This window comes from Lathamus discolor, chromosome 4 (assembly GCF_037157495.1).
Source record: "Lathamus discolor isolate bLatDis1 chromosome 4, bLatDis1.hap1, whole genome shotgun sequence".
Lineage (NCBI taxonomy): Eukaryota > Metazoa > Chordata > Aves > Psittaciformes > Psittacidae > Lathamus > Lathamus discolor.
In genome coordinates, this window is record NC_088887.1 from 34,827,725 (window position 1) to 34,968,568 (window position 140,844).

General features: G+C 42.9%; 3 protein-coding genes and 2 long non-coding RNA genes across 14 annotated transcripts; 2 read left to right on the forward strand and 3 right to left on the reverse strand.

The window, feature by feature from the left end:
• Positions 1 to 10,131: 10,131 nt before the first annotated feature.
• Positions 10,132 to 49,395, reverse strand: PRDM15 (PR/SET domain 15). 6 transcript variants are annotated; one of them, XM_065677008.1, is made up of 25 exons: positions 49,302 to 49,395; positions 43,993 to 44,037; positions 41,412 to 41,505; positions 38,814 to 38,967; positions 37,717 to 37,969; positions 36,438 to 36,560; positions 33,987 to 34,085; positions 32,987 to 33,208; positions 32,156 to 32,291; positions 30,876 to 30,997; positions 30,142 to 30,236; positions 29,174 to 29,261; positions 23,347 to 23,514; positions 22,033 to 22,127; positions 20,793 to 20,924; positions 19,527 to 19,661; positions 17,409 to 17,572; positions 16,884 to 16,963; positions 16,201 to 16,320; positions 15,332 to 15,463; positions 14,735 to 14,818; positions 14,363 to 14,538; positions 13,262 to 13,342; positions 12,840 to 13,052; positions 10,132 to 12,341 (listed from the first exon to the last, which is right to left on the reverse strand). In XM_065677008.1, the coding sequence occupies exons 2-25, from the start codon at positions 44,027 to 44,029 to the stop codon at positions 11,865 to 11,867; spliced, it is 3,480 nt and encodes a 1,159-aa protein (XP_065533080.1). In that variant the 5' UTR covers positions 44,030 to 44,037; positions 49,302 to 49,395; the 3' UTR covers positions 10,132 to 11,864. The 6 variants fall into 6 exon arrangements, with proteins under 6 accessions (XP_065533080.1, XP_065533079.1, XP_065533077.1 ...); XM_065677007.1 differs by having other exon boundaries at positions 30,876 to 31,000; XM_065677005.1 differs by having other exon boundaries at positions 30,876 to 31,054.
• LOC136013313 (uncharacterized) lies at positions 49,279 to 60,657 on the forward strand. Its single transcript, XR_010612218.1, has 4 exons — positions 49,279 to 50,085; positions 51,773 to 51,820; positions 56,435 to 56,539; positions 57,025 to 60,657. It is a non-coding gene; the product is annotated as an uncharacterized LOC136013313 (long non-coding RNA).
• On the reverse strand, positions 52,076 to 92,443 carry C2CD2 (C2 calcium dependent domain containing 2). 2 transcript variants are annotated; one of them, XM_065677012.1, is made up of 14 exons: positions 92,038 to 92,443; positions 89,772 to 89,870; positions 79,381 to 79,500; positions 78,863 to 78,961; positions 75,024 to 75,146; positions 74,604 to 74,724; positions 71,468 to 71,576; positions 68,365 to 68,426; positions 67,641 to 67,780; positions 67,194 to 67,365; positions 66,345 to 66,458; positions 63,856 to 63,983; positions 62,416 to 62,713; positions 52,076 to 57,131 (listed from the first exon to the last, which is right to left on the reverse strand). In XM_065677012.1, exons 1-14 carry the CDS (start codon positions 92,323 to 92,325, stop codon positions 56,899 to 56,901), a joined length of 2,106 nt encoding a protein of 701 aa, XP_065533084.1. In that variant the 5' UTR covers positions 92,326 to 92,443; the 3' UTR covers positions 52,076 to 56,898. The 2 variants fall into 2 exon arrangements, with proteins under 2 accessions (XP_065533084.1, XP_065533083.1); XM_065677011.1 differs by having other exon boundaries at positions 62,416 to 62,728.
• An 8,486-nt stretch (positions 92,444 to 100,929) lies between these two features.
• On the reverse strand, positions 100,930 to 119,692 carry ZBTB21 (zinc finger and BTB domain containing 21). Of its 4 annotated transcripts, none has more exons than XM_065677013.1 (2): positions 119,541 to 119,692; positions 100,930 to 109,238 (listed from the first exon to the last, which is right to left on the reverse strand). In XM_065677013.1, exon 2 carries the CDS (start codon positions 109,223 to 109,225, stop codon positions 106,049 to 106,051), a length of 3,177 nt encoding a protein of 1,058 aa, XP_065533085.1. In that variant the 5' UTR covers positions 109,226 to 109,238; positions 119,541 to 119,692; the 3' UTR covers positions 100,930 to 106,048. The 4 variants fall into 4 exon arrangements, 3 of the variants coding, with proteins under 3 accessions (XP_065533085.1, XP_065533086.1, XP_065533087.1); XM_065677014.1 differs by lacking the exon at positions 119,541 to 119,692 and adding an exon at positions 118,630 to 119,014; XM_065677015.1 differs by lacking the exon at positions 119,541 to 119,692 and adding an exon at positions 111,935 to 111,955.
• On the forward strand, positions 119,384 to 125,187 carry LOC136013315 (uncharacterized). Its single transcript, XR_010612220.1, has 2 exons — positions 119,384 to 119,741; positions 120,366 to 125,187. It is a non-coding gene; the product is annotated as an uncharacterized LOC136013315 (long non-coding RNA).
• The last annotated feature ends 15,657 nt before the right edge of the window (positions 125,188 to 140,844 follow it).

Here is a 140,844-nt window from a genome sequence, read left to right on the forward strand (position 1 = left end):
CCCGCGCTGACTGAGAGTGGCAGAGCCCTGGAACACGCTCCTTACGGGCATCGTGGAGTCTCCCTCTCTGGAGACATGCAGGGCCCGCCTGGACACGTTCCTGTGTCACCTGCTCTGGGTGCCCCTGCCTTGGCAGGCGTTGGGCCAGATGATCTCCAGAGGTCCCGTACAACCCCAACGATTCTGTGATTTCTGGTGGTGGAGCTGGGGCTGAACTGCCATGTCATGAGCAGCAACGGGGGAGCTGCTGGTGGGAGGTGAATGTCCAGAGAACAGAAGAAGGCAGCAAACCCGTTTAGGGTGGTTAAAACACATCTCCCTATGACTGCTGTAGTAGCTGCCAGTGAACAATGCCACTCACCGCTGCCCATTCTTTAATTCTTCTATTTACAGTGTCATTCTTTTTTACTAAACCATACAGTTTTCAATATCTTTCATGCCAAACACAGGTACCTTTACAGGTAAGAGTGTATTAGCTGGAAACGCGTGCCACTGAGAGCTGGAAGTCTTTATAGCCAAGTGTAGAAGACCACCCACATTCAGTTACTGCTCCCAGACTCTGATAAGTGTCCAGTACAACCAGAATATGTGATTCCTTGCAAGCATTAACTGATTACAGCAAGTTCTTGCTCAGCTTGAATTACTTCTTAAACCACTCTTCATTTTGATCAAATGCTTACATGTAATTTCTAGACATTTTTTAAAGTAGGTAGACTCAGAAATCCTGACCGTACTGTGAGAAGACTGTAAATTTAGGAGGCAATCTGTGTGAGCTGTGTAATCAGAATGACAGCTATCCCCTTACTAACTAGAAATGCTCGCAGGGGTGACTGGATAACTTTAAAACAACAGCAGTAAATAGAGCTCTCTTTTTCCAAGACCTTTCTGCCAGGAACAGCTCATATCTCTGTTCAACCCACTTCTTACTTAAATAACCACGCAAGTATATCATGCCTGGAGGAAAACTTAGTGCATGTTGGGATTTGCATGTATTTCATGGGAAAAAACGTAGTGGAAAAGGGAGGAGAATGAATGTGAAGTAGGTGCATTTGCCTTTAGGACAAAGTTTCTCATTTTTCTCTTTGGTTATGCAATCTAAGCTCTTCTTGTTTGCATCTTTAAAAATGTGGCTTTGTCACTGATTCCACTGTCTCTTTAGCAAAAATCTCATGTGTGCATCAGCATGGGCTTCATGTAGGGCAATAAAGCCACTGTTCTTTACTTTTTAAAACAGACACAGCCCCCAAAAGAACCCACTCATGCCCAAATACCCCCAACCTCTGTACCCGTATTTACTTTGAAAATCAATGCTGAATTCTGTATGGTAACTAGGGCCCTTGGGCACAGGTGCCATTTGTACATCAGTCAGGTGAAGTTATTTACTCCTTTGAAAGGTCAGACTAGGGTGTTAACACAGGCATGGGTGTTGAGAAAACGGAAGAGCTCACATATGCGGTTAATTTATTACTTTTCTTCCCTACCACCAGTATAACAGATTGAAAGCCATTCTTTTTTATCTCATGTTCCTTGGCAGTGCAAGGAGAGAGGCTTAGAACTTCACAACCCTTTCCTTTAATGAGCTGATTTGAGTTTTTGTTTTTCTGATTGTAAAACACCCCTCTTTATTCCAGTGTCATCCCTTTGATGACACTCTTGCGCCCAACTTGCATCCAGGTGTCCCATAAGTCTATTCTGTGCATGGGAAAGGACAGCCACTGCCGAGGAAATGCTGCCCACAGCCTTGCTTTCTCTCTTCCCCAAAGTGATGAATGTGGACCTACTTCATTCTCGTATCATTTGAGCATCTTACTCTCTGGTTTCTGCATGTTGCTGCATATAACACACATATAACACACTAAGCGTGTGAATTCAAATTTAATTTACTCTGAATTTAATTTATGGCAAACTGAGCACACACTAACACTTCCCCGTATACAGGTAACAGAATATAGGTTCTGCTAGGAAAAAATCCAGCACCTGAATGCAGTAACCACTAATATTTAGTGAACAGTGCTGCATCCACCACAATCTATCACACGGCTGGGTACAGCAGGCAAAGTATGTGTTCTCCCCTACAGTTTTTAGCTATCCTTCCAATCTATTTCATTGCTTCTCAGCTCTTGGTTTACTCTTTCCCCTCAGTTTTGCATTTGTCTCTTGACATGGGAGGTACAAGTCTCAGATACACATTACTGTGAGTTCTGTGAAAACGGCCAGCTGTGTCAGTAAGAAGAGATCCTGCAACCAGCATGTGGCTTGAGGGGAAGGCTGGCAGAGCTCAGCTGGTATCTGCTCTCCTTAACAACACCCAGCGCATCAATCCCTATACAAGTCATGCTGGCAAATGAGCCAGAGCATGTGCCTGTGTGTCCTTTCCTTTCCTGAGCTAGCATCAGGCCAGGAACCTCAGACACCTGTAGGCAGGAGAAGAGCAGAAATCTGTAGTAAGTTAGTTTTGTTAGTTTCTCCTGTTTTCAACTCCTCATTCTGCCATTACATTTTTTTGTAGTCTTCTAAATTTTGCTACACTTTGGGACACCGTAAAAGCATTTTAAAATCAAAATCTATGAATAAACAGAAAAATAGAAGGAAGCACTCAACTGACAGCAAAATCACATTAGAACATAAAACCTTGGCTTTAGAGTAAATAAATCCCCAAACTCAGTCTTTTTTAATTGTTGCTTTGCAGCTACTGCACCTAATAACCAGCTTTTCAAAAGGGTTAGCAACTAACCAGGCACTGTGATGGCTCAGAGCTGTTCACGGGTATGGCAGAAAGACAACAGCATTACACTTCAGGTGTTGATGAAATCCTGGCACCAGGGTTGAGACTGAAGCCTCCTGGCCCAGCGTCACCTTCCCTGCCACGCTCCAAGCAGATCCTCTCTGCCTCTTTCAGCTCAGCTCTTGGGAATTTAAGTTTAGCATCAGTAAGGTGCTATAGAAAAACAGTCCAGCATGTCAGCCATCGTTAGCTGTACTGCAGGGGCTTGGCGAGAGAATCCTGCCTGAACTGAACTGGCACCTCAGCATCCAGGAGGGAAAGTAAATCCAGAACAGCTTTCTCATAGCATTTTAAGGCAAGAAACGTGTCTTCCAACCATGGTTACACCTGTGGCTTTGTACAGTATTCCAACATTTTTAAGCAAGAAAATTTAACAGCTTCTTGCTAGTTACAGTGCAAGTATCACAGTAGCATCTCAGGACTGAAGAGAATCATTCTAAGCCAAGTTGATGACAAACACAATAGAAACACATTTTTCCTTTATCCTGTTGCCAACATGGCACTTCGGGTTTGCTATAGGGCAAAAGCCCTGACATGAAAACAAACCTCAGTAGCCAATCTCAAAGATGCAAGCCACTTTTCCTCCACATCCTGTCTCCAAAACTACTTCAAGCAGAGCTTTGCTCTGCATCATGGTGCAGGTCAGCAGAATCCTCCTCCAATGCTTCCTTCTCCCTTTACACTAGATGAGGCCAAGGCACAACCACCATGAAAAAAAATTGGCAAAAATACAAAAGGTTAGAGCTTTTCCAACAGGTATGCCTATATCAATAATAACTGTCAGGACAAAAGTAAACTGAAGTGACATTATTATTAATTTAAATAGCACAAGGAAATCTCATGACTGAAGAAGAATTATTCACACAGCAATGCAAAGCTGTTTACCATATCCATTTTCATGTAGTACCTATAGTTTTCATATGATTGTCATTTGGACATATGGCATTTTTTCCATTCCTAGTTTTCAAGATGAGAAATTTAGGCATCTTTATGTGCGCATAATACCAGCAAATCACTCTGACAAACTGACAGAAATTTCAGTTCTAGGAAGACATTCAACCGTTACCTGCCTGTTAACTTCCAACAATTTCTGGACCAAAAAAAAGCCACACAGTACAGCTCATTAGACTGGCAGGAGTCTAGTAGTTTTCTGCAAAAACATTTTTCATACTGACATATCCAAAGAAAACTTCAAATTTAGACAGCATAACAGCACTTGATACAATAGGTTTTCCTGAGAGAACTCACCACAAACCATAACCAACACCTATTCAGTCTCTTCTGCTTTCTGTTAGTACCCAGTAACAAATGAGAGAATAAACATTTCTGAGTGCTACCTCCTGCTTCTGTAGGATGTACAAACCTCCATGAGATAAGATTCAGCTTTTTGCTTTCGAAGATTTAGGGTAGATATAAGGAAGAAATCCCTTACTGTGTGAGTAGTGAGGCACTGGGACAGGCTGCCCAGGGAAGCTGTGGCTGTCACATCCCTGGCAGTGTTCGAGGCCAGGTTGGACAGGGCCTTGAAGGACCTGGTCCAGTGGAAGGTGGTCCTGCCCACGGCAGGGGGTTTGGAACTTGATGATCTTAAGGTCCTTTCCAACCCAAACCATTCTGTGATTAGAATCATACAATAGTTAGGGATGGAAAGGACCTTAAGATCATCAAGTTCCAAACCCCCTGCCATGGGCAGGGACACCTCACACTAAACCATGCAACCCAAGGCTCTGTCCAACCTGGCCTTGAACACCGCCAGGGAAGGAGCATTCACAACTTCCTTAGGCAACCTGTTCCAGTGCCTCACCACCCTTAAAGAACTTCTTCCTTGTATCTAATCTAAACTTCCCCTGTTTAAGTTTGAACTCATCACCCCTTGTCCTGTCACTGCAGTCCCTGATGAAGAGCCTCTCCCCAGCATCCTTGTAGGCCCCCTTCAGATACTGGAAGGCTGCTATGAGGTCTCCACGCAGCCTTCTCTTCTCCAGGCTGAACAGCCCCAACTTTCTCAGCCTGTCTTCATACAGGAGGTGCTCCAGTCCCCTGATCATCCTCGTGGCCCTCCTCTGGACTTGTTCCAGCAGCAGTTCCATGTCCTTTTTATGTTGAGGACACCAGAACTGCACACAATACTCCAGGTGAGGTCTCACGAGAGCAGAGTAGAGGGGCAGGATCACCTCCTTCGACCTGCTGGTCACGCTCCTTTTGATGCAGCCCAGGATACGGTTGGCTTTCTGGGCTGCGAGCACACACTGCCAGTTCACACTGAGTTTCTCATCAACCAACACCCCCAAGTCCTCTGCAGGAGTGCTCTGAATCTCTTCTTTGCCCAAACTGCAGCTGTGCCTGGGATTGCCCCGACCCAGGATTCACAGCTGGTCCAGTGCTTTGGAGCTCCCAAGCCTTTATTGACACAGTTTGAACATAGAGATTAGTTTACAGGGACACCCTGCAGCAGTGCCCAGTGTGTGGCCGCCATGGGCAGGGAGATCCCCCTGGGCTTCCTGGGCACAGGCACTGCCTCAGGCCAGCTCCCCAAAGGCCTTTCTGCAAGGGATGCTGGGCAAAAGGGCAGCGGCAGCAGGGCTGCAGTGGGCAGGGCTGTGGGGGCCCCGTCACCACCGTGTCATAGTGCCACTACCCACCAACACAGCATCACAATGCTCTGGGGCAGTATAAGGCAGCGTCCTCCCGAGTCCCACTGCCAGAGTGCCCGGCTTTGCCACCAGGACAGAGCTGGCAGCCTGAAGGCACCTAAGAGGAAGTCCTTGAGGCACCGGTGGAATTACTTGGAGGGGCAGAGGGGGGAAGACTGCCCGAAGCTGTGGGAGGTTCTCTGCTGCAGTTCCAGCTCCTGGAGGGGCCATGCTCACAGCTCATCTGATGGATGGAAATCCTGCTTCAGTCTTTGGGGAGCTCGCTGCCCTCATCTTCTTCTGGGGAGACAGTGGCAGTAGCCATAAGAAATAGGATCCACAGATGGCCAACTGCTTTGGAGCTCCAACTGCCAGGCACAGGAAGGATTCTTGCCCCCAGGGTTGATCAGGCCAGCGGCATTTTGCTGTTCTTGGGAGCCCCTCAGATGGCTCCAGGTGGAGGCAGAAAAGGCAGAGCCAGTGTCCCCTTAGAGGCATAACCAGCCCGTGGACCAGGAGCAGGTCTTGCTCACATGCTCAGGGAGTAGCCGATCGCCAGTGCTGGGGTCAGGAAGGAATTTTCCCCCGGGGCAGATTGGCACCGGTCCCCGGGGGTTTTTTGCCTTCCTCTGAGCACTGAGCATGACCACTTGTCAGGGCTCCTCTGGTCCTGGTGCTCCGGGTTATCGCCTGGTGCTCATGCACCACAAAGGTGGCCCCTCGTGTCCTGCAGCTGGGGGGGGAAGGCTTTATTGCCCCCAGGGTGGACTAGCAAGTGTCCCCGGGGTTTTTTGCCTCCTCCGCAGCCGAGCACAGCCCCTTCATGGGGCTCCTTTGGGCCATTGTGGCCCAAAGGCAGCTGCTCGTGCTCCACGCAGGTGGCCCTCGTGCCCCGCATCCGGGGGGAGGCAGCGTTCAGCACTCCCAGGGTGGCCCCAGCGTGGCCCCGGGACTCCCAGGGTGGCCCCAGCGTGGCCCCGGGACTTGCTGCTGTCCTCTGTAGCACTGAGCACCACCCCAGTCAGGTCTTCCCTGGCCCTTTCTGGCCGGGTTCTTGCGATCCTCTTGCACCACCACAGCACCGCTCCTGCCCCGGCTTTCCTTTGTCAGGCTGCAAGGGATGCGGCAGCCTGCTGCTGGCTGCGCGTGTGCATCGTGTTAATGCTTGTGAGCATCAGCTCTGAGCGATTTAGAAAAAGAAAATATAATCTAAACTAGACTAAAATTAACTAAAATAAGATAAATAACTTTATTTATAAATAAATGAAATACTCTTTCCATCCATAACCTTTCTGATTTGTGTCTTTGAATGGGGTTTTGGTGCTGAAAACCCCTTGACTTCCTAATGTCTACATTAAACCTCTCCGGGCGCAGCTCTGAACCATTCCCACATGTCCTACCAATGGATCCCAGGGAGAAGAGACCAGCACCTCCCTCTCCATTTCCCCTCCTTGGGAAGAGCTGTAGAGAGCGATGAGGCCTCCCCTCAGCCTCCTTTTCTCCGCACCAGACAATCGCGGTGTCCTCATCCGCTGCTCACAGGACCCGCCTTCCAGCCCTGTCACCAGCTTTGTTGCCCTCCTGGGTGCATTCAGGGACCTTCATGTTCTTAAATGGTGGCACCTAGCACTGCACCCAGTGCTCCAGCTGAGCCTGCACCAGCACTGATTACAGCAGGACAATCCCCTCTTCCTCCTTTGTTTGTTACTAGCTCCCCGCTCCCTGGGTTACTGCCCCCCTCCTTTTCTGTATGCGCTGTGATGGACGCCTGGGGCCCCTGCACAGCTCGGGCCCGGAGCAGGCAGCCCAGCTCCCTCCCAGCTTCCCCGACACCTTCCAGCCACTGACAGCGCCCCGCGGCTCAGCCCCTGCTGCAGGAGGGCCTCCCCCAGGGCACCGAGCGCAGCCCTGCCCGTGGCGCGCCCTCCCCTCACGACCCCGGTGCAGGCGCTCTCTGCCCCCGAGCTCCGCGCTGCAGCCTCCCCTCCCATCGGCTCTGCCTGGGGCCGACGCTGCCGCAGCCGGGGCAGCCGGGGCAGAGCTCCCGGAGCGGGCCCTGGCCCTGAGGCGAGCGCGCTCAGGGCGGCGCCGTCCCTCCTGGCACTCGGTGTCTGCCGCCGCTCCGAGCAGAGGCTCCGGGGCGCGGGGTTTCTCCTCGCTCCTCTCCGGAGCCGCTCACCTCCGGAAATGCACCGCGGTGCAGAGCAAAGCTCTGCTTGGAGTCGTTCTGGAGACAGGCCGTGGAGCAGAGCCGCTTGCACCTGTGACGTTACCGAGGTTTGTTTTCATGAGGGCTTTTGCCCTAGAGCAAACCCACAGTGCCAGGTTGGCAACAGGATAAAGGAAAACAGTGTTTCCGCCGTGTTTGTCATCAGCTCAGCTTAGAATGATTTTCTTCAGTCCTGAGATGCTTCTATGAGACTCTGTGTGATCTGAGAGAAAAAAGAAAATATGTTCACTGCATTGGGGATCAGGCAAGAATGACCCTGGTGGAGAAGGGATTCTGTGCCTTGATGCTCCTTTACTGCAGATCCCAGGTGCCAGACAGTATTCAGTTAAGTAGCAGCCTTAGCAGTAACATTGACAACACATAGGACAGTGCACAAGGGCACTCCTTTGGCTCAAGGAAGTTCCAGTTTGTGGCTGAACAGTTGTTCCAGAAAATCTCCAGGACATGGCTGAAAACAATAACCTTCACATCCTGTGGTGGAAGAGGCCAGTAACAGATTGGCAGGGGAAATTTAGGTTGCATGTCCCTTACGTAGTTTTGGTTCTTGTGCAGTTTGAAATGGCATCAGTATAACTTTGGTATTCATCTGAGAAAGGCTTAGGTGGGAGAGCAGCTGGCAGCCGCTGCTTATCCAAGGTAAGCTCTGTCCGAAGGGCATCAATTTCCAACATCTCCAAACAAAATTTGTTTGAAACAAAAACAAAACGATGTTTTGAAGTTTTTCATGTTGCAGCGCACCCAAGATACAGTTGTGTTCTCATAGGGATGTTAGTAACAGCAGTAATAAAATCACAGCGAGAGATGATAAGGTACCATAGCAATGGTTGCAGGGAAAGTCAAGATCATTTCAGAAAGGAGTGCTCTGGAAAGATTAGCTTTTAGAAACCTCTCCATTGCCTGCCTAGACAAAGCCCTTCCACTGGTTGTAGTTTCCCCTTCTAAAGCGGAACATTATTTAGGATAATATTTATAGTGAACAGTCATCCACTGGAACAACCTCCCCAGGGACATGGTAGATGTGCCATCCCTGGAGGCATTCAAGGCCAGGCTGGATGTGGTTCTCAGCAACCTGATCTAGTTGAAGATGCCCCTGCTCATTGCAGGGAGGGGAGGGACCTTTGAAGGTCCCTTCCAACCCAAACTAGTCTATGATTCTATGACATGGTAGAGTCGATGCGACTGGACAGAGTGCTAGGTAACCTCATCTAGGCTCCCTTTCCCAGAGAAAGCTGGACCAGATGATCTTTCAAGGTCCCTTCCAGCCTGGGCTGGTCTGTGGTTCTATGAGCTTGGGGATACTGGGAGACTGAAGAGAGACATTTCTTCTTTGTGTGACCACCATCATAGTCACAACCAGCATCTGTATTCCTTTTGAAATCCACTAGAACCAATCATTACCCAAAGAGTAAGATGCTGACTTGCCTAAATGGGATTCACACAGTAGGGATAAATCACACAAGAGGCAGCCTAAGAGTACTGAACACCAGAGAATCATGTTACGATAAAGAGGTTTTGTGAAGTCAGAGAGGACTCCATAATGGCTGATTACCTCCATGTGCAATTCTTATCAAATAGGCAATTACACAGTAAAATTACTCAGGTTGATTCAATGCATCATGAATGCTACTATCACTAGTGTTAACACAGAGTAGATGTACTCACTCTGCAGCTAAAGCAAAAAACCTCTCCTTCCTGAAAAGCTTAATCACCATTTACACATCTGAACAAAATCCTGATCTTTTAGAAACTCTATATGCAGCACTGTAACCCTCCATGCGTATGTGTACATATATAAATGTATGTTTTTAGATGTTATCCATTTTTTATTTACCATAACAACTTGACCTAGGACCTATTTTATCTCCTTCCCTTTTTTTTTTTAACCCATCTAAAGTACCCTACCAAAAGATTATGTGCCTTTACAATTAGGCACCAAACACAGTGATCAGGGGTGAAGGGGGGCGGGGGGGAGGAGTTTCAAGTACTTTCAAGAACATATACAACATATTTCAAAAATAAAACCTAGCTTCCTCTTAACCAGTGGGTTTGGTGTGAAGGGACACTTGTGGACAGGACAGCTGATGAGAAACTTAACTGGCTCAAGCTTGCAACAAAATAATCCTGGTAATAGAGGGGCATAAAACCGTATTTCTCAGGATGTTGGGATGCCAATAAAATCACAGGATCTCACAATTTGTCTTAAAAGGATCTGAGAAAGAGAGAAGGGGCCATGGAATGAAGAATTCCTTTTCCCACACCAGTAAAAGTTATTTTCTTTCAGATATGCATCCTTGTCCCATCAAATACAGGTCTCTGCCATGCAGACATTTTACAGACTTACCTACAAGTAATTCTGTTCCTGACACACAAAACCTGTCTCCAAAAACCCCATTCCTACACGTTCTGTTGCAACTAAACTTTACACAGAGCCTAGCATGGTGAGTATCTGGACACTGCTATGGCACCAAGAAAACCACTGCAGATTAATTTCAATTGACATTTATACTTTGGAAGTTTGTTGTAGCAATTATAAGGCATCCTCCAGGGGTCAAGTAGTCCATGTTAATACAGACTTTCAAAGCTGAAGTCATTCCTACTCATATTTTTTGCTAATACATAGAACATTTTCATAAATACGATAGGCACAGACAGGATTTTTACAACCATCAATCTATCTTCAGTGTCAAACACAGCAGCTCCTTTATCCTCAGCAAAAAGCTTTCGCGTGGTTCTGTGGCTCAGTCTGCTGCCCCAGAGCACCTTGTTCTTCAGCTACAGCTGGAAGTACAGATTTGTCTTTCAGGATTCCAGGCAGCAACATTTTTTATGGGGTTTTTTTTTTTAGTTTATTCCTTTTTGATATCAGCTGCTTTTTCTCTGTGGGAAAGATACTATCTTCTTGACATGCAAAAGTCCACACTGCACATCAATGTATGGAGAATGGAATGAAAGTGTATCAGCAACAATGCATTTGACCCAGCCATTATTTTTATCCCAGTCATGCAAACCTTGCCCATTATATACTAGGGCATGCTGCCTCCATGTGGCAGAACATGCTTCAGACATTCTTTGTTCCTGCGTTTCATGCAATCTTGTGTGTGACTATAAATTTTGTAAATCAGTTTTGGAAACAGAAGGAGTAGAACCCGTACATTATTTCTGTGAGAAAGGGCAATATGGGGATGAAAAAAAATAATCATATTGATACCCGTGCTTTTCACTCAAATACTCACCAGCAATGCACAGTACTGTACAAAGGCTATATATATATATATATGTATATATATATAAAAAGAATGCTTTCTCAAATGTTTATTACGTGATGAAAGAATAATATTTGAAGAAAAATTCACATCCTGAACTTGATCAAAGGGGACTGCTGGCTCTTCAGGCCTAGTAGCTAAAAGCAAGACTTAAAGAGCTCTTTGAAAAATTACATAAAGCTGTATCACATTCATTTTTCAGCTCATAATTGGTTTGATTCAAACTTGACTGAAGACCATAAAAGTTGCTTTACCATTAGACCAGCTATCTGATTAAAGTAGCACTAACACTTTGTTATGGGTACAGGGTTTTTACCACGACTAAAATGGAAATACTTTGTGAAATTGGTATATTTTCTTGCACACCACACTCACTCCCCCGAAGCCCCAACTTCCACCTACTTTATCAATGTTGTTAGATACAAGACCTAAAGAAGATAAAAAGCAAGACAATTACTCTGGTGCCCATTTGTGTCTTTACATTTCAGTCTCCACCAGCTGACTGCAAATGCATTCCACCTCACTGTGAACAAGGTCGTCAGATGTAATTTCCAGACTGGAACGAAGAGACATAGTATGGCTGAAAGGGTTTTGTAAATCACCAATGCCGTGATATTTAGGATCTCCCTGCTTTGGTTAAGATGTGTTATGACGCTTTTGTCAAATCTCAGTCTTACTGCATAAAATACACAGCGCAAGGAGGTGCTAAATTTATGGTGAGATTTGTTTAATTTTTTTTTTTTTTTAAGACAGTGCAAGGTCTGGAGACAGTGTGAGAACCTCAAGGTTAGGGTGTTGCAGGGTGCTATGCCAATTTTAGCTTACATTTCCTTGTATAAACATTTGCCCATCTCTGTTTGGTATCCAGCAAACAATCCTATTAGAAATTTTCCAAAAGTCTCTGTGTTTTTGTCTCTGAGGACTGTCCATTTCAAAATTTGTCAAAGTATAAATTAGTAGCTATACATCTGTTGTTGTTGCTCTGTTTGAACCTGTTGCTGTCCTGACTGCTGTTGCGTTGGCTGTGCCTGGGGCTGCAAGACATCAGTCTGAGGCACTGACCTCCACGTCAGAGGATGCTGTTCTGTTATCTGGTTCCCTAGAGGAGCAATGGAGTTCACCAAGGTGGTCAGGTTTATAAAATGGGCCACAGACTGAGGATTGGCTGCCTCTGGCTGCGGCTGGATCTGAATGTCATTTTGGCGGTTGTGCAGCATGGCAGAACCACTGACAGTGTCAAACGTCACGGTGAGAATTGAGTTGTCCAGCTGCAGCTGGCGTTCAGGAGCTGTCAGATGTCCCACAGCCACAGGCTGGAGGTTTGTGAACTGGGTTCCAGCTGCCGTTGTAATGGGGGTAACAGTGATATTTGTCATCCCGACAGAACTGGAAGGGGCTGTGACATTTGGGTCGCCAAGGGTGACCACCACCTGAGGAAAAACAGAAAGGTAACTCAGCCTTATATCTTGCAGATGACCACCATATATCAAGCATCAAGAAAGATCACCTGAGTGCTCATGGGCTGAGATTGCTACTGCCAGCAAAAGAAATCATACACATAGAGGGGAACACAGAAAGCTTGGAATATAACAACTTCCACAGAGAAATAAGAATGTAATGGGAGGGAGGCATACACAGTATTCAAAACAAGCAGCCAAATTAAGTTTCACATTTTCAGTCACAGGTTCAGCCAGTTAGTGCTCTGGCAAACAAGGAGGTGGTAACACCAAAAGAAATAAAAACAAACATAAGGAGCGTAATGGTCCAACTGCTTGTTTTTTAAAAGTCCGTGTTCACCTTCATATTACCACAATTTATCATATTAGCTCTAGATGTTCCCATCAGTTTTTTCTGTTTGCTATCAGGAGAAAAGAAGGGCTATCCCTCTAAGCAGAGCTGCTACCCATCACATTGCTACTGGAGCTCACCTGCTGGATGCTCTGGACAGCTGAATTAGTCTCATCTCCAACATTCCCCGTGAATTCACCTTCCTTCTCTGTGTATTCACTGAAGGCAGGGTCCTCAGGCACTTGAGCTTCCTCCTCCTCACCTGACTTTTGTTTTCGTTTCTGACCACGTTTAGGAGCTTTCATATGCTGTTTCCCTTCCGGTAATTCTCCCTGTTCCAAGGCTAATTCTGGCTGGAGAAACACATTTTAACAGCACCCATGTTAACCAACAAAACATAACAGTTTGCATCTGCTTACACATGTTAAGCTGGGGCTGACTCTCTAAAAAAGCACATTTTTTGTCCATCAGCCTGTGCCCAGCTATGTTATGTACCAAAAAAGTAATGTCCCCTCCTCACCCTTCAGTAGCTGCCACCAAAGTTCTGCAATAAGGAATTTACCTGAACAATCCCAATTGAGGAGGCATCAATGGTAGTAGTCTCTGGCAGCTGCTCTAAATCATCAATCCTCACAGACAGAATCTGTAGGCAAAGGGGTATCTGCTGGTTAACTGCAGCAGTTCAACAATGACAACCACAGTCAAACAATAAAGCAGTGCCCTAATAAATCCTGTCACAAAGCAAAAATGATGCAATCTAACATATTACACATATCATTTAATACAAAGGCATTAACCATGGCTTTAAAAAAATAACCTTTTGGCATCTAATATTTTTCTTCTTGCTGAAAACCAGCAAAGTTTAAAGATGACAGTAGAAGAATATGTTGATTTTTATAGTCTAGGTAGAACACAAGTGATAAATTCTACAGAAAACAATGTGTTTGAAAAATATTATTTTAGCATTTCTATTTATAAACCTATCAACTGTGTCCTACTCCATTATTTGCAGCTGAATCTATAAATCTCAGCTTATCAAAGAACTGAAACAAATTGCCCTCTGTATTGCAGATATATAGCTGCATTTTTAATCAAAAAATCAATAAAGAAAGCTTTTTGTTAACTTCTTCCCCATGTCATGATAATAAAATGTTCATGGCAAAGCAATACTAATGATAAAAAAAAAAAGCCTCAAAGGGAACAGACAAGCCTCAGTCAACCTAAACAAGAAATGCTGAGGAGAAACACAATAGCTATTCAGAAATTTAGAACACAGAAAAGAACCCCTTTGGGTTAGACAAAACATGCCTCTAATCCAGATTCTCTGCAGTCAGCAATCATCTTTAATACTAAGAATAATTTTGTACCATCAGCAGATGCTGCCATCATGTCTCTATTCACCACCTCTTTCAGAGCACTTCTGAATACAGAGAACACAATGGGGAAAAAAGAATCAATTATACTCACTAATGGATGAAGACAAAACAGGAAAAAATATACATTTAAGCTGGGGCAGCAAAAGAAAAGGGATTTAAATAATCAGAACTTCAATTTTAGGGGCTGACAATTGATATGTTTACTACTGAAACATAACATAATGAAAGGGCTGATTCAGTTAAGTGCATGCTTAACAGACACTTGCTAAAACGCCAAACTAACTTACCTCTGGATGTTTACGCCTCATATGTCGACTCATGGATGCTCTGGTAGAAACCTTTGTCCCACACAGCTGACAGCTCTGGGCTTCTACCTTATCATGAGTAAGCTGGATGTGCTTCTGCAGCATGTAATCAGTGACATACTTCTTATCACAGACTGAACATGTCCACTGTTTTCCTACTGGTGGCAGATGGAGGGAAACGCTGTTATCAACAGCCCCAAAGATGAGGATTGTATTGTCAGCATCACAACAAGAGGAACAATTTTATGTTGGTAACATGCCGTGTAACACTAGTTCCGAGACTGGCAAGTCTACAGCAAGCCTAGGAACAAAATTAAGATACTGTCTTTGGATACTGTTTGGAAGAGGGTTTACCTGTATGAATCAACTTGTGAGTCTCCATTGTATTTCTTTCACTAAATGTCTTGCCACAAAGCTCACACATGAAATCCTTGATTCCTGCATGAAGAGCACATTTAGCATTCAGAGTGAAAACAGTTTAAGGTATCTGGGACTATTCCAAATCTCATATTAACTAAAAAAATACTAAGGAAATCACAGCCAAATAAGAAGCACCAGCGCAGCTTCACCAGCTAGTTTTATCTAAGCCATGCCACCATATCTGTCAGAAAATGAATGCAAAGGAAACTGATGTGGGAAGTAAAATTTTGTTTTCATTTTCAGGAAATGAGAACCTGAAGACTAACTTAAAACAAATCAAACACTCTAGACCTATCCTAGACCAAAGCAACCTCTCTTAAAAAGCAAAACACAAACCCATCTAAACTATGTATTTTCATTGCATATCAGGTGGTCTTGGCTGACAAAAGCTCAAATCTCACTTTTCAAAAAGCAGAATATGCATATTTTTATTAGTTTTCCTTTTACTCTCAGACCATTGTACATTAAGAATTCTTTCAGGAAGGATTTAACTGATTCAGTGCAACTTCTGTACATCTTTAGAGACCTCACCTGTGTGTCTTTTGTAATGTTTTAACATGTTGACTTTCTGTGCAAATTTTCGGTGACATTCCTTGCATTCATATTCTTTAATCCCTTTGTGAAGTTTCATGTGGTGACGAAGTGCATGTTTCGTCTTCATTCCTGTGAGATAAAGGGTACAATGTGACAATTAGTCCATTGCTCCCACCTTAAAGGAGAACTTGGTATCAACATGTTGTTAACCAAAAGCTCTAAGATAGTATTTGCTGTGTGTCCACAATTGCATATTTTTAATTGTTCAGGTAGCAGTGTACGTTATCATTATTATTTGAATTCCAGGAAAAAAGCTCTGGAAAACATCTAAGTAAACAGTGAGGAAGAAGCAAAACAGCAAGGACAAGCAAATACAAGACACCATTAGAGATGTCAGACTTACTGCCTGCCACTAAAATACCAGTTCAGATTTGTTCAAGTTATAACGAGAACAATTCGAAAAGTCAAAGCAACCTTGACTCTTTAAGCTCTTACAGAGAGAAATTACTCTATTTCTTAAGCCTGAAAACAACCTAGAATGGAAAAATTAACTTGTATTCACTTTTGTGCTGCAGATGCATTGGAACTCAGTCAGGCAAGCACTCCTCCACCTGACAGAAGCAAATTTTATCAAAATTAATTTTGGCTTGCAGGCCATGAAACAAAATTGTATAAAATTAGGGATAGTTTATGCAACCATAAGGCTTTTGATTAATATAGTTTCTGCCTCTCAAATCTGCAGGATTTACAGCACTCCAAGGACCTTCCCAATATTCTAAGAATGGAAGTTCAATTCTGAAGTTTAATTCAGATATTCACCTGCTATTCAGTATCACAATTAACGGAAAATGAGGCATTAGACATACCTTTGCCACATTCTGCACACAAGTATTCTCGGATATTATCATGGACTCGCATATGTTCTTTTAACATGTCTTTTCTAGCAAATGATTTGCCACATTGCTCACAAGCATGACTTTTTACACCTTAAAAATAAATTTGAAAGACAACATAAACAAAAAAAGATGTTAATGAAAAATGTGCATCTCCTAAAATCTGACTAATTAGAGGGCAACAGTCCACCTGTGTTGTCAACCACATCTTTCATGCATATTGTAGCTCAAACTAAACCAAAACACTTTGGAGTGAGAGAAAAGCTGGCTTTTGGTGTGAAATCTGAGGTAGGAACATACTGAATAGCATGAAATAATAATGAGCTGTTAAAAATGATTTTGCAGTAGCAGTTTTCAGCCTATGTAATGGTGAGAAGATAGCATGGATAAGAGTTTGGGAGGAACAGAATTTAGAATTAGGATTTGTAGCAGGTGAATCCTGCATATTATTAATGAGGATCCTGGATTGTGTGCCTAGACCAAATATCTTCATTAATACTACCTGCTTTAGAAAAAAGCACAAATATAACATTTATCTTATTGTAACTTACAGTAAAAACACATAACTTGCTTCCTCCTGAAAAACATAAGGCAGGCACCGGCAACATAAAGTTCTTTTTAATACTGATAATAATAAAGAAACACAACATCTTTACCTGTATGTATAAGCTTATGTCTTTCCAGATTTCCTATACTGTTAAAGATCCTTCCACAGATTTCACATGGATGGATGTATCTGAAAACAGACACCAGAAACCATGATTCTTTTCTTGAGACAGAGGTGGTTTTCAGGCATTTCTGTTAGTAACTGCATGCCATTTGGAAATATTTATTACTACAAAAGTTCCCTGAAACATAAATTTATTTTTTTAAATGAGGCTCAGGAAACCCATAAGTTCACTGCAAGCTTGGAGCAGTCAGGCACTGCTAAATCTTCAAATGATACTCTTTAGAAAGTATTCACCAAAATCACAGATTTACACTTTACGAACCCCAAACTAAGCATCAGCGTGGAGTGAATCATTAGTGATATATATTTAAAGCTTTTAGTAAGCATTTTAACACCCATTATACAGTTTCAGATATTTTAGTACAGCCCAGTTCTCTACAAGCATCAGGTGGCAGAGCCACTGTAACTTCAGAAAGATAGCTTCACTTATCAGTCCAACACATCATCTTACTTCTGCACATTAGGATCAGGCAGGTTTTCCCGATGAATGACCATGTGCGCATGGTAAGTTGCCTTCAAGGCAAAACGTCGGTTGCAAATGCTACAGCCATAGCCTTTCTCCTTGTGCACGTCCATGATGTGCTTCAGATACTCCTTCCCTCTGCCGAAAGTCAGCTGCAGAATGAACCAATAGTGAATGAAAGGGGAAAAATGTTCTTGGGAACAGCAACAATCTAGCAACACATTATGACATCTAGAGTCAGAGCTAGCAGACAAATACCCTCTGCATCACTAAATGAAAAATCTGTGAAAGCTGGATTTAGGCTTGAACACCTTTGGCCATTACAAGCACACTGCTAAAGGATATTAGTTAACTCATTTGGAAAACTAGTTTGAGACAGTATCTCTGCTTCCTATGCTGCACAAGTAGAGGACCTCTAATTACTTGTGCACTAAGGAACAGCCTTGGAGAGAGCCGTGTCCAACCTCCACTAGCTGTCAAAGCAAGGATGCCACAGATGGAAAAAATGTCTTTTAGGCTGTAGGGGCATGGTAGAGGCATCTACTCTGCATAGTAAGCACTGGCACTAGCTCCAGAAGAATTGGTATTTCTAGGCCCTGCAGGCAGTGATTGTAGCTCATCTCCTGGAAGAGCTACAACTACAACAGATAGGTGCTCCACTACTCGGCTCCCTGGGCTAAGTAACCCTGCATACGCATATATGCTCCAACATCTCAGGAGAAAGGGCCATAATGGCACAATGTTTTGCTCTGATTTTAGAACTAGTCAGGCTATTTCTGACAGCACTGCACAGCTTAGTGACAGTATATTTGGGATGAGAAAAAAAAAAAGAGATTCTTAAAAAGCTCAGAAGAGATATTTCACTAAGACTCGTTCATATGTTGCTCTCCTTTAGAGATGTGTGAACAGATATTTTCAGCCAAAAAGAGACTCCCTGTCTCATTACAGCTAATATTCATTTTCCACAGCTGTTGCCTTACACAACTGTTTGCTTCACAAACACCTGCAAAAGTGCTAAAAGACCCAGTTCCAAAAAGAGCTTTGTCATCTGAATGGCACAACTGCCCTCATTTGGAAGCATACAATTTTATATAGTTTAAGAACCCATTAAGTGTCAGGCATTAAATCAACACATTGAAAGTAAGCATGTAATTAACTGCTGCAATACCCATCTTCTTATGCTCAGTGGCATAAGCTTAAAATCAGTTTGCACTTAAAACCAGTTCACGTGTAGGAACAGAAAACTCAAATATTATTATCTTCATGTCTTTAAAATGAAGATAAATTGAACACTTTCACGACATTAAGTGTAGACTGTGAAATAAGCTCTAATTTCAAGGGGCCAAGTTAGTGGTTTAAACACCAAAATTCCACTGTCCCTGTGTCAGTTTGGCTAGTTTTGCTGTTCTCAGTGGTTGCTATTGCATTCCGCCTGCCCCAGCACAGTGTGCTTGCCCACTAAGGCCACAGACTCCAAATGGGCCTTAAAGACTCCATTTTTCCCCATTACTACTTTCCAAAATGGCAAAAGCCATGCAGTATGAGGTTTAAAAAGTCTTCCTCTCTCAGCTGACAGCTGAGTAAAGTATGTTCCAGCAGTACTTCTAATGCCACCCTGTTAGTAATGAAAGTAAGCCATGAATAACCAGTGACACTTAACATAAGCAGCAGTCTTAATCCTCCAAATTAGATATCCACTCGAGGACCACCTGATCTCATCAAAGTTAATCAATTTGTGGACTGTATAATTCAGAAATGCTGTAGCTATTTTAATTTGCATATAATTAAAGGATAGTGTAAGATCTGAATGTTCCTTTCTTTCTCCAGTTTTGCTTGCTTGCTTCCTTCCACACAGATAAATGTATGTATTTGCATTTCTCTTTTTAAGAGTTCAGCATTCACCTTACAAAACACCACCTCAAGTCTTATGCAACAGCATCAACTTCACAGATTAGAGGTAACAAGCACAGCAGAAGAGAGCAGACCTGTGGACTGGCCTTCTGTTTGTGAACCCTTAATGTTACTTAAAATTCTGACTGATTTATGGACATCTCTACTCCCTCCTCCCATCCAAAACCAAGTTAATTTGAAAGTATTTAAAGGTACCTGGCACCTTTTGCAGCTATACTTGTGAGGCTCAGAATCTGCACTTTCATCAGAGTTGTCATCGTTTTCCTCTGATGAGATTCCAATTTTACCAATGAACTCTTCTCTCTGGTGATCATCCATCAGTGCTATGTCCTGTGTAGGGTGGGAAAGAATATTATGTTTTAATGGATTAAACTTCTATTTCAAAAGGTAATGCCTGGTAAGTTTTGTTGCCATGCAGCATTAGCAATTGCTGTAATATTATTTATTTAAAATACCCTGCTGACTCATTCAATTCAGGTAAACAAAGTTTCTCTGTCCATGACTAAACAAGGAGAAACTGTTTATCCACATAAATAATACTCTATTTATTACGTACAAACTGAGCATTGTAATAGGTTGTCCAGAAAGGTTGTGGAGTCTCCTTCCCTGGAGATACTCAAGATCCATCTGGACACAATTGCTGTGTAATGTGCTCTAGGTGACCCTGCTTTAGCAGGGAGGTTGGACTAGATGACATCCGGTAGTCCCTTCCAGCCTCAACCTTTCTGTGATTCTGTGAACTCTAATGTTAGCAGAGACTGCACTGGGACAGTGTTACATCCATAAAAGCATCTTTATGAAAACCACTGAGTAATACAATTCCCTTTCAATTAAATTCCTTATAATTCAGTGCTATCTTAGGGACATTAAAATAATCTAGGTTTGATTAAGCACTATTAATAAGGGTATTTTTGTGATTTAGAATACTTTGATAAAACCAGGTAAGAAACTTGATACATAGGCAGTTATGCTAGCATATACAAGAGAATCACAATCAGTGGCATGGAGAGGGCAGGAACAGTTAGTTCTCGTTTGTTTTTTCCCCACAAAGACAGGGCATGACAGTAACCCCTCAGCCCAACCAAACTACAACTAGAACATGTCTGCAGCCTAACTGATAAATTATTCTCTCCACTTTAAACTAAGCAACCTCTGTGATTCACAAAAGATCACAGAGGTGGTTGTCCCACAGCATTCAGAAAAGTGCTCTGCAGTGACAGCTGAAATAAGTTAAAATGTGGTAGTCTACATACTCTGTAGCAATCCAGATGTAGCGAAAGAGCCATGGGTAAATCAGAGCACAACTGGTGAGCCTGCTGTAGAAACATCACTGCACAGGGTATGTATTCACTGTTCTGTTGCCACTATGAACATGTGACCATAACAGTCTCAGTGTATTTATTGATATGTCCGAGTGCCTGTTAAATAACATACCTTTTTTTGAATAAATTAACACAATACCTTAAAATGGACGTGAATGTGATCTCTCAACACATCCACCCTGAAAAATTTACGTCCACAGATTTCACAAGTGTATTTCTTGTCTCCATGTGTTAACAGGTGTTTGTTCATATTGCTTCTACATGAAAATACCTAAAAGAGAAGGAGGAACGAAAAGGGGTTGTATCCTGTCCACCAGGGCTGCAGTTCTTTGCAAGTTATTCAGTGGATAGCACAGAACAAATTTACTGTCCTGTTTCATTCACTCTGGCCAGAAACACGTAGGAACTCCTGTTATTCAGCCAGCAGGCTACCTCAGAAGCTGCTGGCACAGCAAAATACAGGTTTACAATTCCAAGGAGCTGGCTGAAATTGGCCATTCATCAGAGGCAGACTTCCAAAAACGCGGCACCAGAATTACATAGGGTAGATTTAGAAATATTTAGATAGTGTCTTTTGAGTCACTGATGTTCCACCTATCTATAAAAAGACACATCCACAGAATCTACCTCCATTGATATGTAACATAACCAAAGCATCAAAATGAAAGGTCTACACACCAGCTTGAGTTGCTTGAGTACATCTTGCACTATAAAATCATTAGTTAAATTCACAGTCTTTGTACCTGTGATAACGGCAACTTAAGGTCATGAGTGTTAAACACCCAAATACAACAGTGCCATGACCACACCATGAATTCACTTTGATTTCTAATAGAAAATTATTCCCAGTGCACAGTCAGCTCCAGCTGTTTACATTCCAGCAGGAAAACTTCCCTCTAAGTGACATAAGCCATGACATTTCACTGGCAGACACAGAGACCATATTACACTCGACATTGTGCTACATGTCCTGAAAAAAAGTTGAGTCTGAACTTCAGTTTTGTTCTTCTCTTTGTCCTATCAGCTCCCACCAGCCATGGCCACAGTGGGCTTGGATATATAATGGGGCTAAGGCAGTTTGAAGAGTAATGTCTTAGCTGGATGACATGGTAACTCACTGGCAACTAACCTTGTGTCTGTCAGAGTTGTGAGGTAATATGACTTGGCACACACCTTAGTACAAGTCATTCACCTCAACTTTTTGGCGGACTGTGTGACTATCCAGGTAGGCTGCTACTGCGGTTTAATACACAGGTGATAACTTGTTATGCCACAGTAACTCATTTGAAGGTGCTGGGTTGAGGCACACCCTACCCCTGCAGTATCCTTGGAGCTACAATGCAGAGCTTTGCATGGTGCATGCTGGCAAAGACACGTACCTTCCCGCACACGGGGCATCCTGAAGGCTCCTTCTTGTAGCGAACCATGTTTTCTGTGTTGTGCTCAAAGTCTTCTCTTTTCACACGCCTCACCCCTTAACAGAACAGTCCCCATCAAAAAAACAAAACAAAAAAAAAATAAACCATGGTTTTCCACTCCAATCTGCATGCCCTTTCAGGTGAATACTGTAAAGAAGAGTGAAACACTGGGAAGAGCCTCAATGCAGAATTTAATTGCTAACAAAAGGATAACTTCAAAATTAAAATGGTGTCTTAAGAATATAAAAACAGTCAACCAAAGTGATGTATTATGGCTTAATGGTTTTTACACCAGTTATAAAGTGTCTGAAAACAAACACTTATTGTCAGCACATGGAAACAGGCACATCTAGTAGACCTTGACACTTCAATCTGATATCTGGCCCAGAAATTTCCCCTCACAGCCTCTAAGGAGAGAAGCAACCATCCTGCACCATCTTTTATGCTCCATGAGGATTTCACACCTCTTTCCCTGCTACTTTCAGGGAAGAAGAGGGCTGCTGATGTTCTGGTGACACTTAAACATGAGACGCCTTGCCATTGCCATTCAATCCATTGGTCTAGCTGTCCTCCAGCTCATGACAGAAAAGTCTGAATCACAGGAGCAGCTGGTGGCAGTTGGCTACTCCCACAGCACCAAATTAGACAATCTGGATGCTTTTCTTAAATCACCTTTGGTTTTATCACCTAGATTGCTAGAGACATTTTAATGCTTCGGCAATCTATTATCACGTAAGTTTTCCCAGGGTCTGCGTACCTATAACAACCTTAGATGTTTGAGATTTTGAACAGTAAACTCTTCTAGTCTCACTTTCATATATTCTCAAGAATTTGAAAGATAACATCACCCAGCATTCCCTTTATACTATATTTATACAATAATCACTTTCAGTTTTACATTGCAAGTTAATTCCCTGCCTTCAAATTTTCAAGTGACCACAATTCTTTTTTTTTTAAAGAAAGAATTCAAAGACAGAAAATGATGTAATTACAATCAGCTACTCTAAACTACTGCAGAATAAGCCAACAACCAGTCAGTGAGACTGAAAAAAAAGGTAAGTGCCTTTGAAAGGTAGGTGCCTATGAAAAACTAGGAAAATTTTTCATAGAATTAGACAACTGTTACTATTATTTTTAATAAATGTCACATTTCACTGCATCCTGATATTCAAGATCAGGCAATTAACAAAAACAATGACACAATCAATTCCTTTACCTTCCCACCTCTACTGCTGTTTCAAGAGTAGTAATTAGATTGATCTGTAGCATACTTACCTTCTAAGTGTCGTCTTTGATGGTCTAGCATGACATCCTTCCGGTAAAACATCTTATTGCAGATTTCACAGGCAAACTTCTTATCTCCATGCTTTTTCTTATGTTTTGAGAGATTACTGTTTGTAGAAAAGAATCTGAAACACATCTCGCACTGGAATGTCTTGTCATCTGTAAGCAAGAGAAACCATGCAGTTCTTTACAGATGAAAACAGACATTTTTGTTAGTTGCTTTGGTAGTTCTTCTGTTAGATCTGAATTTTAAAATGTAATCCATCTTTATATGGATTGAGGAGGGAAAAGCGAAAGCATGTATTCTTCTTTTACTATAGTGATATAGATGGTAGCAGCCTGGGGAACATAAAGAAAGGCTACAGAGCCCTGGGAGAAGTGGTTAGGGGCTCTGGAGCTCAGATTGTCTTTTCGTCAATTCTCCAGGATACAGGGGAGGACCTTAAAAAGGCTAGGAGGATTGGCCAGGTTAATAAATGGTTAAAAGGGTGGTGTCATAGTCAGGGGTTTGGGTGTCTTGAACACGGGACCCACGTTTGTAGGCCAGGTCTACTGGGGGCTGGTGGAGCTGCTCTGATGAAGGGGAAGAGTGGTTTTGGTAGGAGGCTTGCCAGACTGGTCAAGTAGGCTTTAAACTAGATGTGTTGGGGGAGGGGGGCATAATTCCATCTCAAAACACCCAGTCAGTTGCCAGCACCTATAATAAATGCTCGGAGCAATGTAGAGATATTCCAGCTGCTCCAGCCAACGAGCCGGCTTCATTTGGAGCTCAGCTCAGATGCCTCTATACAAACGCCCATAGCATGGGGAACAAACAAGAGGAATTAGAGATGTGTGCACGTCTATGGGCGTATGATATAATAGGCATCACAGAAATATGGTGGGATGGCTCCTATGACTGGAGTGTTGGAATGGAAGGTTACAGGCTCTTCAGAAAAGACAGGCCTGGCAGGCAGGGAGGAGGAGTTGCTATTTCTGTTAGGGATAGGCTGGAGAGTATGGAACTCCATCTGGGGACAGGTGAGCAGTTAACGGAGAGTTTGTGGGTCAGGGTTAAAGGGAGAACAGCTGTGGGGGACATCACTGTGGGGATCTGCTACAGGCTGCCTGATCAAGAGGACTCTGTGAATGAAGCACTCTACAGACAGATAGGAACAGCCTCACACTCACAGGCCCTTGTTCTCATGGGGGACTTCAACCACCCTGACATCTGTTGGAACGATGACACTGCACGGCACAAGCAATCCAGGAGGTTCCTCGATTGTGTGGAAGACAACTTCCTTCTGCAAGTAACAGAGGAGCCAACAAGGAGAGGTGCCATGCTTGACCTTGTGCTCACCAACAGGGAAGGGCTGGTTGGAAATGTGACACTCCAGGGCAGCCTTGGATGCAGCGATCACAAGATGGTCGAATTTGAGATCCCCAGGACAGTGAGAAGAGCGTGTAGCAAGCTCACTGCCCTGGACTTCAAGAGAGCAGACTTTGGCCTCTTCAGGAGCCTGCTTAGTAAGGTTCCATGGGATATAGCCCTGGAGGGCAGGGGGGCCCAAGACTGTTGGTTGATATTCAAGGATCGCCTGCTACAAGCTCAGGAGTGCTGCATCCCAACTAGAAGGAAGTGCGGCAAAAGGGCCAGGAGACCTCCTTGGATGGATAAGGAGCTGCTGAGGAAAGTTCAAAGGAAAAAAGAGGCTTATAAAAAGTGGAAGCAAGGACAGGTGGCCTGGGTAGAGTACAGGGATGTTGTCCGGGAAGCTAGGGACCAGGTTAGGAAGGCTAAGGCCCAGTTAGAATTAAACTTGGCCAGGGATGTTAAGGATAACAGGAAGGGATTCTACAGGTACGTAGCAAACAAAAAACAGACTAGGGACAACATAGGCCCCCGAGGAAGCTCTCGGGAGAACTGGCTACACAGGATTTGGAGAAGGCTGAGGTTCTGAATGACTTCTTGCCTCGGTCTTCACTGGCAAAGGCTCTGACTGCACCACCCAAGGCTTAGAAGGCAGATGCAGGGACTGTGAGAAGGAAGACCTTGGGCCCACTGTAGGAGAGGATCTGGTTCGAGACCATCTTAAAAATCTGAACGTGCACAAGTCCGTGGGACCTGATGAAATCCATCCGCGGGTCCTAAAGGAGCTGGCGAATGAAGTTGCTAAGCCACTGGCCATCGTATTTGAAAACTCATGGCAGTCAGGTGAAGTTCCCAACGACTGGAAAAAGGGAAATATAACCCTCATTTTCAAGAAGGGGAAAATGGAAGACGCGGGGAATTACAGACCAGTCAGTCTCACCTCTGTGCCTGGCAAAATCCTGGAGCACATTCTCCTGGAAGACATGCTAAGGCACATGAAACTAAACAGGATTTCAAATGCATACACATTGATTCATTGTAAAAAATAGCTGTCAGACTGCCCTGCCTGGTCAGCTGCTAATGCAGTTTAAGAAGAGATCATTGCACAGGGGTTACATTCCTACAACATGATTTACACCTGAGCTCCATGCTCACAAGAGCAAGTCAGGTAACCCTAGTAAGGATGCTGACCAATTTGGTGGCCTTCTATGATGGGGGTACAGAACTGATGGACAGGGGTAGAGCAGTTGATGTCATCTACCTGGACTTGTGCAAAGCGTTCGACACTGTCCCACACAACATCCTTCTTTCTAAATTGGAGAGACATCAATTTGATGGATGGACCACTCAGTGGATAAAGAACTGGCTGGACGGCGGCATGCAAAGAGTTGTGGTCAATGGCTCAGTGTCCGGCTGGAGACCAGTAACGAGGGGTGTCCCTCAGGGATCGGTGTTGGGACTGGTCTTGTTTAACATCTTCGTCGCTGACATGGACAGTGGGATTGAGTGCGCCCTCAGCAAGTTTGCTGATGACACCAAGCTGTGTGCTTCGGTTGATAGCGCTGGAGGGAAGGGATGCCATCCAGAGGGACCTTGACACGCTTGTGAGGTGGGCTGATGCCAACCTTATGAAGTTCAACCATGCCAAGTGCAAGGTCCTACACCTGGGTGGGAGCAATCCCAGGCACAGCTACAGGTTGGGCAGAGAAGAGATTCAGAGCAGCCCTGCAGAGAAGGGCTTGGGGGTGTTGGTCGATGAGAAAATGAACATGAGCCGGCTTCAGTGTGCACTCGCAGCTCAGAAAGCCAACCGTATCCTGGGCTGCATCAAAATGAGTGTGACCAGCAGGTCGAAGGGGGTGATCCTGCCCCTCTACTCTGCTCTCGTGAGACCTCACCAGGAGTATTGTGTGCAGTTCTGGTGTCCTCAACATAAAAAGGACATGGAACTGCTGGAACAAGTCCAGAGGAGGGCCACGAGCATGATCAGGGGACTGGAGCACCTCCCGTATGAAGACAGGCTGAGGAAGTTGGGGCTGTTCAGCCTGGAGAAGAGAAGGTTGCGTGGAGACCTCATAGCAGCCTTCCAGTATCTGAAGGGGGCCTATAGGGATGCTGGGGAGGGACTCTTCATCAGGGATTGTAGTGACAGGACAAGGGTAATGGGTTAAAACTTAAACAGGGGAAGTTTAGATTGGATATAAGGAGGAAATTCTTTCCTGTTAGGGTGGTGAAGCACTGGAATGGGTCAGGGAGGTTGTGAGTGCTCCATCCGTGGCAGTGTTCAAGGCCAGGTTGGATGAAGCCTTGTGTGGGATGGTTTAGTGTGAGGTGTCCCTGCCCATGGCAGGGGGGTTGGACCTAGATGATCTTGAGGTCCTTTCCAACCCGAACTATTCTATGATTCTATGATTCTATGATTATGGTGTTCTGGTAAGACTCTTATATGAGCTGCTAAAAGAAAATCCAACCTTTCTAAAATGGACAGATCAAGCTGAAGAAGCATTTAAAAGTTTAAAGACAGAACTCATGAGAGCTCCAGCTCTGGGGTTCCAGGACATAATTAAACCCTTTTGGCTATATTCCTATGAGAAACAGGGAATTTCCTTGGGGGTTTTGACTCAAAGATTGGGACCTTATAAAAGAGCAGTGGCCTATTTTTCAAAACAACTGGATGAACCAAGTAAAGGCTGGTCTGGATGCTTGAGAGCAGTGGCAGCAGTTATGTTAAACATCTAAGAGGCCTGAAAATTTACACTGGGACAAAAGATCACCGTGTTAGTATCACATGCAGTATCAACAGCCCTAGAACAAAAACGTATACATTGGCTATTGCCATCAAGTTTAAGTATCAACCCACCCTAGTAGAACTGGATGATGTGGAAATTGTGATTACTAACGTTGTGAATCCAGCATCTTTCCTTCAGGAAACCCCTACCGAACCATTGACTCATAATTGCTTGGCCACTATAGACAATATATTCGAGCCGACCAGATCTGAAGGAGGAGGCTCTGGAGGGTGCAGATTCCTGGTTCATTGATGGCAGCAGCTTTGTTAAAGATGGTAAAGGAAGAGCAGGATATGCCATAACTACAACTTCAAAAGTAACAGAAGCTAAACCATTACCCTCTAACACCTCATCACAAAAGGCAGAGATAATAGCCCTGACTAGAGCCTTGGAGTTGGCAAAGGACAAGTGGATAAACGTATGGACTGATTCCAAATATGCCTTTGGGGTAGTTCATGCACATGGAGCAATCTGGAAAGAACGAGGACTTTTAAATACCCAGGGAAGACAAATTAAACATGCAACGGAAATTCTACAATTGTTAGAAGCTGTACAATTGCCCAATGAAGTGGCTATCATACGTTGTAAAGGACATCAAAGAGGTAACTCTGATCAAGAGATTGGAAATAATTTGGCTGATCATGAGGCTAAACGGGCAGCAGAAACAGAAAGAGTTGAGGTGATGTCCTTAATTCCTGATGGTAAACTGGTAACTGAGCAAAATAAACCTAGGTACTCTGAGGAAGATGTGAAACTAATTGAAGACTTGGAACGACATGAAAATGAAAAGGGCTGGATAAAAAAAAACCCAACACCCCCCCCCCCCCCAAAATAAAAACAACCCCAAACAAAAAAAAAACACCCACAACAAAAAAAGGAGGAAGAGGACAATCAAAGGCAAGGTGCTTCCTCTAAAATCCGATGTCCTCACCCAGAACCACTTCGCAGTTCTGTAGGGGGCTAATGAGGGAACACACCCCACATCAAATGAAAAACCTGCTGGTGCACCAGTAAAGAGGACCCCTACTAGTGCCTCCAGGAAAAAGCAGCAGAACTAGATGATCTTAAGGTCCTTTCCAACCCAGACTATTCTGTGATTCTATGGGTCCATAAAAGTAATCAGGATGTCATTTTCTAAGCATAACAGTCCTCAGCATAAATGAGTAACCACAAGGGATGACTATGGAAAAAAAGAACAGGTTCTAGTGATACTGGGAAAAAAACAACACACCAACATCTAGAGTCTATTGCAAGTATAAAGCAAGCATGAGAAAGCAGAAAACTGCAACCTCAGAAATAACTACGCATTATTGATAGTGCCAGCCCCCTTTCCAGTTCCTTTATCTCAGAGAAATGAGGTAAAACATAGTTTCAGGAAAGAAAATGAAACAGATGGTGACAGGGTATCTGGACATACAAACGAAAAAGCAGTGAGGCAGGAGATGGTAAAAAAAAAAAGCAATAAATTAAACGGATGCGTTGCCCTATGGATTCCTGGTTACACTTATCACAAATGAGGGTTTTTTTGGCAGGAAAGGGTGCAGGTTACTTCTTGAGAGGATGCCAAAAATCTAAATTTTTACTCCCTTCTGTAGTTTCTATGCTGACATGGACTTGTGGACATCCCCCCAAAATGAGTAGAGAGGCCAGAGGAAACTGAATGCTTAGCCATTCTTACCTGTCCTGCAGTTATGGAACTCCAATGCACTCTCTATCCGAAAGGCCTTTTCACACGTGGTGCACTTGTATCTGTACTCACTGTCAACCTGAGGATTGCAAACAGTAAGAATTTAAGTGGGAAAAACACCCAGTTACATCTGACAGAGAGATGCTAAATCTCAACTACTTTTTCCGTTTTCTGTCTTTCCTATTTTGCTTCCTTCAACAGGACATTTAAATACACATTGATGCAAAACTCTGATGCTGTACCATCCTGCCAGGTTCCCACATCTGAGCTCTATACGAAAAGTAGACCATGCAGCTGTATGGAGTTTTGAGAAGCAAGACATCATCTGACACACCCTCCAGCTCCAGAACAGATTCCAGTAATCTGAGCGCTCAGGACCTCAGTGCCAAGCAGTAATGGAAATATTCACTGATAAGGCACCACTACAACCATGTTTAATACTTAAATGGCAGCAGCACTGAAAAGCCCTCACCAACAGGGACAGTGCTGCTACTGTAAGCACTGCAGGTTTACACATGTGTGCATAGACCTTAATGACACAGCCTTTACCCAGAGAGTTCATACATTGAGGGACACTACAGGTGGGGATAAATGAAACAGGACAAGCAAACAAGACTGGAACAATCCCATTTAGTGCCGTAAACTGAAGTAAGATCTCATCTCTAGATCATGCAGGTCCAGCTAACGCCAGCTTGTCTTGCTGTAACTGATGCCTGAAAATTACTTTCTTTAGGAAATTCTGACACGAAAAAGGACTTGTATGCTCAAAAGCATGCCCATGCTTTGCCAATGCATCCACTGCTCTAACAGGTGTTACCTCTCCCTATCAGTTATGTCTCACTTATTCACACAGATACGTTCTCAAATCTAACTGACCCAAGCTCCCCAGCCAGCACCTGGAAGCTCACTGTACATTTTCACCTAAGCTCAGAAAGAGCCCGCTACTCATTTCCACTCACTTCGTTCCTGCTGTGCTTGTATGAAACATGCTGCTTCAAGCTCTCTTTACGGCTGAACAGCTTTGCGCACTCCTCACATTTAAATAGTTTGTCACCTGAGGGGATCAATCAACATAAAAAGAAAGTAGTCAGTGACTGATAATAACCAACTCCAGGCAAGACAGGGGAAACCAAAGCACAAACACACACAAGCAGGAGAAACCAAAGCACAAACTGCAAACAGACAGGCTAGTGATGAGCCACTTCAGTAATTCAGGAGATCCAAATACTGGATTTTAACCTTTTCCAACAATTTTGGCAACAATTTTGTTTGGTTCCCCCACCCTTTTTCAGTGATTATTTATCAGAAAATCCTTACAATTAGGTCATGGACACCTGTAACTGCAGATCACAAGCTGACATTTACACACCAATGTTGCCCGTGTGCCTGTGGATGTGGGGGGGTGATACATATGTATATATTTAAAGGCAAGAATAGTTTAGGAAAAACCAGTGCATCCTTGCCTTCGTTTAAAATATGTACCTAAAGTCAAATTTTAAATACTCCAACTTTCAACTATTATATTTGCATGCTTTGGTCTGCATAACAAAAAGTTTCCTAGAGCGACTTAACCGCCCCCCCACCAAAGTCTCTTAAAATTGTGTATCCCACTATCTAAAATGGCCTAGCTCTTTTACTCAAAGGTGGAACCAATGAGATACAAAATCAATACGCAAGACAAAAGCAAACCCACCATGAGAACGGATGTGCCTGCTGAGGTTGCTGCTGTTCTGGAAGATCTTACTGCAGATACTGCATTGATAGACTCGCTTGTGCTCCCCAAGCTGTTTTATCAGTTTCCGCCGTATACCATGTCTACTGGAGAGAATTAAACTTCTTTTGAGGGACATGGTGTTTTGGTGATGAGCAAACCTACTGGATTAGAGAAAGAAAGGCAGGGACTGAAAGGTATCCCACAGGTTGCAAGAAAGAGCCCCACCAGCTGGCAAAAGCTAGAGGAGTGTTATGCTCAGCTTCTGGCGGGAGGGAAAGAGCCTGGGGCTTCCTCATTGCCAAGGTGCCCTCCTGGCCACCCCCTGCAAGTGGCAGATGTCAGAGCGCAGCTCACTCCAAATTATCTTCAGCCAGCACAAAGAGGAAAAAAGCAGCAGCCACCAGCCTCAGAGATTCTCTTTGAAGGCCCCTCAGAGGAACATAAAGGATCTGTTCTGCTCATCTGAAAATATTAACACTCTTCAGCTTAGAAAGCTTGGCAGTTCGCATGCAAAAAGCGTATATAATAAGAGGGCAGCAGGGCGCCAAGAAGCAGCACTGTTCTATTTCCCAGCACAACCACCTGCTGAAATGCATTTTTGATGGCTGTCTGCTAAGGACTTCAATATATAGCACTACTCGCCAATTTTGAAAAATCAAGTGCTTTATTACACAAAAAATAACTGAAAAAGCCAATTATACCAAGACAAAAAGACATAAACAACCTAAATCAGTTGAATTATATTTACGAATCTCCCTGAGGCACTGTTATACTGAAGTTTTCCCCTCCCACTGCTCAAAATCTGAAGTATCACATGGACAAATCAACAAGAAATCATTTATGAGTTAAGATGCAAAACTGAGTAATAATGGTTAGCAAATTTTATTATTTTTATTTTTTTTAGCAAAAATATGTTTGCCTGTTTTCTCACCAACATTCAATGGGAGTAATATTTCACCTTGCAGCTGTAGGAGACTTTTGGAATCACACTAAATAAAAGCAGTATCGTAATGAAAAATGAAATTCTCATTGTTTATGTGTCAAAATTCTACCACCAATCTCACCATCTCTGCACCACCATCCTCCAGTGCACAAGCCATCTTTGTGGCACTCAAAGTCAGCTGTTGTAGCAGCAGCAGCAGCAGCACACAATTTTACACTACTGAGAAAGAGCATTTGTGGGCCCAGCTGAGCAGAGCTGTTACATGCTACAGAATCTTAACTAAGCCTAAGAGGAAACTGTATCCCAGACCACTTACTTTGTCACTGAACTGATGCTATTTGTGGTGCTAGGCATCTTTCCCAAAACCAATTCCATAATCCTTTCTTCTGCAGCTGAAGGCAGGGCTACCTCTTCAGGTGTGACCTGAGTTACAATGTCAGATACACGTTCCACTGCAAACACATCATAAAAGTACAGAGTTAACATGGATAGGTAGAAATAAAACCTCAAATGCAGATCTGTAATGAGGTGGGGCACTGAACACATTATTTATTGACATATTACTTGTCAATGATAAATAATGGATTGCTAATCAGTAGGTAGGTAGCACTTGCAAGATAGAAAAATTCACTATTGAGGGACAAGTGAGGAGTAGTCAACATCTCTTACGGAGGCAGTTTCTTACCTTTCCAACCTATTACTAAGGTGTCAGTTGATTATGCATTATGAAATTTCCAACTAGAACTTCCCTTGAAGGAAGGTAAGGCCCTAAGAAAAGGTCCTTTTCAAGAATAAACCTTAAGGTAGACAGAGGAAGGTGTCTCCTCTTGAGAGGGAGGATGCTTTATCTCCTGCTCCTTCTTGTAGAAAGCTAGGCAGGTCTCCCATAGCCACTATTCTGTTTCTTCAGGCCTCTATATTACTAAAACTGTCACAGGAGAATGCAGGTAACCTACGTGTAGGTGCTACAACATTTACTGTAGACGAGGCCCTCAGAGATAATTAACAAAGTTTGTAAATTGTCTGCTTTAGTGATCTAACTAAAACCCTCCATGTTGTCTCTGCTACTTTTTAGGTCTTTCTAAGGTGGCATCAATACAGAAGAAGAGGGTATACATGCTTAGCATTTTCTTAAGTTTTGCTTTACCTGCAGAATCTCTCTCTTCAGCAACAAGAGGTGTTTCTGCTTTTGCTGTTTTGGGCTTTCTTCCCCGCCTGGCCTTTCTCCTTGAGTCTGTACTGGCACTGGCTGCATCACAAGTCACTGGCTGATCCACAGGGGAAGCTTCTGCTGCTTTCTCTGCAACAGCCTCATTTTGGCTGGTTTGGGAGGCACCTTTAGCTTGTTCCAGGTGACTCAGCAAGTGCTCTGGGTGGACAGGAAAGAACATCAGAGTAAGGAGGTAAGAAACTGTCATGAAATACTCAAATGGATTGATCCAGCTTATCAGGGCAACATCACTTAGGAGAGACTCACTTCAAATTATTTCAAAAGCAGTCACAATACCTTCCTAAACAAAAGCATACAGTCTATTAAACACTGAAACAATTACTCACAGGGACTGAATTATTAAGAGATTCATTAGATGTCACTATAAAAAGACTGTGCTCCCTGATAATGGGCATGTTTTACCGAATGTCAAAGTTATTTAGCAGCCTAGGTCCCCTTTTCAGAAATGATTCATCAGATGGCCAGAGCTCTTCAATATTTTAACTTCTTTTGAAAACTGCATGAAATAGCTGCAAAGGAAATGCAATAAAAAAACACAGAAGTATTTCATTACCTTTACTAAGTCTGTGCTGTAAATGCCACACAAATATTACTAAGAATAAGCTGGCATCACTGACCTTATACATTTTTCATGCAGTTCCACATCCCTGATATTCCTAACATTCACATGTCATTTCCTATACAAGTTTTATGTCTTCTAGATTCAATATCACAGTTGTTTGCCCACAGATTGACCACTGACTGCCATATCCAAAATATCACTGTTTTACCATTTTCCCTTTTTCTTAAAGAAACACAAAAATTAAGACTTTTATGTTACTGCATCATAGATGGGGCATGGCTTCACAGTGCCCTGCTCTGGAAAAGCAGAATTCTGATGCTTCTCAGTAGTCTCTCATGAACTTGTAGCACTTACCTGTCAGCAGATGAGGCTCCTGGAATGCAGATGAACACACTTTACACGTCCACTGGCTGGACTCTGCTTCTGCACCTCCGCTGCCTTCTGGAGTGTTCACTAAATCACAAAGAGAAATACTGAAAAGCTTTGAAAATGGGAAGGTGAAAAATTGCTGCAGCTTCGTTTATCTTACAGTAACTCCCTGAGTAATACAAGTCAGAATTTAAGCAGTAAGAGGCCCACAGGGGCAGCTGGGATAATTTCAGGATTTTCCAAATATGAACACCTGAAGCATCAGAGCAGATGAGAAACGATGCCAAAAGAGAATTATCAGCGCTCTTTTGAAGTCTAAAGGGTCCTTTTATCACTTTCTAAAGAACTGTGATTATCAAAGGCACAATATAAAGCCATTTTTAGCACCTTTACAACCCGTGTTACCAGTACTCTGAGGACCGAAGCAGGAGAAGCTTCTTTGCCCTCCATGAAAAGCATTGCAGAGTAAGAACATCTGGATTAATGGAAGTAAGGGTGAGGATAATGATAACTCAATTTCATTAATCAGATGTTCTATAAAACCACCATATTAGATGTTTTCATTAACATATCAGCTCACACCAGATAAAGAAAAAAAAAAGAAAAAGAAGAAATTACGGGGAAAATTGAACTGGAATAAAAAAAGAAAAAAAAAAGAGGAAAACGGTTACTCTGTTTGCTGTCTATTGTCTTTAAATCCTTGGATGATATGTCTGAATTTGTTACGAGGATCTGATAAATCTAGACTGGTTCAGAGATTTTTTTGGTACCCACAAAGCTGAATATTCCACAGTCTACAAGACTCTCTCAGAGAAGGAGTACGACACTGAAATTAGTTAAGTGAATGGCAGCTGTCCTGGTTCAGCTGTAGCAGTAATTTTTCTCCTTGCAGTAGCTGGTGCAGTGCTGTGGTTTTGACTTTAGCCTGAGAATAATTGCTAAACTGTTCTTAGTTGTTGCTTAGTAATGCTTACTCTGATCAAGGACTTCACAGTCTCATGCTCTGACAGTGAGGAGGAGCACGGGAAGCCAGGAGGAAGCAGAGACAGAACACCTTGAGCCAAACTAGCCAAAAGGGTATTCCATACCACAGCACGTCATGCCCAGTAATATAAACTGGGGGGAGTTACTCGCTGGTCGGGTCGGGCTGCGTATCGGTCGCCGTAACTGTGCCTCAGTTTCTGCCACAGATTTCCTATATGATCAGTGCATCTGCCTCTGCCTGAGGACCACATCTGTAACTGGATGATAAACTTATTCCTCCTTTTCAGTGTTGTCTCTTAGACCAAAATAAAAGATTCTCTGAGGCAAAGAGTGTCCCTGCTACAAGTTACGTTCAACGTTCTGCACTACAGAGGTGTGATCTCATCCATGATGTAATAAATAAATGAAAAATGACTAGACAATTCAGCAACATCAGTTTATTCTTCACAGGCTATACAAAGAAGTTCAGAGCTGTCTGGGAGGCTAAAACCAGCAAACCTAAACCCCAAGATTCTGCATAACTTCAAAAACCAGTCAGATTGGCAGGCAACATGCAAGCTACTCCACCTGCCTCACAAAGTTGCAGGCTAATCCAACTGAAAAAGCACCATCTGCAAAACTGAAGTCTGCCTTGGAAAACCGTCCCTGACTCTGCAGTTCCCTTGCTCCTTAGCTGCCTCAAGGAGTAAACCCAGAAACCCTGGCTATGCATTGTCTTGCCAGGAAGCCTCAGGTCCTGTTTAGATTCCCACTTCAGGCTTCCAGCATGGCTGCAGGGCAACCCAGTTTACTTGGAAGAACAGATCTGTCAGTTGGCAACTGCTTTGTACTACTTGAGGCAAATATGCAGAATCAAGAGAGGTATAATATTTAGCTTTGGAAATACCAAAACATTATCTCAGTGAGAACACTTTAGGGTTCCCAAAGTATAATACACATCATTTTCTTTCTATTGAAGTTGGACTTTCAGGAGGATGAAGGGGTTGTTAAAACTCTTCATAGTTTATTCCCCTTCTGTGGTGCCAAAGTCAAAGACAACTCCCCAGTCAACTGCACATTTTAGCTGTGACAGTATCCAATTAAATGAATGGATCTTCTGATTAATTGCTCTGTAAACATCTGCAACAATTCTCCTCTTCTGGCTACTTTTAGTATTAGTGATTCTGATAATTTGAACTATTACACTTTGCAGAGAGCGTCTGAAGATTTTCTCTGCAATTGCAAAATCAGAAGCAGTTGTGGTTTTCTGTCATTTTTTAACCTGAAAATGTACTATAAGCACAATGCCCATGAAAATAAAGAGAAAAAAACCCAGACTTTCAAATCCTCTCTAGATTAGGATTTGTTGAAAGCTATATAACCATAATATCTGCATAGAAGTGGTACACATGACAGCTCTTTAGATCTGTATCTGTCCTTTGTCTCCTTTAAGAATACCATGATTTTGCATACCTGCTGGATCAGCTGCTGGTATGCTGGATTTCTTCGGTTTTTTATGGGGGAAGACAGCAGATGAAGGTTTTGAAGATGTTTTATTTCCCTCTTTATCAGAATCCATCACTACCAAGCACATATCTGTGAAGAGCAAAAACAGTTCCTTTTCTTTACTTTCCAGACCCTTTGATTCTCTTGCTCTGTGCTGAGGGCAGTAACTATAGTCAGAAAGTTTTGCCCTATGGCAGGCCTGCAAAATACATTCTCATGTAAAATTCTAACCAGAACATTCTTAAGCCTGAATCTCAAAAAATGGGCCTTTCCTATTCTGAAGTGTATAGTGAAAGTGCTGAACACAGAAAGCAGGACGTACCTCAACAATACTTTTAAATACCCGTATGAACACAAAAATACATGAACAGGTTAAACTAAAGAGGAAACTCAGTTAATACTCAGTTAACTGGAAACATCTCAGAATTCAAAAACCTCTTAACAGCATAGATTCAGCTGTAGCACTTAAGAATGTGCTTACCATCAAGATCAGCTGCAAAGCATGCTGATGGCAATGCCCTCCCCCAAGCCATTTGTCACCCCAAATTATATTCAGAGTAGCAGTAATACCATTCAGGGAGTACTTGAGCTCAAGAGCAGAACAAAAATGCTCTTGCAATGCTAAAGGATCATGCCTTTTAGCTGTAGAAATGCAAAAGCAGAAGAGGCAAAGGAACAAAAGACTTCTGGCAACTCTAATTCAGATTCTAAAAAACCTGCTGCCTTTCTTCGCCAATGCACAAGAGATCATGTGGAATGGCAGTTCACTCTTGAGCTTAACTATTCTAGTGGGTCCCATGTAAGGCTGTGTAAGATATATGGAAGCTTCTAAAACTGTGTAACAGTTCTGAGCAAAAGCAAAACATTTTCACTTCAACTGAAAGAGAATGCTTCTTGAGCAATTCTGCATAAACGTTTATAGACTTTCACTGATTCTTGGGTTCCTTTGCTCTTCTACCCAGAAACGTTTTGATGCAACCACCAGTTCTTTAGTTAAGAACTATTTATCCAGTTTGTTTACTCTGAAGATGCTGAATCATCAATTACGCCATCCATTTTCAAAACCTCAGATATATCATGATCATCTATACTTTCTTCTCGTAGGACAACCATGTATGCAGGTCAGCCTGACAAACTCAGGGTCAGAACCTATTTGATAAACAGCACTGTCAACTACACCAGTAGGGGACTATCAGTCCCTGTCAGGACTGGGCCCTTAGGAAGGAAAAAAGGCCCCCACACATACCATTGGCAATACTAGAGACCTGCTTCAGCACTGGCTTTTCCATTTTTTTGGCGTAAAAAGCTGCATACCACACTCGCAGCTCAGTTCCTGGTGGGATGTCCTGGGAGGTGGTGAAGTAAATATCATTGTCATGCTGGAAGGCAGTTAAGTTTTGATGCTCATATTCAGTGGCTGGTCGCACCATCATCATCCAGTTGCAATCATCTTCATTTGAGGTGTCAAAATATACCAGGGGCCCATCCTTCTGGAACACCTGCCAAACAAAATATGCATATAATAAAACCCTACCAAATAATGTAAAGTTAAAAATAATCTTTATTTTCTGCTTTTGCAATGGCTTCCGTTCAATGCACATCAGAGACAAAGCAAGCCTCAACACTTGCATCAACATGTATGTGATGTGATGTATCCGTCACATCTTCAGATGAGGATGATGTCTGAGACAGACTACCAGGGGCAGGATGGGAGCAAACTGAACTTTTATTTATCTGAAGAATTCTTGCTATAGCAACCAGTTTCTCACAAAATCTTAATGACTGAATACAGGAGAATGGAGGAGAATGCAAACAGCATGCCCAATTCACTTTTCTAAATCTTTGCTTCTGAGTTAGGTATTACTGAAAACTGAAACGGAATTTAATTTTTACTGTAGCATTATTCCTACCAAAACTTGTCAAGAAAAGAATAAAACAAATGTAAGACAGAAAAAAATACTTACTCTGCATGTTCCATAAACCTAGTGTGTATGTCACTCATCACATACAATCAATTGAAGAAACTCATTAAAACAACTGAAATGAGCTGCCATAATCATTGTCCCTCTTATATTATCACATGCAGAAGGTGAAAGACAAGCAAACTGTATCCCAGCCCTGTCTCCTGTAACAATGTTCACATGGAACATACAGAATAAGGCTATAGTTTGGTTCTTCTGTATGTTGTTCAGAGAATGGTTGTTTACCTAGTCCATTACAGGGCATGCTTAAAAGATGTCCCAAATGACCCCCCTACACATCTTTTTCCCATAGTGTGAGATAGCATAAATTCATCGTGGGTAAAACTGACTCCTTGCTATTGCTTTTCATGTGCCCTCTTACCTTCAGGGGAAAAACTGATTCTTTTTCCAGCTTGGCAACTCTCTTGGATTCAAATGGGCCAAACTGGGTACGTTTCACTAGCTGAGTCAGAGCAAACACTCCTTCAGTCCCATCTTCCAGTTGTCTTATCTCCAAATTAGAAGGCAGAGATGATCTAAAAATTGAACAGAGAATTAAGGGGAAAAGAAAAGTTACACATGGGACAACAGTACAGAAACCCATGGGAAGAAGTCAACGTGTATTTCTCCCAACTTCAGAGACAGCTAAATTTTCTGATCAACATACCCTAACTTCTATGAGGATTTATAAATAAACAGAAGAGAACAACCAGCAGCAGTTGAGGAGGGCCATATAGGTGATTAAGTGAGTGTTCAACCCATGTAAGCTCAGGGACCTGACAGATTGCACCTGTGGGTGCTGACAGAGCAGTCAATAACATAGTGAGACTATTCTCAATTGTTTGAAAGAACATGGGCATCAGGGAAGGCCCCTGATGACTGAAGAAAAATGCTGCACCCATCTTCAAAAGAGCCCAAAAGGATGATACAAGAAATTGCAGGTTGGTTAGCCTCACTTCTGTTCCTGGGAAAATCATGGAACAAGACCTTTTGGGAGGCATTTAGAGGCACATGAGAAGGTGACATGAGAAACAGTCACCATGGATTGATTAAGGGCAACTCATGCCTGACAGACTGTTTGCCTTCCAGGATAAAATGACCAGGTTTGTGGATGAGGGAAAAGCAGTGGATGCCACTCAGTAAGGCTTTCAACGCTATCTCTCTGTCCAAGTTGGGATGTTATGGACTGGATGGGCACATAGCTACTAGAGTAAATAAGCTGCTGGGCTGTCAGGCTTAGAGGGTCATGTTCTTTACATGGAGACCATAACTGGGGTACCACAGAGATCTGTGCTGGGACATCTGTATTGTTCAACATCATTATCAACAACCTAGAACGGACAATGGAGTGCACTCCTGTCCAGTCTGCAGATCACACTCACTGGGGGGCATAGTCAGATGGCGAGACTGCTATCCAGAGGGACCTGGGTAGCCTGGATAGACAGATACACTGATAGGAACCACATGAAATTCCGAGGACAAATGCAAAGCCCTGCAAGAAGGAAGGAAGGAAGAACCCCAGCCAGTACCATCACCAGAGAGAAAGACCCTGGAGGGGAGGTGGTGGATAGCAAACTGGACATGAGGCCATAGCATGTCCCAGCAGCAAAGGGGACCATAAGCATTCTGGATGGTATGAACTGGAGCAGCCAACAAACTGAGGTGAATGATCGTCCCCCTCTGCGCTGCACTTGCTAAATCCTATCTATTACCTCCCATTTCAGGCTCATGAAATGGAAAGACATGGACAAACTGGATTGAGCTCACGGGAGAACCACCAGTATGGTCAAATGCTAGAGCAGTGAGGACAGGCTGGGGAAGCAGAGCTTGATCAGTCTGGGAAGAGATGGCTGTGGCAACCCGAAAAGCCATCTGTGCATACCTACAGGGATGTAATTGGGATGGAGGAATCAGGCTTTTCCCAGGAGCTCATGGCAAGAGCACAAAAGACAATAGCATAAGGGCTGTTAAGACAGTAGTCCCCATTAACACTTGATGCAGGAGATCATCCATGGCAGGTTTCCAGGCATAGGAAGGAAGGGCCTGGTAGGAGCTGCAAGGAGCTTCTTCCTTTTCTGTGAAGGCCCAGAAAACCAGCTATGCAGCCAGTGTACACTGTGGGACACCAAGAGTATCCTGCCCAGGCAGAGATGGGTCAGGGCTTCACATGGCAGACCCAACATATTCAGTGTTTGTTACTCAGATTACACAGTATGACCTACACAGCCACCATGTGTCAAACTTGCCATCCACATTTTCAGTCCATGATTTCCCCCCCCAAAATATGGAAGCCCTAGAACACATTGTGTAATACAAGAAGCCATCTGAACTCTCTTTCCTTTTTTGATTTGTCCTGCATCTTCACGATAGTTGTTTCTCTTCCTTAGCCTTACATTTTACACATTAATATGAAATTTGCTGACATTCCTGATTGCCTTTCACTATAAAAATCACTACTCAGTGTTGTTTTCTCCCAATTAGATTTAGCCTGTTTGTTTCTTTTGGCAAGCATGAATGTTTCTGCAGTGCTGTCACACATTTTCTGACAGAAGCAACTTGTTTTGCCTCTCAGTGAAGGAACTACAGAGGTTATACCAAGCAGGAGGACACAACCATTCATGCAGATGAGAAAACCTCACACACTTCTATGAATCTAATAAGGTACATATGAGGAGGGGAAACAGTTGCAGGTACTCAACCAAGACAGAAGTCATCACCCCATCTGGCAGTATCTGACTTTTTGCCAGAAACCTCAGCAAAGAAGCCAAGTCCTGATGAGCAGCAAATTATTTTTTGGCTTCGATTCAGTAAAGCACTTAAGGGTATGCATCAATTTTTCTATTTAATCAAGACCATATGCTTTCCATAGATTGGGGCTTCACTTTTCAGCTGTCAGCGTGACACTCATTAAATAGCAAATATGCTTTAAAGAACTAATATGGGTGTTGGGTTAGTCAGAACTAACACAAATCTTCCTTACCTTGCCCTGCTCAATACAAAGGAGTCTTTGACTGTCACCACCGGGCCGAGTTCAGGACACTCTGAATCATGGTACTGCCCACAGTCCTCACACCCTGCAAGGAAGCAGACAGCATACAGAAAGGTTGATGGAAAACACTCCATTAGACAGCTGCCTTCTCCTTTCAAGAGCCAAATACAAAATCTAACACCAGGCAAAATACATACATACACAGGCAGATGTTTATTTATATTGCTTAAAAGAACATGTATAATTGAACATCAAGTTGACAGCTGGCACTTGTGTAGGTGAGATAACACACACCATGATCAGTACAATCAGAAGACAACTGTTGAAAATCTCTCTCAAAGGAAAATAATTGCCTTACATCCACAGTAACTATTCTGCTTAAAGATGACATTATTCTTCAGATAAAGTGCCGTAACATCTAGCAGCTAAAGAAAACCTTCCCAGCACCCAGGCTTTTGGAAAGAGCTTGGGTAGGGTGGTCGTTTTAGTGACAGGAGGCACAAACCCAGTACAAGTAGCAGAACTGTCACAGGGTCTCAGCAGGGCATGAACATGCTGTGGGAGCACAGCTCTGCCTTAGAGCCATGCCTGGCCCACTCAGGCTCCTCACCCGCAGTGCAGAGAGAGATACCTCCAAGATACCTTCTGGTGCCTTTCCAAACAAGTCAGCTTGCTGCACAGTAGACTTCGGTCACTTCTTAATTCACTGTTAGCTTACCTAAATTAACTTCTAGTTTACGTGTCTGTAAATTACCCAGAACTGAATGGTTCCTAAAAAACAATTTTCAGACCAGGATAATTTGTGTCTTTCTAAAATAAGCTGACTGAACAGGATTTCAAATGCATACACATTGCTTCACCATAAGAAACAGCTGTCAGACTGCCCTGCCTGGTCAGCTGCTAATGCAGCTTAAGAAGAGATCATCGCACAGGGGTTACATTCCTACAACACGATTTACACCTGAGCTCCATGCTCACAAGAGCGAGTCAGGTAACCCCAGTAAGGACGCAAAGTAGAGGGTGGTTACACTTTGGGAAGAGAACAAGAAAAAAGCCGTGTCATTCCAGGGTATGCCCCTTCTGGCAAAGCTACTCTTTACTCCTAGCTGGAAAGCTCTCCCTCCCAGTATCAGTCCCAGTGAACTAACAAAAACATTTCTTCTTAGATATGGAAAAGGGATCCCAAACTACAATGCAGAGCTCCACATTGTTTCTTCTTCTGGCAACAAAAACAGCTTAGCAGTGAAAATCCACATACATTTGACAAATGGTGGTAGTACCAGCTCATGCAAACCCCTAGCCTAGCTGCTGTTTCCTCCCTTCTGGTGAACCAAGGAAAGGATCATCGAGCTTTTCCCATCAGTTTATTTTTCAGATGAATGAATTTCCCTATCCAGTCTGCTGTACAGCACCAGACAGCTGTACCAGAGAAAAGGATCTGTGGGAAAGTGCTGCCCACCTAGCACTGGCATCACAACTAAGCCTACAGCCATCCTGCACTGTTTGTCGTACCACCACCCTTAGCTGTGCCTGCAGCTCACACTGTGCTTAATACTACAGAAATTATCTGGGATAAATACAAATTTCCAAAACCAGAGAGGGTGAAGGAGCCACAGAGGAATGTGCAAACCAGACTATTGAAAACAACTGGATTATCATCTACAAAGGGCTGTCATAACCAGCGGGGACAGGAAGGAACAGCTTCTTTTTTCAACAGGTTCTTTTGGCTTTGCTGCCAGAGGAAACGAAGCACTTCATCATTCCCCTCATCCTTCAACGGCACCCCTCACCTCTGCAAAGTACCAGCCACTGCATAAGTTCAACAAGGGGCAGACAGTATTGTCCAAAACTACATGTGGGAATCAGCTACGTGTTTCTCTCATGCCTTTGCAGAAGAATGACAAAAGCAGGGGGCACATGATACTGATACATTGTGTAGCGTGCCTCTCAAAATCTAAGGGATGCCTTACAGCAGACATTCCCCAAGGCTTTTACACTCACCATTTGTGACACTTTCAAGAGATTACAGCCATAGGACGAATACAAAACTAAGCATGGGTTAAATGGTAAAATACCTTGCGGGAAGTATATACGCAAACTTCTATTAAAAAATTCCAAAACTCTCTTTTGTCTATGAAATACGTATTCAATGACGCTAACGGTCCAGAAAGAATGAGCCTGCATCCTCCATCTGTGGAAGTGCAGATCTTTAACTCAGCCTAGAGGTCAGAGTTCCCCACAGACACCCCTGATTGCTAAAGCCGGCTGTATAAACAAAGGGCTTAGGCTAGTTTTAGGCCTTCAATCTCACTTCGACCACGAAAAAGCTGCTCTGCTAACTCACATTCAGACGTCTCTTTATCTGGTTGCAAAAAAACCCAACCAAACCCAAACAAGAGAATGTTCATGCTTAAAATGAGCAACTTTCTCTTACCCCATAAACTGTTTAAACTTCCTTTACATAAATACTTTCCTAAATAAAAATTTGGTCTGTTTTAGTCTTTCATTTCAAACATTCTGAGTAGACAAGTCACATCATCAGAGTTAGATCATTTTCTTTTCTAATACTTACAGATAAACATAGTCTCATCACTGCCATCTCCAGCCATTTTTAAACCTGCCAAAATACAAGATGAGGTTAGTTCTGAATGACTTCTACTTTCCATAGCATAGAACCCCTTTATGGTGTCATGATGCTGACTGACCCAGAGCCATACCCAAACACATTACTGCCCCTGCAAGAGTATCAATGGAAAGTCAAAGAAATTAAAGTTGCTAGAAATCCCCCAGTGGCTACTGTATCATTACACGTGTTGCTGAATTCACCACCAAGAAGCCTAAGTGTCTGTAGGTTCACAGGCATTTCCCTCCGAGGCAATGCTGTCACACACCATTCCTCATCCCTCCTCTCGCCAACCTTCAGACATTCGTGTGTGCCCCTGCTATAAGCTCCTGTGGAGCCTCAGAACAAGCAGAGCCAGAGGACTAATCCAGGCCAGCAACAACCACCACAGAAACAAAGCCTGTCTGGTTCAGTGAAGCATTTTATTGAACAGTAGCTTAAAAAATTATCTCTGAAGGGTGGACTAGTTATTAAATAAACACAATAATCTCAAGAACCTAAAAGCTGCAGATATGACCATGATTTGTTCCAAAGGCAAAGGTATATTGTGGTAACGAACATCAGAAAACCTGGGAAAACTAATCTCATCTCTGTAACCGATCTCCCATGAAATGGTAACTCATCAATTCGCTTTGACCTGTAAAATAAGGATAACCTATATTCACTTTTATAAACCAGTTTTGGCAGTATGTATTAAAAACTGGCTCCTCGATGATGTCTAGACAATAGAATGGTTGGCAAATAGTCTGATTATGTATAGCTAAGATCATGACACAAGCAAGATCTAGACGACTGTTTTCCCTTTTCTAACCATAAAAAGGTTCTCCTCTTCAAATAAGCAATTTTCTCAATGGCCCAGTGAGAAGCAAAGCAACTTGAACATCATGACCCAATTCTAAGAGAGAATGAGGCTGCAGAAAGGGCAAACACATTGGTCAAGAAGAGAACAGGAAGGAATAAGAGACTGAACCTGTGAGAGGGAGAACAGGAGAGGACAAGTAAGCAAAGACACACCGAGCTAGCAGAGCCCTGTTTGAAAAAATACAATGCATTTGCCACTACAACAACAAAAGCCAAGCCAGAGATGTGTATAAGCACAGCTGTTACTCGGGATCAGCATAGGAGCAGGACTTCCCATTAGGAGTTTACTCTTGAGCACTGATGCTTCATATGCTCTGTGTGGCTGAGGCCTGGAAACACGCCTCAGGCTGGAGCCCGGAGAGGCAACTACTGCACAGATACCAGCTCTACTGACTTCTCAGCACAAGTGAAATCCCTGTCCCACAAAACCCCTTCCACTGTTTCAGGAAGGACTCCACAGTTATGCCAAGCCTGCTGCTAATGCCATGATGGCGCCTGTGCACACTGGGCGGCAATGTCTGGTATTTAGCTGCTGGCTGCACCCGTGCTCCGCTCCCCCTCAAACCTCCTCCAAAAGCAGGAAAAGGATCCTTTACAAATCCACAGGTTATACTCCCAATTAGCAAAGGACAGTCCACTGCCACGTGGAGGGGTGCTGAGTGGAAAGCCAGCATGTCAACTGATGGGAATACAAAAGAACATCTGGTCACTGTGGGTCTTGCTCACAGCAGGAGGGATCCTGCTGCTTAGTTATCTGGGCAACAGCCTAAGGAGGATTTTGGTCACGGAGTCTGGGCATTCTGGCCTGTCCCAAGCACTGCCCTCCACAACTCCACCTCATGTGAACAGCACAATCCCTCCTAACTCCCACTGCCCCAGTAAGGGGCCAGCACTGCACATCTGCAGCACAAGCTAGGCCTTTCTTGGCTACTCTTATGATAAAACACTGAAGCTTGTATACAAAATCCCAATGTTGAGCATGAGCAGCAACTCAGGGAATTTCTCAAAAGCTTTTTACCTGAAAGCACTGCAAGCAATGCAACAGGTGTCTACAGAATCCTAGAATATAATGGTGCAAAGCAAGCCACAGAAACTGCATTGTAGGTTGATGGCAAAAAATGGTTTGCTTTGCATTTTAACCAAGATGTTTTGCAGATGCTCTGCACTATTTCAAGAGGTGTACATCCAGTTATTTTTGGATCGTTTGTATCCTGACAAGACTTTAATCCTAAATACGGCTGAATTAACAAATACTTTTCTTGGTCAGTGATTCAGATACACAGGCGACACAGTCATCAAGACCAGCAATGCTGCTGTATGACCTGCTCATCAAAGGCATTCACCTTCTAGGACTTTCCTGTGTCGCATTCTTCACAAACTGCAGACTGATGACCCGCAGCGTTATAGAAGCAGCCATGTCAGTCTTGTTCTCGGGACCACAGAGAATAGCAACAAAGGGGCAGGGAAATCATAGTACCAGAAATGTTGTTCAAGGTGATGGGGAGAAAGCATGAAAGTCCCTCAAACACACTGCGCAGTTGATAAGCACACTACACCTCACTGTCTGCATTAGCATGATTCTCACTGTTGTAGCACGTACTTTCATTTTCCGCACTGCAACATTCCTGATTTGTTATCTGTCTTTCCTGTGCTCAGCACAATGACCTGCTGAAATAATTCCCTCTGAAATAGGCAGGAAATAAAATTCCCCTCTAAAATAAACCGGAACTGGTAGCAAACTCACACCTCAACATGCAGGTGCAAAGACAGCTACTAACCTTGAGTTAGTATCTGCACCTTGCTATAAACTGCTGCGTGTGTACGAAAAAGAGAGCTGCCCCAAAATGGGTTTAACAGTTCTGCTTTGCAGACACACACTCACTCGTATACTGCTAACCCATAGGATCCAAAACTCTTTGCAAATCTCAACTGTATTTCCCAAGGGTTTTTGAAATAGATGACATCATGCCACCCACCCCAGCTGGTAAACAGAGCCATGAAGTGCCATGCAAGCTCACACGATGGCACTGAAGACAGACTCCAAGTTTTTCACCTTCATCTGCTGCTGCTGTGGGCCATGTCTGATTTTCTGCCTCTTTTCAAGGATTTGTATCAGAAAAATATTCCATTAAGTCACTCATCCTGCTGCACATGATCATGTTCTTGCCTTGCAGAGATAATAAAAGCCTCTGGGAATTACAGATATTTTAATATAAAACAGAGAGCGATCATTATGCAGTGAATAACCAGGTGAAAAGCTACACAGAAGTTAGAGCACACGTACAAGGCCCAATTCTGATGGCAGAAAACCAGAATTTTCTGGTTTTCTGGTTTATAACCAGTACAATTAACTGAGTGTGCCTGAGAGTAATACACAGAGCTAAGCAAACTCCAGCTGCAACACGGGCCTCTGGACACTTCTGAAACTCGAGGGAACCCAAATGAAGATACTGAGGGGATGCAGCATCACAGGTATCTGTTTATAGAGCATGATGTGCAGCAGTAGGGAACCACTCAAGCCGTAAGCTATCCATATAAATCAGACCTGGTGTAACAGCATACTTTCCCCTTCTAAACTGCTGAAGAAAGAAATCAGGCTGCAGTGGCAGGTTGAGCAATTCTGACCTTGCCAGCAGATTTTAAAAGAACAGGTAAGAAAAGATTAAAAATAAACCCAAACCCTAAAAATCTGTATTTAACAACCAACAAAGTCAAATTAAAGTTCCCCTTTCTTCTTGCTTCAGTTTGCCATTAAAGTTCTAGAACGGGCTTCAACTAGTAGGAATAAGTAACTTGAAAATAGAGCAGATGGGCACTGCAAATGTATTTGTGCAAGCAGAATGCACTTAAAAATACAGATTGTGTTCTTCATGATGTAGTCTAGTTTGTTCATGCTCCTGCTCAAAGTAATCAGAAACTACCTGGCAGAGTATCTAGTAAACTACAGCAAGGCACCGTATTTCTAACAAAGTATGACCATTCTATCAGCTACTGTTGAGAAGGGACAGTGGGAAACTTTATGTACCAGTTGGGGGAGCACAAAGTGGGTAGTGAAGTTACCCACCTTCCCTTTCCATCGTTTACAGTGATCATGGTCACTCTGCCTCTGGTGCATAGAGTACACGCAAAGTTTAATGAACAGGAGCAGAAAACAAGCGTATGGCAGAAAGTCTGTGTGCAGCACGCACTGCAGGCTGCGGCTTTCTTCCTTTTGTCTTGCAATGAACAAACCTCACCTCTTCCAGTACCTGAAGGGGGCCTACGGGAAAGCTGTAGGGCAGCTTTACAGGGGCACGTAGTGACAGAGCAAGGGGAAATGGCTTTAAATTGAAAGAGGGTAGACTTAGATTAGATGTAAGGAAGAAATTCTTCGCAATGAGGGTGGCAAGGCACTGGAACCGGTTGCCCAGAGAAGCTGTAGCTGCCCCATCCCTTTCAAGGCTAGGCTGGACGGGGCTTTTAGCTTGGTCTAGTGCAAGGTGTGCCTGCCCATGGCAGTGGGGCTGAAACCAGATGATCTTTAAGGTCCTTTCCAACCCAAACCATCCTGTGATTCCAAAAGGCGTGCACCTACAGACCCAGAGCAGGCAAGGGCAGAGCCGCCGGTAACGGCCGGTTCCTACACCTGCCTCCTCCTCCGGCCACCCTCTTCCCTTTGGATTTCGCCCTCGCACATGGGCGCTCCCCGCTCCCGCAGCCGAAGGGAACACGGCGCTACCGGCGGCACAGGTCCCACCGGGCCGCTTCCCTCACAGGACCCACACCCTCCCCAGACCAATGGCTTTACCGGCCGAGCCCCGCCTGCGGGGACACCCCCCCGTTTCCCCCGCCCCACACAGCCCCGGCGGCTCGTCCCCCAGCCGCCGCCGGCGCCCGGCAGCGGGGCCGGAGCCTCCCGTCGTCGCGGGTGGGTGTGCGTGCATGTGTGTGCGTGCGGCGAGGGCGAAGGCGAAGGCGAGGGCGAGGCCTCGGCGCGGCCCCGCACCGACCGCGGGCACGGCCTCAGCCGCCAGGAACCCGTCGGGCGGCGGGGCCCGGCCGGGGATCCGGGAGCGGCTCCGCCGGGTTTTGCCTCGGACCCGCCTCGCCCCCCTCCTACTGCCCTCCCTCCGCGCGCCGCGGCGCGGCCGCTGTAACAAAGAACAGGCGGCATGGAGGAGGCGGCGGAGGAGGAGGCGGCGGGCTCGTAGCCGCCGCAGCCGCCCCGGGAACTCTCGCGGCCGCCCTCGCCCCGGCCCCGCACGCCCTGAGGAGCGGCGGGGCGGCGAGAGGAGGCGCGGTGGCCCGGGTGGCGCAGGCCGAGCACGGGGCGGTGATCCCGCGAGGAGGGTCCCGCGAGTGGGCCGGGAAAGGGTGTCGGGGAGGCGGCGGGCGGGAGCGCGGGGAGCCGGCGTTACCTGCCCGGGGAATGGCCAGACCCGGATCGGATCCGGACTCCGGGTTCCGATCCGCTCCGGAAACCACGCGCCACCGGAAGCCGGCGCGGCCGGCCGCAAAGCACGACGGGAAGTGTAGTCCGGTGGATGGCACCGCCGGCGCTGAGCCTGTCGCGGCGCCTCTCCCTGCTGCCCCGAGCAGCCAGCTGCCCGACCGTCACCGCAGGGTCCCCACAGCCGGCCCACACCGGTGCGGGGGTGGCAGCCCCCTCCCCTCGGCGGGGCCTGCGCTGCGTCGGAGAGCCGTGTGGCTTCGGGCTTGGCTTAGAGGGCGGGTAGCACAACCTGGGATTTGCCGTTCGGCTCCCCGGAGGAAGCAGCTCCTGAAGGAGTCTGTCTACAAGCGAGGAGGGCCCGCAGGGACACCACATCATGCACACGGCAGCCTGTCAGCTGGTTGGCCCTCAGCCCGGCCCTGAACAAGGGCCTCCGAACCCAGGCTCTGTTGAGGATCAAGAGTTCTGCGCTCTCAAGTGTGGTCAGCCTGGTGTTACCAGCGTGTTACCAGACATACTGTGCTCTATAGCGCATGCTGTAGCCACCTTTAGAATACAGCAATGTAACCAGCAATGCCTATTTTCCCGTGTAATTAGCCACCGCTGAATCCTGGTGACCAGGAAAGCGTGCCCTCCTTTCTCGAGCTGGTTTAAACCTTGAGTGCAAGTTACTGCAGCATTTGCTGCTCCCCCAGGTGCAGCCTGTGCTGTGCACCCAAGAACACTCCGGTACAGACCAGGACAAAGAGGTACTTGTGCTTTTTGTATTTCTGGTATTCAGTTGATGCCCCAGTCTCCTTTGGCAAGACGTTGCCTGCAATGGAGTCCCATCCTCCCCTAAAAGTCTTAGGCAGTGTGGTGTGACTGCCCAGCCTGCCCAGTGAGAGCACAACTGCAAAAGATGATGCAAGTAGGCAACTCTCCGGGGAATGTGCTCTCGCGGCTATGTCTTCAGCAGCTGGCTAAGACAAGGGCCTTTATTGCTTCTCACCTTACCTGCGCACGTCCCCTTCTGCACAAGGAGCCAGTGTAGAGAGTATTGTGACTCCTCTCTGAAGTGCTTGGGTAAACTGAATGCAGCCTTCCAGTTTTGAAACTGCTGCTTCTTGGCAAAATGGTGTTAAATTGAGGAGGGGGAACCATTTAGTCTTTAAAAATGGCTCATCAGAGGTTTTCAGTGAGCACAGGTAGTAAGGGGGATTTTTTTCCATGATCCAAGTGCGTGTACAGGTCATTTGCTTTTTTCAGTGACTGAAGCTAACTAGTGTTTAGTTTTGTATAGTCTGCTTCTACTTACTGTCCTTGTACATCTCAGTGCACATTGACAGTGCTGTCTTCAGCCCTCTGCCTAGGAGACAACCAGTGGACAAGGGTGGTTATCCTACTTGCAGTGCATTCACTTTGTAAGCATTAACTAATTCAGAGTATAATCCGTATGTTTCCTAGCTGAAGCAGTCTGGATTTACAATCCATGTCAGTCTGGATCCTGCAGCTCCAAAATGATTTCCCCTCCTACCCCCCATTCCCTCCCAGTATTCCTACCTTTCTGCAGAGTTAACATCGGATGTGAATTTGTGTCTGACACCAGGGTCACTGGGGTAGAGAGATAAAACCAAATGAAGATGCCTTCCATTCACTGTTCAAGAATTATGAACTGGAGGAATGAGTACAGTGCCACACTTGTGCTACATCCACCCCTGCTCGTGCTCTGATAGGTCACAGTATCATAGAATAGTTAGGGTTGGAAAGGACCTTAAGATCATCTAGTTCCAACCCCCCTGCCATGGGCAGGGACACCTCACAGTAAGCCATGTCAGCCAAGGCTCTGTCCAACCTGGCCTTGAACACTGCTAGGAATGGAGCATACACAGCTTCCTTGGGCAACCTATTCCAGTGCCTCACCACCCTCACAGTAAAGAATTTCTTCCTTATATCCAATCTAAACTTCCCCTGTTTAAGTTTTAACCTCTTAACCCTTGTCCTATCACTACAGTCCCTTTCGGTAGCATACACAAATGACATGACTCAAAAAACCTCACCCAAGATCAGAGCAGGAAGGAGAAGTAAGAAGGTTTGTTAGGAGACTATTAGGAAATTTCAGCTAAGCACCTTAAGAAGATGAAATAAACAGGCACAGAAACGTGGGCAGTAACACCCTGTAAGATAACATACAATTTCCTTGAAAAAGAAGGTGCAGCACTCTGGGAAGGGAAATAAAACCACTATGGCAGCTATTTTCATATGAATGCTCAGTTTTGGTGGGTTTTGGTTTTTTTTCCTCAGTCTGGTAGGGCTTTGTGGCAGCATTAATTCAGAACATAACTTCTTCAGTAAAATCATCACAAGAGAACCCTACTCCCAAGCTGTGTTAATTTTAGTACTGGTGTTTTCTATGCAAGATCTAGGCTCTAACACTCCTCCCCTTTTGCCCCCCAGACTCCAGATGCTTTCAGGATAATACAACGTAAAGAACAAGTGACCACAGTGAGTACCACAGTTCCTTTTTCCATTAGATTCCCACTCAGTCCACGTTTCAGGTGATTTCTCAAAGAACAAGAAAGGGCTATCTGATAATGGCCGGAGTTATCGGAAACAACCCAGCACAGCATAGGGGGAGAACTCTGCTCCTGAATAAACAGGTGAATGCAATGTATTAAGCAAGGGGTCAAATTACTGACGGGGAGTAGAAAACCATCTGTTGACGCATGGCAGACTAGGTATGTAGGACAGCACACTGCATGGAGACAATTGGCTTTTATTGTATGTACAGCAGTAGTTATTTCTTAAAAAATCCTCTTCTCAGGCTTTTAGGTGATAGAATAAATCTGTACATTACAGACTTCGTAATTGCACTGACTTCATTTTGTGTACACACATTAAAAAGGAAGAAAAAGACAACCATCACAGAAGTGACTGTAACAGTGGTGTGCTGGAAAAGAATGTTTTACCACACCTGGAATATCACAGCATAATACATTATTGGGAAATACAGAGTTATAGTATTGGAAAGACCTCAGACCCATCCTTCCCAGTTATTTTCATACCATGCCAGTACCTTGCATAGTAGCAGTTTGGATATCCTGAGTGAAATGGTATTATTCACCTTTATCACCCTTCTTATGCAATTAATCTGGAATTGTTTGTCACCAAGGCTGTGGCTTAGAAATGTACAGAAGCATATGCTGAATCTTAAACGTATGAATAAATCCACTTAGGTCCTGTCAAAGTCAGGGAGGTCAAAGTATGAGGTCAGCTCTTCCCAGTCACGATGGGAATGTCTTAGCCTGGAGCAGTGGTATACCTAATTCTGAACCAGGATAAGCACTTATCTCAAACTCCAGCTCTGCAATTCAAAAGCTGCAGTAAACCAAAATGAAAAAGCCATGCGGCTCCCGCCTTGTATAGAGCTCTTGCTCCTTTTAAAACCTAGAGCTACTAGAGCTGAAAAAGATGTTAAACCAAAAGCAAGATTCTTATTTTGCTTCCTCACAGACATTTTATAGCATTTTATGTAGTCAACTTCACTTTTTCCTGCAATACTTTGCATATCAAGAACACCAAAACTTCACAATACACAGCAGGAAGCTTTCCCTTGAAAACCACCTAGAACCATCAAGGAGATGTGGTACAGGGAAATGCTGTGAAATTTCACTCATCTTCAAAACTGGTATCATTGACAAGCAATAGAACACATCAAATACCCCAGTGCTGTAAGCCAAGTCCTCTAAAGAGCAAGACAATAACTACAGGACTGTAAGACGTGGAGCCCCAACCTCTCTCCCAAAGAAAGAGCTGAGGAAAAAGAAAATCTGACAGCATAAGAATAAACCCCACTATTTCTGCCTGAAAGTTTATGACTTGTCCATTAAGTTGAAGAAGTTTGCCAAAAGTATTTTAGTTCCTTACAAACTTTTTTCTTCCAGGGCATCCCTTCTTCTTCCTGCTGCTTAAGACTCACAAGATTCATATGCAGTTAGGACTGAAAAAACTGTAATTTCGTTCTGGATTGAACTAGATAGGAAATACTAGTGATCTAGGGATAAAGGACCCTCTCCCTCTTTGAAGTGACTTTTAAAGTGATCTCCGTCACTTTAAGAAAGTCACCTAGCTTGTACTCAAGCTTGAGATACTAGGTGGTTTTATTGCTTTAATCTATGAAAAGAAAATTAAAGGCAAAACATGTTTAGGTAAGGATGCAGGTTGTTTACATCAAGGCAAATGGAAAGCTAAAATGCCACAAAGCAAAGCAGACCACAAACACAGATTAAGAAGGTTCAGTTATGGGCAGAAAAATTCTTCAGAAATTAAAAGCAAGACTTCATCTCTTAATCCTCATAAAATAAATACTGTGCCTTCTTTGCTGTATCCTCTGCCTCTGCTGCATTCAGAAACACAAGAGTGTAAGAAAGCAAAAAGGAAGAAAGATTTCACAGGTTGCTTCCAAGCTATTGTACTGAAGTAAGTAAGTTGGAAGGCAGAAAACAGTAAGTTTTCAGTGTAGTATCATGTGGAGGTTTGTTCTGCTGTTAAATGTGTAGTTATTAAAATTATGAAGATTGCAAAACATAAAAGAGCAAAATGATTCCCTCCAGCATCCTTCACACAACCACACAGGCAACATGCAACACCTGACAGGATATGTCGCAGCGTTAACACCAGTTTACAGATACAGTCCTACCAACTCAAACCGTGTAGCACAGCTCCTGCTGGCTGTCAGAATCTAACTCACACTGACCTAAACACTAATGTATACAAGAAATGTACATACTCAGACCTCCTGATGTTCAGTGGCAACCTAATCATCTGAGAAGGGGGGGAATGGGATTCAGAATTGTGGGCCTTTGGAGTTGTCACAACTGAGCAACTCAGTCATCCCTTTGTATTTAGTACCTTAGCTTGTTTTTACAACAGGACATAAATTATTTGTAGAGAAGTAGGAAGAGGTGAGGAACACACCAGCCAGATATAGAGGTCAAACATCAAACCAAACGATGTTTATTTTCCTGAGGAGTGAAGGCAATTAGAAAACACAATTCCCTTTTTACCCCAAATGCCTTGCTTTCCTCATCTTAAGAATTCATTCTCCCTCAGTATACACAAGCCCAAACCTTCATACAGTTTGCAGTATAGAATGTTTTTGTTCCCACCATCAAGACATGCATTTAGGTGATCACCAAGACCTTGAGAAAGATAAACTGAAAAACCCACTGCTTCAGTGAGCATCTGTTCCACAGGGCAAGCTACGAGCAAACCCTGCTCTTGTATTTCTGCAAGTTATTCAGTGTTATTTCCACCCCATTCCAAAGTACACAATAAAGCTTCCATAAATTAAAATCCCAGTTCAATAATTTAAGCAGACTTCAAGTAGTGTTTTATGCTCCCTTTACACTCCCAGTTCCATACCTTTTTAGTTTAAGGGGGTGCTACCCATGGAGCTCAGTCTCACTTTGATTTCTTGCACCCAGTGAGTAGTTATTGTTTGCTTCTTCAGCAAACAAGACTGAGCATTTAAAACATGGCAGAGATTTGACCCCCACCCTGCCCTGTCACTGTCATGCAAAGAGCTCCTAGTAGAGTCAAGGGAAAAAAGTGTATGTTGAGACAACATAACGTCAGTTATTTTAATACTCATATAACGAACCACTGTAAAAGAAGTGAAGAAACTACTTTGTATTAAGTTAACAATAAACAAATGTGTTCAAGCACATTCAAGCTGGACAAACCTGTATTACTGAACTGGGATTTCTAAGCACATTACAGCTGTAGAAGACTCAATTGTAACCCATTTTCGAAGTACAGAATATTCAAATGCCTTCAAGTGTTTTTGTGATAAGCAGCATGCTCAAACATACAACTATTTGATAGTCTGGACTGCTGTACTACCACAGTGATTTTAGGAGGTTACATATAAACAGTATTTTTAACCAGTAGGCTCAGTTAAAACATTTTGGCAGTTCATTTGTCCTAATATTTTCTGGTAAAACAGAAACCAAAATCCCTCTACTTTTATATTCTTTGTAAAATATTTACCAAGGAATGCAGAGCCCATTAGAAGTTTTGAATTGTGTTTCTGTTCTTCAGTGACTATTTTTGATGAGTAATTTAAGTTGAAAGCCCAAATATCAGCCAAAGTGTTGGGTGTCTTAAGGGGAGGAAAAGGGGGAGGGGGAAAATCACTGTTGGTAAAGCAGGCACAAATCTATCATCCATTCATGTCAGCAGTTTAGATGGAATGGATGTTTTTCTTGGCTAGAGGGAACAGGCTTGGTCCTTTGTCCTCAGCAGGAATGCAGATAATGGAAAAGTACAGGTATGCACGAAAGATAGTACCTGGGAAATACTGACTGACATTTTACTCTTCTTAATAGCCCAAACAAGAACTATGCCTTTACTTTCATCAGTTTTCCCTTTTAATTTAAAGGAGCCAGCTGCAATATTTAATTAGGAACAAAAGTTAAAAAACTCACCCAACCAACCATTCAGCACATGACAACACTGGCAGATCTATAAGCTGAAAGCCAACTAAGGGAAATGTTACTATGTTTTAAAAAGCTCTCTTCGCAACTGTGTTTTCTAAGATCTCAGTAAGTGCTTGGCAAGTAAAATAAGCTGTCTAATGAAAAGCATTATAGGGTTAAATACGCTCTATTCATTAGTTATTGCTCCTAGCTCTGCATTTGATACGATGGTTAAATATACTTGTCTAACAAGTACTTGGGAGAAGGAATTAGAGCCCCTAAGATAAGTTTTTGCATCACTAATGCAGCTTCTCACACAGGGAAGAAAAGCTACAAATAAGAATCTGTAAATGTTTCCTCTGCGAGAAGACTCAAGCAGACTTAAAGTTCTGATTTTTTTTAAAGCATAACTTATGCACAGAACATTGAACAATATGCTAGTATAAGTATTTGCATAATTTATTGATTTATGGCTAATATCAAAGGCATCTCTCCACCTACATGGATCGAGCAGTTATTACAGCAGGCTACAGTTATTACAGTAGGCTATCTTAACCAGCATTTTAGTTCTGCTTCTGAAAACTTACCCGTTTCCAAATTACAATGCAAACTGGATCTGGGTCTCTCTTTTCCCTTTCAGCCTGACTAGAAAAACAAGGTGAGACTTGTGTTGCTACTATTCCAGGCTGCAGTAAGAAAACACAGTGGTATCTTCTCTCTTTACAGTGGTTCAGTCATACAGCAGGTATGGTGTTTCAGTTCTTAGCTCCCCATTAATGTAAACTAGGTGCTTACATGCAGGTCCTCCCCACGTGCACCATTCCCCATAATCCCTCATCTTCCATAACAAACCACATGATCCTCCAAAAGCTGTCATGATACAATTAGCGCTGCTTGTATTTGGAGGAGCAACTTTATGATCAGAGAGAAAAAGTCTTCTGGTAAAATAAACAAAACAAAAAAAAAGATAAACTTTCTGTTTGTTCCTGGACCACTGCATTAGTGAACATAGTTTTATGCAAGTCACCAGCCATATTTGTGTCCTCTAGTACTGCTGTGTAAACAAGTGGTCAACTGATGTGCAAGTATCCCATCAGAGAGTGTTCAGTCTTGTACGAATGGTTCTGTTGAACCACCGTTCAGTTTGCTCTTGCTTTTGTTTTTGGAAAGGAGCTTTCTGTTCAGAATACGTGAAAGCGTGCCTCCCTTCTTGCGTGCTTCCTCCGACAGTGGCTGCTGCAGGTAGACGAGATCGTTGTGTGACTGACTCATCCCAGGATCCTTCTGGTGATGTCGCCGGCGGAAAAAGAGCTTTGCGCTTTTCCTCAGAATCGAACCTGTGGAAGCAAACAGCAGAGGTGCAGGATGCTTTAGACACAACTGGCTGCTGTCCTCTTGAAGCTCAGCTTGAACTGTAACTGCAGCACGACTGGAAAAAGCCTCAGTCTTAACGTTTCCAGTTTAAGCATCACCCTGGTTACTACTCCAACAATGTTAAAAAACTAAGAGTGTGGTGAATCTAAAGCAAGAATATTCATGGTTTGTAACCTAGAGGCCATAACAGTACAAGTTCCACCTTGCAACACGTGATTTCAGATACTGGCAAACGTGAGCAATTGTCGTGCTTTCAGCCAGAGGCACCCATACATACACTACATGCTACTGAACTCTCCTTGCCCTGCTTCTGATCCAGCTCTCTCTCAGCTGAACACCACTGAGAAATTCAGACTCCATGGAAGTATGTATTTCTCCACTTTAACTTGTTCCATGCAAGTATCATGCAAACCGCATCATGACAAGACTGTGGTAGTTCTAGATATATGCATATACACACGCTTGTAAAGCTAGCAGAAACGTTCAGGAGAGAAGAGCTCACATGTATTGCTAGAGGAACACTAAAGAAAAAATGAATTTTCCTTCATTTTAGAAATGATGCTATTGAAAAGGAAGGAAAGCTACAGTGAAACATGCCTATGAGGAATCCGTGTTAGTCCTCTGACTTCAGCTTCTAAAGTCAATCCACACATCTTGTGGAAGTCTCCTTCCTTTGTTTTATTCATTTCAAATGCTTTTCTGAAAGCTGTGTTAGTGGTCAAACATACACATGCACAGCCTTTGGTGTGGGTTGTACACTGGGTTCTCACATGTCAAACAGGCATATCCAATCTTTCCAGTACAACAGAATTACAGAGTATTATAAAAAGAATTAAACAGCAGAAGTAATGTTACTCTTTGTTGTTTCAAGGATCAAATGAGGAAGAGATTAGCCCATGATCCACAACATGAAGGTGGCATTTTAATTTGAGGTGAAGGACTGTTGGTGCTGGAGAACTCTACCTGGCAGTCAACCTGTATGCAGTATGCCCATGCAAGCCAGACAGCATGTGCTCTACATGAATTAGGTAGCACTTCCTAGAGTAACAATCACAAAGTATTTGATATTTTAAAATCCTGTTAGGAACAGCAATTAACTTCAAGCAGATTAAAAATAGTATTACATCTGCTTCCAACAGGTTCAGAAATGAGCTCAAATCCCTTCTGTGGTAAATTAAGCTACTGTGTTTTGTTGTACTCCTTCTCTTGATCCCATGTCAAGCCTATTATGCAGCCAAGGCAATTGCAGCTGTCATCCCACCTCATTGCCAACACCAGCCACCAGTACTCTTCTTTTTGCAAGCTTGGGTTAGTTTTGCAGCCACCATTCTGCCAAATTCCACTGTCCCTTTCCATGTGCACATCTGATGTGTAAGGCAGCTTGGCTGCTGCTGGCAGGGACACTGCTTCAAGCTACCAGCAACACTTAGCTGGGTGTCAGTACATCAGCCCCATGTTAAAATAGCACCAGATTTGCGCAGAATTGGGCAGCGCTGCTGTCCAAGTGGCATGATCCAATCTGAATGAAGGAGGACCCAGGTAGCAAGCCAACACAGGAGCCTTCTGGCAGTCAGACTAGTATGTGAGGACAGTCATCTCCTTGGCAAAGCTTCCACACCTCATTCCTGTACCACTATCAGGTTTCCCAACTCTCAGTTCAGCTATTAATTCTTGCCACTGCACAATCTTGATTCTGCTTTTCCTCCCATTGCCAATGGATACATAAATCAACACACAGATCAATTCTTTCACGCAATAATACCATGCAATAGCTAGAATTACATATTTGTCCCCCAAAGGACTTGACGGGCTGCATGTCATTTTGCACAGTGATAGCTGCAGAATAGATATTTTCATGGCATGCAGCCAGAGGCTTCTTTGTTCATATCAGAGCAGTTACAAACATGTGCTTGGTTTTATTACTTTGTACTTCAAGGACTAAGCACTCAGCACCAGGGAGGATATTCTAATGTGTTTTGTCCTGCTGCTGCTCCGATTCTTCTAACAGGGCATGATGGGATGAAAGCGGAAAGCAACTGGAACTCGTGGATTTGAATCTTGACTGCTCTCCCATCACTCTCTGATCTTTTTGGCAAGGCAGTACCACTTCAAGCTGTTGTCAACAGCATAAAAGAAAGAGTGTTCAACCCCATGACACTGACAGTTGTTGATATGCAAAGGCTGGGGTGGATTGATGAGGCCTTGCTGCTGTATGGCTTTTGTTTTAGCAGTCAGCTGTTTGGCCCAGCAGTCCTGGCAGCTGCAGCTGAAGCTGTGCCAACAGGAGCAGGACAGAAGGCTTTATCTGCAAGCAGTTATTTAGTTCTACCCATCCAGACTGATTTCCCATACTAGGAAATAAACACAAACCAAGAATGCTGCACAAGTTGTGCTGGTGGCCTGGGACAACTCGCTGCAGCTGAAAAACTGCAGGCAGCACTTCCCTGAGAGCAACACAGGCTCAGCACAAGCAGCAGTACCCCCAGACATGAAAGCTCCCTGTGTTTTTGGAGGTGCTGAGGTCATTGCTACATGGAAGCTTGCCACATCCCTGCTGCCACCCATCAGTCTCTAGCCAGTTTGGTATGTGCTGCCTGACAGTGGCTCCAGCTGCTGTGGAGGCATGCACCAAATTACAAGCTTGGCAATGCTCGTGCTATTTGCATGCTTACTTTTTGAGTTCAACAGGATCCATATGCCAACTCTGCCCCTAACACCAGGAGACAAGCAGAGAGCATGTCAAGAGTGCTGTACAGACTGACTGGTCTTCATAGGCTTCTCTGCACTAGTTTAGGGTGTTCTGAAAATGAGGGGCTTGGATCACTTCTGAATCTCATTTTTGTTAATGAAGATTTCCTTCCACATCTACAAGGATAAAGAGCTTGCTCCTTTCCATTCCTTCCCAGCTTCCAAAAGTTTTTATCCAGGTGGTTTTGTAAATACCTGCTGAGGTCCTGGTAGCTCAATGAGTTGGGCTAGAAAAGAGACCTAGAAAACTGAAAGCAGCAGGTTTTAAAATAAGCTTTCTGCATATGCATATCCAGTTATGGGGTCACACATGGTTTGCATGATCAGATGTGGACTGATTACCAGATACTACAGGAATGGGCATGATGGAGGGAGATTGGGAACGTAGAGCACCCCCTCCAAGCCTGCCCTTCTGTCCATTCTGTGTGATCCACGTGGACAGCATGACCACCAGAAGAATGATTTATTATGACTAGTCTGCTAAGTATGGGAGCACAGGAAAGTAATTTTGGAGGGAGGAAAGAAATGGATGGGGGAAGAAGAAAACATATGCCAGACTATGTTTTGCTTCAGTTTTTACAATGAGCGAACCATTGTAAAGCTACATTTTCTAAGGAAACCAAAAAACAACAAAAATTAAAAAGCAAACCAACAAAATAACTTACTGTGTAGGTAATTAATTCTGGCTGGCATAGTAGTCCTCTTAAGTATATAAAAGGGAATGGGTAAGAAAGAGGAAGTCAGAAAAGTAAAAAATAAAATGCAAAAGTTAATAAAAAAAAGAAGAGAGAGAGAACTTTAAGACATTACACAGACACAAGGCTTTTTTACAGCAGAAGGCATTTCATTTGCTTTGTTTGAGGGTGTTTTGGGGTTTTGTTTGTTTGGGTTTGTTTTTTGTTTTGTTTCCTTAAGGGAAAGTTTTTGACAAAACAGAAACCTTGAACTATTTAAAGCTAACTGAAGACAGGGGGGTTGAAATGATTTCCTGTCTCACTCCGCAAGAGCTACTCAGCTGTGACAAAGCAGAGGTTCCAGACTTCCACAGAGGTCTGTGTGTAAAGAAAGAGATCTGAGACAGTCTTCACAAGTATTTTTTCAAGATGAGACAACTGCCTCAAATACTGCTTTGTGCTTTTAGCAGTCCTGTACTACACGGTGTAAACAGGATCTTTAGAAGCCTTATCTCTTTGCAGTGTACTGCACAGGGAACAACAAAACTGGACAACACCTCACATACAAATTTCCACTCCTTGTTCTAGAGTAACATTTTAAAGAAGAATCCAGAGTTTTCGCAACATACAGCTTCCTAAATTTCCAGGCTCCAAATCAGACAAATCCCCTCACAACTAATCTCCTACCCCCACCGCAAGCATACCAAAACTTTCCAGTGCCAATCTATGTCAAATTGACTGTTGCTGTACCATCCTGGTCTATCAGGTGGAGCAAAGAAGCTGTGAGAAGTCCAGAAAACCTCAGTGCTCTAAGGGAGAGCCTTGGCAGAGGTCCAGTGCATGCTTTAAGTGGGAGAGATTACAATAATCTAGTAATATACTGAGGTTTTGTAGTGAGCCATTTCACAGTATCTTATCTCTGGATAAGGAAAGAATAGAAAATAATAAAGAGAAAGAGGGATGGATATGGGTGAAAACCACAACAATTTCTGCAACTTCAACGTGCAGCCCCTGAGACTGGTGTGCAGCCTGTTCAGGGCACAGTGGCTCTTGTGTCAGACTTCCTAACAGACCCTGTGTTTACCACTTAGCCACAAACCAGTGCTACAGCCTCAGAGGTTAATGGATTTATAATGGAAACACAAAGGACCCTAAGACATGTTCAGACTGCAGCTATGCAGGTGTGTAATAACAACAGCAAAATTATCTGACCCCTTATTTACTTATTAAATTACCCTTTTTCAATTTTCTTTAGCAAACTAGCATTAATGAAATCAGTGAAAAGGGAGAAACGGTTCACAAGGCAGTTGAGAGAGACTGTACCTCTGGTTTAGCTCTGGTACTTCCTGAACGCACACTTTATTGAAGGCAGGGGAGTCCTGTTCTCAGAGATGTAAAGGAGAAGAAGGAATATAACAGAAAGCAACTCTGGAACCCTGCCATTTTCACCTTAGTAATGGGACTGCTAATATAGCACAAGTCCTTGTTTACAAGGATATGGTTTTCACTGAGGAACTGATCATGTGGCTGGTTATTTCTCTCCCAGATAATTGAGCTGGGCTTTGTGAGCTGCCCTTCAACTTGTAAGGTTGAACCCTTATGTTTCCTGATGGAGGGGAGTGTAAGGGAGCCTGACCTGAGTCAGAGAGCTGGAGGACTGCAGTCTCTATGGCTGCTAGGAAGACAACTTCAACCAACATCGCAATCACAAGGAGTTTAAGGACAAAAACCAGTAAGAAGAGATGAACTACTAAAGTGTTGCATGATACTGCCAGTTATGTACAGAAAGCAGTCATCCACTGAAGCAGAGGTAAGAATCACATACCTTTAGATTTTTTCATGCTCCCAGTTTCTGAAACACTTAATGAGCTCCCAGATATTTCTTCACAGGTTTGGTCTAAGAGTGTGTTGGTGTCCCACTGCTGGCTGTCATTCTCCAAATCCCAAGCCTTATGGGCACTTTGCTGTGGATCAGTTTTGGGCACTATTTCTGAAGCACCTAACGACAGCTTTTCATCGGATGTGAGTTTTGCAACACCTTCCCTCGCAGTGGGTGGATCTACTTGTTTGGAGGAGCTGTCCATGGCTGCAGCATAGTCCATCATCAGTGCAGCTTCACTGTCCTGAGATAAGGAGGTCTGCTCAGTGAAAACAAGAGACAACACTGACACAAGCCACTCTGCTGGAAAAAACCCACAAGCCTCCCTGCAAAAACTCCTTTATTTTCTTTACAGTTTTACACGTATTGCTCAGGGCTGTCAGAAAGGCACTGGAAGCTTTCCTAGCCCCACTAAAGGGGAGGAGCATTTAGCCAATTTTTAATCATGTTGTTAAAGTAAAATGACTGAGAAAAACCACAATTAAGTATATGTCTCCCACCTAAGCTCAGCCTCACTGCAAATAATGGGACTCTTTCCTACATGTGTTGCTGTAATGAAGTATCAGCATTCATAGACAATCTTTGGGTCCTTAAAATAACCGCATCTTCATCTTGAAGAAGGACTTGTGTCACCTGTATCAGCTAAACACAAATCCATGCAGTCCCACTGCCTCCATCTCCCAAGCAGATACACCTGGCACTGTGGCAGCTGATGCTCAGTTCTCCCTCTCATCACAGCACAGTGATGATGAAGAGAACCATGCTCACTGACTTGTCTTTCACATAGAACTCTTTAGTGGTCCTGTGCATAACAGCAAGACTTGACAGCAAATGTGCATACAGCAGCTGTAAAAGGGAAAGGAACACAGCCAGGCACCAAGCATCAGATGGGAGACTGAGGCTGTGGATGAAGAAAGTCTGGAGGAATGCTATGTAACATGTGTGAGTCTTTTTTTGCCCTCCCTCTAGAACAGAGTCCAGAGGACTTGGAGGTTTTTCAGAGAGTTTTAACAACTTTGAAAGAAACAGAAAATATCGTTCATACTTTTTCTGTGCCTCTCCCCTCCATGGGCAAAACACAGAGAAGGACCATCTCTGGTCTCACCTAAGCTGGTTTTCCCAAATCCCTGATCATCCCACTCCCATCCAAGGTTACCGTGCATTTTCAGTCAGGCTGTCAAATCTAACAATCAAACCCCAAAACACCCTCTGCAACAAACCCACCCTGATTTGGCTTAATTTGAAACAGCTACTGAAACAAACTGGCACACAGACCTAGATCCTGCAGTGACTGCTGAATGGGAGACAGCAGAAAACACATTAACATCGCACTCAGAGGACTTTATGGTAGTAAGCATTAAACAGAAGTGTAGTTTTTTGCTCTACCTTGGACACCCCTGATATGATAATGGTGCTTTTCTTTCTAGGAGACTTCAGTTTCTGCTTTGCAGACTCACTTAACTGCCGAATGGCTGCTTCTGCAACAGGATCGGTGCCATTCAGTACCAGCAGCTCTGAAATGAAAGCATTATTTCAGAGGGAAGAAAGAAAAACAGGAAAAAAAACAGCAAAAAGAGGCAGAGCCTGTTCTTGACATGAAATTCAAATAAATTAGCAGAAATGTTTTAAACACTAAGCATACGAAAACACCTTCCAATTCACTACCCAGCTATTGAGTCTTGTCTTTCTGTTACCCATTCTTTTGAGTAAAGGTAACTAAGCTGCACTTACAAACCCGTGCACATGGGAGGAAGCACAGACAGACAAACTATCCAGTTATTTCAGTGCATTGCTATACTGCAGTGACTGTAATCCAGAAGCAGTGGGTAGTGCATCAGGTATGACAGTCATGAAAAGCCATAGTTCTAACACAGTACAAAGCTGCCCTGTATTACTACTTCTTCAGGTAGCTGGTTTGCTCTTTTTCCAGACCTCCTTGCCTCCAGCATTTCCAGATTTGCTTGGCAATATGGTAGGATGAGGAAGGCAAAATGGCAGTCACTCTGCTCTTTATCAGCTGCCTCCAAAGCCTACGAACTGCACCCCCTTTTCCCCTCCAAACACTGCACAGGAACACAAAACTGTCTGTAAAATGCTCTTTAATGCCAAGCACAAGTTTATTTTTAAGCATGGCTATTTCTGACATCCGGTATGCAAGTACTCTGGGCACAGCAAAAAACATACGCTCGTCAAATTCATCAAGCTTGGGAATAAACAAGGCTAAGAAAATTAACAAGACAAAAATCCCCATATTTAATTGTCTGAGGGGGGCTTTTCTGTAAGAGTTTTAACAACAAAAGAATACAGGCAGGAAGAGCACCAGTGTTAATTAAACTCAGCAGTGTCTTTTGTCACTGTGACATTAATGCAATGAAAGACGAGGCCTCAGTAATTATGCTGCATCAAGTATCTCAGATACTTTTGGAACTCAAGAGTATGTGCGCACGAGGGGTATACGTGCCCATGCATGTCTGCACACTCACTATAAACCTATACTTCACCATCGCCATAACCACTGCAAATTCTTATTGCTGTCATCACTTAGAACTATGGCACGGCCACAGCACCTTTTCTACGGTCCTTGTTGCTATTTTGGCATGATATTTGTAATAACTACTGCCTGAGTTATTGCCATACCAAAAGCTCCTTTGTATTTCTTTAATCTGGGTTAAAGCTTTATTCTAATGAGTAATTCCTCCCGCTGTATTGTATAAATGTTCCACAGAAATTCCCCCTATATTCCCATAAAACCTCTGTCCATATCAATGTGCTCTAAATTGTCTTCAGGTGAGTTTTACAGTAAGTGCTTTCTATCTTTAATATCATAAACAGTTACAAGAGTTAGCAGTCTAGAGCTATCTTAACATTTCCTAAATTGCCTTAGTAATACCACAGTGCTTCATGGTATCAGAGTACTTCTTAGTCTAGAGGTAGGGAAAGACTCAAGTGCTATTATAGTTTTTCACAGCTATTGGATCATACTGTCCCCCAGATTTATGTCTTTTGGTCAATCTATTTCTCTCTCTCAGAAAGCCGCCTGACTGTGCCAGGAGCAGTCTAGATCATCTCCAGACTGTCCTGTCTCCACTCAAATCTGTACAAAGAAAACTGAATTCCACACCATGTGCCATTTGCAGCTAGACTGAGTCACATCTTTCATTACTGCTGCCTACAGGGCTACAGAAAGATCGAATGGTGACCATACACAGGACTGAAAAATATCCTGAGGATTCAGAGTTGCAACTGAAAAAGGTAACATGCCCCAGAGTCAAAATTAGGTTTAATACAGTCAAAGTGATCTATAATTAAAGTTATTACCAATGCCACCTGACACATAGAAGGCACTTCAACTGTATGCCACATGACTTAGGAAGGTGAACAAACAGGCACAGCCAGATTGTGTATTTGCATTAGTACAAAAAAAAAGCCCAGTGGCAGGGCTAGGAAGAGAATTCAGTCTTCCTTACATCAGTCCAGCCTCATGCTGTCTCCAGGCAGAGGGGACATCACAGTGGCCTTAGAGGCAAGTGTCACAAGGGTTTAATTTTGTGCAGTGTTTCCCATGCCTTTATAAAGAAGGACTCTTCATTCAAAAGGGAAGAGACACCCTGGCTTTTCTTTAGTCACCTCCCCTCTCCAAACCATAGCCCATTGTTACATATACAAAATAAGTAATTTTAATCACCAATTCAAGCCAGACTTTTACTGCAAGACTGCTATATCCCTCACCACTGTACTTGCTAACACAAACATCTCAGTGCCTGTTGAAAGGCAGCAGCCGTGTGGGTTTGCTGTTATTTTAAAAGGATTACATTAATCCCATGTGCAGCATGGACAGACATATTCTTATGAGCAGCTCTGAACATTTCTATTACCTGTATCTGAAGATGATAAAGTTTTGCTGACTGGAGCACCATGAGGATGGATAGCTTGAATAGAGAAATCCTTTTCTATCACTTTGACTTTAACTGGAGTTTTCACAGGAGAATCTGAGGACAAAGTTTTGGGATTATTTAAGCTACTCAAGACATTTATTATGAAATTAATAAAAATCTATGATACCAGTGTTAAAGCCTGTTTAAATCATAAATGTTTGAGAAAGTTGTTTAATACAAATTGTCAACACATGCTCTATGGTAACCAGACAAAAGAAGACCTGTGAAGGGTAGGACTTCATTGGTTTTAAACATTCTACTGTAATATGCTAGACAACACTCACTTGAGTAAAAGACCTGCTTTAACAACTTAAAAGAATGCAGCTCTTTCTTACTTCATTTCACACTGTTTAGAGGTTTTACTTCCATACTTTTCCCAAGAAGAATCAGAGAATCTACTCCTGAAATACACAATGAAATAAACTTTGGCACATGATTACACCAATCCTCATCAGGGATCATAATACAGATCAAGGTTAGAAGGCACAGCATGGTCTGTCATTAGAATACACTCTTGAGTCTGACACCAAACCCAGGCTCTTCTATGTTATCACTCTACCATGAAGTTTTACAGTTTGTATTAAAAGGAGCAGTAACCACTCCTCATATAAACCCAGCGTTTTTTGGAAGTTAAAATCCTGATTCTGAAGCATACAAACAATGCCTCCCCTCTGACACATCAGGGAAGCCTCGACAACAGTGCCTTTCTTGACATCCCACCCTCCCGACTTCTCCTGATCCCCATGCATAACCCTAAGAGTGAGCACAGGAAGAAGTAGACTTCCTCACCTGTGCTCAGTGGGGATGATCTGCCTTCTAGGCGAGGTTTGGTCTTCACAGCAGTTACAGTAGTGACCACAGTCCCACAGGGCATCACAGTGCGATCCTTTTCTATCTTAGTGGCCAGCACTGGAGAAGGTACTTGCCACGTTTTCAGTTCATTGGGTTCTATAAAAGAGAACTAGGAAAGGAACAAAACAAGTCACCTTAGAGGCACAGCGAAGCAAGAAGGAGACTAAGATTTCTAGCTAGTACTTTAATATTTTTCCTAAGGTTCAAGAGCCAAATAACTAAGTATTCTGATATACACAAATACTGTGCAATCTGAATATTCTACGGTAACTCAGCTACAGATTGCACCACACTGTGAATGACAGTCCAGAGCATAAGACGAGCATTCGCAAGTACTTCTCAAAGTAAAAGATTTACTGTAAAACCTTCCAAACACAGTAGTACCTCTGCACTAATGGATCCCAGCCTGGGCACCGGCTCTGGGCTGCTTTCAGTGGCCCTGCTGTTCAGTGCAAAGCTTTGCTGGCCAGAAGGTTGTTTCCTGAACAGATCTAGGGGTACAGTCACCTTTGCGGATAAAGGACCTAGAAGAAATAAAATCAACATAATCAGCACACATCTGAGTTGTCAGCATATATAAGGGTAAGAAGATGGGAAAGGAGGAGGAAGAACACTGGTTCTATACCACAGGGCGCAAATATGGCAGTTTTCACGTCTTTCTTTCCACTTTACAATTATTCCTCAGCCTGGCATAGTACTGTGACAACAGGAAATAATGGGGACATGAAACATTACTTATTTGCCACCATTTCTAGCCATTATTTTTTTCCTGTATATGCAGAATGTTTAGGAGAAAAGAAAACAGCTAGAAATATTAGTATTATACATTTTCCCCAAGCTGTCCATTTCACACAAGTTTGGCTGGCTGTTTTCAGCTGATCTCCCTTGCACAGTTATTCTTCCCCCAGGGACTGCCTAGATCCATGCTTCAGGCATACCCAAGTTCACTACCAGGTCAAGTCAGCAGAAGATATCTACACTTTAATGCAGGTTCAGAAATCTGATGATTTTGTGTCTGGCTATACAGCCAGCTAGAAATAAAAAAGAACTTCTATCAAAGTTTAGCTCACAAGGTGATCATGCAAAATAATTCAGGTTTAATACTTACTATCCAACTTTCCATCTTCTGCTATTTGCAGTTGCAATGATTTTGATTTGGCACTTAGTTCACTGTGAAATAAATGAAACTATGTTAGGTCTTTGCAGGCAAGCAGGTTTTCTTTCCCACTTAGGTCTTCCCTATTCTGATTCTAGTTGCCAGCACCCTAACTTTTCTTTGGCTACACTAAGCCAGGCAGTACAACTTGCTGATCGCAACACATGCGTAGCATCTTTCTGTCCTCGGGTAAGCCCAGCTAAAGGGGTCATAGTCAGAAAACCATGGCCTGGTTTCCTCCAGCATTGTTGCACAAGTTCAATTTCCCGACATTTCAAAGAGACTTTCTTTCTCCCCAGTAGCTGACAAACACTGCCCTTCAAGCTGATGATGGTCTCCAGTCTGGCTGCTAAACCACAGCACTAAGAAGCTATTTTTTTTCCTGGCAGGATCAAATCCATAAGTCAAGATGCTGGAAGAGATTCAATCAACAACCCATTCATAGCTGTTGGGTATCCTGTCAAAGCAGGAAAGTGTTCTGCAAGAGCAGGATAGATGCAAGTAAATAAAAGTAGTTACAGTCTTATCTGAGGAGTCAGTACTACTTTCCCAAAATAAGACTCAAGGATGTTACAAGGTAACAAGAACCAATCTCTGTGTGTCACAACCAATGTGAACTATTAGCCAAATTACTGGCACAGGCAGTACTTCACAAGGTGAACTAGACAAAAGATACAAAACCTTTTCGCTAAGTCAGCCAGCCAAGCAAAAGGGGTACCTACTGAGGAACCTTTCAGTAATGCTTGTTTTTATAAACTTATAACCTTCTCAGTAGGTGTTCTGCCAAAAGTCTTAAGGGCATACATACATGTATTTTATTTTTATATGTCTGTTTCAGGATGGTGTGATCTTGGCATCCCACCTCCATTAGATGTTGTGGGCTATCATCTATGCAGCAGGTTTTAAGCTTTTCCCTGCCACTACCATTGCCTCCTGCAGCTCTAAAACTTGAAAGGAAGCACTTTGATGGTACAATTGCTGCTCTTCACATGAAGCTAAGGCATAGCCCAATATGGTGGTCAGTACACCGCTCTTTGGACTGCTGGGTGTTTCTGGTTTTGAAGAAAGAAAAGGGGGGGGGGGGGAAGTGAACTTGAAAGAAGGTATGCAGGCAAATCCTGATCACCTATCTGTAAAAGTCCCCAGGCTTACCTCATGCACTTCGGAAAAACAGCATGGAAAACCCAGCATTATCCCTAGTGTCAAGGTCAAATTCCAGTCAACTTAATCACATCCTGCCTGCCCTCTCTCTGCACTTTCAGTTGGAAAGGGTACTATTCTTACAAACTTCCTGCCCAAAATTGCTGCGAACGTGTCTGTTCTGCAACACCAAGCACAGATGCTGTTCTTCCAACAGATGGCTGAAGTGATTCACAGACCCAATGGCTGAAGCACTTACAGATACTCCAGAATAGAAAGTTGCTACAGAAGGGCATATTTTTCCCTCCTACTGTGGAGAAGAAATCAACATCATGTTAATCCTAACATACTGATGGCAATACAGCATACTGTCACAGAAGAACATAGTCTGATCTGTGGCTTTCCACAAAAGCTGTAGGTCGTTATAACTAAAATCAGACCTTGTAAGTCATTGGACTGCAAGTGTCTGAAGGAAGAGAGCTTCCTAGCTGGTTTTCCACTTGACAGCAGGATTAAGAACCAGGTGCACACCGCTATCAGACCACATAAAAAGGTGAGGCCTTTCAGTGTTGTTCTACAATAACATGCCTTCTTTGCTGACTATGGGGACTTCTCATCATCTCCATCCCTGGCACACATGCAGAGGGGTCTGATATTCTCTAAGTCCTGTACAACTCGTGATGACTGATCCTGGCACCTTACTTCAAATCAAGCAACCCTTGTTGCTTCTTCCCTCAATTCTCCTGTTTCCGCAAGGCACATTCCATAACATTTACATGTGAAGCCCAGCAGACTGTGATGAGGAGGCAGGAAAAGATGTGTGCATTGCTCACTCCCCCTTCAGCTTGAGGAGGAACACACAGAAGTACACACCACTCCTTGAGGAAGAGCACACTCAGCACAGACAGGCATAGGTCTGAATACACGCTCAGTTCCTTGTGAGCTAAGCCTCTGCTTTGCAAGGGAAGGAACAGATATAGTGGATGCCAGGCTGTGACTAGAGGGAATAAAAACATCACACAAAACCAAGTACACATCTCTGAAATACGTATTTTTTATATGTATTTGTAGAGAGAAATGGAACTGAGATAGGAGAGGAAAGCTACAGAGACTCCACTGTGCATGAACTGCCTCTCACCTTAGTAATCCGGTACAAAAAAAAAGCAAGCATTATCTGCAGTATGTTGTATGGCAGCATCTCTACCCCCACTCCCTGGGAAGGCACTTCTGCTTGCTTGTGCATGTGTTTAAAGCCAATAGAAAAACATCCCTCAGATACACACTGCCACCAGTGATTCCCCCCCTTCTTCAACTCGTACAATACAGAAGCCTCCAGATACTTGCGGCTCTGCTGCTAGAAAGTGGAAATGGTTTTAGAACGCCTCACTTTTGATCTTATTTACAGAAGCTGTATGAACCACAGAATACCATGGAGGCTGCCAAAAGTCCAATTTTTGTCCTACAGAAAAAGATCTAGTTAGCTTTACATTCCCTTTTTAATCACAGTCGCAATTCTTCTAGATAGTCTATTCTTTTGCACATTTATATTTCCGACTCGGCAGAGAATGGAGACACATCAGCTTTCCTCAAATGCAATTTTCAAGGTAAAGCAGCTTCGAAACCTTGCTAACACATTTTTTGGCACTGTTTGAAAGCACAGGGTGATTTATTATGCCTGTTACTGCTGTCATTTACTAGAATCAGGTATCTGCCAGGGAAGACCTAGACACCTATTTGATCTCATATCCATGCAGAGGGTAATCAGATATCCTGAAGTCCCTGCCAGCTCCAGATTTCTCTGAGGTCACCTGATGGGAATATTTCAAAATGCCATTCTTCTCTCAAAAACCTCACAGAGTTTAAGCACAAAAAGATGCTTTGCTATAAAACTGTTCTCAGTAGGTACGTTACTTACAAGATAAATTCTTCCTTCCAAAAGGGATTTGCAGCATTTTTGGCTACAGAGCTGGAAAACTTCTGCATAGGGTCATTCAGCTGAACTATACACACCAGGTTTGTGCTGCCTGTAAGGGCAAGAAAAATCAATATCCAGTTATTAAAGTTTCATCACCAAGAGGCACACTTAGAAAAGAAAGTGAAGAACTCCCTTCCTTACGTACTGCACTTTTGAACAGACTATTGCAAACACTAACACAGAATAAACTGATTCCCTCAGTTTGCATACCATCTACATTAATGGCAATGGTCAAGATTGTCTTATCCACTGTTCTACACAGTGTGAAATATGACAACCTCAGTTAAATTCTGGCATGAAGCAAAAATTGTGCAGACAAAAAGAGATCAAAAAGGATGGAGTGACAGAGGTGGACAACAAGGAGGTGACAGAGGTGGATGCGAGGTGGGGAGGGAGTAAAGTTGTTTTCAGCTGCTTTAAAAAACACAAAGGTTTTCAAAGTCCCTACTGGCCACAGTCACAGTAGTCTCTTTGAACATCAAAGTAAGCTTTTTCTCCTAGCAAGTGAATGATGACAGTAGTGTTAGTTAACACTCACTTTGAGGACTGTGGTTTTTAACAAGTTCATGGCATTTTAGAGTACTGGTGCAGAATTATCTCTACCTTGATCTTGGAATTTGATAGCATAGCAAATTGGCATATTAGAGCAGTTATATTGCTGCTCCAGGGGGAAACAGTTTGCACAATGTGTTCTTAAAATGATTTATTTTCTATGGCTCTCAAAGCATCAGAAATTATTTCAGTCACAGCATTCCAAAATATCAAGGAAAGCAGCGAAAAGATCAATACTGACTGTGTGTAAAGCAAACAAAAGATATGCTACCTCCAGTTCTCCAGAAAAATCTAGGTTTGTATTTACTATCATCATCTCTCAGTGGTCCTCTGGTGGTGCATTGGGTCTGTGATGAGCCCTATCTCAGACACAGAAACAGCTTGGGCCTGGCAAGGTTATTAGAGGAGACAAAGCACTATGTACATGCAGCTTACTTCGGATCCAAGCTAACCCTGGAGTAAGTAGTTTAGCTGCTTCCACAATGAGCTGAGCCTGAATTAATGAACTTGGGGAGGTTTTCTGTTAACCTAGCCATATGTCTCTGCAGCCCGCTCTTGCTGCCAGCAGAGCTCAGCACCCTGGGGTAGAAGCACCTGTATAGTTCTGCCTGAAATTACACTAAAGCCACTGACAGACTGACACTGAACATGGTATTTCAGCATTTCTACCCTGGTATACACAACTAACAATTTTTTCCTTAACAGCAGAAGTTACTTTTGCCCTAGATGATGCACTGTGGGCCATACAGTACTAAATCTAGGATAATCTTTGTTTACATACACAAACTAAGGAGATAACAATGGGCACAACCCATAAGCAGAGACCAGTTCTGCTACTGGTTACTCACCAGCTGAACCAACATACCTATAGGAAAGCCACAAGCTCCTATTAAACATGTTAGCATCCATGGTTTATAGGATGATAAAGACAGACAAGCCATCCCTCCCCAGCCCTCTATACATCTATGCAGGTTAGCCTGCAATATTGCCCATCTTACTGAGTCTCACAGTTGCAACAGGATAATTAATTATTGCTGCAAGACAACACCAGGATAAAAGAACAATAATTAAAAGGCGGCAAGCTACGTCCAGAAGCTAGCATCTTCCCAGCTGTGCAGCACTTCCATTGGATTTCAAGTGTACCAGCTAAACCCCACTGTGAAGCTTTATTTCTCATACACAGTTCCTTAAAGCATTTACACTCCCAGAGCAGCTAGTGAACCAGCAAAATTCCCTCCATCTCCTTTTACAATAGCAAATGGTGATTTTGCTTCTCAATATCTGGGTCCCCAAAGCAGAGCACATCAATTGTCCCCTTTCCTCTCATTTTCAGGGAGGGGGCAGAGAGGCTTCCCACATGATGAATTCTGCCGTTGCATGCACCGGATGCACACAAAGGTATCTCATCTCAAGACTTTTAAAGGCAGACAAAACGATCTGCTCTTTTGAGAAGTTTAGTTTGCACTGCAGAATTGTAGAGTAATAAGAAATCCTGAGTTAGCTTTCCTGCAGTCTACGGTTTCCAGCGCAGTTTTATTTATATAGGACATTCCACTGCAAAGAGTTCCAGAACTGCTTTAAAAATAGTTTGTTTCTAGAAACACAGTCTGCAGAAAGTTTTAGGGGAATCACTTCCAACCAGGATGAGCAAGCAGCATTATGCAAGACTCCAGGGCAGAAACCTACTACATCTAACTGGAAAAAAACCCTAGTAGAGCAAGTAGGATATATTTATCCAAAACTAGTGCCTTGCTCAATTTAGCAGCCACAAGCTTCCACTAAAAAGACTGTTATGGAATTGTTTTGTGACCATAAATAACAATCTTAAATCTGTATTTCTACTGACAAAATCTGAAACATGCCTGCTCATGCCTCAGTCAGTGATGGAGGCATGCTTGAACCTGAAGTCTGAATACTTGCGAGACAGGCTTGGTGCTTCTTTCCAAAACCAATACTGCAGACTTGCAGTGACTGCCTTTTTGGCTTCATTCTACTCTCGCAAGAGGTAATCCCTCCGCTACCTGCAGAGGTAGTTTATAGGGGAAAAAATCCCTGACAACCAAACACCACCTTTGAGGAGAGTTTACACAGAGGAGGAGGGGTTTAGATAGATCAGCAAATTGCTCAAAAGTAAATCAGCTGTAAAAATGTGGTAACATTGAACCAAACCAATGTCACTGCTAGCGGTTAACGGAGAGTTGGATTTGAGCCACACTCAAATTGATAACTTTTAGAAATTAAAACTAAAATCCAGAAATAATCAACGAACTTTATAAACATGCTCATTTCAATTTGCTTTCAAAAGTGATGGATTTGTTTACAAGATCAAGGTGTTTAAATATTCGCATACACCAAAACACACACAGTTTTGAACAAGCATGATTAAGCCTGTTCCTCAGAGTACAGCAATTTCTTACATTTTCTTTTGAGAGAAGGCTGTAACCCAGAACTTTCAAGTTATTTCATCCAAAAGGAAAAAAAAAAACCTGCTTGAAAGCAAGCAGCAATGCATGGGCTACGTTACCTGCAGCACTGTGATCAGTTAGGTTTACCGCGATGTTCTTCACTAGCAGTTTGAGTTCATGAGCCCTTGGAGGCTTAGGAGGACTAGTGCCCTGAGGGAGAAGGCTTACGTTCTGTACATTCTGTAAAAAGCAAGCAGAGCATGAGGGATCGCACATATGCAAACACAAAATACTTTTAACTTCTGTCACACTGATATAGGGAACCAAATGTGCGATAGAGTGTAACATCAACAGATAATCCACCCAGGAGTTATGATCACAAAGCCTTCACTGCCAAAGGCTATGTTGTTTTAAAGAATACATTCCAGTTGTTTCTGATCACCAAACGAGGTTAAACTTACTCACTTGTGAGTCATGAATATGTAACAGAAACACTAAGCAGAAGGACATTTCTCAAAAGATTTAAGAATTAGACTTACCTGAACCTCCTTTATATCTGCAGGCTTCGTACTCAACACTACAGATGGAGAAACTGAGCTAAAGAGGTTGTTCAAAACATCTCTGAGCGTTTCAGATATTGCACGTGGCCCTGCTGTCTGTCCCTAAGAGGAAACAAACAATCATGCTTCTCAAAACTCAAAAGAAAGATGTTAAGGCAAGTAGTAATCTGGTATATGTAAACCACCAAAGCTATTGAACATTAACTTTGTCAGAGAGGGGACATGGTTTCTGTTGCTAACAACAAAATGTAACAAGAGATCATTCAAATAATTAGTTGCATTTCTATATTATGCAATAAACTAGAACTATACACTGAAAAAGCCACATTCTGTTCAGAGAGTTAGGAAGGCAGAACTATTGGCCACAAAACCAGAAGTTTCATTAGCAGTTTACATTTTATGATGGTGTTTTAAAGTTTTTGTGCTGCTTTTCACTCCGCCGAGAGAGCAGATCAGGTCATCAGATAAGCAGATCAGCCCTGTTCCACTGATTTAATGGGAGTTATGCCAGCTTGTAACAGCTGAGAAGCAGCTAATCCTGTGCTGCACTGGAAAAAATATTACAGCACCTCTTGGAGGAGTTCAACCTTGCTGAAAAGTGCACTGTACGGACAGATAGTCACGCTGCTCTGGGGGGCCAGCTCATCCGTCTGTCCATTCAAAAATCTCATGGCAATCTGAGCTTAGCACCACAATCTCTGAGGGATCAGAACAGACCACAGATTTTGTTTCACACAATTAACTGCAAGGTGTATAAAGCCTGCTCCCCCTGATGCGCTCCTCACAAAGTCTCTTCTGCTCAGCTCCCTACAGGGAGTACATTTTTAAATTAAGCTATCACAGAAAGGGCAGTTCCGTACCCAACTGCTCTGAAGGCAGCAGAGGAGAAATCTCAGTGAGGTTTCTTTTCTAAAGAAAAGATTGAAGTAGGAGAAAAAGGTCTGATCTAAACCACAGGGGACTCATACATCTTTTCTCACCTGATACCATACCTGACAGTCTTCACTGTTCCAGAACAAGGCTTTAAAAGAAAGGGAAGTAATTGACATGCCCAGATACAGAATAGCTGGAGAATGCGAAGCAGACAAAAGGTACACTTCAGCATGCAGCAACTGCTGTGCTACGGCCAATAAATGAGGCCCTGCTGCAAAAACAAGGCACACTGGTGACAAGGACACCCAATTTGCACAGGCAGGGAGACCAAGTCGGGGACTGAAGGCCTAATCCTGGTAGACTGCTCTGATAGTACTGTCTCTGTACCACCAGCTTTCAGCACTACCTAACCCACACCAGTGCAGCCACACAGCACATCAAAGCTGCGAAGCAGCAATAGCTGAAGCCTCAAACAACCTCATATCTGCACAGGCTTTGCTCTGCCACTCTGGACACTCTGCACCATGCTCCTCCATTACAGAGAGCTCTTGGCACGAGAGGCAATCTGTCATTTCAAAAGCCTCAGTCTTTTCTTAGGTGTAGAGGAATGATTATCCAATGACTTCTGCACCCTTAAAGGTATGCTTGCAGCTTGCACAACAGGTCAAACAGATTTGGAGTAACAGCCATTTCCCAATTACTCAAGTGTTATAGCAACATTTAGGGTGTTTCACAAAAATCCCAGGAATGTTGTGTACAAAAATCCTGTTTCACTGCCTTCTTACCTAACTGCCCTTTGATGACAGGTCCCTATATTTCAAAACATACAACAGCATTGACCAGTCCTACAGAAACGCTGCTTTGTTCACACTGTGCTCCTTCAAACAATCACCAAGGAAAGAGGCAGTGGCACATTTCTGCAACTTGCAGATAATACTCTTTCACTTTAAAAAATATGAAAGTAAATTAGGTTGTCTGAAGCCTCAGTTTCAATCATTTCATTACTTGTATTATTTGAATAAGCAGATAAATCGTGGTTAGTTCTGACTGTTGTGGAGGCAATTTTCCTCCCCGGCCGTTACCTAGATCCTGTTGAAGAACACCGACAATTGTAAAATCTCAGTTGCCTCTTGCTTTGCCATCAACCTAATCTGATATCTGTTATTTAACAGTAACAGCAGCAACAATAGTCATTGGACTTCTACTTATAGGTATTTTCTGATATTTCCATAGTTATTTGGAAAGCAGTTTGTCTGAAAAGCCTCCTGTCAGCCCAACCTCATTTTTAACTATACTTATTTGGAAAGTAACGCTCCATCATAACACCCTCTAAAAGGCAAGCCACAATGCCTTAATTGCCAACCAAAAAGGCGTAAGAGAAGATGTTTTACTCTGGGTTTGACATGTGCTAAGGGCGTACAGCCAGCTACCATGCCCAGCCTGGGGCACACCAGGACATGAAGTCACCGCATGTGAACTCAAGCCCTGCCAGTCAGCCACCTTGCCAAATGCAACTCAGGTTCACCCAGCTATTATCAACAGAAAATAGGTTGTGTTTGACTGAAGACAAAACCACTGTGTAGATGATCACAAGCCAGAAAAGGTACTTACTTGTAAGCACAATATTGCTTCCAAAAGAAGAAACAACACAAAAGTTGACATTTAAGAGCAGAAGCAATTTCCAAAGTGTAGGCTGCTCACAGGCTTTAGCTCTCTGTTTATTGCTTCCCCTCTTCCCTAAGTGCTAATAGAAACTTCAAAGTGAAAATAAAGCCCCTAACTATTAAGAACTTAACAGGCTCATTTAAAAAATGTGGCAAAGCACAGCAAGTTGCAACTCCTTTGAAACCCTGGCATCTCCCAAAAAGCAGGTTGTGAAGTCCAGTGACTGTACCAGAGTCATCTGCATTTTTAAGTACTTAATGACTGTTCAATATGTGGATAATCAGCATGCCACCCGAACCTGTGAATGTTATTACACTGCTACATATGCACAGTAAAGTTTACATTAAAACACACTTTGAAAGAGTCATCTGTCTTTGGTTATGAGTTTCACATTTTTGTGTTTAAAAACTATAATCATAAATGATTACAATTCTAGCTCACTTAGTACAAGGGCTTCAGAAGCAGCTTTACTGTACAATAAACCTATTTTTTAATGAGGCCTTCATTCAGAAAACCAGCTTCACAAAACACAATCAAGTCTTCACTCTCTGTTGTAAAAAAGGCTTAAGTCATCATGTTTGTGCCACAAATCCCCAGACATTGCAAAGGGCCAAAGACAGAAGAGTCTCAGTCATGAAGGAAATCTTTCAGGGGATGTCCCAGTAAAAAAAATCCTTAATGAATCAGTGCTTATATACTAAGATAAGGCAAAATTCTAAAAGCATCAAGATATTTTTTGATCATCCATTACTTCCTTACATAATTGTATTTTTTCAGAGCTGTTTTAGAGCTATTGTTGCCTAATTTCAAAACTGAGTCAAGTTAATGAGAGGGCAACTTTGTAATTACCTTGATGTGAATACCATTACAACTGTTTTTTCTATTATTATTATTTCAGAAGTGCTCTGAGGGAAGAGATTTAGGAAAATACATTTTTCACACCTTTGAATGTGGATGAAAAATGTTTGCAAAGTCATTTGTCTTGCTTCAGTAATCTTGAGAAATGCTCCTAGATTTCAGAGACGTAGGGTTTTGCTGGATGAACCATAACAGGTTTCACTGAGGCAGCTCAAGGCAGCACTACCAACAGGTAACTGCCCCATGCTTCTACTGAAGGGACGCAACAGAAGTGAACAAGCACTTTGCTCTTCCAGCCTCACCTGATACATTAGCTTTTAGACACCTCTACTGCTAACCAAAAGCATTACGCTGGGTTTTGCACTGAAGGGATGAAGACCCATCTTCTCAACCATTACAGCAAACAAAATCTACTGACTAACCTCCTGCAACGGCTGGATCTCAAAGTTGGTTTCATTGGCGTTAATGAGGAACCAGTCAACTTTGACATCTTCTCCTCCATCTTTCACATAGAGCTGAAGCTGTGGATGGGAAAGCAGTTATTGGAGAGTGTTCTGGTGTCCTATAAAGAAATTGAAGGTTAAGCTCCATACTAAGCCTTGCCAAAGGAAGAATGAGACCAGTTTCTCAATAAGTAAACTCAAAGTGACAGTTCAAGAAGGCAGAAGTTATTTAAGCTTTGAGAGTACTTGCTAGTCAAAAAAGGGTATTGCTGTTCTATACATTCAGTCTAACCAACGTGTTACTTATCCACAGTGCCTAAAAAGGCAGCTCAATTTATGAACTTATCACTTGCTCCAGAGGGAAACTGTTGCACTAATAAATGTTCTTCCACAGTTAACATGAGCTTGTATGCATTTTGCAAACAGGAGGCTCAACTCAGCTGTGGGTTAAGATGTAACAAAAGGAAGAAGTGAGGCAACAACACTGAACACCTTACCTGCAAGTGAAGTGGAGAGAGTTTCACGCTGTACGACTGACCTTCTGCAGCCGTGGATGAAGCGGGTGAGACAGTGACAACAAATTTAACGGAGTCTCCCACAACATTGCAAGAAACCACCTGATGAAATGAAAGGGGTGGGAAGAGGCAAGAAAGGAAAAAACAAATTAGTCTTCAAAAGGTTTGCTGGAGGCAGGAAAGGAACTAAGAGAAGGAAGGACTTTACGCTACAAGAATTATGCTAATTCTGTAGGTGGGAGATTTCTATGCAGTTTTAAACATCCCTACGCCGTTCTGTACCTTCTATAAACCGTAGTTTAAGTGTTCACTTCTGGATGTGATATTTAATACCTGGAAATTCGGGTATTTTCCAAAATTTCTTTCATATTGTTATCTAATACAAAACTAACTCCTCACCTGACATAGGTTCCTTGTGTTTTAAAATCTCAACGATCACAACTTTGCATAAGGGAGACAAAGAAGCTTCTTCTTCTCCCTCTTCTGCTCTCAGCTAAGTAGCCTACCATGGGACAGACGGTTTCATCAAACAATACTTGATTTATTGGTATCCTACAAATGTGAAACTTTGGCATAACCCTGCTGCTGTAGAAGAGGATTTTGTCTGATCAATTCCAGTTCCCAGCGGGGTGGGAAGGGGCAGGTGCTTTTAAAAGTTTATTCGTCTTTGAACAGATCAAAGAAGGCCCTGAAATTTGGCGATTTAGCTAAATGTCTGCAGAACAGTGTATGCCACTCAACTGTAACAGACTTCCTTGAGTACACTCCTTCACTTCTAAGAGCAGAAAGATTAACTTGTCAACATACTGAGTTTACAGAGAGTTAAGTGATTTTTCCTCCCTCTCCTCTGTAAACCAACTGAGGTGCTGGGGCTGCAAAATCCCTGGAGTGTGCAGAAAGCACCTGGTAGCACAGGAAAGCCCCAGGTACAAAAGTGAGAAAGAGCTTATGCCAGAGAGAAGCTCCCTCTGCAAACAGCTTTGCTGGTTGAAAACAGAGGCTTGTCGCTGTCCCTCTGTGGTTACTGCCCCCACATCTCCACTGCTGGAAATGATAGCTGAGCCCTCCTTAGGCTGACTCAGGCAAAGTTATCCAGGTTAATGCAATGCGCAGACAAATAACTTGCTGCAAGATTTGTTGACACAAACTCTGCATGCAAGCTATTAAATTATGTTTGTGCACTTACTGCTTCACTTACGGGCACTGGGATTGAAGCAGAAGGCTTTAAAATGAATCATGTACTTTCTGGAAGATCCTTATCAGTCTCTCCTTAAATACATTTAATCTCCCGGGGCTCTATAGCATACATTTTTAAGAAGAACCAGAGCATTATCAAAGGCTTCAGAGCACATCCATTAAGGTAGAGACTTAATTACTAAGGAACAAGGGGAAGAGGTGGACATGGCAAATAAAAATCCCAACCACACTCATAAGCAACGAGATTCGACTTTTCAGGTCTGTCTCCTGCAAAATATAGTTTAGAAGTGGACGAATCAGTTTCCCTCACCTCTCCTCAAAGTCTATATCCTTTCAGAAATGATTTCTGACCCTTAATCCCACATAGTCAATGTGCATCCACTAGTATGATACAACATAACTGATTTTTAAGCATTTTTAATAGCTAACAAGACCAAAGAGCCTATGTGCTTATTCTATTTGTTATTATTAGGGGGCCTATAAAGATGCTGGGGAGGGACTCTTCATTAGGGACTGTAGTGACAGGACAAGGGGGAACGGGTTCAAACTTAAACAGGGGAAGTTTAGATTGGATATAAGGAGGAAGTTCTTTATTGTGAGGGTGGTGAGGCACTGGAATGGGTTGCCCAGGGAGGTTGTGAGTGCTCCATCCCTGGCAGTGTTCAAGGCCAGGTTGGACAGAGCCTTGGGTTGCATGGTTTAGTGTGAGGTGTCCCTGCCCATGGCAGGGGGGTTGGAACTTGATGATCTTAAGGTCCTTTCCAACCCTAACTATTCTATGATTCTATTATATTTTCAACTCAGAAGCTGAGCTGAAACACAGAATTGCTCCTTTCATTCACAAGGATGGATTGGCATGGTTGCTCTTTTAACACTTCAAAAATGAATAGGCTCTTCCTTCTTTCTCAAGGGCAAAGGAAGGAAAAGGACAGGTCTGATGCAAAAGCTGATGACACCTGCATGTCCTAAATGCAGTGGGCTTATCATCCATGCACATTTCATCCACACATGCATAGGAGGTTCAGTGCACTCAGAACAAGTTGGACTTGCTGCACATGTGATGCAAAGCTATTTGTCTGGAATTTCTGGATGTCTAACACCAAGGTAAATGGTTGATTACTGCTTAAAAAACAAAGTGTGGCAGAAGAGTTGGCAGATGAGTTAATGTGCCACTTTCTTCTTAATCATGTTTTCATGTGCCACTTTCTTCGTAACTCTGTTTACTTCTGACGAAAGGATGGAAATAGACACTGCAGGTAGGGCAATTTTCACTCTCCTTTCTACACCTCATCAAGATAGTCCTACTCCCCTTCTCCCCTCACTTTCAATAAAGTAACTGTGGTCTTCAGGTACAGAGGTCTAATCTTTAACCCAGTCAGAAAAAGGATGGGTTCCACATTTGTTAATGGAAAATAATATGCCTGTATATCAGCTGAATCCCTTTGTTCTGGCATCAGGATGGATTATGGAGTCAGAATACAGAGAGAATGGGCTAGAATTCGAAGAGAAAGCAGTTCTGTTTTCATCTAGGATACTGACACATGTGGTGAGAAGCTGATTAAAGAGACCGCAACTGCTGCTTCCCTTTTTAAGTGACATTCCTTTAGAAGTGTAGTGGATGACTTTGATAGACCAGAGCAGAAACATGTAGGCCATCTTCCCCAGAACAGTCACATGAAGAGAAATACTGAGGTTTCCTGTGCTACACTCCTCTTCTTCCATGCCCCCACCCACCCTGCTTCCTCAGACGCATTTTCTCTGTACAGATGAAGAGCAGGAGAAGGGATTGTCAGGCAAAGCACCCCTTTCTGGTTGGCAGAGAAGAGGAAGGACAGATGTTCACAAGAAACAGTAGCACCTGAACTGGTGGGAAGTGAGCTGCTCTTCATTTATCTTCCTCACCTTTCTCTCCCACCGCTCCTTACCACAGTTCATCCCCAGTCATCAACATTTTGTAGTTTAGAGTCTAGAAAACCTGGCATTCTTATAACAAACTGCTCTTTAAAAGTTAGGCCCTTATACCACCACACAGAAGCTGTGGCTGGCTAATTCTGGACACTCAGAGAGATAACACGCCAGCTCTCTTTTGTTACCTTACATCTGGACAAGCATGACCTCCTAAATTAGAAATAGGATGAGGTGAAGTAGAAGCACAAAGAAATCAGGACCCTTCTACCAGCAGGACCAAGGTATTTTCTCTCTCCAGCACCTCCACAGCTCTAGCTGTCAACAGCCAAAGTCTCTCCATGTATTTTGGGGATCTCCCATGGAAGGGATTCTCAGCCCTTCCTTGGATGCCTTCACCAGCAAGGCTGCACACTGCCCCTTCTCAGTCCCCTGCTACTCCTCCCCACATTCAGCTGACTCCTGGCACTTGATCACCCCCATGTCAAGGTTATTCTTGCTAGCTCCTCAACACCCTCCAGCCTCTATCCCTGACCCTGACCACACTAGCCCACGCTGTGGGTGAGCTGATGAGGCAAAACTCCTTGACGTGGCTGGGCTCTGCTCCCCATCTGCCTGACAGGGGCACCCAGATCCAACAAGCTGTGGATGCTGTAACACACCTTGCTCACACATGTCTAAAATTGTTAGTATAATTATCCTAAAAAATGTGTTTCCGATAAACAACTGCAGGAACAAAGGAGACTGAAAAGCACTACAGCACTTCAGTAAGACTCAAGTTCTTCTGAGAAACTCAAAGTACCCAAACTTGTGTACCCACAGCTATTTAACCCCTTCCCCTGGCTTTGTTCTCCCCCTCTATAGCTTGACTTTTTCCCTTTGTGGTTTCTCTGGACAGAGCTGCAAAATTTCACTTTATTTCCTTCCTCAAGTAGCAACAGAAGCTGTCTCATCTTCAAGAGCACTGGAGTGCCTCTGCTCCTCACACATGGTGTCCTCTTGCCTGGAGGTTTCAGTTTTGGCACTGGCACACACTGATCTATGTATTACGCGTGGCTTTTTTGTAACTCTTCCTTCCCCTCTCCACATGTAGCAGCAGGTTCCTTTCTGTGGCCAAGGCAGGGTGAAGGGCCATGACTTCAGAGGGAAGTTCTGACAGCCCTGCAGGGTAAGGTATTCTTCACCTTCCCCAGGCCGTGACCGCATCACATGTATGAGTAAAACCCTCAGCATCACAGACCTTGCTTGCCTTTTTTCTGTAAGTTTCACTGCACTTGGCATTTATCTCCAGGAAGAGCAGGTTACTCTATAGTACGTAACACAAATCTTCACCATTTTCACAAGAAAATGAGTACACACCATGAAGCAGCCACACAGTGAAAGCTGCCTTGATCTCAACTGTAGGGATCAGTATGCTATTAGATTTAGGACCTCCACAGTTTTCCATGTGTGTTTTGGAGTACTCCTCTGAGAAGGAGAAGGCTCTTTTTCTTTGGCATGGAAACTTCCGTTGTCAATGGCCACATCGCCAGTTTGTGTGCTCAGCTTAAAACTTAACTGTAAGAAAACTTTACAGCCAGAAACTTCTGCCTTTTGATAGTCATAACAGCTGTTCAGCATAAGAATTACATGATCCTCCTTGGTTATCAGAGCCTATGCATTGGCTTCTTGAGGGGCTTTCTCTAGTTTCTTCACCATTCCCTCTTTACCCAAGCAGTTTACCAAATGACACATATGAACTGAAGGAGTGAAGTGTCTAATACAGGCACAGCCAGAGGTGGATTTTTAGAAGCTGGTATCAAAGCTAATTTGCCTACAAATATAATGAGACAACCTTGGACCAGTTTCCCAAAACAATGGTAAGCACTAGGGTGAAGGCAGAGTGAGTGATAGAATGAGTGCAGGAGAGAGAGTTGCCACGTTAGCAACAGAAACAAAGCAGAAACTGATACAGCATGTGAATTTATCCACTCCTTTGAGACTGGAGGGGGATAAAACAAATGAGCAGGGAGTACATGGAGACAGGACAGGAAGAATTTTCAATATGCCTATCAACTTAAGTGAGTATCAAACAGAGCAAGGACAGGAAGCAGTACTTACACTTAAAAAGGCAAAAAGCAAATAAATACTAGAAACAGACTTGCTAGTTTGTAAAGACTCATGTCTTTATGAACCATTTGAGAGACAGCACCGCTGAAGACATAGAGATCAGCAGAAGACAATAAAACACAGGAGAGGTTTGCCAGTTTGTGCTGCAGTAGCTTGGCAGTAGCTTGGAGAGACATTCCGTTGCAGAGACACAGGCACATTGTGCCACTGGACTGCTGAGGTACCCCTGACCCCTGCGCAAGATAGCAGACATGGCACAAGCCTATAGGAGGCTCACGCACATCTGCAGCAGCGACTGGAAGACACGCAGGCTACCTGACAGTGCCCAAACCAGTATTATCTCCACTGAAACAAACAAATCCCCACCCTGTTTTCCTTCTACAAGACACTTAGTTCTTAAGTAGGTGAGATCCACTATGTTGTCTTGTCTGTTTTAGTAGGGTCACCACACTGATAATTAAGCTTGCACCCCATCATTCCCACATTAAGGTGGATGGAGATGTGTTTGAAAGGGAGAAGACAGTACAGTGAGCAGGGAGGTGAAAGTGGAAGCAAGTTACAAAGCAGTCTGTCAGGCACCAACCCAATTGCATAGTTAAAGTTCAAAATCCCTCAGGAGAAAGCGTGATACTGAGGAAAGCAAGCTGGGAAACAGCAATATAAAGCAAGATTAAGATATCACACGGAAATTATGGGAAAAAAGTAAGAAAACGAAATACAATTCAAAATACAGAGCATGTGTAGGAGAACTAACAATACTACTCATACAAAGGGCAGCATTATCACTGGGAGAATACCAAAGGAAGAGACATTGATGCACCAAGTCAGTCACATCATGAAGCAGCCACAGGACAGGAAGACTGGAAGCCTAAAATGCATCAGGAAAGCACTTTCAGAGACACAAATAAGCAGTGATCTTGCATAGCAAGACCTCGCCTGTAGGGCTGTGTGTCACTTCAGCCATCAAGTTCAAGTAGACAGATTTAACTGGAGCTGCTGCAGAGAATGGGTGCACAGGAGTGACTTACAAGGCAGGACAATATTGTGAAAGGATACTTAAGGAACAACTTACTTAGCCAAGGAAACAGAATTCCTTCATGATATATTTACATGACATTTGCTTGATATGACAGCAAGCACTATGGAAGAAAAGTAAATAAAGATAAAGAATTACGCTAGTACAGAAGCAAGCTGGAAGGGCCATGATTCCATCTAGGCTTGTAAAAATACCCATCGTTAAAGCAGCAAAGCTCCAGGACAGCTCTTTAAGCAAAACAGGGAGTTAAAGACAAAATGAGCTGCACATGATGGTCAGGACAGCTCACCCCACTAAAAATAATCAGAAAGAAACACGTGTACAGAGCTCAGAATGATCTCAGTTAGTAGCAGTGACAATGAGAAATCAGTCTTTCCCAGAGCAGAAAGCAGCCTTTGCTGCACAATGTCTCTACCTGCTTCAGAGCAAGTGGAACTGGAAGCTCTGACACCCCAGTGTGGCATGAACACAGGCTGCCAGCTCCCAGCAGGGTGGCTGCAAAGTGATACCAAGATGAGGCTATGACAGCTGTGTGGGTTAATAAGGGCTCTCCGGATATGCTGCACAGCTCATCAGAAAACAGGACTTCTCAGATGCCTGTGAATCAGCCCTCCTTTCTCTCCACCATTTCCCTCAGCAAGATCCATCACATAAGAAATAACATGAAGCTTTCATATTTGCTGTTGCCTGCTGCAGTCCAAGACAGTCATTCCTTGTATAGCAACTTGTTATCACTCATTAATGGAATGGCACTCTGAGAGCATTTTACCCCTTTCTATTTAGGTATGAAGCAGGAAAAGAAGGGAGACTTCTGTTGTAGCCTGCTCCATCCAAACCCTCTGTACCAAGTCCCCAAGAGGATCATCTTTTTTGTTGCCTTTTTTGTTGCTGCGAAGTTCAAAGCCTCTGAAAACAGACTGTAGTAATGGAAAGGCTGGCAGAATTAGCTAAGAATATTCCTAATGTTTACTTTATTAAAACAAAACAACCAACACCACACAAGAAAATGGGCCGCTTCATCCTATATACTTAGGCTGTGGCCCAAAACTGGAGTGAAGGTGACGTATAAATAGTGGCTTTGTCAAGAAGCAGTGTAGTGTAACCTTCAGCCCCAAAGCAGCCTGTCCCTGTCACCACAGCTTTGGTCAGCCTGACAACCAGCTGCTTCCCCAACCATGTCTGCAGCGCTGCATTGTGGACCACACACCAGTTTTACAACTTTCACCTTCTTCAAGACAAGGACAGTGTGTATATACCTAAGGACACCACATGTCAGCCTGCATCCTGGTGATAAATAGGGCTGTCAGTAGTAATACAGTAGTTACAGTCAGGCTGGCAATCCCATATTGGTTTGAAGCAAGACTTCCCAGGCAGAAGGCTCACTCCCAGCACCAAGCAGGCTCATCACCTGGCTGTGCCCCATGGCCCAGCATTCAAGAGGACAGAGGACCACCCACCACAAAAGGCATATCACAGGGCTGTCAGCATGCAGCTGCGTTCAAGTATCACACATCCCACGTTTACTGCTATTTTGATCTCTCACCCTCAATCCTATACTTCCTTTGATGACCAAAACCTCTCTGATGCAAGGTCAAATACATATTTGAAACAACATGCATTAAATCAAGCCCAGACTCCTGAATCAAGGCACTTATACACTCCTGCTATACAGACCACAAGTAAAGCAGCGTCTTGGACCAGTTGCAGGACAACCGTCTTATGCCAACTGAAGCCTCAGGCAAGTGCAGAGCTCTGTGGGATGCTACAACATTGGTAAACATGCAGCATGTGGTCACAAACTGCATTCAGAGCCAGTCATACCAGTAGTGAGTTGCAAATACATATCAGAAGTTTGAGTTTGGCCAAGCTACAGAGGGAGATTTCAATTTCACATGCAAAGATAAAGAGCTTGAAAGGCAAGGGGGTAAAAGAAAACAGCACTAAAAAACACCTTTGGACCCTTGCTATTACCTGAGGAATACATAAGAGACACAATTACTGTATGAGAGAACTCCTGAGGTGTTTCAGAGAAAGGCAAGCATTTAAGGTAGGAGAGAAAGTAGCTATCGGAGTTCCACTCTAAGGTTATTATACACTGAAACCCAAATAAATATTAAGGCTGTACCTTAACTGAAAAAGTAAGAATAATTCAGAGAAATTTTCCCAGCAGCTGTGCACAAGATTATGGAAATAGGTTTAGGTACAGTTCAGAAAAACCCACTTTACGTAAGCAAACCTGGTTTAATCCAATACATTTCAAAATGTGCTTATATTGGTTTAAGCTGCTGCAAAACCACATTAGATTGCTGGCTGCAGTATAACAGCTTGATTAACATACTGAAATGATGTAACCCAAGGTCAGACAAGGACCAAAGACTGCATAAGGGAGGGTGCCGGTTTACAAAGCCACAGGTAGAGGAAAGCAAGAGAACAGCCCTACAGCAGCAAACAGCTCCCTGGGCACAGGTTCCCATGGAGTCAGCACTTGCTGCCTTCCACTGCCCAAGCTTAAACCACAGCAGGTGAAGGTGCCTAGAAGGCACCGCAGCCACTAACTTACCTCACTGCTATGGCAGGCAGAATCTACTGTTAAACAACACATAAGTCGGCTGAGGACTGCACCAAAGATGTTCCCAGTGGTACAGCATGACCTCAGGGAAATCCAGGACTGCAGCGCTGTGCCTTGGTTCTGGCACACAGGCAAGACAAAAGAGGGTTTTAGCCCTGGGACACTGTTTTCATCACGGTGCAGCCATGGGCACACTACTCTGAGCACAGAGCTGGCCCCATGCACCCCTGCTGAACTTTGACGCTGGCCAAGAGCAGCCAACAGACCCAAACCTCCTGGACACCTCCCATGCAAACACACTTGCAGCTCTGCCAGCCTTCCAGCAATGTTTTAGACACTGTGCTGCAAGTCACCTATTTTTGTGCTGTTAGTCGCTAGCTTTTATTTGTAGTGGACCTCCCTCAGTTGCTGACTTCACATGTCACACAGCACACCACTTTTAGACCTAGTAGTTCCTTCTCCTTAAAATTTCCCATTCTTGTGTCTTCCGGTGGCACAGAGCAATATCAATGCCTACTCTACAGCCCAACAAACTCCAGTCTCTCTCTAGCACCACTGCTGAGGCAGGGACCACCGGCAGGGGAGAAAAACAGGAGGGACAAGGGGAAGAAGACAGCGAACAAGTGCACAAATTTACATGTTGGCAATCCCCAGCTGCCACCAATGAGGGTGTGCCTAGAGCTGTGTATCAGGCAGATAAGCATGCATAGTTTTCAAAGGAATCATAGTAGAGCTGCTTAACATCTAAATCATACAAACAAACCAAATTAACAAAGCAAAACTAGAAGAAAACCATTAGACTGATTTGATGCAGGTACCTGAAGCAGAGCACCTGTGCAGATGTAATGAGTAGTTACAGTCACTAGGATGAAAATGCAAAAGATACCACTGCTAATATGCATATATACTTTTTCTTCCTCCTTTCAGTGCATGTTTACTCTGTTCCAAGAGCGACATTCTGCCTTATTTTCACTCTACATGCACTAAAGCACAGTGCAGTATGTGTGGTGGGGGAAGAGGAAGAAAGAGACCATTCTCTCCTCACAGAGTACAGGATTCAGTAGAGTCAAGACTTCACCCTCAGGACTTTGCACCTGTTCCACTGATCCTTACCCAGATCCAGCTTCTGAAGCAAACCTGTAATCAGCCACACAAATAGCAAGAGGCAGGCTTTTTGTCCCAGAGGAGAAGTTTCCCTTCCCTTTCCTTCTTCATGAAATCCCCACCCCAAACTTCAGCAACAGGATGGGGAACCATTGTTCTGATGGGGGTAGGGAGAGAGGGCAGCTTATGAGTTCATTGAGGATGTACCCATAAGCTTGGCATAACCCTGGTTATTGCCCATTTGGTAGAAAGCCTGCTCATGACTTGCAAAAGGAGTGAATCAATACAAAGAGTTTGCACAGGTTCACTAGAGAGGCAGCCTCTTAGCAGAAGTAACAAATTTAGGTCACGGGTACAGAAGCGTTGACAAATAAAACTCCCACTGACACTAATAAGAAAAGTTAACATTTCCTGCCCAAAAGTACACTGAAGCAAAACCAAACTGAAGTTTACCTTTTCTTGAGCTGACTTTACAATACTAACAACTTGTTTAACTTCTAGCTCAAGTGGTTCTGGTGGGTCATCTTCCTCAAACGTAAGCAACTGTGAATCCTAAGAAAAAAAAAAAAAAGGAAGCATCATTAGGTGATGAACCTGTCGCTTGAAACCAAGTAATAAAAACACACTGCCAGTAAAGTTCCTGGAAGAACCAGAGACGGAATGTATGTCAAAACTTGTATGGATTAATTGCATGACACCTCACTACATAATACAGGGTAGAGCCTGAACACCTATACTTAGTACATAACTATGGGTCTAATCATAACTCATCTTACTCTGTAACCAGAATATCAAGGTACATAGCACAGTGCAGAGCAAAGCCCATGAGCAACGTCAGAGTTCAGTGAAACTGCTCTTCCTGAGTAGGGATTAATCAATGCTCCAGTTTTAAAAGGCGTTTTTGGTTTGGCCTAATAATAGAGCTGCACTGCCAAAACTAAGAAAACCCAAACATCATCTTGCAGAGGTGAGGAAAGAAACCTTCCCCTCCCCAGTCCTTCCTCATGGGTGATGGCAGGCAGTCATGACAGCTCCTCACTCTTCACACAGACAGCAAGGAAAAGGCAGCTTTATACCTGTTATGGCAGTGAGGTCATGCTTTCAGAGGCATCAGCACTTGCATTATGCACCTGCTACCCACACCAAGCGGCCAGCGCAGCTTCCCTTGTCACCCGGGGCTGTTTTGCACGCAGGAATTTCATTAGCTGTGTGCACTGACATTGTTTTGGGAGGCTGACAGCGGGAGGAATGCCACGCTGCAGTGCCAGGCAATGAACTCATGGCCAGAGACGGCTGCAGCTGCTCACCAGGGGCGGGAGGGAGGGTGTCAAAGTGGCTTTGCTCTGCAGTCAGGGACGGGAAGCTGCTGCTTGTTTCTAGCTACTTTCAGTTCCCAGCACCTGTGCCCGAGCTGTCTGGGCTCTTTTCTTTCACAAGTGCAAGGCAAACCTTCATTTCTTAGCACAACCCATGCTTTCCTCAACTGCCCCGTGCAATTTGAGAGGGCAGATGAGGTATTTTCTTTCTGCTGCCCTAACTTACAGCGATGTCTGGAAAGTGTTAAATACTTTCCTTATCTTTCACACACAGGCACTGCCCCGTTCTTCCTTCTCCCCCAGCCTGACATGTAAGAAGACAGATTGGTGGGCTGCTGGGAAAGGCACCTCCTAAGCCGAGGGAAAGGGCTGCACACGAATTTGGAGACCTGAGTACATGCCGCTTCTGAGACAGCTCAGGCTCAGCACTTTCCACTGACATGGCAGGGGTTCAGTCCTCAGGACAGGAGAATTGGTTTGCCACAGCCTCACCTAACCTCCTCGCATCTTACACCTGGACATACACAGACCAACAAGCCGCATGGCACAGTGCACCCTCTGGAAGAAGGGCAGGATGGGATGCAAAGGGGTGGCACATTTTGAGCATCCATCCTGACATGGGCTAAAAGCAAACAGACCAATACCCGAGACAGCCACCGTCCCTCGGCGGCATGGAGGACACCAGCCCTCAGCCTTAAGCTGACACACACAGGTTCAGCCAGGAAGGCATAAGACAACACGAAGGAAGCCCGGCTCTAGGAGTTATTTGCCGAAGGACAGGCTGCAGGCCCCACGCTGGCTCCCAGGCCAGGAAGTTTCCATTGTTCCCTGTTCCCTGCGCCCGAACAATGTTATCGGCGCACAAGCCCCTGCCAGGGGCCACCGGGGATCACGGCTTTCCTCCCCTTTCTCCCTGCTCCCGCACATGTACCCACTCCGTGCGCCCTGGCCAGCTCCTGCCTGCTAAATCCTGTCACACTGCCACCGAGTACATATATGTGTGTGTGTGTGTGTACATAAGTAACATATAAATATACACATACATATGTGTATACATACACATACATATACGAACACATACATCGCATACCCATACGCACGCACGCACACCGAGGGACAGTCACACACCAGCAGTCGCTGACAGCACCCGACATATGTCCGGACCAAGTCCCGGTGTCCCCGCAGCCGCTCCTCGCCCCGGGCGGGAGCAGCCCCGCCGGCACAGGGGCACAAGCCGCCCTCGCCCGCCCCGGCGGGACTCCCCAGGGCCCCAGCCTCAGCCCGGCGGGCTCGGGGGAGCCGCCGCCAGCACCGCCCGGGACTCCGGGCCGGGCCCTGCGGCGGGGCGGCGCCGTTGCCCTCCCTCCCGCCCGCCGCCCCTCACCTGCGGCCCCGGCACTCACCGCCCTTGCAGCCGCCTCGGCGCTGAGCGCCGCCACCCAGGCCCGCCGCCACTGCCGCCGCCAGCTGCCCAGCGACAGTGCCCAGGACAGCACGGAGCTGCCCTCCTCCTGCAGCTCGTCCTGCCGCCGCGGTGGCGCCGGCAGCGGCGGAGGCGGCGGCCGGCCCCGCCGCAGGGCCAGCAGCACGTACTGCACCAGGTAGACGGCCAGAGTGGCCAGCGCCGCCACGAAGAGGGCGACCAGCGCGCACCAGCGCAGCTCGGCCAGCCCGCCCGGCAGCCACGCCATGGCTGACCATAATGGGGCCGCGCTACCGGCCCCCAGCAAGGCGCGCAGAGCGGCGGCGGGCAGCGCAGCCCGCGCAGGGCCCTCAGCCGGGAGCAGCAGCACCACGTCCCGCCGGCCGCCCGCGGGTGCGCCGCGCCACACCGCGCCGCCCCGCCCGCCCACGGCGCAGCCCCCCCCCCCGGCCCGGCCCGCCCCTGCCGGCGGGGCGCTGAGGGGAGGCCCGGCCCCGGCTCCGCGCTGCTGGCGGCGGAGCGCCCTGTGGACGAGGCGGAGGGCACTCGTCCCGCCGGAGCCCCTCAGCACTGTGGGTGCCGGGGCGCCCAGTGCGGGAGCGGGGTCCTGGGGGCGCCGGGCGGCCCCGAGCCGGCGCTTCCCGGGGAATGGGGCGAGAAGAGCGGTCCCACGGGTGCGCAAAAGCGGGGAACTTTAATAGGGCCGATGGGGCCTGCGGAAGGCCGGGGGTGAGGTGCCAAGCTAATAACTGATGTTGGTTTTCCTACCACAAAACGTTTCCCCTTAGATCAGTGTTATTCACTGATGTCGTTTGCACGCTAAGCAACAACTGCAAGAGAAAAATAATGTGACCAGCCCCTCACGTCTTTGCATACAGTAGATAAACGTGGTAATGCCTGCGAGTGGGCAGCAGGAGTCAGCTACAAAACAGACCCGGCTTCCCCCCTCCCCAAAAGTAAAATGATGTAATGTTTGCGTTCCAGAGGCTGAGACATAGTCACCTAGTTCGTGTGAATTACAGAGCTGGGTGGATAGAGCTGCCACGTTGCCTGTCGGTGAGCATCTCAGGCAGGCACCCCTTCACCTAACAGGGTAACACTTGCAGGGCTGTGATCTGCTTCTTCCTCCTCACCCCTCCACAGCACTGCAGGAACAGCTGAGGAGACTACAAGGCATTTAATTGTCCCCTCTGCTTCCTATCCAAGGGCTTCCTTTTAATTCCTGGTGCTTCATCATCTCTGCCAAGGATGTCAAACTGACTGGAAGGAAGAAGAAAATCCCCTGAAATGTGTGATTTGCAGCCTGGAGCGTAAAACTCAGAGCCGAGTACTTTCAGCAGGCCATGCTGAATGACTTGTTATCAGTATGAGGTTTGCAATAAAGGGGAGGAAATTGCCTTTTGATAGTAAATAAAAGTTTTGTGATAATTTATTTCTGTCACATTCATTTTTAGTAGGTTCCTGTTTGGTCTTTGGAGTGCTACCTTATCAGCTCATCACTATTTGTGTCCTCATTTTTCTTGTGCTTTCCTTTGCCTGCTTTGTTTCTTTCGTGGTGACTTTCCTTACCCATGGCAGCTCCCAGCCAAGAAACCTCACTTGTATTTTTTGCCCAACTGACATGCTCAAGCGACCAGTGATTAAGTCACTGAGGTTGGTAGTGAAATGTTATTGTAGGTTCTTGCTCCGCATGTGTGAGTGTCAGAAGCCTGGGTAGACAATACCTACTGCTCTCCCCTCATCTACTAAGCCAGTAATTTCATTGTAGAAGTTTATGAAATTGATCAGGTGTGACTTCCCCTTGCTGAATCCATGTTGACTTCTCCTGATGACTTTCTTGTTCTTCATGTGTCTGGAAGTGTTGTCCAGAATTAGCTGCTCCATCACCTTCTCAAGGTCAAGGTGAGGATGACTGGTCCCAGGTCTCAACAGCCTCCATTCTGCCTTTCATGAAGTTAGGAGTGGCATTTGATTTCCTCCAGTCCTTGGGCACTTATCCCAGTCATTACTGTCATTCAAAGATGATACAGAGTGGCCTTGTGATGGCATCTCCAGCTTCCTCAGCACTTGTGGATGCATCCCAGGGCCCGTATGTCCAGTTTGCCGAAGTATTCCCTGACCTGATCCTTTTTTAAATAATCTTTGCTCCAGATTTTCACCTTGTTCTCTGGGGCCTGGGATTCCTGAAAGGCGGTTCCATCAACATTTACTACAGTACATTAGAATGTTGGGGCTAGGCCTCTGGGAGGAGGAACAGGTTGCTGCCTGAGAAGCAGTTTGGTCATTTTGTGTTGTAAGTGCATTGTCCGCGTTTGCACCTATAAGCTGCAAACTTGACAGGGCCAGAACATGGCTTTATCTGCTGCAGTTAAGAACAGGCTGCTCATATGTTAAAGGATTTGCCTGGGACACAGGGAAATCCTGCACTCCATTCACTGACCAGCTGCCATTTGCCTACATGATACCAAGTATACCTACATGATACCTACATGATACCTACATGATACCTGCATGATACCAAGGAGCAAGGGGCTGAGATCTCCAGAGATGCACAACCAGAGCCATATTGCTATGCTAGCGCAGCTTCCTATACAGGTTAATTGACCCTGCTGAAAGACTAGATTGATTAGCCTGGCTGATTTTAAGATCCAAACCAGTATCTTTGCTGTACCAGCTTGTTTGCAGATAGTTCAGGGGTTTCTAATACAGCACTGTGCTGTGGCAGACAAACCTGCCCTTAGCTTATCCCATGTTCCAGTTCCCCACATATGCCGTGCAGAGAGTTTTCTTTCACTGGCAGGAATTTTGTGAGTCCAATTAGTGAACATGAAATGACAAGAAAGTGTAAAAGATTACAGTGAACTATGAAGGGCAGTTTTCTCTTACAGAACTTTAACAGCTATCTTGTTACTAGAAATATTTTACATTTTTACTTTTGAAGTATAGGAAAAGTATGTGACAGCTAATATTTAATTTGTATTTAATTATTTTCCTTTTTTTTGTGCACCTGTGAACTTGGAATAGTCCTCTCTGAACATTCAGGATCTTGCCCATCAAAGCATAGCTCTGGGGAGGCGATTAGTAAAGTAATTAGGTTTTCATAATTCCATGTACTTTGAAGCTGGGAACTGTGATTCTGACATGCTCTTAGGCTCTGCTATGTGCTGTATTTCTATTAAGCAACTTCTGCATTTCCCAAATCCTGTATTTTCTTTTAATTAGCAAGTATATAGCTCTGTCACTGATGGTTGCAGAGCAAGTTTAAATAATGTAAAGTGAGTGAGATTGATACAGAGTTGATTTTACAAGGTTCTGGAACAATAGAGTTATAAATGCATCATTCATCATGGTTACCACGCGTCCTGTCTTGGTCCTTTGAAGTATGAATTTTGTTAACTGTTTCACTCTGTGTTGGAAAGGCAAGAAGATAACTGCAGCCCTGCAGCTTCCTCTGACCTAGTCTATATTAGAATGTTTTGATGGTAGTTACCCTAGGCACACGGACAACAAAGAACTCTCTCACCCGTTAACTAGTGCTGCCAGGTTCATCATACATGTTCAGAGATGCTCTTTTTTCACCCCACAGACAGAATGTGGGCAGAATTTTAGGACTTTGACTATTTGTTTGAACTTCCCAGGTTTCTTGCAGGAATGGTGGCTTAGACTTGGCCCAGGCAAATGCGTATGCCAGGGTGTGACACGACAGGGTATGCACTCAGAGCTAGCATCTGCAAAGTGCTCATCTGAGAATATCCTGCATCCTGCATTATAGATATAAGCAAAGGGAGCAGGATGAGATCATTGTTACTTAATCAATTTCATTTTTAGAGCTGTGAGCAGAACAATGACCAAGAAAAAAAAAAAGCACAGTAGGTTCAATCACTGTGATTAAATGATCACTCATAAAATTACAATGCAGAGAGCTAAAATCAATCCAAACCTTTCTCAATAATTCTTTGTCTCTGAGCTCCAGAGTACTTTTTACACACATGAAAGAAAGAGAAGGTTCATAAGAGGCCATGCATGCAGTCTAACATGAAGTCTGAAAGAAGTGCTTTGTCAGGACAGTATAATACTGTAAGAGATCCTTAGTTTGGCAAAACTGCACTTTGGCCAGCTGAGTTTTTTCCAGTGTCCCAGGACTCTGTGTGATGCCAACTTTACCTGTGAGGTGGCTAGAACCATGTCTTCACAATGAAATTTTGCTGGTGTAATGGTGAGCCTGAGGTGATACCACCACACACACACCGTTGACAGCTCAGCTGCCAGAAGCAGACCTGTTAGTCTTCGTGCCTGAAATGCGGCCCCTTGGCATGTTACTTCTTACAAAGAGGAGACCATCTCCCCTTTCATATGTAGCATTTCAGTCTCTCCTGCACTCTTTTACCTGCTGTGCCAGAGGCAGGTAACAGGCATGTCCTTCTACCTGCTGACTGGCAGATTTGCTCAGGAGTTGTGGGGCAAGAAGAGGTGGAGTGCTAAAGCCGGATGATGAGCTCCTCCATTTGGTCCTCCCTCTTGTGTACTCTCCAGTTTGTTTTCTGCAGACCCTTTCCAGATAACCCATCTTGTTTCATGTGACTCAACATACCAGAGATATTGTCCCCTGCTTTGCAACAGTTGTCTGAGAGTGTGCAAAGAGCTGGAATAAAGGCAAGGTGGGATGCCCAGAGAAGCACTGTTGGAAGAGATTCAGCAGTCTGGCACCAAGGAGGTGCCACTAAACAAGCTTTCATAACTAGGAGCTAGTGCGGGGGGAAGGAGACCAGCTCTCTGCTGGCTTTTGATCTGGAATAACTCCCCCCAACTCGTGTCTTCCAGAGAACATCTTCTTAACGGAGGAGTCTTGCTCCATAGTAAAAAAGCTGTGAGATGCTGACATGGTTTGCCATCATTAGACTTGCAATTTGACTAACTGCTCTTATTTTTTGTCATTTTGCAAAACCAGGGGATACTGATCTATCCAAACACCAATCTCTACTGAAGAAGAAGTAATACATCCACCATGACTTCACAGTAGAAAAGCTTCAATTCATTTAGGTCATTCAATTCTTCTTTGCCCAAATGCCTACATCTCTTAAGTGCTTAAGAAAGCATACTGCCAGGAACTGTTTTTCATTAGATCAGAAAATCGCTATCATAGCTTTTTATTACATACGTTTTTCATATACAGGCTTGTCCCTAAAAAAAAACATTCTTGAAAAAACAACTATGCCCCAAAAATATAATTATTGACAAATAGGATAAGTTTCAAAAGAAATGGGTCACAATGTTTTATTTTGACCGATCATCATTTCAAAGTTCATATTCAGGTATAAAGCAAAACTGCAAAGCCATGTTTCAGTTCTTTTAGAGCAGCCGCGGACCCAGGCTGGTACACCTTGGATACTTGTACTTTCTTTTGAAGCCATTCATGCAGGAGAATTACAGCCTATCAAGGTGTACAATGGCACCATGGTGTTGGTATTCATTGTAACACATCAGTATTCTACCCATTAATTACAGAAGTCTCTTATCATTTTGTTATAACTATTTTTATTTTCTCTATAGGATCACACTTCTCCCTCTCTCCAATATCCAGTAAATAGTCTATTTGTAAGTGGTTTGCAAGAGGAACAAGGACTAGCAACAGATGTTTTGTCTGGAATTGCTGATTATTTCTTTTACTACTTGCACCTGGCACTGCAATAGAAGAAGGAAAAACATTTTTTAAAGTATCGTTTTTTCTATGATGATTAATTTTCAAAAATACATTAACTGAAATACTGTGAATTCTTAGAAACTAAAACATGACAGAGAAGCTTCTTTTATTTCCACCGGCTGGAACCCGTTCGATTCTCTCCACCAGAGAGCGCAAGTATCACCAGAGGTGATGGTGCTGCGATGGAGACTGCTATACGTATAACCAGTATTGTGGGTTGCCTTCCTCAAGGACGGCACTCTATACACAGGATGGGTGATTCCGGCTACATCGTTTCTTGCCTATGGGTTAATTTAGCCTCAGAGTTAACATTGTGTCCAGCTGGTTAAGGCTTCTTATGTCCAAGACAGAGCTGAAGAAGCAGCAAAGAACTACTGGAGAAATTCCTGCCTCTCCTAAATCTTAGGCTCCAGCCCAGGAGTTGCTGACTTCCCAGGGATGTGTGCTTCTTCCATGCAGTACAAACAGTCATATGTCCCTCACACACATGCTTGAGGACACTACGACCAACTACCTTTGGGAATGCTGGGCATCAGAAAGAAGAAAGGACTTCGTAAGTACTAAAAGAGATCTTCAAATATTAGACTGAGAGCAAAGGCATTTCAAGCAATGTTGTAGGAAGTCAATAGCAAGAGTATGAAATAAAGGCTTTTGAAATATCTCAGAACCCATGCTGCCTTCTAGAACAGTGAAAATACTCCAGAGAAGACAGCTTTTAGACAGAAGTGTATTGCAACATGCCTTGGACCTAACAGGGAATTTTACCCAGACTCGGCACTTGCCGTGTAACAGAGCCATAGTTAAACACACTCACGTGCATTTTTATATGCATACATACAAATAGATATAGAGAAGGTTTCACCTTCAGAGTGATGAGTTCAAGTGTGGCTTTTCAGGTGGATGTGATGGTTCAGTCTTTTGTTTCTGGCTCCTCCTAGTGCCTGCACACAGTGTTAGAGGTACATAATAGATTATAGGATCATCTCCATAAAACAAAGGATCTATGTGGATCTCCCCCATTTCAGTCTTGTAGTAATGCTTGCTAAAAAAATCTACCCAATTTCAAATCTCATTTTTAGTATCTGTAATTCTCCTCCAGGCTTGCTCAGAGGGACAGTTTGGTATTTTTACAGTTTGGGTTTTTTTTCTCATGCTTTTAAAAGATGTGTTTACATGCTTTTACATGCCTCAGTCAAATTTCTTCTGGGACAAGTAATCTGAATGCAAGCTAACAAAGCTAAGTTTCCTTCTTGTGGCATTTGGCTGCTCAGTCGATTGATGAGTGAAGAAGAGGCAGCAGGAAAGAGCAGCTGCCTTGTTAATCACTGCCCTGGGCTGCCATTCAGAGAGGAAGTCTTTTATGTGGCAAGGTGGAGAAACTGTGAATGTATCTTCACAGGTATAACTGCCACTCCTGGTAAAGCTCTTGTGATGTGCAGTTTTCAAAGAGTATTCCAAAAGGAGAACTTTCTCCAAGACAAGATTGTAAGGGAAATAGTATTAAACAATCTTTAGGGAAGTTTTTCTTCCCTTAACCTTTTTTGAAGATGTTACAGCATCTTTGCCACGTTTTAAAAGAGGCATCATTGCCTCGTTTTTAACACCAATGGACCTCATTGTACGGGTGCATGTTGCTGGATGAAAGCCTGCAACCACAAATACCAGCTTAAGCTAACGTCTACAGCCAGGCTTCATGGTATCGAAGAGCTGTACCCATCCTAGACCCTGGACTGACAAGACATTAACTATTAAGAGTAGTATCAAAATTGCAGAGGCAATTTAAAGCAAATTCTTTTGTTAGCAGAAACTGGCTTTGCTTTCGATATACTCTTTCAACATATGTAAGATGAAGGGGAAATAAAAGCTCTGTACGTTGCTTCACTGCAGCCAAGACCTTGAAAATTCTTATTACCAGAATATTTCAGGACTAGAAACAATTACCCATGTAGGATACTTGTAACACAAGAAGTAAAAAAATATCCTCTGTTTGTATATTAAAAAAAGGGTGATAACTGGAAACATCCTCTGAAGGGAAAAGTAAGTAAGCATTACTGGATTTGTTTGCAGAGCACTGCCTTAGAAGCAGACAGCTGGAATTAGAACCACCGTGAAAACAGGCGTAATACTTACAGCATTATCAGTAACTTTTTCTCATATTGGTTTGCTTCTTGACTTTTACGTCAAATATAGGTTGCATGGTCTCTAGAGCAGGCATTTTCTGTGAAGCATTTGAGCAGATATTAGTCTGCTCTGAAACTAACAGAGAGAGGACTGTATGTAGATGTTAACTGGATGCGGAACGAGCTGGAGGAGTTCCTATGCAGAAAGGAGAAAGAGGGAGCCAAACCTCTGGTGATTTCTGACTCCGTGAACAACTTAGAGAGCAGCTCTCAGCCCTCTCTTTGCCTTTTCCACAGCTCACCTAACTTCTGAAGTGCAGCTCTGCCCTGTGTTTCACCTGACCTATTGCCCCACTTACACTGACAAGATAGTACACATGCACACACTGGGATGTCACGTGCTGGGGTAAAAACCATAGGTAACTGCTCAGCACATGCTCTTTATGTAAATCTTGTCCTTCCCACTAAGACCATTCTTTGCTACTCAGTCAGTGATTTTTATGAAACCTGTTAAAGTTTAACTCCGGAGACGTTGTTTCCTCTGTTAAATGTGAATGAAGTTGGTCAACGGGTTCAACCAAACTGCACAAAGTACAGGCATTGCGGAGGCCAAGAAGTTGAGAAAACTGGCCTAAGAGTTCTCAAACATACATCTCATTTACTTTGAAGAGAGGCCTAGTAAACCCTGTTCCCAAAAGAGTTTTCTGCATCATGCGAATCCACACACGGGGTTTTGAAGAGGGAAATACATGCAGCAAAACTGCTTTTGATGAGACCACTGCAAATTACCATAAACAATCCTGTGTATTTGCAAGCATCTGGCTTGATCCAGTTTTAATGAAAGAGAGACTCAGTTGATGTAACCTTGCTTCCAGACAGTTCCATTCTGAACAGGAAGCAGAATCGAGGCCATACTCAAGTTTTTAAGAGGTTGTTTAGAGCAGTTGGTTTTTTTGCATATTCCAGTAAAATGTTCAGTGGGGCATGTACTAAAACAAACAAAAAGCCATTATTTTAGTGATGTAAAAAAATACCATTTACATCCAACAAATAGATCAAAAGATGTTCTTTTATAAACAAAATTCCCATCCCGCAGACACAATGGTATGTACAATAACATCACACTTTGCCAAGAGATTCCAGTATAAGACACAGTAATTCAAAAGAAACAAAGTGTAAGTTTATTGGGCGCCAACATTTCTTAGTCAAGATCTAAGTAAAGAAAACACACAGTAGAAAAAGTTGTACAAAGCAGCAATGGATTTACATTACATTAAAGAAAAAGTTACCCTAAGCTATTAAGTCTCAGTCCTAAAAAAAGTAAAAAGCCATCCTCAGGTATTGAACGGATATAGAATGACTGTAAGGTATACAGGATTATAAAACCAGCTTCTTCTGTCTTACCTCTATAATCCTTTAAAATGACAAGTGATTTTGTGTAACTGGAAAACTCCATAGCAAATATATTGGGTAATTCAAATTTCTAGAAACTGTAAGAAACTATTCCTCTGTACCCAAGCACTAAAAGTGATCCCATTTTCCTGGCTTTTTTTTTTTTTTTTAAAGGGACACTGTCAAGAATAAGCCTTAAAATGTGCACTTTATATGTATTTTGCATGTTACATTGCAAAAGATAGTTTGTTCTGGTTTTATGTACTTATTTTAATTAAAGATGCTGCTGCAATAGTGGGAAGCTTGCGTCTTTAAAAGGTAATCTGTATGGCTGAGGAACCAGAAAAGCAAAAAATGGATTGAGTCCTTTATTCTGGAATAGCGAGAGAAAAAGCAACATGGAAAATAAGTTCAACCCACAGAATTCAGATATATTTTTCAGACATCCTTGCAACAATTGAGGATGCCAAAGCAGCTCGTTATGCCTCAATTCCTGGTTTTAAATTCTTTGATTTTATTAATATCAAGTATTCTTAATACAGATAAGTACATTTACTGTATACAACCTTTCTCTTGATAGTGTCCCTTTATATACAACAGTTATAGTACAGTTTTCCACAAGTCATTTTAAATAAACAAGAATCAATGACATTAAAAAAATACTATTAGGCTGTGTTCAACAAAAACAACAACAAAGTTTTTAACACTGACTCATTAACAGTAACATTAAGAAAACCCAAACAAACCCCAAACCCTTAAGCTTGCTTTGATTTTTATCTAAATCTTCTAGTAGGAAAATGTAAACAATTTCATTAAACAGTACAGGCACCTGCCAGATTACAGGCTCATGCCAGATATTTGCACCCTCACTGTTTGGTGCCAAAAAGTTAGGCATAGTCTGTCCTTATCGCATGTGAGTAACTTCTAGTTTTACCACTGGAAGCTTGGAAACAAAGAGTATGTGTAGCTTCAGACCAAACCTGCGTGTCTTACTTGGGGAAAAACAAACATCAGACAAAAAAAAAATATCTACTGGATGTCACTAAAAGGCCTGCCTAAACAGGAAATGCAGGAAAAAAGACTTTTAGAGCTGTGTTTTGGTTCATGGATAAGGCTACATCTCCCTTCTGGAATACATAAGACAAATTCTAGTGTCACCCACTGCTTCAGCAGGTTATCTGCCCAATTAACGGTCAGAGGATGTTTCACTCCCCCTTACAAAAAAATCCCCCCAAAGTAAAGACTATCATTACTGGTTCATGTCCTTTGTTTTTATAAAACTACAGAACTATACCCTAGCTGTAGGTGCAGTCTGTAGGTAGAGGAAAATTAACTTAGAACTTTTGGTTCTGTACCTATTTTCTGCCATTGCTCTTTCAAGGTTGATCATGGTCCCTATTTACCAAAGAGCTTAAGCACATGCTTTAAAAAAATTAAGACTGATCTTAAAGGAACTTAACCACAGGCTTGGACACTTTGCCAAAACGGTGCCTGAAAAGAAAAAAAAAACCCAAATCAAAATATGTTTCATGGCTCAACCCTGCTCCTCTTAAATGCAAAAAATGTTTCCACTGTATTTCTACTGAAGCAGGATAGTCCTCTGAGATTTATCTGACAGATTATAAAAATAGCAAAAAAATGAATAATTAAAGATTCTAATCTATATATTAAAACATCTGCACATTCCTGTCACAAAATTTAAGAAAAGAAGCAAACCATTTTTTATATTTAACAAGACCTCTAACTTTGTGTCACTTTAGCACACAGCTAAAATATTAAACAAAATATGATGAAGACAGGCTTTTGTATCAATAAATTTGCCTTTTATTTTGGCTGAGGCCAAACTAGACACTCTTCAAAAGACCTTTATTTATAAACAAGCAACTAACATTTTTTTCCATAATTTAAGTTTTAAAACATATATTAAAGTTATATAAGTGGAAGCATATTTATTCGGTATCCTCCAAAATAAACACTTCTATCAAGGGCTTTTTAAGATACTGTATAAAAGCTAATAGAAAACCACAACTGCTATATAAATATCTCCTATTTAAACTTCAGAGATCCTGAATTCCTTTATTAAACAACAGGGACTGAGTTAAAAAAAAAAACACAACAAAACCAACCCACACAGCTCAAAAAAATTTCAAACAAAAAAACCCCAAACCCCAAACGCTTAGAAAGAGGCTACTTCGACCAAAATATTTTATGTATCTTTTTATAACACATAGTGTACCAGGAAAAACGTCAAGGTTCCTTCAAAGCTGTTGCACAAGCTTTTCATTTAAGTGTGTGAAATTTATCCTTGTATTACATAGCAGAATTCCAGTTGGAAGTTAGATGATTATGACACAGCTGACCTAGCTGCCATCTTCCTTCAGAAAGCACACCGATTTTTAAAGGCTACATATAAATTTGCAGACTGTTGTGTAGAGGAATCATTGGTGAAAACTTAGGAACCATTAAAAAAACCCACCATGATTATATTTTATATGCACAGATTTCTTAAATGCATTTAAAGGATACTGAGGGAAGCTTTATGTTTTTCTGATTTTATTAAACCAGGTGAAGTGCAATAAACTTGTTCTGAAATTATTTCTGGTAAGAAAGAGATTTAGTCTTAATTAGGTGAAATAAAAAAGTCTGTAACTAGAAATGTCACTATTAAACAAGTACCTTGTTTTAATTGCAATGTCACCAAAAGAGTTTAACTGATATTCTAACAAATTAGCGTAATCATATTCAGGTATAATTTGCCTGAAAGAAGACAAAAAAAAAAAGAACAACACGTGACTATTAGAAGTGCTCAGTAACAATTTTAAACAAAAACGAAACAGAAGAGACTTGAAAGCAACATTGCAATATTTCGGTAGCTGAAAAAACATTAGGGGTCCATCCTGAGCCAATTCTTTTAAATTTAACTTACAGGAAAAATAATGATAAAAAACTGTGTGCTCTGATACACTTGGGCTTTCACTGAGAAAAGAATCTCCTCCTGCATGTGCCTAACTAAGGATTCGCATCCTCAGATTCTTAGGAGTTACATTTGTGCTTGATTTTGCTAAATCTTGGTATCAGCTTGCAATTCTTCTTACTTGAGATGCTGAAATTAAAGATTCTTTCCTGCTTCCCCTGGAACTCATGACCAAAATCCTGTTGCTTTCAGCAAACACAGACTGGACTCAGAGTATGTAGTGTGGAATGCAAATCCCTTCTCCCAACCCACACAGGGTAAAGTTGGTCAGGATCATAAACACTGTTTGCATCATTTACGTTCACTTTAATTCATCACCACTCCACCAAGTTTAAATTCTAGTAGAAGAAATTTTCACCGTTAGTTTCCCACCTACTTCTGGGTAAACATTTCTTTTACTTACAGAATAATTTTGGACCCTTACTATAGCTTCTGGTAAATATCAATGATCTCATACTAAACGCTCCAGTTGATTTGAGGTAAAATAACGGAACCACACAGAATACCTGCATCCCATAATTACCATGATTTTCAACAAATCAGAAAACTGCAACACAGTATCACACATGATAGAAAGCGTCAGAAAGAAATATTCTATGCATTGTATTCATAAAATGCAGTGATTGTAGTGTGATGCTTTTTCCTCTGCTTTGAGCTGGATATGTATGCTTAATACAAATTTCAAATACATACTTCTTCATTTATACAGGTGTCTATATAAATATTTACATTTTTAGTTTATATTAAAACATATCTTCGTACTCATGGCCAAGCTTATTACTCTGTGTAAGAACAGAACTCATCTTCTGTCCCTTAATGAGCTCTCTTTTTTTGATTTAATAGTTATACATTCCTTTGTAGTTAGAATTACAAACAGTTGTACAAATAGCGGAAACAAAATTATGAAACTTGTCTGACATCCATTCAATCTTATTTCATACTATAAACAGTACCATTTGCATTATGATGGCTGTTAATACAACTTCAACTACCAAAGTATCTATAGTAAATTAGTCTTTGGACATTATAGAAAGTAAAGTACACCCTCCCACCCAATTTTCCTTAGAAACATATAATTAAATGGCTGAAAGCAGGCTTGCTGCTACTTTTTATATAAAATCTTAGTAATAATATTGCTGACTTTCTATTTTAATTTGCACAAGTTCCATATAACAAAAAAAAAAACAATCCTATGTTCCCTTAAAATATCAAACATTTGTATCCAATAACATAAGGATTACTCAAACTTGAGGTTTCTTTGTTATTGCTAAAGGTTTCTAAGACCTAAGTCAATACAGCAAGACACTCCATCCAATTCCTCCCTAACTGCAAGTGCATGGCAAGTATTTATATGGAGCTCATGTGTTGATTTCTTAAAAAGAAAATAAAATAATGAAGTTGGTTACAGTATTTCACTACTATAAACTCACAGTTAGACTCCAAATTGTTGTTACTCTTTCATTTAATATATAACTTTATATATAATACACACGCACACACCAACATCACAGGATGAAGATCCATGCATACAATCCAGGTGTGATCGCATTTCAGCGTTAAATGAAATAAAAATCATTCTGTTACTGTTAGATCCCAGACCACAGTATTTTAAATTACTCTGCTTTCTAGCTACTAACCAAGTTAGTTTACCTTAATCTTCAAATCCAAGCAGCATCACAAATTCCAAATTTTTCATCATCCTTGTTGTCACTTTGATCCTCTTGAATTTCTAGTTTCTATGGCATACATCTGAGATCCTGAATACAGCCTCCAATGAACCAGCTCTTAAACTTATCTGTTAAAGCTAATTGTGTGTCTGTTCATGGCTCCAAAGACTAAAAGCAGTCTTGAAAGTCCTATGACAGAGTTTGCACATGTATTGTCTTTTGAAAGTGATTGCTGAGAGTGGTGGAGCATGATAGAAGAGCGTATCTGACTCCTGTGGTACAAACAATTTTTCAGTAGTAGTGGAGCTTTCAGATAAGCCTGTTGGACTATCAGGCTCCAAAGGCTGGATTTTGGGGAGGGGTGGGGGGGGAGGTAAGGGTGGGGGTGATGGAGAATTAGCTGGTGGACATATCTCAGGCTCCTTATTTGTGGACTCCTCCGCGGCCTGTGACATATGAGACTGGAAGTGACTCCACAGCCGGAAGTTGGTTCGGAAGGCCTTGTTACACACGTGACAAATAAATGGCTTCACAGAGCATAAGAGCTCTTGGTGACGCTCCAGCTGTTTGCGTACAGTGAAAATCTTCCCACACTTTTCACAGGGCCACAAACCAGCATCTTTGTTGGAAACTACTTCCTTCGGCTCCCTGCTCGTTTCAGTGACCTCATCCTCTATATCATCTGCAGGCTCTTCTTTGATCTGAATTTTAAACTGCTTGGAAACACTCAGGTCTTCAGGTAGGCACGAGGAATCTTCAGAATCAAAATTTATTTGTTCTGATGAATCACTGAACACACCATCTTCCTTTGCAGTAACAAAATTGTTCATTTTATGGGATTCCGCCTGAGGAGGCAATCTTGATGAACTAGTTATTTCACCATTGTGATCCAGGATAGGTAAAGAAAAGTTCTCTGATGGAGCCATTGTGTTTTGATTATGAACTTCAACTTGATGACGCCAAATACTAAAGGATGACTTAAAGGTACGCATACACTCAAGACAAGTAAGCTTCTTGTATTCACACTTGCTTTCATGCTCATGCTTCAGCTCTGGAGAAGAAAATCTAAGGCTGCAGTAAGGACAGACAGTAGCATTTCTACAGAGTCGCTCATGATTTCCCTGTTCAATAAGTGAAGAGAGCTTAGCATTGCAAAGACGGCACTGATAAACCTCTTTGTTTTCTACTGGATTTTCAATATGAATATGATCTTTCTGCTTAAGAGCCTTATTTCCTCCAATTGGTTTCTCCCCTGGGTGCATTTTTATGTGCTGCTTAAATTGTGAGAGGAAACGAAACGCTTTCCCACAATAGGTACAGATATAGGCTCCTTTGGTTCTCGATCTTAAATTCCTTTTGATGACTTGTTGTGCTTGTGAAGCAGACTGTCCCTGAAAACCTTGCTTGCCACGCCTTAGTTTAACGATTAGAGCCTTCTTAATTTCTCTCTCTCTCACTATATCAATCAGTTTTCTTTGGAATTTTTCATCCAAAACAGCATGCGAACTGGAAGCTGGTGAGGGATTCTTCACAATTCCATGTTGCGTCTGGCAGTGCGTCCACACTTTGAAATTTGTGTGAAATCTCTTGTGGCATATGTCACAAGCATAGGGCTTCTCTGGATTATGATACATGTTAACATGACGATGAAGACCTGCTGTTGACCTGAAAATTTTAAGGCAGTGCTTGCATTTAAATTTTTTATTTGGTCTTGCTTCTTCCAACTCACTGTATTCATCTTTACTGACATCAGAATCAGGAAAATCAGCATCAAGGTGCATAGGGCTTGAGCCTTCCTCAAAGTTATCTTCTGACCCAGGAGAACCCTGCTCATCTGCCTTCAGTTTCTTGAATGGTATTGTTCTATCCGCTTGAAATCTCCTTTTTGCTGGAAGGCTACTTGGTTCCTTATGATCATCCTCAGCTTTAAAAGAAAAGTCTTTATTTGCCAATGCTGAAGCATCACCCACTGTAACTCTTATTATTTCAGCAGGATCTGAAAGTGGACTGCTAGGTTCAGTTTTTATTCGCACCTCTGTGAGAGGAGAAGCAACCTCCCTATCAGTTGACTGAGAGGCACTGAAAGACCTAAGGCGATGTGGGTGTATTACCTGTGGTTTTTCATCTACGACTAATTTCTCTGATGACTCTTTCAAGGATGACTTTTGAGATACAACATTAAATGTCTTCTGGGAATCATTAGTTCCCGGTGAGGAGGACGATGATACCTGTGAAGGTTTTAGGTCAACAGAAGGTGAGTAAATGGGAACCTGGCTGTCCATGGACAGTGATCTTCGAAGGAGACTTTTTACAAGTGGCCCACTTCTGTCAATACTTTGGTTTTCTGGACGAGATCCACTAGATGGGATTACTAGCCCTAACTTTGAGTAGTATAGCAAATTCCTGTCTTCACCTTGACAACTTCCTTTTCCTGGCTCTCGCAACAAAAATGTAGATTCTGATGTACCACGCAGAGACAAGACTGGTGGGCGCGATCTTTTTAATGACATCTCTGTAGCCTTTCCTCTTAAAAGCTGACCACTGCTTCCTGGTTCATCGCTTGCACTTTCTTTTTCTGCTAAAGGCATTTGAGGAAGTACTGTGTTCCTTTTCAGTAAACCACCTCTGCTCTGATCCTCCACAGTTCCAGAAGTCTCATGAACCTTGGTATAGCTCACAGGACCTTCTTTCAGCCATCTCCTTTCAGTCAGTGACAAGTTGTGAAGGGTTTCAGCTGGTTTTGTTACTTGTGGTCTACTGCCAGTTTTGACAGCAACAGAGGATGAAGGTTTAGAAGTATGGCTTAAATCATGTTGTGTTTGATTTATACCTTTCACTTGTGCTTCAATTCTATTCTGACAGACAATGACACTTCTCTTCTGAGAACTACTTTCATCTTCATCTTGATACAGTATTTTTTTCATAGGGCAAGCAGGAAAAGGAGCTTGAGGACTCTTAGAAACAATGTTTGTAAGAAAGGATATTCCAAGACTGTAGCCCAGTTCTTGCACAGCTGCAAGACTGCCTTTCTCAATGAACAAGGATGAAGAATAAATGTAGTTTAACACATTATCAAAAGCATCTGGCTCACAAAAGTCAAGTTGAAACACTGACTGAGACTCATTCTCCTTATTTGTGAACAGAGTCTGGAAGTATTCACTGCTGGCAGCCAGAACGTTTTTATGAGCTCGAAATTTCTGATCTCCTACAATGAGAACAACATCACACAGCTGTCCCTTTAGACGCTCCTCATTCAGTGTGCTTAGAAGTGAAATGGCATGCGCTGGATTTATGTAATGCAAGAGCCCCTCCATGATTCTGATGTTTCTGAAAAAGAACAACAAAAAAGAAGTTGTAGGTTGGCTCCTGTGAACTGTTGTTAGAGACTAAACACACCTAATCCCTCTGTATTTCATAAACTGGCTAACCCAACATCAACAGTGCTGAAGAAAGCATCTTGTCTGGAGGAAAGCTATGGGAATTAGAATAAAACTGTTACCACAGGCATGAGAAGAACCACTTCATGTGCCCGCTTTCAAATGCGGTGATAAATACTCATTTTACAACAAAAATACTACACCTAACTAACTGGTGGACTGTGTTCTCTTCCAGCAATACATCTGTCCACATGATGGAACAGTTCGATCCTTTCACTATCATCTTCTCAGCTTTAGCTTTATGAAGATCTATCTTGACAACTACATTGATAAACTCTTTGAATCAGGTATCTAAAGTTCAGTTACGCCAAGCCACCTTTCTGAGGTTAAGTAACCCTGTCAGTTTCCTGCTGACTAAACAAATTAACAGGATTTTGTTATCATTTTTAATAGGATGATGGAAAGAGCAATACTGGGAAGGCAGAAGGAAGCAGGGTTATTGTCTGTAATCTAGATTCATTCATCATGTTTGCTTATGCTTAATAAGTATTGTTAATATATACTTCTAGCTATCAAATATGTCACTTAAAACTGCACTGACAGGATGTGGTTTCTTGGAAATGACACAATTATAACTGAAGTATCCCTGCATTGCTTTATTCTATATTAAAAGCAATCAGACAACTGAACTCTGTTTTATTCATTAAAATAAGAGCACTTTAAGCCCACAACCCATAAAGTTGAGGAACAGTTATCCTCGGATGCATCCAAGAGTACAATAAGCACAAATTAAACTGCAGTACAGAAATCTCCATTTCCATATGCTTCAAAACACAACCTGCTCCTTACTGCAGGATGTCGCAGTAACTCAGTACACTGCTCCTGATTAGATCTTAACAAAAGAAGAGACTGAGGTTTTAAGTTGGTTTAAACCATGAACTTCTGGGACACAGCTTTAAATTCGTATTATCTGTATGCATGCACAGACATGGAGAAATCAGCAATATCCAATTTTCTTTTCTCATGGATGCTGTTACAATTCTGTTCAAATTAACCTTTAAGAATTTTACACTATCTTCCTCCATGGTGGTAGTAAAACAATCCAGTGATGTGTCTGATTGAAGCAATTCTCTTCTTTCACAGCTGATTTGAGAAGCTACTCTTTAGTTTATAATTTATACATGATGTATGCCGCTATTCATCAGCTCACACGGAAAACTGACAATAAAAAACAATATTAAGAAGCTATAACCCTTTGATTAATGAGGGTGGTAAATCTTACAACTAATGGATGCAAGTAAGTGATCGAAACCTAAATCAGTGTTATTGAGAAATGATTCATCTGGGATGCAAGTTGTAGCATAGGATATGGAGGTAACAGATGAATGGTACGCTTATGAAAGAAACTTGAGCTGAAGCAGTATTATAGCGACATCCAACAGAAGCCATACTTCAAGAACACAGTAGGAAAGGAATATATTAGTCAAATGTTTTGAAATATTTGAAAATATTTCATTTTAATCTGCTTTACCCAGGCCTTGTGTTTTGTGTAAGACACTCACAGAGTAAACACCATGTAATTATTATGTGTTCCTTACAACAGTCCATCATAAACCAGTAATGCTATTAGTAGAGACAGGTGTAAAGTCTGCAGGTCTAGAGCAGAATCCAAGTCACACATCCTTCTTCCACATTCTCCTTTTTATTCACAGAACACCTTCAATTTATTACATTAAGTAAGACAGGGATAAGCATCCCACTACAATCCTCCCTTTCATTCTCAGAGCAGTCTCTTCTGTGAGGTGAGGGAGGCAGAACTCTTTTGTACAATATAACTCTGTCACTTTAACAGTAACCAAGGCTGCAACATACACAAATGGCAAGGGACCAAATTAATCCTGCAAAGGCAGCATTAATCCTGGAATTTCCTAATTCAAGTGTCTGACTTTCAGCTGAACAGCCTTTAAATGTAACAGTCAGAAATAAAACAAGCTATGACACTTCAAGAACCAAACCAGAACTGGTTTGCGGAAACATTTTAAGATGTTTACACAGATCAACTGAAAGCCTGAAATACTTAGATACAAAAAAACCCCAAAGACTACCACAGCAAATGTACACTGAATTAGAATTTTACTATATGAACACTTTTCAATAACAAAGTTGATCAAAGACTGCACACTGCAGTTCAGTCCTTCAGCTCTGCCAGTACAAATATTTGCAGGCATGTTTTACACTGCAGATCAGACAATAAGTAAAAAACCCAAATACTGTTTCTTTTCCAATGCTGGTCAATTTTTACATTAAACCACAATCTCAAGAACAATTGCATTGGCATAACTGAAGAGGCAGCAAATGGTGGTAGCAGAGCAGCCACGGGAAGACAAGAACTCCTTGCAAGTTTGTCTTCACAGTCAATGCTTGGCTCCCTGTGCTCAGCCGGACACAAAAGGTGTGCCTAGCCTGTTATCTGCAGACAACAGAACTATGGCAGTCTCTTGAATACTAGATGTGATTACAGGTGTTTGAGGACTCATACTTCCTCAGCCAAAGATTATTTTGCCATTAACTACCTAAGGTCTTTCCTCCAGATAATCTGCTTCTATTCTCTCCAACCATTTTTTTCCAGCCGTCTTTGCTACTCACTGGAAACAAAGCTTTTTCCTCTTCAATTCAATGATGTATGGGTGACATCAAGGAAACAGTAGGAGCAAACAGAAAAATCTCCCATTGTCTGTGTTCAGGTGCCACACACCAGCAGCTGCTGGTCCTCAGGAGGAATAGCGACAGCAAGAGTCTAGACCCAAGAAGGGCGAGTTCAGCTGGAGCAATGCAGCCTTCCTTCATGAAGCCAAGAAGAGATTTTAGTATCAGTCTTCAACAGCCCTCTCTACTGATCTCAGCAAATGAGATTTCAGAAACCTAAGTACCAAATTTGGTGCAAGATTATTTTATTTTGGTTTTGAACAAGGATAGAAAAAGACAATTCTACTATTTCTGACAAAAAGAAATTGCTCTTCACAAGCAAAGAGTAAAAAAGCGTAATCTTTGGCCCAGCATCTTACTGATCTTCAACATACACCTGCTTTTGAAGTGGTACTTCCCCTTCCTCTCCTCCATCCCTTACTATCACGTCATCCTCCCAGCCCTGTGGTACCCTTCTCTTCCTTTCACCATCTCTGCTGCTCATTTGCCCTCCCAGTAAGTTGGTTCAGCTCCCTAAAGTGAAGCAGGAAACAAACAAAATCAATCCAGCTTTTTAGATCTTTTTGCTATTTTATTGGTTAGGAGCTTAACTAGCTCACTGAGAGGTCAGATAAGCACCAGAGTTGCAGCAAAAGAAGACAAGAACCTACCCATTCTTTGTCAGCAAGTGGTTCGGTTCAGTCAGCTCTGCCCATCTGAAACTTGACCTTAAGAAGCAATGAAGTGACTGATGCTGAAATCTTACTGGTAGAATTAGGCAGGTATTTATGTGAACAATTTCAGCATAACAACTTGCACTTACAAATACACAAGCGACTGAAATAAGATGTTGATGTTGCCTGCTGACTTCCATTACAGCAACATAGCTGTCAGCTAAAGCTGTGTTAACAGCATGTTGGGGGTGGCAGTGAGAACCTGAAACACTTAATGAGATGCAACGCCACAGCAAGGAGGCACCAGGGCTGTAAGAATCTGCAGCTAGAAGCAGAGAATACAAGGAAGGAGGAGGAAACACAGAAGATACTGGCAAGATTGGGGACTGAACAGGGGTTTCAACAGAGATAACGTACACAAGAAGCGTGGTGGGAGCAAACCCACTGAAAAACACAAAGAAACATGGATTATAAGAGTCAGTCAGGAAACACAAGTGACTTCCTGGTGTATCCCCATGTAAGGCGGGAATATTGCACTCAGTTGTGAGTGATTTGCACAGGATTTGAAGGCTCTGACAATTCACATGCTGCTTCAGACACAACAGGGGAAAAAAATGTTCCATTACTCACCATGAGTTCAGATACAAAAGGAACCTACACTGCTTAAACTTCTACTCAAGGATCATATGTTGGATTTTATTATGTCAGTTTGACAGCAGTTTATCAAATGCCTCTTCTCCCATCAACAGCCTTGGCAACACAGATACTCTCCTATGGTCCATGTATATATATTTACACACACTCCCTGCTACACATCCCCAAAAGCTATATGTGAAAGCTCCAAACCTGCAGAGCAAGATTGTTTGCACTTGTATGATCTTTTTCTAACCAAATATTTGAGTAATCTCTCATTGCAAGTTTGGGGATTCAGTCTTTCTAAATATGATTTAAATGGCTATCACTGTTTTTATTGCAGATAATACTGCAAACTTTCTCCATGAAGACAGATTTTCTTTCTTTTCCAATGGGTCATCAGCAAGGAGACACTGGTATGAAGACAGGCATAAAATCAGATAAATAATGTATTTGCTAGCTTGTGAAATTGATGTATTAATTTTCAACCATTCATCCTTCACACAGAAAGGAGCAGAAATTTAGAGCGCAAAGGAAGAAATTCTGTAATATTGTGCAGTCCCTCTATTTTGCCCCCCACTAGAGACACAGAATTAACAGTTATCCTAAGAAATTATCTTCGAAATTAGAGGCTACTTTTCACACTCAGTACCCTTAGTTCTGCGAATTGACACTCAAAACAGCTCCTTCCAACTTGCAGCAAACTACAAGATGTCAGAGCAGCACCACAAAGTTCCACTGGTCCTTACTCTTGTTTATAAACAAGCGGCAGCTAAGAGTGCAATGTCATTTTACTCTCAGTCTAACCTAACCAGGGATTGCTCCTGCAAGGAGTAATTCATCTCTCCTCCCCCACCAGGGAAGGACTAGCTTGTTGTCAGATCAGCAAACTGATCCAGCCGGCTGCAGGATCGCACAGCCACTAGATGTAAGGGAGAGGGCAGGAATGTGCGCTCGCTGTGAGCTTTTCTGGTTCTTCTTGAAAGAGTCCATGAAGATTAAAACACAGCAAACACAGTTTGATAAAGTATTTATGCTTAGCCTCAGTGCCTCAACTGAAAGGTGTCTAACTCATCATCCAAATTTCTGTAAACTAAATCAAGGGACTAAGAAACTTAAAAAAATACCTTTCGCTAAAAATCCCTTCAGGTTTCATTCTCCTGAGTTTCATAACATTGCCATTAGTCTCCGATGTGGCAAGCCCAAAAGGCTTGATGGCTATACAACATAAACACCTACAAAAAACCTCATCCCCAGAAATATTTCATATGACTTTTTGGTAAGAGATACATGCAATTGAGAATTTGAAGACGGGGAGACACACACCAAACATATACACATATATTCTTTCTCCAGGTTGACTTTATTATTTTTCTGGTTATGCTGAGATACACTTACCAAACTGAATAATATTCCATCATCTGCTTTACTATATAAGCCACTTTTTCCCTGTTTAACTGTCCCAATTCACAATAAACTCTTGTCTACATACTGCTTTTGATTTTGCTGGTATAGTGAAAATGACAAGCTCTACTTGTGGGCACATTTCTATTAATATAGAGATGCTTTGTACAGGCAAAGTATATTTTAGATTGGAAGAGAAGCCAATTATATGGCTATAAGGTACTTTTCTATCAACAGAATTGTGTTTACGCTAAGATTCCTGTAAGAAAACAAGGGATTGGGGGAAAAGTCATGCACTTACTCAGAAACATGCAAAACTAATATAAAACCTGAGCCTAAAAATTGCCAAGTGAGAAACCTAAGATTCAGGGAACGCAGGTATCTTCCACCCACTGTAGGGATCCAAAGAAAACGCCATTCAGCCATCACCTCCATTCAGCCAGTAGTAATTATGGGCAAGATACTGGGAAGACGATACTGCAAAAGGGGAAAGACAACAGCAATTTTACATGGGTTTTACATAAGAGATTTATAAGGACATGAATAGCACATGGAAGATTTTCAGCTTATTCAAAGTCCACGTGCGTTTGGAGGCAGGAAACGTCTCACATACCTTAAAATATATAATTAAAAATCCCCCTCCATGAACAAGAACACTTTATTCCTCAAAAGTATTTATGAGAAAGGAGCTGGTCCTGTTCTTACTGAACTTCCAGGGAATTTGGCCATATTTACCTCAATAGCTGAAAGACTGTACTTAGAGTTATACCCTGGCACAAATTAAACCAATTCCTTTTGGAATTACCTGACAGGTAAATTACATTGTGGCAAACAGTGATTAGAAACCACTGTATTTCTGCTGCTTTTCCTCCCATGTTTCTTACTTCAAAAGGACTTTTGTGAGGCATATTTACTATCCGAGTACACAATTTTTAAAAGATTCTGTGAAGATACTCACAAATGTATTCAGACCAGAACACCAAATAGTTCACCCCGAAGTACCTTTAATGCTTCTTAGCTCGTGGGCACCCGCTCCACTGAGAATAGTGGCACAATCCTAGTTCTAGTGTACTTTGGTGTCAGGCTTGGTGCCGGTCTGTGCATGAGCCACACAATGGTGGGGGGAAAGCAGTGGAACAGAGGGATGGGGAGTGAGGAGTGGCAAAGACATCCGCTGTTCCCCATGTAAGAACTGTCTCTGTGCTCACCACAACTTACCAAAAAAAGATTACTGAGAATGAACTGCAACCTAAAGATTACTCACACTGTTACAGTGCTGATGTAGGACAAACCATGGATAAGGACATTAATGCTCTGAGACAAAAAAAGGGAAAATACTTCTTCCTTTCCTCAAGACTGCAATTTAATTGTATATAAATTACTATGACAGGACAAAGCATTACAACATTTTTTTGAAATTATTTGGCCAAAGGATTTTTCCATGCCTTTTCATCACAGATCGTACGAAAGGTTTTGTACAACAGAGGTGTGTTCACTAAATCTCAGAGAGAAAAACCCCTCAACAATCAGGACTAGGGGATAAAATTTTATTTTGATAGTCTGTAAGGCTGCTGAACTGATGGTGGTAGTGGTGCAGGCAAAATTAGTTTAGAAAGGTGGAACTGCTGCGTAACATTTCCTTTCCTGCTCATAAAATATGCCCAAACTATTCTGGAACAACATAATATATAAAGTAGCCAATAATCAAAGGCAACAGATTGTTACTTTTTTATTTCACTGCTGAATGAAAGAAAATGTAAGAGAACTGTTGTCTTACATATTATCATTAAGAAAAAAAGAAGAAAAAAATACAGTACATAGACTAATATTAAATCTATACTATAAATATTTGGGGAAAGCAAATCCCTTTGCACAGAACATACATTTTAAAGCAGGGCATACTGCAGTGTTTCCACGTGCAACAAAAGATTTTGCTGCCTCTCAAGATTTCTTTTTCTTCCCTACCAAGCATCACAGATCATTAAACATAGTAGAGTTCATTATGAAACAGCTCACTTGCTCAGAAGTTGATAATTTCTTTTAATGAGAGCTGGAAATAGCTGCAACTGTGGTGTCTGACTCAGGGCATAGTACCTCCCAGTGCAGTACGAACCATATGGTGGTTACAGCCCAACTTCCTCTCCCAGCTCCTCCTTCCTTCACCCTGGAAGTCTACACGTGTTCATAGACCATACTTATCACTATTTCTCAGATAAAACAACTGTCAAAATCTTGACTACTGTTATGGGAAATTACTTGATGTTATTTTTATGGTATCTGCTTCACAGCTACTGAAGTTCAAAAAGAAACAACCTCAATATGGTAAAAAAAGCTCACGGCTTCCTGTAGAGTTGTCCTTTAAACCCAAACATCAGCATGCCTCTAATTTTAAGGAAAGTGTAGTCAGCACTACTATGAAGATCACAGCACCAACTATTTAACTCTCTGGATATCAGTATTCTCTAGCATCACAGACAAAAACATGAGCTCACAAACCCCAATCTCTTAGCGATATCAAGCTTCTAGTGATCTCCAGTGTTCTCAGACTGAGAAGCATGCTGAATTTGAGTCACCTGACTAAGTATCACCCTGCCACCAGGAACCTACACACTAGGAAAAGGAAGCGCAAATATCAACATACATCACACTGGTGTACAATTAAAGGTAGAATGCCAAAAGGACTTCAGGAACTTAGAATCTATTGCCTCTTTTTACATAAAAAAAGTGATAATAGATACTAAAGGATAAGTTACCTTATGCATTAAAAAAAAGCACCTAACTCATTATGACTTCAATCCTGTTTGGGATCACAAGGCAATATTGAAATTAGTGGAGGAGCAAGAATACCACTGAGAGCGAAAAATATGATCACTCATTCTCAGTTCTGCTCCCAAGGGGTCATCTTCACTCCAGTGGGCACAGGGGAGCTCACAGCTGGAGAACCCCATGATAAATTCTGGTTTGGCACACATCGTTGTAGCTGAAAACTCCACAGGTTGTCATTTGTGACATCTCCCTGAAAGTCCCTGCTGAGAACATGCAAATGACAGACAGCTCCTTAGATGTTCGCAGCATCTTTAGATGTCTGGGCTCCCTACAGGTAAACCAAACGTTTTCTTATGAGATTACAACCATACAGCATGTGGATAATAAAATTTCTGTCAGATGCCCTTCCACCACAAAGATGGCCACATAATTTGTGGTTTTTGCCAACAAGGTTTATAAAAAACAGTTGCTAAAGTTTGCTCAAAACTTCCCCTTAAGAACATCACCATAACCCTGGTGGAAAATTTTAGTCAAAGCAGTTGGTTTGTCAGTTAGTGCAAAGTCAGAACAGAACACTGTAACTGGCAGCATTCAGGCAACACAAACAAAAAGCAGTAGATTTACCTGTAATACACATCTACTACCCCTCATTTAGTATTGAAAACCTTGTTTTGTAAAAAATACACTAAAAAAAAATCTATATTCATATGAGCTTTTATCTAATATTAACTATAAACTACAAGATCCTCACCGTATGGAATTCACCACAATCTCTTCTTATACCTGCAGCCTACCTACTGCTTACTCCCACTGTAACTCCCACTACAACCGAAAAAAACAAACAGCTTTTAAAACAAGTGCCATTTCATTATTAAGAGCTTACTCAGGACAGAATGAGATTCCACAGTATTTCCTGCCTCAGTAACAACTCCTTGAAGTTTTCCTGCCGTTCGGTACTTCATATGAGCTGCGTCCAATCTGGACATACAGTGACAGTCTGGACTTCTCTGACAGCTGTGGCCAGGTCAAACAGCTCCCACAGCTTTCTCGCAGAGGCACAGCACATGCTGCTGTGCAGTCCAGAGGAAGGACTTTCCCGCTAAGATTACGAGATACACTTTTTCCTCATGACTAACACAGCCAAAGAGCACTTGGACTAGTCAAGCTACACTTTAATACCTGCATGTACTTATACGCCGCAGGAGCCTTGCTGGGATGCTTTCCGCCCTGAAACGCGCAGGCTAGCGCGGCTCTCCCTTCAAGACACACCGGGGAGGACCTACAGCACCGAGACGCAGCCCCCCTGGCTCCTCTGCCATGTTTCACAGCCCAAGCCCGGAGCCGGCACCTGCCCGAGGGCAGCCCCACAGGCGGAAGCGCCGGCAGCCTCCGCGGCGCCGCGTCCCGGCGGCTCCTCACGCAGCCGCCGCGGGGCGGCGGGGCCGGGCACCCTCCCCGTGAGGCGGCGGCGGCGCCACCCTCCCGCCCGCGCAGGTAGAGGTGGGCAGGGGGGTGACGACACCAGCGGGCGGGCGCACGGCCACTGCCTTCCCGCCACCCCACCCAAGCCCGAGCGGCGCGCAGGCGCAGTTGCGCGGAATCCCGCGCCCGGCAAGGACACCGCCGCACATGCGCGCAAAGTGAGAGCACGACCGCAGGCGCCCCCCCCCCCCCAGCCGCGCCGGCGCAGTTGCGCGGGATTCCGGCCGAGCAGGGAGGGAAAGGGGCGGAGGAAGGAGAGAGGGTGTGCGCCACACGCGCGCGACGGGCAGCCGGAGCATGCGCAGAAGGCAGCCCCCAGCGAGCCTTATGCGGCCGGCGGCGGCGGACACCCGCCGCTTCCTCAATGAGCAGGGAGCATGCGCGGGGGGCGGTGGGGAGTGGGGGGGGGAGGCGAGCGGGAGGCGTTTCGTAACCGACGCATGCGCGCGGCGCGGCTCGGGGCCCGCAGCCCCGCTCGGTGAGGGGGGAGGGGAGGTAAAAAAACCACCACCTCAGCGTTACGTCAGGAAAAGACGCCTTTGTACACGGGCAGCCCCGCGCGGCGCGGGCAGCCCCCGGAGCGGGCGCGGCGCGCGGCCGTTACTCACCCTCTCCGCCGCCGTCCGCGCCCCACCCCTGCTGCCCCCCTGACGGCGCCTCCTCCTCCTCCTCACGGCTCAGCCCGCGCGCGCTGCTGCCGCCGCCGCCGCCGCCGTGATTCCATCCATCTTGAATTTGACGTCATCCCACACCAGGGATGAGGTCATCGAAGGGAACGCTCGTCACGTGCGCGGCGCTCCGATTGGCCGGTGGGGGAGCGGCGGAGGGGCGGGGGGGGTGGGGTGTGGAGGAGCCGTCGCGCTAGGCGCGGCGGCGGGGAAGGCTAACGGGGAGTTAGACGGGTACGAGGGATTCCCTTCACCCGCCGCCTGCTCCCCCGAGAGGTACCGGACGGGCGGGAGCCCTCACACGGGCTCATGGGCCATCGGCGCCGCGTGGCGGGGACCGTGACTTAACGCCTGGAGTCCCCGAGCGCGTCTCCGGCTGCCGCCCACACCCGCTTCCCCACCTCCCCTGCGGGAGGGAGACTGAGGCGGGGGGGGAGGACACACACGGAGTGGCAGGGCCCAGTGTCCCCCTTGTGGGGCGGGTGGCAGTCGGGTTCGGTAGGGTGCTGCTGTGGTAACCCGTGCCCCCCCCCTCCTTGGCCTGGACCCTGTGTGCTGCGGGTGGGGGCTGCAGGGGGAAACCCGGTGCACCTAATTTAAGAGCCTCATATGGTGTGGGTTTGGAAGGGTTTTTTGGGTGGTTTTGATTTTTTATTTATTTTTTTTGCGGGTGGGGGTCGTTGATTTGATTTGGGGTTTTTGTTTGTTTTGGTTTGGTTTTGTTTATTTTTTAATAATTCTAATCCATGTGTTTCTAAAATGCAGGAGGTGAAGGCCCAGCTCAGTATATGAAGAAGCACTGTGCCCACTGGCACGCACGTGGCATCTTGCCTTCCAGGCCAGTCCACTGTTCCCTGGAATTAGTAGGGGCCCTGATGGACCTTTTGTAACTGCTGTGCTGATTCGTCTTGATGTGATTTGAGGATTTATAATGGACGTTATCATCCCTTCAGGCTTGCTTCTCATTTGATATTACCCACTTTGAGTTAAATACCTGAATAGGGCTTTATGTGCTGAAATACAAATATTAAAATAGAATTTAGAATTACAAGATTTCCCTTGTTTTTGTTGAAGGATAATCTGTCCCATTATCTTTTCATTAAGTATGAATCAAATTTTAGAGATTAACGTTAATCTGCATTATGAACGCATGTGCGTTTTCAAAGTGGGCTTTTAGATGTTCCACCTAAGTTACAAATGCTCTGAAGCAGCTACTAGAATCTGTGTAATGTGTTTAATGCTGCCTTTAAACATCTTTGCCACATTTTTGTTGCCAACAGCAATGGCAGCAACAGTAGTGATGTTCCTCAGTGGGTCCCATTCCTCTCCCTTCTCCAGGTATATTTTTTTGTCATTACTGGCTCTTTTGGTGGTTTTGCCAACTGCCTCTAAAGGCAGTGGGGTTGTTCAGTCACAGGTTTGCACCACTGCTGCTTCTGTTCCAGCACGGGGTAATGGGTTCAAACTTAAGCAGGGGAGACGTAGGTTGAGTATTAGGAAAGAATTCTTTACTGTGAGAGTGGTGACGCACTGGAACAGATTGCCCAAGGAAGTTGTGGCTGTCCCATCCTTGACAGTGTTCAAGGCCAGGTTGGACGGGGCTTCGAGCAACCTGGTCTAATAGAAGGTCTCCCTGCCTGTGGCAGGGGGTTGGAACTGGATGATCTTTAAGGTACTTTCCAACCCAAACCATGCAATGATTCTATGAGTGTGGCTGTGTGATGAGCCAGCACGAAGCAAGCCGCTTGATTTCACCTAGAGTAGTTCCATGATTGTGTTTGTTGTGCAGAAACACAGACAGCTGTGTTCCAGAGGAACAACAGGACCTACAATGCTAATGGGAACAAACAAGAAGGAAAGCAGTTGGATATGTTTGCATAACCAGTTTATAGAGACACTGCCCATGCTGTTAGTGAAGCACTTCTGAAACTAACCTGAGCTCATAAATCCAGCAGGGCCCTGCTGACTTTTTTTCATATGCACTCAGTTGTTTCTCAGCCAAGCAGAAACAAACTGCCCTTGCATAATTATTTTCTTGTCTGCACTTCTCCAAAAGGGCCCATGTGACAGATGGAGAACCTCTGTACTGGAATTACCCTGCTGAAAAAAACTGCCCTTTAAGGTGTACGCACACACAGGTGTATAAGTGTGTCTTACTGCACAGTTATTTGTTATCAGTATTTTTAATTTGTCAGTTTCCATAGTGAAAGTACACGTGTAAGAAAGGAGCCCATGCACGGGCTTGTGTAATACTGGCAACAGATAGCAGGTACTCTCTGTAGTTCTTAAGCAGATGATTTGAGATAGTTTTAAGCATAATTCTGAAAGGTTTTGTATTCCGAAGGGACAGAAGACTTAGTCTGACTATATTCCATAGTGGGGCCTGACTTGATACTATTCAAGTTGTATGGATGCCTTAATTCCCTGTAAAGCAGATTTTCCTTGATTCTGATGAAATCTAGGCAAGGAATTAATGCTATAGAATTGTTTGGGGTTTAAGTTTTCTTTAAGTAGGTTAATTTTGTCAAATACGCCATTCACATTATTTGAATACTTTCTTGTTCTTCAAGAATAGCTTGTTTATGAACATTTTTTTTCCCAAACATTTCTAATTTTAAATGCTCTGATGGAGTGCTGAGTTTGATGTATTTTTCATTTCTATGAGTGCAGTTGCAGCTGTTATTACCAGATGCATGTTTGTTGAGTATAAGGTTTGTTCCATTCGCAGTATCCAGTAGCTACTCAGATCAACTTTTGATCATACTTGCCAACAAGCTTAATCACTGGAATTTTGTTAAAGGCTAAACCCCTGCAAAATGTGGAATGTAAAGCAAGCTTTTAAAGCATATTTAAAAATATGAATTAATAGACATGGATTTTGTGAGAAAATGTGCAGTATTAGAAAATACTAAACCACTTGCATTGGTTGTATATGTGAGAATTTACTATTTTTGTGGTACAACTATTGTACTATAGGTCCAAGTTTTGTACTCTGGACAGTTTATTTTTCTTTTCATGCTAACGTTTGTTTCATTTTTGTTATAAAAATAATAGGAGTGAAGTCATATCCTGAAGCTAGGCTGTCTTTCTAGATTTGTAGTTTCAGCCCTTTTTGATGTATAGACCCCTAAAAATTTCTCAGTGAATATTTAGACTTTTTTGTGATTAATTTAGAGCTAATGACATCAGGTTATTTTACAGAGCCTTGGAAGTGTCTCAGATACCTTGGTGCACTCCTGTGTTAACAGGAAGGCTTGACAGAAAAAAAAATTGGTTTTGGGAAAGGAGATAGATTAAAGAAGAAACACACCTCAGAAGGAATGCCATGCTGGCTAATTTTGCTTTGTTTTGATTGGAGAACCTTGGTTAGGTACAGATGTTAGAATTTTTCATCTTGGTAAATTTTCTTTGAGCCTTGTGTCCATACAGAGGGGTCCATTCTGTTCTTTGATAGCTTTAGGAATATGTGCTGCTGCTGCATCCCCTCTTCATCAGCAGCATGGCTTTTCAAAGCCTAGGGTTCTCCCACAGCTGCTGTAACAACAGGAATGCAGTACCCAAGGGACAGAGAGTTATGTCTGACTTGTTTCCCACTGAAAACTCTGGAATTACTGTTGCCAAGGACATATTGCAGAAGGAGATAATTAATCTCTAAGAAACTGCCTTGTCTCTCAGCTGACCTTGAAAATCTTACCAGTGGAGCAAATGCTAATGCTTCAGGACATGATACGGCTGCCATCAGATACCAGCTTCTGTCCCGGAACTTCCAAGAGATGAAGTGTTGTCACTTGTGATCGCAGAAGACACTTGAATGAACCAGTTCCTTTCAGCTACTGGTGAATGCAGTCAGTCTTTCTGGAAACACTGAAGGTCTAGCTTTGATTCCAAATAATCTGCCAAAACTTAATGACTTGCCAAAACATAAGAATTTTCTACCGGTTTCTGATTGCTGACAGCTGTGCGTGGAAAAGGGTGCCTCAGTTTTTGTGTTTTTCTTTTCATAATATGTTCGCATGTAACCTCCCATAATGCATGCTAGCAGGTAGAACAAAATCTCACTTTTTCTACCTAAAACCTCTCACTTGTTACAAAAGTACTTGCCAGTATTCAGTGAGACAACCAGGCAGTTAGGTACACTATGGGAGTGTTACAAAAATCACTGTGTTCCCATAACCAGTGTGAAACAAAGTACACAGACAAGACTCTGAAGGTTTAAATTTCTTACCAGGAAAATAACTGTGGCACACTATAATGTAAAACTCTTCTAATTCCTGGTATTGCTGTTTCTAAGTGCCAAGTCTCAATATTTTTTTTAGTTGTCACCCTCATTCTTCTGCAAATAGCACAATCTAGTTAATATTTTCCACTCAGAATTCACATGCTGAACGGCTCGGATAGTTTGAGATAAATGCTGCCAGACACGACAAGCTTGATAGCAGTTTTCTAGGGCAATATTACTACATAGTAGTAAATAGGTACCAACTTAAACAGGTGATAGTTCCACAGGTCAGACAATGATTCAGAGAAAAATATGCTGCAGTTGTTAAGGCACATGTTCTTTAAACAGGCAGATGGTCATGACACTATCATTGTTTAAAAGAATAATGTATTTTCATTTGCAACTAGTAAGCCATTCATGGGTACTTAAAAAGATGTTGATAAAAAGCTGCAGGAGCAACTTAAATACAAAATCTGACACAGTGCAGCAGACAGGGCACAATTTCATGTTATCAGTTTTCACAGCTCTGATTAACTTCAGCTGGAGTTCAATGTCTAAGTCTTCTAAAAATAAAATCCTCAGTATTCTGATTACAGTGGAAGTGTGTGAGCCAATGTTAAAATAGTGGCTTTGATTTCCTACTTAACCAGTGTGTACATCCTGGCCTTTCATTTGAGACAAACTGCATGTAAAGAAGGAAAAAGCAAATGGAAAGACAGATGATAGGGCAAGTATATACTAGGATACTGTCTGTACGCTAACTCCAAGTAAGGAAGAGCAAAGGAAGATGAAGTGTCTTGTGCTTATTATAAAAAAAGGAAGGCTCAGGCTTTTGTTCATGTTTAGCAACGTTTATTTTCAGGAAAAACAAATGGGATGATTGTGCAAAATTTCACGTCAGTACAATAGATACGTTTATCATCCTGTTTTCCTGAAAATGTGGCTTTAGGGAGCGACTTTCTTGGCAGAAAGCAGTGTGATTGTAGCCTTAGTTCTCTAGAAGGTTTATATAAGTGAATCACAGAGAGCACCAAAGAGCTGCTAGTGCTGTGGTATATTGTAAAAGTCAGCTTGATGCTTTCATTCCTCAGTATCAGTCAGACAGTTTGGCCTCAAACAACAATCTGCTGGGGTTAGAGATTATGCAAAGATGGATAAAATTTTCAGCATTGCAGCAAGTTCATTTGTGTTCATGCTTTGCTAAGATGCTGGAAGAAGGAAGAAGGAAGACTACCCAAAGTGTATGTCATGTAGATTATTTTTCTTGTCAGAAGATTGTATCTGAATGTTAGAGGTGATTTGTGGTAAGGTCTCATCAAGTACAAAAATGCAACAGTTAGGAAATAAACCTATTGGCTTGCTGAAAAACTGTGTCTACATTTCTCTGATTCATCAAATAGTGCCAGAAATGTTATTTCTAGGTGGCATTTTTTTGGTTTTGCAGTCAAAAAAGCTGAGTTTTTTGTTTCTGCAGGTACTATACCTGAGGGTGCTGTTGTGTAACTTTAGTAATTTCATATATGAGACTAACATGCTGATTCCAAGACTACAAAATAGGTATTTCAAGGAGATGATGCAATTTATAATGGCTTTAAGTTTATTCTTACGCCTTTCTGTGGCTATAAAGACAGGCCCACAGTTTGGGATGAGGAGCTGAAACCTACTTTCAGGCAGTGAATACAGAAATACTGCCCTGTAAAGCCATGGGTCAACTTTTACATTTCTATGGCATATGCAGCCTTACTGATGTCATCTCAGTGGTGATTTATCCGTTATTGGGTAGAAAGTTCAAGTGGCACAGCAAAAATAACCAAGACGCTGAATTACGGCTTTATGTTCAGGCTACTGACTGAATTTATTATTGTCAGTTCTATACTGTCAGATTACATTCTGTGCATGATGGGTTCAGACCTAAAACAGAATGGGGATCTATTTAGTAGATGTTGCTTTACAGTGCTGAAGTACAGAAACAGTGCTCTGGAAGAGGCCTTTTCACCTGACTTGCTTTTTTGTCAAGTTAACTCCCTTCCCCCCCCCCAGTTCCCTGTGGCAATTCATTATATATGAACCAGATATGCATGGACAACAGAGAGGCTGATTGCCTCTCCAGTACAAGCATCTTGCTTAGGGCCTAGCTGGTTCTAATATATTGTATTCCAGGAATTTGGTAGGTACGTGTGGTTACACAGTGCTATATATACGTGCCACTTTGCTAAATAGGAAGAGGCAAAGTTTGGCTATGCCATTACACAGCTGGCTTCCCCTCTCTCAGTTGTATAAGCGTTGCTTTCACTAATGTCATTCTCTTAGTTATGTTGGCAGAGATCATAGCTGTAGACCATGTGTGACCAATACAACTGGAATTTGTACTGGAGAACTGGAGGGCAAGTGTTTCTGGTTGAAAACAACTCCATTGGTAAAATCGCACACATAAGCCACACTGGTTGGTTTGCTGGATTCAGTCTGATTACTTCTTGCAGCATCTCCTGTAGTGTCATCATGGGCCTTTTGGAGGGAAAAAACCCCACCATTTTTTACAAGAAAACTCTTTTTAATGGGAAGACTACCCAAAGTTTTGATCAAAGTTTGAAGACCTAAGGGAGGTTCCTATACAGCTACCTAAGCAGCAGGTCTCTTGTCAAGAGTCCTCACTTGGCATTAAAGTTAGAGCAGGGGTCAGTGAGATGGAAATGATAGCAAGGAGGACTTCAGCCTGAGCTGGGGTTATATGATGGTGCAAGTGGGCTACATGTGCCTTGGTGCACTGTATCTAAACATCAGTTTTAATGCAGCTGTGGACTTCCACCTCGTAAGTAATGTAGACTTCTGGGCAGAGTGCAGTGAAGCCTCAGTGTTATAACTCCTTGTGGTATGTTACAAACAGCTGAGTATCTGCAGTTTTTCTGCACAAATCAAGAAGCTAAAGACAATCATTGTAAAGAGGATAAAGCTGTGCAGACAAATCTGGCTTTAAGCTGGTTTTTGGTTTTGTACTTTGTGATATTTGTATGTCTAAACTATTATTGTCTGTATTGCACATAGAAGACATTTGATGAGCTATGATACCCGATGGCTTAGCTCCAGAGAAATCTTAAGTGGACATTGGCCATTAGGTTGAAATTGGCTTTATGCTTATGCAGGTATATTTTGATGCTGGGTTAAAAGATGATGGCACTTACCAGATGGCTAATTAAAGCACAGAAAATAGCAAGAGTCTCAAAACTGGCATGGAAGGACCTATCTATTGTGTTTATGTGGCTCTCCTTTCTCCTCTTAATGTCTCCTGCTATTTCCAAACTAGCACAAAGTAGTGTTAAAGTTGTCTTTAAATATGAAAGGGAAATTTCCTTGTTGGAGAGAACCTGGTGAAAATATAAATTTCCCTTTGTATGTGGACAATGGAGATAGCCGAACTGGGAAAAGGCAGCGAGTGCATGCTGCCTGGATGACATACAGGGGAACTGCTGCTGGAACCTGGCACAGTGGCAGGAGAGATTAGCATTTTTCAGGCTGGAGGAGAGGATAGGTTTGAGTGATTTAGAGCTAGTCTTAAATCCTGACATCAGTGGTTGAGAAATCTGACCCCTGCAATCTTGTCAATGGACTCTGGAGTTACTGAAGGGGTGTATTTGTTCCCAGGAATCTGCAGAAATGTGTGATGTGGAACAGAAATTCTGTCCTCTCCTCTGGCAGGCTGCTCAGCTGCCTCGATATGGTGTGTCCAGCCTCCCCCCCCTTCAGCTGACAGTTTTTCATTTAAATTAGAGCTGTAAAAGTTCTGGGAATATGCATGGGCAGTCTACACTGGAAACTTTTCCCCATTGCTTCATAACTGCTGCAGACCTATACTGCGATGAGAGCTGCGCTGTGTTCTCATTTTATTTATTAGTGCAGTGCTGTCCTGCAGAAGGCAAAGTGAGAGGGGATTCTGTAATTCACAATGTATTTGACGTCCTATTTTAAAAAGCTGATAAATTGATCTTCATTTTATTTTGTACCCTTAATTGATGGTGTCACTCTTGGAAACTGGCTGGCATGCGTGGTGCTCTGGGTGCTGCCCAGCTTTTGTGTCTGAGACATGTCAATTTTAAACAATAGCTTGTAATAGATAAAAGTTCTCTGCTGTACCTGGATAAAGCTGTAGTAACCGACACTGTCTTTTGGTTTCTACTGGCCAAACATTTTTGTAAAATTATACCTGGAATTATTTTGCTGCTAAAACTAAAATGATACACTTTCTTCCCTTATGTGTTTCATCATTCCCTCTATTTTAGGTCAGATGATTCATCTCTGCATTACTGCTTCTGCATTTCCATTGCCTTAATTGGGTCTTTCGGAGTTATTACATCTATATGGAATTGACAAATGCTATTTCTAACAACATACAGATTTGTCTCCTCCCTCTCTGCATTCCTCCTTTCATTCCTCCCTCCATTTTTCCCTTCCACTCTGCTTTCCCTGATCCCCCCTCCTCACCTTCCTCAGTCCCAGGTGGTTTCTTTCTTCATCTCTACTGCAGTACTGCTTTATAGGGAGTGAGCTGGAGGGTTTTGCTCACTCTGCTGCTAAAATGTGACTTGTTCTCTAGTCATGAGTTAGGTCAGAGGAAAATCCTTATGAGTTTTCATGCTGTTTTAAGTTGCAGCCAAGTATTCACTAAAACCCTTGCTGGATGCCAGGAAACATCCTGGACCAGCACATTTGCTTAGTATTTCAGGTACTACGTGAGCAGCTATTGCCATTCAATTTTAACAGCAGGTCCCAGAACGCAGGGGTGACATAGTAGCTTTTTTCCCCCTGTGCCGTCAGACACCAAGAACAGCCCTCTGCTTGAGCACGTACCAACACAAAGACAGCAGTTGCTTCTGCATACAGTGGTTAAAAAATGGGCTCAACCTCATTGTATCTCCATATCTCTATATGTATGTTAGGTGCAGCTGGTGGGTATAGAGAGGCTGTAGCAAGTGTTGTAGCTAACTATAGTTCAACAGATTACTGTGTGCCACCTAAACTGAAAAATCTGCCTGTAAACATGTTTTTAGACAGTTGGCGAACAAAATAAAATACCACTAAAGGTGGTGAATATCAGTGTTTAGTATTTAAAAATGCCATCTATGATGCCAAACTGTTAATAGATTTGTGTTCAAAGATGATGCATGCTTTTACATTTTAGAGGAAGCATCTGAAAATGAAGTCATTTGCATTACTACTTACACAGAACTTGCAGGGATTTTAAACATCTGAAGTTAAAGAGGACTATTACAATCATGTAATATACCTCTGCATGTAAACACTCCACAAAACTCTTTGTTAACCCTGCACTGAATTTATGGCTTGTGGCAGAGCTTTACCTTTTCTGCTTGCTTGAAAGACTTGAACTTTTCAATATCATCTCCTCTCCAATTTAAAAACAAACAAACAAACAGCAAAAAAGGAGCATTTCCTCTGAATATGTTTTAAGCAAAAAGGTAAATAATGCTAGTAGCAAATAAACCTAACAAGACTTCTTGAAGCTCTGAATGGGGCAGCCTGAAGGATAATGTTAAGTGGACATAGCCAAACTTAATTCCTGCTAAACTGCACACTGATTGTTGTCACTTGATAGCTACAGATTTTAGTGAGCTAAAGAGATCTGTTTGTGTATTTTAATCTGCTGAAATTTCTGGACATCTGTTTAGCTTCAAGTGTGGGCTCGTTGGAGTAAAACCTAGGTGAAACTTTGTGTTGTGTCACTAACGGATGACCTAAAAATAATAGATTCAGGGCATTCTCTCAAGATACAGCAATCATTTCCTGTTGCCTGGCAATATCTCCAGCACTGAATACAGAACTGGGAATTTATTTTATGATGCTGTGCAGAAAAATTTGTTTACAATTTTCCACTGTGATTTCCCCAGGAGGAAGAACCCATGGCTCATAGAGAGAGAGCAAACGTTAATGACACCTTCTATTCTTCTTGGCAAATTTACGGCCAAGTTTCTGTTCCTCTTTCTGTTTTCACATAAATATTTACTGAAAGACACCCTTGTGTTTTCTCAGATTCATCCCACTTATTTTCAGTGGGAACTAGCTTGGACTTTTTCTAAATAGCTTATTATAGCATAATATAAATTTTAGTTTATTTTAAGTACTCTTTTTTTATTAATACTGTCTTCACATGGCATGCAGCATTTTTTTTCCCTTTTCTAAAGAGAGTACTAAGAATTTTTCTAATGTATCTCTAGAAGATAGCTTATTGCTCATACAACATGCATTATTTGGTTTAAAGGGAACCTCATACACCCATGGTGTCCTGTGCTTGATAGAAGAATGTGAAGACCCTAATTTCATAGTATGCTTCAGGCAAAGAAGCTGTTGCCTACCCCTGTTGAGCAACAGCATTTACCATCACTTCTAGAACTGGGATATTTCTGTGACTGAATACATCCCCCAGTAATAAAAAGAAGTTGAATGTATTTGTCTTCCTGGAATATACTGATAAGAGGAGGAAAAAAAACCTTAATGGTTTCTTGGGCTGGGATGAGTTTTTTCTGTGACCTGTCTCATACAGCCTGTGTATGCCTTCAACATGTATTTTCTGGGGAACACATTAACACTGGAAATAAGCATGTAAGAACTGACTCCATGAAGAAGGTCGTAAAATCAATCATGCATAGCCATTCTGATGACAGCCATGGTGGACCTATTACACATTTGGAAAACAAATGCATGCTGAAACCAATGGTTTCAAATAGTTTGAGTTTCTTCTTGCCATTGATACTTTAACATTTGGTCAATCCCTCTGGTAACAGTAACCCCCCAAATCTCCATTTATGGTAAATTCTATTAGAATGGATCCTGCTGTTGGTGGGTGATCTCATCAAAATTAGGCTTAGCTGGTGATGAGCTCAACTGAGCAAGTGAAATTTTGTTCTTGTTTTTCTTTTGTTTACATGGTAACTGTCTCTTTCCTTTTTCCATACAAATAAATGTCATGTAGCATAGATGAGATGTGCTGCCTTTTGTTTGCCAGAAGAAGTTGTTAATAACTGAATCACTTGAATACTGATATTTAGACTTTTCAACGGAAAAAATACTAATAAACTACAGGATGAACTTTGTGGCATGTGAAGACCACCCAGCTACACCTACCTCCTAAAAATAATGAATTCTTTTGTTCCTATGGGTAGGGTTATGAAGTTGTCCAAATCATCAAAATTCACTGAGTCACAGGGGTTTTTTTGCACCATCTTAGTAGTTTTTAACATAACCTCAGCAGCAGCCTCTTTCCATAGTGTAGGAAAGTAATTCAGACATCAAGCTGACCCAAAGTCAGTCCATCAAATACTTTTTGGAGAGAACAGATTTTGACCTGATCTTTAAACACGCAAAACCAAAATGCAATTCATTTGTTTTCACAGCAGCTAATTGCATAATGTGATTTAACTCGAATGCAGGGAGCTGAAAAGAATAAACAAGTTAATAAGGTGCTATGGGACTTGCCTTTATGATGCACATGTTAAGGATAGAGGCTTAAACTAAACTGATAGATAAAAGCTTCTGGAGGGTGTTTACAACATCCAGCTCAAGCACCCAATGTACAGGGAGCCATTTCCCTCCTCACAGATTGCACACAGTTGCTGGGGACTGTCATGCAAGCCACTGTTTTTCTTTTTTATTCCTTTTGTCTCATCTACCTGTGCCAGAACTGCTCCTTCCTTGTTGCAGTTGTTTTCTGTATCAGTTGTGATGCTTAAAGAGTGTAATAATCATGGTTGGAAAATGGCAACAGGCTGGTACAGCTCCACCTTAAATTGAAATATTAACAGTGTTGAATCAAGTAGATTTCCTCTTGCAGTAGTTGTATCCTTGCACATATGTGTGTATATACACGTATATATTTATGCACGTACCTGTATGCATTTATATATATATATGCATATGTTTGTGTGTGAATATAAAGATATGTGTATAAAATAAATTATATACTGGTGGAGACATGATAAGAAATAAAAACTAAACAAAGCATTCATCTTCATTTACTATTCAGACTGATAAAAATGCAAAAGGGGAAAGACAGAAGAGGACCTAAAAGTAAACTAGATTAAAAAGACCTTTCATCTTGAATAATCGTTCGTGCTGTTTGTAGGAATGCAGGAAGATTTTCGTAAGTGGACATTGAGTTATGTGCATAACCCTTACCCTTTTTGGAAAACAGTACTCTCGTATTTATTTTTAGACAACTCTAGATTGAAAATCAGCCCATTTTGCTGGGTTGCATAATGTAGGTACATGACTCTTCAAAACTCAGATGTTTGCTTTTGAAAAAAGCTAGACCTCCCATTTTACTGCTTGGCACAGCAAAAGGAACGGGAATACCAGTATTGCTGGAATTTGCCCTTGCTTCATCTTGATCAGATTTTCCTTGGTGGAGGGTGTTTCTGCAGCATCTTAAAGGCAAAAATGTTCTGTCTGTTCCTCCTTTTCTCTGCCCCAAGGGCCAGAGTATTACACAGCCCATTTTTCCAGGTCTATATCACTCCTGTGCCAAATGAAGCTCCAGGTAATTTGATGAGGTTTTTTGTGCTTTCTGTCACTCACTGCAGCTCTTCAGAGTGCAAAACTGACTCAGCCGTGCCATTTCTGACACGGAAATATTGCTTTAGTTGTGGGCCACATGATAAGACTTTCTTACTGGACCCTTGTTACTATAAAGATATACTTGTTCCTATCAGGATACTTTTGTGTCTCTTTCCACAGCATGAGATTTCTACCTTGCTGGTAAGGAAATTTGCTCATCACATCTTGGAGTAAGCATCAAATTCCAGCAGTGACATCAGTACGATTTTTTCAGACTGATGATTAAGGGTCTACCCATCTGCTGCTGTATATAAGCCCTTAGGGCTACTCATGTGAACTTTTTCTGTGCCTGAAGTATTGTCCCACTTGCTTCTGGAAATAGAAAGTCTATCAGAACCAGATCTTTTGCATATAAGGAATGAGGTTCCTCTTCAGTGTATTTTCCTCCTAGGTGCATGATTGCTTAGAATCAGGGGCATATAGGCAAAGCATTCATTTACTCTTGTCATCAGCTAAGCTTTCGCTTTCTTAAATCCATTGCAGCTAGGGCAGGGAAGCTTTGTAGACCATCCTAAAGCCTTTACTGACTTTGCCAGTGCACCCTGATCCATCCATCCATCCCATCAGATCTCTGAGAATAACTAAATGAAAATGTGCTAAATGCAATCCTATTTCATTTGCCTCCCACATTTTAAGAAGTGCACGTATATTCTTTTCTCTCTCATGAAACTGATATAACAGATGCACAGAATTATATCAGCAGTACTACCTTTTGGGGGAGACTGACACACTCGTGACGCCACCTTTCAATCTGAGGCATTAGATCAGTTCATGAGCCCCATCTCTCAAGTAGGTCAACATTCAACAGTTTTTAGAATATGATAGAAATTAATTGCAAAGATAAAGAACAATGAAAAATGCATGCTGGTATTTATACTTGGTATTTGAATTATAAATTAATGTTAATCGTGACAATAATCATGTTCTCATCGTCCTTCAGTGGTAGCATTGTCATCATTGCATCTATAAACTGGAGGCCCCGTCATTTTCAGTAGGAAATAACGAAGAAAATGCTCCCTGTCCCATAGCACTTGCAATCCAAATATCCCAAAGGACAGGGTTATGTGCCCCCTTAACCTAAGCCAGGTGTTTGATTTCAAGGAGGGTGTGAAAATCTCTTTTCACTAGGGAATTTTTCTCATGCAGAAGGTCAGCATGGGAGAAGGCACACAGGAAGTTTCCTTACTGGCATTTGTGCTAGTTAAGGGTGCAGAACAGGTTCCGTAAAGAGCCTACTGTTTTCACAAGTCAATAAACATTTTGAAAAGCGTCTCCTTTTGAGCTTTAAACATCAACTGTCAATATCTGGCAAAATGTGATGTTTTTATTTTTTTTTCAGTTAAATAGAGTGAGATAATTTTAGTTGCGGTTTTTGTGGCCCGAAATCTGGAAGGAGAGAGGAAACAAGAAAATTCTTTTCCTCCTGTTTACAGTGCATAACCACATATTGCTCTTCACCTGAGAATGCCAAAACCTGGCGCGAAGCCTCTTTGCACTCCGAACATCAAACTTCCTTGCCACACATCACTCCTTTCTCCTGATTGGATTTGCGAACAAGGTGATCGATTGTTTCTTTTGCAGATTACCAAGCCATTGATGCAATATAGTCTATATTCCAAACTAAGCATTTAGACTTCTACTTCCGCTTTCAACACTATGGAATTGTAGAGAAACTGCCAGTGCTTTTGTCAGCAGTTGATGCTGTTCAGAGGTAGGAATGGTTTTCTTTTCCTGAGTATGTGGAAAAGCAGACAATGCTATGTAACTAAGGTAGGTGCTGCATGTAGGAGAGTGTGTAGAAAGAGCAGCAGTTTTCCTGGCATCAGAAGTGGAAATATCAGTGCTGAGGAACTTTTCTGAGAGGGAGCACAGCTCTTACCCAGTGTAATATATAAAATTCCTCACACTCCAGGATGGCAGCTTCCTTCTGGCTGCACACTCCTGCAAGGCACCCCCTGTTGCGAGACACCTAGGGGCTAATATTAGACTTCTACTCTTCCATTACTTAATTCATGGGTACTTATGGAATAAATCCTGCTGGTGCGCTGGAAAACACTGAGCAGCTGCAGCTTTGCTCTCCTCTGTTTAAGCAAAAGCTTGAACTCTGCAGATGCCTGAGATGACAGAACCCACTTGGTGGGCGAAACCATGGCAAATGTATGCATGTCAAAATGCAGAGTCAGAGCAGGATGCTAATAGCCTCCTGCTGAGTAATTCAGAGGGCGGTTTAGTCCTGTAGTGCCTTCTGGGCAAGTCTGGATGCAGACATGGCTTGTTTTTGGCAGATGCCTGGTGCAGGGGTTCTTACAAGTAGTTTGTAATCTTTATCTGAGGGAAGGGTATGAGCAGGGGCATGGAAAACCCAAAGAGCCTTTGATTTTAATCACTCTAGTGATTTTGTATCAATCTCAAAACAGAAATAATTTTGAAACAGCAGTTGCAACTGACAGCAGGCCAAGATTTTATTATTAGAAAAAAAAAGAAAAAAAAAAAGATTTCCTCAGTGTATACAGTGAGATCCCTGAAACTGCCAGTGAATTTTCTGCTTGTTCAGATTCCCTCAGACACGCAGATTTGGGTTCATAACTTGTCTTCATTGCATTTTGGCAGGAAGGTTAAAACTCATGTTTCAGCCCAAGCTTCCCTTTACCCCGAACTTCCAGTCCATATGATTTTTAATCATTTGGTGGTTTAGTCATTTGGTGGGTTTCTGCCCACTTAAAGAGCTCCCTACATCTTTGTACTGAGTAATTCGGTGTTTGTCTGGGTCGATCACAATTACAGGTATTAACAGGCAGAAAAAAAAAGAAATTATACACCTCCCCAGCACAACTTCCTGCATTCCTCCTTCTAAACAAACCTATTCAAGTGCTTGTACCTTCTAACTGGGTTAAAGTATTCTGTGCTTTTATGCAAACCTTTCTTGAAGCCCTTACTCAGTATTCACACAGCAAGCGTGGGGTGCTGCCACTTGCCTTGCCTGTATAGTAGGTTCCTTTAGTCCAGTGTTTCTGCTTTGAAAAGCTCCTCTTCCTTCATAAGCTTCTCTGCTTTTAATTGAGCTGGCTCAGGAGCACACAGAAACAATTCTCCTTTAGGTGCTTCAAAGTGCGAATCTTCCTATTAGTATTTAAATCTAAAGCATCAGTAAAAGCTTTTACACAAATTGTGAATCATTTTCAGGGGTTTGGACTACAGATTGTCTTCTGCAACAGTTTAGAAGAATTTCTCATCAGAAACATGAGCTTGGGTCTGTGCGTAAATCTCTGTATCTGTTAGCTGGAAGGTAAGGGCTAAATCTTACGTTGACTAACAGCAACAAGCAGATTGTATGTTTTGGTTGGTTTATTTTGTGCTCCAAATCCACTTAACAGAGGCAGGCTTTGCATGTGTGTGCAAGAGATGGATTCACAAGGGGAACTGCCAGTTGCATGCACAGTCCTTGTCTGTCCCATTCATATCCTGGCTATATATCAGATGGGTTTAAAAGGGGTAAGAAATGGGAAGTCATCCTTCTTCTGAGAGGAGCAGCAGGCACTTTCAGTGAAAACTAGGGTTACAGGCAGCCGCACTGGCATAAACCAGTGAAAGCTGGCCACATCCATGGACTGGTCATTGGTGTTTGCGAGATGTTGTTGCTGTTCTTGAGCCCTGTGACATTGAGTCGGAGGGGAAGTGTGAGATCCATGTTGGGGCTGAGCTTCTGGCCTTTCACTGCAGGGAACTGATGGTCCAGCCAGCAAGAAAGAGCAAGGAGGGGCTCTGAGCCCATCACCAAGTCCTGCACAATATTCTGCTGAATGGGACATTCAGGTGGACTTGGCCCTTGCACCCCATGGGTAGATGCTGAGTGGGAGACCCTCTGACTTCTCTTCCAAGTAAGCCAGCATAGCAAAGGGCAATACCCACTGCCCAGACTGCTTTCTTTCAAGAATACCAGGGTTTAAAGTTAAAAGCAAGCAGCATGCTATGGAACATCTTAGAATTTACACCCCTGCAGCACCGCTAAATCACGTATGAGGTGTGATCAACAGTCTCATCTGGTACCAAATGTGGTGTTGGGAATGGGACCATGCCATCAAAGCACGGGCGCAAACAAGAGTTTCTCTGTGCTGAGATTGCACAACTAGGACTCAGTCAGAGAAGCAAGGCCAGGCAGAGGTTCAGCATGACCTCCGCTTGACTCATATTTTTTCCCTCTGTTACCAATAAGAACTTTTTCCTCATGAGTCACTTTAAAACAGTTTGTGCGTGTTCAGGGAAAAAACACAACCCAAAGATTTTCCTGAGGAACAGTTTATTGGTGAGACAGAACAAACCACCGAATGCAGTCGGGGACTGTTCTGCCTGCACAGTTGAGCTAATTAACTCTCCGGGCTATAAGTGAATGGGTTTTTTAGTGTCCTTTGTGTATGTCCCTTCATCTTTAATGTATTTTCCTCTGAAGCACATCAGTGAAATAAGCAAGCGTACTATTCCATTTTCTGTATGTGTGTCTGAAGCTCAGGGAAATGAGGACCCTTTCCAAAAACTGCCAGTTTGGCAGTTAACCATCCTAGCATAGCATATGCTGACAAAACAGTGATTTTTCTGTTCTACTTTTTTTCTCAGGTAAAATAAGCAAAAACATTTTTAGTACTGTAGCTGTGACTTTCATGAGGTCTGAAATAGTGGGCTTTCTGTCCCCGTCATGACTTCACTGCAGTGGCAGATTTGAGCTGTGTGACTTGCTTGCCCAAGAGATCTATGGCAGAGGCAGGGAATTCAAGTCCCTGGAATTGCGGACTAGCATTTTATCTCTGAGGGCTAAATAGTTACAATTTCTGAGAAGTTCAGGTCTCTGTGCGGAGCAGACATGAAGGTGTCCATTATATGTACTGATTTTCAGAACCTGGAATGAATTTGTATCCTGATGGCAGGAGTGATTTATTTCGTTTTGTCTTTACCTGCAAAATGGTTGCTTCTGGCTAAGTCAGCCTGTTCTTCTCTTCTAACACCTTTTGGCCTTGCTGACCGATTTAAGCCAGTTTTGACAGATCAGCTGCAGGCTCAAAGGCAGTTAAGTTTCTGCAGGCTTCACAAAGGTCAGGAGTGAAGAGGAAAGAAACCTTAGCAATGCCCCACTAAGGGAAAGACTAGTTTGATCTCAGCCCTTACTAAACATCTGAAGTGTCACAGCAGGAGCACTTTTTAAGGGTGCCCTGATGGTGAGACAAAATTCACTGGGAGTCACAGGCACCAGGAAATTCAATCGTGGAGGAGAAATCAGGTCTCATCTGAACTTCTTGTCACATTCATTGGCAGCTAGCAGCATGGTTTTGCCTTTGTGTTCCTGATCTGGATCAGTTTATTTCTGCTGTGAGATCTGAAGGGCTGGTGGCACCTCCATCCATTCCCACAGTCTGCTGTGGCCATAGTCTGGGCTTTCTCAGACTGACAGGCTGTAATCAAATTGAAATGTGGGAGTCTGGAAGAGGTATCTGGGAGAAATTTACTGACAGGTGGTTTTGAGGGGCCAGGTTAAATGATTTAATGGTTCTCAATCTTTAGATCCTCTACATCTGCAGGAAGGCATGCTGGCTTCTGGAGGACAAGACAGCTTTTGTTAGATTCCCATATTGGCCAAATGCACAGTCCTGTTTCCTGAATGCAAAGCAGTCTGTCTTGAAATGTCGTCACCATTTTTGGCATCTGAAATAGTGATTATTTCATAAAAAAAAAAAAAAAAAAAAAAAGCAAAACAAAAAGAAATGTTCCAGCTACTGACCTTTCTGTGTCAAAATCGATAGAAGAATAAATGCCTAAAAAGTATGATGAGAAAGCCTGCTGCCAGCCACAATATTCCAATTACTGACTGTATAGGCTAGGAGAGTCAAATCCCATCTCTAAAAATCTGCTTCTTGATGAACAGATTTTGCCATGGCTTTTATTGCACTTCTTTGTATAAACTGGATACTTTAGGTCAATTCAGACATTACAAGTGAAACTGCAGAAAATATAGAAAGAGAGCCAGGAGAACTGATCAGCTGCAGATGACTGGGCCAGGAGGACTGTGATGAGCTCCTTCCAGAGCAGAGTCCAGCTCACTTCCAGCACCACACAGCCAGGTTTTTTATTCCACTAAACATCTCCTTCTCTGTTCCTCTCTCCATTGACCTCCCTCATCACCAGAGCAAGAGTTTCTACTGGGGTCTTAGAAAAAAAAAACCTAATTGAAAGGAATAAGGAAAAAAGACCAATAATTTATCTATGATATACACCAATGGTTACTAAAAACATCATTATATATAATCAGCCATGCATGTCCAGTGGTCAGCTTTCCACAATGGTCAAGGAATCTACTTTAGTTTCCCTGTAGGAGATTCTGTCTTAACTTGCACTGAGTAAGCATGTGCTCTTCATACTGCAGCAGCTGCCTGGGGTGCAGGGCATCATCTTAAACATACTGCAGGTAATGCAGTGCAAGAGCGTGACTAGAAGATGTAGATGTGGCCGTACAGGACATAGGATGTATGCTTAATTGCCTGAGTGGTCTCTTCCAGTGTCTGCATTGCTGAAAAGTAGGTTGCTGTGTGCCTAAATGATTGCAACTGAAGAAATGCTGCAGATGTGAATCAGAACCTGAAAGAATTTGAAAATTACACGGTAAATCCTGAAATTATCATGACTTACGTGCCAATTTACTGTTTGGATTAAGCACCCTCTGACTTTACTCACAGTTTCGTTTGAAAAGGGAGCTCAGAATAATCTGCATTTAGGAACTGTTTCATTCACTCCTGCAATAAAGTTGCAACTCACTGTTAGTTGCCTCACCCTGAACATAAGCCTGCCACAGCTGCCAGCCGCAAGGCTGAACTGTAAATATGCAAAGCTTTATCTGTGTTTCTTTACAGTCCTAAAGATGAACATGTATACTTAAGTCATTTAGAGTGGGGATGTTAGTCCTTTATTGCAATTTGGATGATCATACTTTGTTCATAGAAGTGCTCAGTGGTGAAGATGATCACATTTGTCTTACAGCTAAGTCTGGAAAGCAGCAACTGTTTAAGACATATGGCACCCCTATTCAGCAATTTAGGATTCTAAGTGGGAGACCCCAGATGCAATCTAATTCAGACGCCAGTCTGGCATTACCTATATTTGAATCTGGCTGGGGCATACACTTTTTACAGAAGGTGCCAAGTAATTTCTAAGGGCTGAAAAATTTCAATCAAGGTATCTTTTTTTCCCAGAAAATTCAGACTGTTGAAAAGAATAAATATAGACCACAAAGAGAAATATTTCAGTTTGCAGATTGGATTTCACTGCAGAAGTCCTATTGATTTGTTTGTTTGTTTTTTAATGGGGTTTTTAGGTCAGATGGTATTCTCTGTACAGCCTACAGCCAGGATCTCCTTGTTGCCTCCCTGTGCTGACAGGAAATGTAAATGGTGCGACCTGGGGGATACAGCCTGATTAGACATCCTAGTGCATGGAGGAGGAGGGTGCTAAGGTACGCATTCTCCTTAGACACAGGAGAAATGTTTCCAAAATCTATTTTTCTAATGTGTGTGTGTTGGTTGGTTTTTGGTTTTTTGGTTGTTTTTTTTTTTTTCTGTGTGTTTTTTTGAAATGTTCTTCTCTACCCATTTTCCAATTTTCTGCAAAAACATTTTTTCAACTGAAGTCTGGGCAAGCCTTAGTTTTCCTTTTTTCCCTACCACTTCCCCTCCCCTCCCCCCCAATGAAGCTTACTGTTTTATTTTCCAGTCCAGAAGAACAGCTGACAAGTGCCTCAGCACTGCGTGCAGCATTGGCTCTGCCCTTTGCCAGAGGATCTGAACCATCCTGTGACTTCCTTGTCAGTCCTGCATACTCTCCAGGGCCCCAGATCCCCTACCTTGTAAGTGCCAACATGGTGACTGCCCAGCAGTGTTCTACAGAAGTAATATTACTGATAATCTGAATGTACATGAGTGAGAGAGTTTGTGGTTCCAGCTCTTTTACATCTGTCTCTTTCATCCACATGAAATTGTCTACAGTACTGTAATACGTATTTAAGTGCTGGTTGCCTCAGCGCTGATAACTGTACCTGTCATTTTCCATACTTCATTGTCAGCTCCTCATAAAATATCGTATTGTGTTTGCTGCTTTTCTTTGCATGAGCAAAGTGATATTGCACTGAAGTTACTGTCTTGCATTGTAAAGCTGCAGTCACATCTATCTTGGGAACATGTCTTCATTATTTACGCAATGAAAAGAAAGGGATTTTGGTTTCTCAAATCTCCTGATTTGTGCCCTGCCTAATAAGGTTCTTGTTTGCCTAGCATTCCTCTGGTTTATGTGATGCTGAAATTGCAATGATACGAGGAGCACAATGAGAGCAGTTAGTGAAACAGCTTAAATTCAGGATAAAACATCAACAGG

What these genes read in the sequence shown, in the direction of transcription:
- PRDM15 (XM_065677004.1), bottom strand. Translation starts at nt 44,029, where the DNA reads ATGGCTGGAGATGGCAGTGATGAGACTATGTTTATCT. An exon ending in ACATAAGCTTATACATACAG is followed by an intron (nt 16,321 to 16,883) that starts GTAAAGATGTTG and finishes TTTATTTTTAAG; the next exon opens with GTGTAAAAAGTCATGCTTGT. An exon ending in TCACAAGTTGATTCATACAG is followed by an intron (nt 14,539 to 14,734) that starts GTAAACCCTCTT and finishes ATCTGCCACCAG; the next exon opens with TAGGAAAACAGTGGACATGT.
- C2CD2 (XM_065677011.1), bottom strand. Translation starts at nt 92,325, where the DNA reads ATGGCGTGGCTGCCGGGCGGGCTGGCCGAGCTGCGCTGGTGCGCGCTG. An exon ending in TCTCTCCACTTCACTTGCAG is followed by an intron (nt 78,962 to 79,380) that starts GTAAGGTGTTCA and finishes TCCCATCCACAG; the next exon opens with CTTCAGCTCTATGTGAAAGA. An exon ending in TGGAAGGAAGAATTTATCTT is followed by an intron (nt 68,427 to 71,467) that starts GTAAGTAACGTA and finishes TTTATTTCACAG; the next exon opens with TGAACTAAGTGCCAAATCAA.
- ZBTB21 (XM_065677013.1), bottom strand. Translation starts at nt 109,225, where the DNA reads ATGGAGGGGCTCTTGCATTACATAAATCCAGCGCATGCCATTTCACTT.